The 144,179-nt window shown below is 38.4% G+C and overlaps 6 protein-coding genes and 1 non-coding gene across 12 annotated transcripts in view; 4 read left to right on the top strand and 3 right to left on the bottom strand.

Annotated features, from left to right (window-relative positions):
• The window catches only part of LOC133988239 (vitamin D3 receptor A), a 78,629-nt gene extending 51,652 nt beyond the window's left edge, over positions 1-26,977 (bottom strand). The window contains exons 1-2 of the mRNA XM_062427814.1: positions 26,896-26,977; positions 25,768-25,933 (exon numbers count right to left, since the gene is read on the bottom strand). The gene's annotated coding sequence lies outside the window, so the exon portion shown is untranslated. The remainder of the gene's footprint in view (positions 1-25,767; positions 25,934-26,895) is intronic.
• A 24,326-nt stretch (positions 26,978-51,303) lies between these two features.
• trnaq-uug (transfer RNA glutamine (anticodon UUG)) lies at positions 51,304-51,375 on the top strand. Its single transcript has one exon. It is a non-coding gene; the product is annotated as a tRNA-Gln (tRNA).
• A 683-nt stretch (positions 51,376-52,058) lies between these two features.
• Positions 52,059-79,650, bottom strand: calcrl2 (calcitonin receptor-like 2). Of its 3 annotated transcripts, none has more exons than XM_062428038.1 (13): positions 79,554-79,650; positions 64,558-64,615; positions 64,215-64,389; positions 62,008-62,115; positions 61,755-61,867; positions 59,845-59,936; positions 59,544-59,664; positions 59,192-59,345; positions 57,934-57,994; positions 56,811-56,877; positions 56,033-56,251; positions 55,449-55,490; positions 52,059-55,277 (listed from the first exon to the last, which is right to left on the bottom strand). In XM_062428038.1, the coding sequence occupies exons 1-13, from the start codon at positions 79,601-79,603 to the stop codon at positions 54,981-54,983; spliced, it is 1,557 nt and encodes a 518-aa protein (XP_062284022.1). In that variant the 5' UTR covers positions 79,604-79,650; the 3' UTR covers positions 52,059-54,980. The 3 variants fall into 3 exon arrangements, with proteins under 3 accessions (XP_062284022.1, XP_062284021.1, XP_062284020.1); XM_062428037.1 differs by having other exon boundaries at positions 59,544-59,670; XM_062428036.1 differs by having other exon boundaries at positions 59,544-59,673.
• A 1,689-nt stretch (positions 79,651-81,339) lies between these two features.
• On the top strand, positions 81,340-103,858 carry itchb (itchy E3 ubiquitin protein ligase b). 2 transcript variants are annotated; one of them, XM_062428039.1, is made up of 24 exons: positions 81,340-81,475; positions 84,847-84,938; positions 85,975-86,116; positions 88,215-88,339; positions 89,327-89,458; positions 90,102-90,141; positions 90,252-90,433; positions 90,711-90,948; positions 91,851-91,946; positions 93,189-93,363; positions 93,465-93,534; positions 93,903-93,987; positions 94,105-94,233; positions 95,587-95,659; positions 96,666-96,737; positions 97,151-97,243; positions 97,621-97,776; positions 97,889-98,022; positions 99,123-99,263; positions 99,380-99,500; positions 99,617-99,721; positions 100,437-100,533; positions 100,702-100,774; positions 101,120-103,858. In XM_062428039.1, the coding sequence occupies exons 2-24, from the start codon at positions 84,869-84,871 to the stop codon at positions 101,217-101,219; spliced, it is 2,649 nt and encodes an 882-aa protein (XP_062284023.1). In that variant the 5' UTR covers positions 81,340-81,475; positions 84,847-84,868; the 3' UTR covers positions 101,220-103,858. The 2 variants fall into 2 exon arrangements, with proteins under 2 accessions (XP_062284023.1, XP_062284024.1); XM_062428040.1 differs by lacking the exon at positions 81,340-81,475 and adding an exon at positions 83,236-83,297.
• Positions 103,859-113,792: 9,934 nt separating this feature from the next.
• On the bottom strand, positions 113,793-121,437 carry znf341 (zinc finger protein 341). 3 transcript variants are annotated; one of them, XM_062427312.1, is made up of 16 exons: positions 121,407-121,437; positions 120,216-120,326; positions 119,129-119,319; positions 118,498-118,647; positions 118,005-118,379; positions 117,685-117,868; positions 117,477-117,567; positions 117,285-117,375; positions 116,520-116,724; positions 116,167-116,429; positions 115,873-116,081; positions 115,617-115,713; positions 115,288-115,420; positions 115,025-115,136; positions 114,762-114,832; positions 113,793-114,676 (listed from the first exon to the last, which is right to left on the bottom strand). In XM_062427312.1, exons 1-16 carry the CDS (start codon positions 121,435-121,437, stop codon positions 114,141-114,143), a joined length of 2,850 nt encoding a protein of 949 aa, XP_062283296.1. In that variant the 3' UTR covers positions 113,793-114,140. The 3 variants fall into 3 exon arrangements, with proteins under 3 accessions (XP_062283296.1, XP_062283297.1, XP_062283295.1); XM_062427313.1 differs by having other exon boundaries at positions 116,167-116,414; positions 117,477-117,570; XM_062427311.1 differs by having other exon boundaries at positions 117,477-117,570.
• A 1,736-nt stretch (positions 121,438-123,173) lies between these two features.
• On the top strand, positions 123,174-129,616 carry e2f1 (E2F transcription factor 1). The gene is made up of 7 exons (XM_062427720.1): positions 123,174-123,425; positions 123,773-123,872; positions 125,506-125,725; positions 126,001-126,153; positions 127,114-127,228; positions 127,313-127,595; positions 129,075-129,616. Exons 1-7 carry the CDS (start codon positions 123,174-123,176, stop codon positions 129,314-129,316), a joined length of 1,365 nt encoding a protein of 454 aa, XP_062283704.1. The 3' UTR covers positions 129,317-129,616.
• A 6,728-nt stretch (positions 129,617-136,344) lies between these two features.
• Positions 136,345-144,071, top strand: LOC133987291 (protein-glutamine gamma-glutamyltransferase 5-like). The gene is made up of 14 exons (XM_062426601.1): positions 136,345-136,378; positions 137,004-137,198; positions 137,419-137,655; positions 137,743-137,861; positions 138,480-138,608; positions 138,728-138,905; positions 139,196-139,331; positions 139,664-139,767; positions 139,888-140,145; positions 140,262-140,303; positions 140,856-141,062; positions 141,455-141,615; positions 142,478-142,617; positions 143,854-144,071. The coding sequence occupies exons 1-14, from the start codon at positions 136,345-136,347 to the stop codon at positions 144,008-144,010; spliced, it is 2,097 nt and encodes a 698-aa protein (XP_062282585.1). The 3' UTR covers positions 144,011-144,071.
• The last annotated feature ends 108 nt before the right edge of the window (positions 144,072-144,179 follow it).

Consider the following 144,179-nt stretch of genomic DNA (forward strand, 5'->3'; position numbering starts at 1 on the left):
CGCAGCTCCACCCAACCTCAACAGAAGCAGAGGTTGAATTAACTAGATTTTGTAGAGCCTTTGAAAAATCTCTGATGCCTCTTTATGGGACGTGGAACCTGCGCAGTGTTTGCATTTTTCCACATTGTACAAGAGTTCAAGAAGAAAAAAATAAGTCATAACGGGACAGACAGGGAATTTGTCTTGTAAAACTATGAGCATTTCCGCAAACCAAATATTTTAAGTCTGGTGCCAAGTCGTTTCACAATACATTTTTTGGGTCTATATAGAAGGAGGGAGAGAGGAGGGTTAAACAGGGACAAGTCCATGCAAATGTTTCAAGTTTTAACCACAGTCTGCCCCCATTATAAAATTACACCAAATGTGAAAACAAAAAAGAGACTCTTTTCCACCCACTACCTGGCATCCATTTATGAGAGAAAATAACAGGGCTTAGTGGAAAACAACAGTGTCTAACAGAGAAAATGACTCATCTCTCGCTCCATCTCTCTCTCTCTCCCCCTCTCTTTCTCTCTCCCTTCCTCTTTTCTAGTTAGCGGCTCCAGCACATCCTGTACATAAAAACATAACTTAACTTGAATGAGAACATAAACACCGATGCCGTGCACAACATGTTCGCCCGTGTTCCAAGAACTGATGGGGCGCGGGGCGACAAAAAAAGTTGAAGAAATAAACACGGCCTACCAATGTTAATGTAATGTAATATACACGTGGCGCAAAACTAAATGTCCTTAATGACATTTCTTCGAGTTTGTTGAAAATTCTGGAGAGAGGGGTAGAAAGGGAAAAAAAAAGAAAGCCTATGTCCATGTATTAGTCATAGGAGCAGGGATGTATAGTGTGCACTCGCCAAGGTTGCTGACATCAATAATGGAAAGTATAGAAGAACTATAGGCAGAGTTTGACTGATATAAGATCAGTTTCCTCTTCCCTCACAAGAGCCTTAAGAGTTCAGCCCTGATGCTACTGAAGTTCAACCTCAGTTTGAACTGCAAAAAAAAAAGATACGTGCACAGAAGATATTGTGGATATCATTACATCAATTTCACAACATGTCAGTTGTCATTGCTGAGGAGTGGCAGCAAAGGAAGAGAGGCAGTGGCTCAGGCTGCTCTGGGGAAAAGTCAGTTTTAGTGACAGTGGGAAGCTTGGAACTTAGTTAAATGGTCAAGTAAAAGAAACAAACAATGGTGACTGGTAAAAATAGATTACATAACTACTGAGTAGACTTTGGCTGTGTTCATTTATGGCCAGCAAAGTAATAACGCAGAAGCAGTAAAATGATTTATGTTGTGGCTTATGTCGAGTGTTAAAAGTGGCCGTCGGCTATCGAGTTAGAAGACGAGCATCTCCATTAACGAACAATGTTTTTGTGTGCATGTTGTTTTCGCATGTGACAGACGAGCACAAATGCCTGAAGAAAAGAGCTCAGGCTGACTGGACTGGGGAACCTCTTGCACAACGCGTACTGGTGACATGTAGTCCCAAGTGAGCAGGAAACTAACATATATCTGTTACTCTGGCACCGAAGTGGCTGTAGCTCTGAAGACCACCAGCAAAAGAATGGACTCTACAAAAGAGCGAACTGTCACTAAAAGTGGTTCACACAAGTTTTCATTGTAAGCTCATTCGACCAAGCTCAGAAGGCAGATTTTAGTTTAATTTAGTATAACATGAAAAAACATCTGCCTAAAAACAGTAAGAAATAAGAGGGGACAACTGTTTAAGCTGAGTAATATTATCAGTTATTTGGCTAATGTACCAGCTATTGCATGAAGAAAGGTATAAACTACTATTTTACAATTAGAAATATTTGCTTTTCCAATCATCAAATGACTCATCTCATAAATCCTACTCCGGAAAACAGACCTTGAAGGCAGCATATAAGCCACTGTAACTCTATGACTGGTATTTTCAAATCACAACGTTATACTAAAAGGAGGGTTGACAGGCTGTAAAATGTGTGTGTGTGTGTGTTTGCGTGCGCACGTACGTGTGAGAGAGAGAGAGAGAGAGAGAGAGAGAAAGAGAGAGAGAGAGTGCGCATCTGTGGGTTTGTGAAAAAAAAGAGGCTTGCGAGATGCTTGTTTATGCTGATACACTACTTAGATTAGAGAAGTTCCTGCAGATTGCAAACAGCAGGACATCGCTGCGTGTGCGTGCATGTGTGTTTACAAGTGCATGTATGTGTTAGAGGCCCCTGCAGAGAAAGCCGCTCAGCAACACGACTCCGGCCTCGGCTTGGTTTGATAACTGCGACTTTGTCCTTGTCGACATCTTTGCCTCTTGGCCAGCAAACAAGCGGTTTTTTGTTGTTTTGTTTTTTTTAAAGTTTGTGTTCTCAGTTTGAAAAAAAAGGGAGGGAAATGATACTTTTCTACTATATAGAAAAAGAGAGAATCTGCAAAACAGAGCAGGAAGAAACAGGATTTGGTTTCCTTTAGGGTTGCATGAATTTCGAGACGCACGTTTTTCAATCACTCGAGCGCCGCATCGTATTTTGTTGCGAGCGGGATGAATGGACGACGAAAAAGAAGAAAGGAAAGGAAAGGAAACATGAAAAGGGATTGTTTTGCCAGATTAGAAAAGCACATCCTTGAGTAATCCTGTCATCCCTCAACCAGAGAAATAAGAAACCTCACACTTAACGCACTGTAAATTTGGATTTGTACTGTGACAGCCATGCCTTTCAAGGATTTAACCGCTAACTTGATCCAAGGATAATCTGTTCAAATCATCATGTTCTTCTTAAATTTTCACACATCAACTTTGTTTTTTTAACTGTGAAAAACTGTGAAATCCTTTAATTTTATATCAGTTAACACCAGCGTGCTTTGCCAACAAGTCTTAAAACATCATGATCATGTCCTTTAATCGCTGCTATTCTTACTCTACTTCTCTATATCCCTCATTTCATTTGAAGAGTGCCAAAAGAAATTCAAATCATGCTGTCCTGTGTGGGAGCAGTCTCAGGCATTACTGGTAACTAGAACTTCTTCTGATGTTCAGCTGACGTTCTGTTGATTGAAAATGAAGTTCACTTTTTGCAAACACAACTTTCTTCTAGCGGTCGATTGATTCACCGGTTTGGTATTTGTGGATTATTCTGTGTGGATAGGATGTCTTACAAACTATTGGAAATGGTGGAACTTGGCTCCAATAGTGGCCGATTCCTACTATCATTTTGCATGGAGGCTCCATACATGAAGATAAGGTAATCAGGTTTTTTTATCAAGTTTTTTTTTTAAACTGCATAAGACGAATGAAAAGAGAAAAAAACTAGTTGGAGCCAGGAATGATGTCACACCGAGTTTGAATCGTTCCAGTTCAAGGCAGGTTAGCCAGTGATATCAATACCCAGCTGATAAAAACACATTTCGCTATATTTTGCGCTTACAATCACCGTAACAACATGTCTACAGATAGAAGTTGGACAGTCCTGTTACGGTGGTGTCATCTTGGATTTTGACGTCAGGGCTGGTGAGGTTCTTCCGACCTCGGAGAACTGACGTCAGGGGGGCATTCCAGTTAAAACATTTTGTCCGGGAACTTAGAAATTCCGACTTCCGAGAACAAATGAAACGCACCATTAGCCGTTGCTTCTTGTGCTTCCACCAATGGCGGGGCTGAGAGACACACACACACACACACACACACACACACACACACACACACACACACACACACACACACACACACACACACACACACACACACACACACACACACACACACACACACACACACACACACACACACACACACACACACACACACACACACACACACACACACACACACACACACACACACACACACACAAAAAGTAATTTATCCAACCACCTGATCAACAAGCATAAACAAGGAGAAAAGTGAGATTTTCAACTGCTTTCTCCACAGTAACGAAAGCTGTCTGTATGTAGTCTGTTTATCGGAGTTTCCCGTAAATCTTAAAAAGTGGCAAATTCTTGTAAACTGGCTGAGACGGCAGCCCCTCCTCCCCAAAGCAGCAGCAGAGGGAGGAGGATAGAGGACAGGAGGAATGACTGACATTGACTGATATGTCTTTTTCATTCTTTCTAAACTTCATTCAGTATTCTGATGTCAGGATTATTCATTTTATAGGTTTTTTTTTGTTTTTGTTTCCAGTGAGATATTATGAAGTTTATATAGCGATTTTACTGTTGTAAACATTACTGTTGCTCCTGTAGAAACAGTATTTAGTTATGTTTATAATATAAATCAATCCTGTCCTGAATGTTTAATTTAAAATGATAGTTTAAAAAAAACTTAAGTAATGAAAAAGAGTTGGTAAGAGTACTGAAAGAAGGGCTGAAATGAACATGGATAAAGTTTTTAATAAAATCAAAGATTGTTTATTTCCAACTGTCGGAAACTTATATTGGAAATTACAAACGGAAATTACTCGAGTTAAAGTGGCTTTTTCCTGCTCCAAACTGTCATTATTATACAATTCGCCCTCTACTTTCTTTTTAGGAGATGTCGTTCAAGAAATGTCTGCTGCTGCCTTTGTGGATTATTTTCCTTGACATTTCCTGCTACCTAAAAGCAGGCAGCGGAGAGAGGAAAATAACAAAAAAACAACTACAGAGAAAGAAGATGGCATTACAGATAATGACAAACCCTTTTTAAGTTACACAATAACCTCACCAGCCAAAACCTCCAAATTTTCCGCTATTAGAACAGAAATACATAAAGGCAAGTACAAGCAACTGTCAAAGTAGGATTTGTGAATCAAGTCTCTGGCAAAGCCATCGCGAGTCCACATCTGTCAAACATGTGAGCCGTTTCTCAAAACAGGCAGTTTGAATCACCACATATGAAAGCGGGATCTGATTCTGAGTGACAGTCTCAACTCCGCAGTGACCAGCGCAACTGTAAACAAGTGGGGATGAGAAGAGCGCAGCGCGACAGACAAAGAGAAAGTGCGTGCGTGCAGACGTTTAAGTCGTATTCCGATCTGTTTTCTTCATTCGTGGACTCCTGTCGGGTGTGATCGCATGCGTGTGTACGTGCGTCTTTATACAAAAAAAAATGTAAAAACAGGGGAGATGAATGCTCTTTATTTCCCAACCAGGCATAAGATCTTCACCAAATCTCTACATACACACAGAGCAGCAAAATACAAAAACCACAACCCACCGACACCATGTAGAGAGGAGGGAAAGAGAAATAAGGGAGGAAACTGAGGGAGTACAAATCATTACTGTACCTCTGTTTAGACTTGTTGTGGCTGTTGTTTGGTTTTTTCCTCTCTGGGTAAACTAGCATACATCCTCGGAAAACAAAACCACTGTGTGTATACATGTGCACGCACACACACACACTTTGGACGAAGCTGTACGTTTTCTTAGGCAGACAAACAAAACACTCCGGCTGGATCCAGCTCAGAATGTTGTCAGTTGAATCAGATTTGGCTGTCTGATACGAACATTCGTCTATTAGATTCTTTTTTGTTTTTGTGTTTTTGTGTGGGTTTTTTTGACACACAGACTATGTGGCAATCAGAAAATGCATTGGCCTTAGTTTGAGCAATGATTTCAACCACATTAACATAGACAAATGAAGTGCGGGTCATGGGAACATAGTTTTGAGCAAAAAAAAAAAAAAAAAAAAAAAATTAATAAAAGGAGACAGCTGCATATGATGCAAGATTTGAATGTCTGTCATAATATGACTGTCATAATATGGGGCTACTATATGGACTTGTCAGCATAATGAGACAGATAGTACGTGTATTTCTGCTCATTAAAACATTAAAAACATGTGAATAAACAAATAAAACAGTTTAAAGGAAATAACTAGGAAATCTCTTGTTAAGACTAGTCCTTTAAAGACAAACTAATAAACATTTTTTTTAAATACATTAACAAATGAAATGATTTAAGATTTTAATTATTTTTTAGAGGAAAATAAAAACTGTAGGCCTGAAAATATTTTGAATGAATTCAGGGAATCGTCTACTTTGACGTAATAACTTGTCGCCTTCAACATGATATGTTCTTTAGTCTACTGTTTTTCCCTTTAAATCATAAAATAAATAACTCTTAAGTGGTATATAAACAAACAAATTAAACACAAGATTTGACTGCTAGAAAAAACAAAAACAAAAAAACGCAAAAGATTCAGACATTTTTGATTGAGAATGTCACCTTTCATCACTAGCCAAAGTTACCAGGTTGGGACATGAAATGATAAATGATAAATGTAGCTCTGGGTGCTGAGCAACACCACTGTTTGACAAAGCAGTGTTTATCATATGACTCCCTCTAATTAGTATGAGAAGTTGAATGATTCATGGTGATGACAACACCCCAACGGAGTTGATCTCGAGGACACTCTCTTTGATTAATCTCCCAGTGAAAAGCAAGGCTAACAATCTAAAAAGATAACAGTCCGTCATTTTTATACATTCACATGAGGACCGAAAGAGAACTGCTCCTTCAAGCCGGTTCATTAGTGCATCAACACATTCAATACCAAGACTCTCCTCGAAATAAAAGAATAACTCAATTCAAAGAAAAATGCGTAGGGAAAAAAAGTTACATGGTATTCATGGAATGACAGGGTTATGTAACTGACGCTGGATCTAGTCAAAGCTGCCAGCAGGGAGGCTGGATAGAAAAGAAATGTGAGGCTGAGCGGGGTTTGGGGGTCTTGAAAGGGTTTATTTTTTAATTCTGTGGACTTTGCTTCTGACTGTGGGACCACTTTTTTTTTTTTTTTTTTTTTTTTAAGAAGTTCAAGTTAAGTCATCAACATCATACTTGTACACGTGATGATAAAAAGAATGCTCACAAGACAAACATTTCCATTGAAAAATAGTTTCCCCTCTTTCCTACAGTAGAGTACAGTAGAGTAAAGTGGTATTTTGTGTGCAGCTTTTGGCGATATTCACCGATGCATCAGTTATGACAGTCTCTAAACTTTTCCAATCTGATGACACATTTATGCCACATAATGGAACCATACAGTAGTCTCTCCTTGCATCATTAAGTCTCTGCTCTTTTCATTACCTACCTTACAGTACAGTCAATGCAAACCTTGAATGGCCTGATCGTCATATCATATTTCTCTTCTTGTAGTCGGAAAACCATTGTACAATATGCTGTTATGTCAGCACTTCATTATTGTTATATTATATATATGCATGCTTCTCCCTCCACCTTTAAGGCTATTGATTGTGTGTATCATAGAAGGTTGCACTTCATCACAGCTGGTGGATTTCTCCCTTGTCGTTGCATCTTATATATGAAATGAGGTGGGATGGTTGTATGCTTTTCATCTATGCTCCACTGCCGTCTGGTCACATATATAGATAGAGTACTTGCAATATCAGGTTACAAGACATTTTAACATTAGCTGTAGCTCTTCTTCACACTGAATTTGGAAAGAAGTGGGTTTAAATACTCGGTTATGTTTAGCCTAACGTCTGTCTGTGAAGCGTGCTTAACTTTAGGTTTATCCTTGTACACAGAGATACTGATCAGTTTAAATAAAGGTTGAAAGAAAAAGTTATACAAAACGTCTTAGGCTTTCTCATCAAATGTGGAAGTGCAACATAGAAGTGAAACAATCAGCTAATTAAATTGATTAGCTGACTAACTAACTATTTGGTTAATTGTTATTTTTTTGAAGCATAGCTGCTATTCTCAGACTCCAGGTCTTCATTTGGAAGGCTTTGATACTTTTCTCTGAGTTATGTGACGGGATCAGGATACCGGAAATTAACATTGTGATTGTGCTATCAATCGATTAAAATACTTAATTGCGATTAATTGCATGACTGGCCGTAGTTAATCATAATTAACAACAATTACAGCAAACTCAAGCTCAACAGCCGTGAGTGGGCGCGTTGGCCGGCTAAATTTTTACTTCAGTAGTGATTAAAGATCACTTCGTGGATCCCTCATTTCAAAAAGTAAATCACACAATTTAATTAGGTCCAACCTCACATGGCAAAATAAAGGCTCATAAAAAACTTCCCCTTGTGCTATGAGATTAGAAAAAATATGGTGGTGGCTCTCGATGGCAATTCAAGTGCAGTCATTGGATGCTACACGCAGACCCTCGTCCTCCACAATGTTAATTGGTCTCCATGCTGTAGCCATCCATGTAGTTATTGCCGGTGAACGCTTGCTGTTGGTAGGTTTGTCCATCAAGGTTTCCCCTTGTACACATCAAGTGTGGTTTGCTGTAGGATGGTTTGGCACTAACAAGGTTGACTGCATTAGCAAAAGCTGTGTGCTTCATTGGCAAATGGTATTAAAGGCTATATGTACTCCAGTGGAATCACGTCACACAGTGACTACAAGTAACACTGGTCTTATTAACAGACCCATCTGATAGCTTTGCCATTCAAAATACCCTTTTCTTTATCCATTGCTCCTTGTTAGTTACCCTCCGACTTAATGCTATAGGGCTAAACTACAGGTGAGGAAAGGGGTCATAAGACTGTTGAAAACCAACCCTGCAAATCTCTTCTTTCATGACTGTTGGCATCCAGATTATTGGAGCATTATCGAGTGTGGATCAGACAACAGACTTACAATCTAAATCCCCACAGCAGAATCTACGTTAATGGCAAAATGACTGACATTATAATGGATTTGTGTTATTGTATTAACTTAACCAACCTATAGGTTGGTTATATGACAATGTAGTCCACAGCATCCTAGTTAGCAGCTGGACTTTATACATGCAATACCTTGCACTAACCACACGTGTGCTTGGTGTGAAAACACTACTGTCATGTAGCTGCCTCATAGCATCTGTTATTTCAGACTAAATCAATTCAACACGTTTTTCCTGTGGACACACAACTGGTACTGCTTCTGCCCTAACTTCCACATTGTGCAGCTTTGTTTCTGTTCTGTTGAAACTTCATATCAGTAGGTGTTCTTGCGGCTTCTCATGCCACAGGTTTTATTACACATCCGGGACTGTTTTTGCTTATTCTTTGTTAGATTAGCTCTGTCCAATGGCATCCGTGTTGTCACTAAAGTTATTTTCATTGTTTGCTTCACTCTGGTGCAAACAATTTCCTTTCCTGGCTAAGGTGAATTAAAATACCTCACCTCCCTGCTGCCTCTGGCTTCCAGCCAGCTGAGGGGCCTCTCAGCCTGACTGATGGGGACTGAAAGCCTCTATCTTTTACTCTGGCTGAGTATCACTGGGCTGCCTTCAAAGGATCTTTGTGCAATTTTTGGTGCATTACAAAAATAAAAAAAAACAGTAGACACTTTTACAAACCATACATGACAGCATTTTTAGGCTTGCTTAACGTCTTGCCTTTTTGTTAAGACCATTTAGTCAAGTTGGAGTTTTTTGTAGTCTCTGTAATACATCCCCTCAGAAATGTATTAATCCTTCCAGGTGATTTCTCTGCCAGGCATCTTCGCTCCCGGCTCGCTTCAGGACTTTTTGTCTCCATTCTGTTTTTCAGCGAGTGAAAAACATGTTCAGTTGGACTGAGGACAGGCGACCTAACTTGACCAGTCAAAAACATTCCACTGTTTGGCCACAATAGGAAAAAAAAAGACTCATTGGTTGTTTTTGCCGTGTGTCGAGTATCACTGCACTGCTGCTTTGTCATAAAATTCAGAACTATGCATAATTAAAGGGCTTCAAGCAGGGCTGTGACAACAACTGCATTACCGCAATACCGCGGGCATGTGAGCTCGTTACCGTCGTCACCGCAACACGAATGGATGAAGATGCATTAAGCTGCGTTCAGACCAAAAGCGTCTGATGCGAAAAAATCGCTTGAATCGCTTCTATCGCGCCGCTTGATCATAAATATACATTTTTGGATCATCGCTTCAATCGCGCTTGTGACGTCGGGAGAAACTCGCCGCTGATTGGATGTCGCGGCGCGATGCCGCCTGAAAAGTTCAAATTTTCCAACTTTATTCGCGCCGCCTGATATCAAATCGCGTGTGATCGCGCCATTTACATTCATTTTCTATGTAGACTTGCTGCTCAATTCGCGTCAGACGCTTTTGGTCTGAACGCAGCTTTAGGGTGTCGGTGTTGTGTCGGCTTGCTCCGGGCACCAGGCGGCAAGACCTCAGCATCGCCCCGCGAGAACGACCACGCAGTGGCATGCTAAAACGCAGCAGGCGCGCCGGATTCGACCAGCTCCGCGACTCCACTATCCAGTCAGCCAGGCTAACCGCTCTCCATTGGACAGGACTGCTTCGATGACAAACGCAGCCGTCGTCTCTGCACAATGCTTACCATTAGTGGAGGCTCTAGCAGTCAAATGTTGACCTTTTTAAACCATTTTTAGACTTCTATTGACATTCTTTTTGGACTGTAAAGCCCAAAAATAACCGTGAGAACAATGTTCACCCAACATGAAACACTATTAAAAAAAAGAGGGGCTGACCCTTTTCTGTCCAGGCAGTATCTCAAGCAAGCAGAATCAGTTTCATCTTTTAAAATCACTGCTTTAGACTCACTTTTATACAAAGGCTAAAACACTACATTTATTCTTTTTATTAGTTGTTTTTAATTTTATATTTTAACTATTTTCATGGTTTGACTGTTTTATGATGTGATGTTTTATAATTTTGATTGCTCTTTTCATGTTTTCATTTTACAGAAAGCACTTTGTAACATTGTTTTCAAAATGATTATATTATAAAACTGAAAGCTCATAGCTGTTGTATCATTTCAATGCAAAAGTGCTGGAGCACAAAGCCGAAACTATGAAAACATGTCGGCGTCCTGCTAATTTTTTCCTTATTGCCAGCTGACTGAAACAAATGGATTTCATTCTTGCTTTTGTAACATTTCTAATGTTTGCTAAAGAAATTCACAGCTGGATGAGAGAGGGGGGTTTTTTAGCCAACATTATTATTCCATGGATTTGTTGACTTCTTCAGACTCAAGTGTGATGTTTCACAGGGTAACAGTTCATCAGCGCACTGGGAGCTGATGACTTCCATATCATTGTCACTCTCACAATGTACGCTCTTTGTGGTACCCGCCAGTTCAACCCACTTGGTTCCAACGCTGCTTCGAATTATGAATGGTTGGAGAAGGACATTAGAAATTCATGGAATTGCTTATTACATTTTTTGTGTTGTCACCACACACACACACACACAAACCTGCAGCTCTTAAAAACATTGATAAACAGAAAATGGCTGCTGTCTTCCTGGGCAATGACGTTAAAGAAATTGTACATCACTACAGCCCTTTAAAAGAACTTAAGAACTATCCATAGGGAAAAGCACTGAAACAAACTGTCATTATATCCTACTCGCTAGGTTTTAAAATTAATTTTGCTCACTGGGTCTCATGTGTTTCTGTGGCTTGTGTTACCCATTTAAGCAAGCCTCCTAACAGCAAGACATCTGACATAGGTGATATTTAATCCTGAAGCTGTAATACCACAACTCATTTGCGTGCTTTACATGCAGGAGGAATCGTGTATTAAGACACAATAAAAACAACTAGCGGATCGATAGCTACGTAACACCTCTGAAGTGGTTCAAGTTCGACAGTTTCCATCGAGTTAAAAAACAAAAAAGGAACCCCTCTTGACCAAGAAGGATAACACATATCTGGCCAGTAAGAGAGAGAGTGTGGGGAGGACGGACAGAAAGAGAGAAAAAAATCTGAGAAAGGGAGAAAAGCGGTGATAGAGGTAAGTGGCAGGAGTATGATTGGATGAAAGCCAGGGAGTGAAACTGTAGATAGTGTGGAGAAACAGTGCGGTTACTGTGAAACAGCTGTGTCAGCTTTCAGCGTACACACTGGACCGGACACCTCGCATGCACGCACGCACACACAGCATGGACAAAAATCAAACACGTATGCATTCCCTGTGATAAAAGTTATGGACACAGAACACACACACACACACACACAGTCACGCTCGCAATGTTGCGCGGCTGCCAGATACATGCGTGCGACATCTTGCGCACCCCCCCAACGACCAACACTGACATAAGTGTCATCCACACACACTTTCATCTGACAGCTCCGAAAAAATAGGACACACACACATGCGCACGCCACATCACACACACACAGATTTGTGCAATATTCACAATACACATGCAACAAATCTGACAGAATACTTTGAATGTGCAATGTAAACAAAAAGGGAGGGATGAAGGGTGGATGAGTGAAAATGAGAGGCCCGGCCCAGTAAATAGGCCAACTGCGCTGCTCCGGGTCTAATTTTGGAAAGGCAGGGAATGAGCTGAAACGACCGGGGTCAAAACTCCCGTGAGTAGCCGGAGGAGACGAGCATGAGTCTGTACAGTAGATATGTGACCTGACATGAATACTGGGTGCGCTACGAGTCACATTCGATTCGAAAAATAGACTTTTCTGCTTCAAAAAAACCAACACAAACAATTAAAGTTGAGCAAATATCAGTGTTTACGCACCCATTCAGAATGTTCTAGATTTTTTACTGCCTCGTGAGCGAGGTAAACCAGTAATGCCGCTGTGCTTGCCAAATCATGAAACAGTAGCATTGCTTTAGAGACATGCGGGTTGGGTGATTGTAGAGCCTCTGGGCTCGGGTCAAACCTGAAATGTAATCTTATTTGTTGGTGGGATGGTAGCCAGGTTAACAAAGAGAAAAAAACTAAAAAAAGATATTTATAGATGATATAAATGATTTAATCGTCTGTGTTAGTGGATTTTTTTTTTCCTTAGTTTTTTTGTTGTCTCTGTTTGTGTGGGCTGGGAGAGGATCCCTGCTCATGACCGTGCTCAGTCGCAGCTGCAAGTAATAAGTAATTAGGAATGATGACAGTTTATTTCCTTTTGGTGTGGCTGGAGTCACAAGACTGCCAACTAAACACACAGACCCACGCGCACGCGTGCACACATACACACACACACACACACACACACACACACACACAGACACACACAGACGAGCCTGTCAGGAAAGACAGCATTTCGCAGGGAGCGCTCAGCAGAGGTGGGTCAGACGGTCTTAAAATAGAATCACAACATTGCATCAATACTTAAGTTTAAACTAGCAGACTGTGTTGAGTAAAAAAAAAAACAGCAGCTGGTGATTATCAAACTAACTTCGGCACTGTCTGCTCTCCTGTGAGCTCTCTAACTGACAGTGACTGACTGCACGGTTAAGTCTCTACTCTTCCAAACTTGTTAAGACTAAGAATGTTGTATTTTTTTCTTTATAGAGGCGTGTGGCTTTTATTACCGTGATATGAGCGTACGGTGTCACAATCAATCAATCGTTGTCACCTGAGCTGAATCACCACTTGTGGTCGGTTTGTTTCACGGTGTAGTCAGTAAATGACGCAGTGCTTCTTTGGAGGATCATCCATCAAAGCGTCTCCATGCTGCTGAAGTTGTTCCGTATTACTGACTCCGCCGCAGCTGCCATGCATAGCAATAGCGTAAAAAAAACAATAATACGGCACACCCCTAGCGCTCAGTTTTTACAATGCCGATCACTCCTGAGATCTGTCAAGATTGCCCGAACTTTCTTTTTATTCTTCATGTTAATAACACGGGCTAGCTGCTCACAGGCAATGCTGTGTGTGTGTGTGTGTGTGTGTGTGTGTGTGTGTGTGTGTGTGTGTGTGTGTGTGTGTGTGTGTGTGTGTGTGTGTGTGTGTGTGTGTGTGTGTGTGTGTGTGTGTGCGTGCGTGTGTGTGTGTGTGTGTGTTTCTGTGGCTGTGCTCTTTATCCAACAAACAAACAAAATATCCAATCAGATAACCTAAAATGAGGGGAAAGCCTACCAACTGAATAAAGGGTTTAACTGTTTTCATAAGTGTGTTGATCCACATTAAATATGTGAAAAACAAAGTACTTGCTCTGCAACATTAAAATAACCTCACTTTCACTCCACAGAAGGAGCACAATATCTAAACTAATTACTAGCAAAAAAAGGAGAAAAAAACATCCACCACCACTCTAATTTCAGGGTTCTCATCAGTTTTAACACTCAGCCAATTTCAATTTTGATATGACATCTAAAACGTTCAATATATTATTAAAAAGCTTCCTTTTCTGTCCTATTCCTTTGCTGTGTGCACGCTCTGAAGAAAGGGAAGCACGTTACCCACACAAACACACACACAACAATACACATGTGATACAATGTAGATTTTATGGTATTCAGGTTGCGTCATTTTCCTGAATGATTCAGACTAAAAGGCCGGGCAACACGCATATATTACAGAGTGAGAAAGGGACCATCTACCAGAGTGTTTTTCCTCTCCTTGCTGCAAACACACACATACACACTACAGCCACGATCAATGTAGCACTAAGAGCAAATCTGACCGAAGCAGACACCAGCTCCTGCCAAAGGCCAACAGAGTCTTAAACGCTACATAATAAAGCACACACTGGGAAGAGAAGGGAAAAAAAGAATTTAAAAAAAAGGGACTAAAAAACCATAACAAGAACACACAAAAAAGCTGTACTTACAAAAAAAGAAGGAGGAGGACAGAGAGAAGGAGAGAGTGTGGCCAAAGTGAGAATAACAAGCGTAAAAATGCTGGCAGCGGAGGAGAGAAAGAAGGGCAAAGAGACAACATGTGGAAATGAGGCAGAGACAGACTGCGAGGGGAAGGAACGAGACGCAGCATGTTTAAAAAGGAAACCGAGACGTTTACGGAGTTTTAATGCTACCAGGAATCTGATTTAAGACCAATTTAGGGGGTTGGACCGAAAATACTAACATGGAGAGCTGCGTTGCATTAACCCCATCCTGTATTTCAAGCGTGCAAGAAAAACTTAGCAAGACCGCTTGAGATGAAGTAATAAAAGACTAAATCAGCACGAGAAAGTAAAAAAAAACAGTGCTGCACATGTCCATTAATGTTTTAGTATTACAAAAAATGTAAAATTTAAATCTGTGTTAAACCTTACATACTGTTCATATTCTGGCATTTCAAAATGTCCCCACATAATTAGTCTTTATACGTAATGTCTGAACTACAAATAATTCATTCATTAAATTGGTGATTAATGCTTAATGAAGCTTTTAGAGCGCAGAGTTTATTCTTTAGTTTTTAGGCTTTTTTATTGATGGAGAAAAAACCTTTAAAATAACACATATATATATATATATATATATACATACATACATACATACATACATACATACATACATACATATATATATATACATACATACATACATACATACATATATATGTGTATATGTTTACTGTTCTATATATATATGTGTGTGTATATATATATATACACATATATATACACACACACACACACATATATATATACATATATACACACATATATATACATATATATACATATATATACATATATATACACATATATATATATTATATATATATATACATATACATACATATATACATACATATATATATATACATATACATACATATATATATACACATATATATACATATATATACATACATATATATACATACACATATATATATATACATATACATACATATATACATACATATATATATACATATACATACATATATATATACACATATATATACATATATATACATACATATATATATACATACACATATATATATATATATACAGAACAGTAAGTTAAGGGTTAATTTATTTGCCTTTAATTCCAAATAAATATTAATGCATCGAGAGTTTTCCACTGACTTCTATGATTCATTACAATATAATTGACATGTTTTTCCTCTTAATATTACTGACTTTAACATTACCATGACCTTTATGTCACAGTACTGTAAACACCACAGTATGTACAGCATGTTCAGACTGTATTCATCACAGAAACAAATCATGGATCCAAAAGATTCAATGAGTAAAGCTTCATATTCTCTTTTTTTTTTTTTTTAAATACTGTTTCTGTGCTGTATGATAATGCAAAATGAAGGTGGGCATGACAACGACGACACTGAACAAAAAAAAAAAAAAAAAAAGGAGGAGCAGGTGGTTGGATTCTGTTTTAATGATCATACAGCCCACAAGCACACAGAGCTTGGGTTTTAGAAGGAAAAACGTTAATGGCAAAGTAAAGAGCAGGTAAAGAGAAGAAAAGGGAAACGGACAATTATTGGAAAAAAAGATGGGCGTCTCCCACAGAGTGGAGGAGGTAAAATAAATAAATAAAATACATAAATGTATAAATGGAGATATGAAGAATGAGCTTGAGCTTCCTCCTCATTTCACAGATTTAAGGGGAGGATAAAGAAAACTGCTTTCAGGACAAGAACCATTTTAAGACTTTCCGAGACATTTGTAATTCTGCCCGGGGACCTGACTTTAAGACCAATTACAAATCTAAAACCGGACATAAAGCTGTCAGATCTGGCTCGTCTCTGGTAAATACAGAACATGATGAAACTATAAAACGGACAGTAAGAAAAAGGAAAAAAAGACCATAGGTTGTAAACAGGCCTCTGGACTGCCACCGTTTAGTCCAATTTATATGCATCCTAGAGACAGTTCTGAGTGTTTATAAGTGGTGAGCAGACATTTGTACATTGAGTAAATGTCAAATGTAATTTTAAGTTTGTAAAGTTAGATTTCTCTTAATTGGTAGTCATGATGACAGACAGTTTGGAGCTCCATGTTAAGAGACATGATGTCCTGAAGTGTTTAGTTACACAGACTGCATGCAGACTCTCTGTTCTGGACTTATTTAGTAAGTACAAGCAGTCCAATGACACTTGTGATTAAATGGGACACCTCAAGTTTGTATCCAATGCTTACTGACTTAAATATATATATACTTAAATATAAATATATATATACACACTTAAATATAAATAAATATATATATAAAAATATATTTATATATATATAAATATAAAATAAATAAAAAACACAGGAATATTGCTTGACAACTAAAATTTGTTCCCAGTTAAAACATGCTTAATCCTGTCCTGCTGGCTTAGGCCTGCTGCTCTGCATTAACACTGAATCTACACTGTGTGTGTACACATGTCAAAAGGATGCAGGCGGACACAAGTGAGAGAAAGACAATTGGAATAAATGATATTGATTTGAGCTGTATCAGAGTGTGTGTGTGTGTGTGTGTGTGTGTGTGTGTGTGTGTGTGTGTGTGTGTGTGTGTGTGTGTGTGTGTGTGTGTATACGCAGCACAATGCCCGGTCATCCACAATACTTTTGGGTGGCCGATAGTTCCAAGAAAGAGATGGGTGGAGCCTTCTGTGGGGGGCCTGTTTAGTTACAACCAATCCCCCCTTAGTGGGCTTGTCTCTTCTCTCTGCCTTCTCTCTGTGCTACAGTAGCATCAGGAAAGAGAAAATGAGGAATGGAAAGGAGGGGGAGGGAGGAGGGGGGGTTAGAAGCTGGGAAGAGGAGGGTTAGCTTCTCACTGAAACCCCCCCTTTCCCTGGGCCTCCACAGACAGACACAGAAAGAGTGAGTAAGAAGGAGACAGAAGCTGAATCTCATTTAAGAGTGTTTTATGTTTCCTGCTCACTCCGGGGCAATTCGCTTGCAATATCCAGACATGTTAACACCCCCTTTTTTGGAGAATATTAGCACACAATAAGGTTAATTTCTTCCTATGTTATTATATATTGTTAAAAAACACTCAAATTGCCTGTGAATTTAAAACTTCCAACTAATGCAGGTGTATGTTGTAGCCTTCCATTAGTTCTTTTATTTTTTGGCCGCTCTGGGGGCAGAGAAACAACGAGCATTAACTTAACTTTGACATATTATCGCCTTATAAAGTTGTTGTGGTGAACGTGTTAGCACACAACCGCCCTATTCGCCACAACCAGCAGACCAATTTCACAGCGCCGACTCCTGGGGGAAATATCTGGATCTTTAGCCACTAAACGCTCTGCAATCTTCATTAAATAGTCACTACCTGTTTGTGTGTCTGCCTCACGGTGGGTTTATCAGAGTGGGAAGTAAAAGAGAGGGCTGTAAAACTGCAACAATGAGCTGAAAGGCCTCCCCAAAAAAGTGCAAAAAAAAGCAACAGCTTTAACATTACACAGATAAGACAGTTGATCCGATGTTAATAGGAAAATATTGATCACTGCAGCTTTAAGTCATATTATGGAGTAAAAATGCTGACTTTCTTGCAATTTAACATTACACAGCCCCTATTCCACTCACACTGGACTTAATGCTTGGAGGCAATGTCAGCCTGTCACTCACTGTTCTCTCAGATCATCCACAGAACAAAGACACATACTGCACGGGCAGACTTTCATTTACTTCTTATTAAAGATCTGTGTTTGTGTGATACGGGAAATCCTGTAGTTTGACAACAACATAAAGGCTTTTTTATCATGGCATACAGCAGAACCTGCCTGAATAATGTGTGACTGGATTATTGCTTAAATTTATTTATTTATTAATTATTTACTACTGAATGTCTCATTTGAAATTGTTAAAGTCTTATTTAATGGAAGAAGAAAAAAGTCTGCCAATTTGTAGCCAAACTTCTCATTTCACTTCTCTGTCAGATTTTTACAAGAGCTTTTATTTATTTTCTAATACTTTTTAAAACAGCTCCAGGAATAATGTCGGTTTAAATAACTAAAATACATACAAACACGCCTTTATACGACAGCCTCATTATTCAAGCCTCGTTCAAAGCATCAAAAGGTGATGCGAATAATTAAGCTCTAAAAAGGGTAATTTGTGTGGCATGAGCGGTGGCAAGGGAACCACCAATGTGGGGCTTAATACTCTTAACAGTCCGTGCCAGCGTAATGTCCCGCTACATGAAAAGAAAAAAGAAAAAACTCACTTTCAGCGCTCTGCTCTGGCTTTTCAAAAGACATCACGTTGGTTAGTCTTAAAAACGGTGTTCTTATTGCACAATAACTCTAGTTTTTTTTTTGCTTGTTGTCTTGCAGTAAGAAACAAGTAAAGCAGAGGTTTAAAATAAAAAAATAAGTATCTAGGGGCAATGTAATGTGTTTCTTGTATTAGGTATTTACTGTGCTTGCTTGCTTCCATTTATAATTTAGGACTTGGCATATGTTGCTGTCAGCTGAACGCTGGTCAAGATCTGCTGCTGGCTGAGGTACTTCTATAAAAGACAGACTGACGCTGATTTTGGTTCTCTTGTTAAGCATTTAAGCTGTTCTCTCCGGCCACGTTAAGCCTCGCATGGACTTGCTGAAAAGCGGGACTGTGCCTTTATCTTGAGTCAGCCTGGCAGGTTAAATGGGTAAAGATACAGATACTAAAGATATCGCAATACCCTACTGTTAAAAATGGTACTATACCCTATTTTATTAGTAGCAGTACTACTTTATTAGTATGAAGTTTGGCAATATACCCGCGCAAACCAAGGCAGCCAACATGCAAACTTAGCAAAACATCTCGCAAACAGACCTGTTCAAAGTATTAAAAGAGCGACAGGTTAGCAAATGTGATCCATAACATTATTAGATGCCTCAAACATAACTGTCATTTATTTGGTATGAGCAAACTTTCTTCACCAGCTGAGTTTCATGAAGCAATTAAAAGGCAATGATAACTTTTATTATATTTTGCAAGCCACTAAAAAGTCAATTTTATTCCTATACTTTACCTCATTTTTTAGGATTCATACTGAAGTCATAATTTTGATATCGGGACAACAATAATATAAAGGGCAGGCTGGTTTCAGATCTGTGCCTGAGGGGACAGTTTGGTAACCATGGCAAATATTCACTAGACCTCCAACTGATTCAATTTGTATAGATTTAGCTGGAATGATTATAGAGTATGGAAATGATTCAATCCATGCATTTTAATATTTCACTATCTCTGAGCACAATGTGTGGCCTAGAATGAATATGTGCCTTAAAACATATTGTTCAAAAAGTACAGAACTACTGGCCTGTCCCATTTTCCATCCATCTTATCCTATAAACCTACATAACATTAAAATGGCTCGAGAAGAAACATTTTATAATCAGACAGGCAATGAAGCTTAATAAAAAATAAACTGCTGCCTTTGTATACAACAAAACAGCGTCAGTGCACTATATCACCAAAGAGCCTCATGTTTACAATGATGAATGTATTCTTGGCCTCATGAGAATTGACTGTGTTATGATAAGCTACCCGAAACCACAACACATCAGATGAACCCTGAGATCTCTGTGGTCTCTGCCATTGTTTACCACCACCAGGTCATCCATGTGATGAAGGCCAAGAACTTGCGTTCTCTGTAAGCGCTACTTATGGTAGCCTGTGACCTTAAACTGCGAGTTGAGCCGCTATTGACGTTTATCTCGCCAAGCCCCTTAGGGGCTTCAAACAAGACCTAATCACAGCAGCCACAACACCAGAGCCTCCACTACATTTATGTTGTAGCTACACAATTACCTCTCATAAGGAATCCATTAGCCCCTGTTTAGCACGTTCACATTAAAAGAAGCGGGGAGTAGGAGGAGACCGTGGCTGTAGGAATAAAGTTTTTTTTTTTTTTTTTTTTTTTTTTTTTTAAAGGAGTAATCTGGAACATGTGAATGCCACAGAGTGGACGAAAATATCTGGTTTGCACCTCTCTGTTGCTGATTTATTCTTTACAACCTCTGGCCAGTTCTCCAAAGCTTTTACATTTTTGCCATTGTAAACTTCTGGTGTCTGGTGGGTCTTTCCTCGGGGAGAAACCTCTACCACACAGGGAGTTATTTGTTGTGTTTGTAATAAGCAGAAGAGGAACTGGTTTAACAGACAAAAGGGAAAATTCAAGAGCAAAGACAACAGAGAGGACTGAGCTGTTTGAATGACAGGAGGACTCAGAAATACTACAGCAATCACCACTTACAACAGTCACAAGAGAGAGACTGGAAAGAATGATTATTTATTATCAGTCAATCAGCTGATTACTTTCTCAATAAACTAATAAATTGCATAGTCAATAAAACATCTGAAAACAGTGAAAATGTTGAAAACTATTAATCATCTAATCAGCTCTAGTGAGGTTGGTGCGTGTCATTCCTCTTCAAATTCACCTCTGCATATCTGTGATTGTGTGACATAGGTCACGTACTCTCCATTCAGAGGACACACAGTTTTTTTTTTATCCTTGATAGCAGATGTTATCGTTCCCTGTTGAGATGATGCAGGAGAGGAGGGAGGACGTAAGGGGCAGGGGACAACTTTTTTTTGGTGTCTTTTTTTTGTCTCAAACATCCTTCAGCTAAGCCCGGAGCCTCTGTCTGTCTGCGACAATAGATTGTGACAAGGAGGGACCGTGTACATCTGAGGGCTAGCGCAGATTAAACCGGAATGAGTATCCAAATATTTGTCTGAACTTTGAAAAACCCCTAACTACAGTGTTGATTCAGGGCAGGACCTTGCCAAACCACCATCCCAGCCCGCTATGCCAAATATAAATAAATCACTGACTGACATCAATATGCCCTGAAACAATGACCTGCTCTTTGTCGCATATAGTTGACGGACAACCGTGTCATCCATCTGTACAGGCCTGGCATATACCAATCCCTCCACTTGTCAATACCGCTCTGTATCGGGTGGAAAAAGGAGTGTATACACTGACTTGTCCATCCACCAAACCCCCCACACACCTGATGCTTGAAGGACAGGCTGAGCAGTAGCTAAATAGACTCAATACAGCCTTAAGATTCTGTTTACTAGATGAAATGATGGGATATACAACATCCTCTGTAGTTAAATAATTAGTCTACTAATCAGTTAGTCAGCAGAAAATGAATCTGTATTTAATACTTAATTATTCAGTATAAGCATGTGTGAGAGTTTGCAGCTTCTCTTTGTCTAAAGTAACAGTAAACTATTTGTTTTTAGACTTGTTGTTGGCGTCACTTCAGCTCAGAGAAAATTCTGCTTCATAATTTCACTATTATTTGACATATTATAAACCAGATGAATCAAGAAAGTCATCGTTATCGACCGATAATAAAAATAACCCTTACTCTTAGTCACCACTAGTCTCCAGCTGAAAATCATCCTCCTACTCTCATTGCTTAGTGAGGTTTGGATAAAAACCGCAGTTTACAAAACCCGAAATGTCTATAAACATCTGGGTGAAGACTTGTTTTAAACGTTTCCTCCTAAGATTACTTTCACCAACTAACAAAAAAAAAACCCAGAAAGGGTTTAAAAATGAGCGTGTCTTGTATTGTAATAAAATATCACTGCGCAAATCACTCAAAGCAGAGAAGCAGCGCTGACTTTATACTCCGTGAACTAAACAAAAGACACTGGAAACATTTTACACATAGCAACAAAGTGCGTGGGCGTGTGTGTGTGTGTGTGTGTGTGTAGACCTGTAGGTATTTGTGCGAATGTGTTATGTGCATCGGCGCACACGTGCACTCCATATTGCCGGGAATTAGCTTACATTTCAAAATAGTGAGCAGCACCTTGAGGCCCCCATGCATCTGCTATCATTTTACAACCTGCCTGTAACTCAGCAGAGAGCAAACCTCCTGAGCACAATGTGCTACACTAAGCACTACGGGTGGGTGAAGAAAAAAAAAAAAAAAAAAAAAAACGGATTCCCATAAGGGTAACAATTCTTCTCTTCTTCAATTCACAAATGTTAAACAGCTTTTTTGTATTTCGCCTTTAAAAAAAAAGGCAATGGTTGCAGACTTATTTTTTTAATTTAATGACTAAATAATTCCCTTTGTGAGATGAACCTGACATGTATTGTCAACACTTTCTACGCCATCGCTCAGGCTAACTTTAGAGGAGCGGAGCATTAACAGTCGAGACTGGCCGACCGAAGCACACTGCAGCATTAAAAACAATGTAAACTAACTCTGAGGTAAGGAAAATAACTCTGTGCTCCGTCTGTTTCACCTCAGAAAACCCCTGAACCCGCTCAAGCGTGTTGGACAGTGACGTCTTTCCCCAGAGCTAACAAACGGTGGAGCAGAGACACTGCTCTCCACTGCTGGAGACATGACGTTAATAACAGCAAAGCACCCCCCCCCCCCCCCACACACACACACACACACGCCCCTCTCTCAGTCTGTTATTCTCATACAGGAAGGAGACTGTAAGATGCGTTCAAACTAATTCAGTCATTAATTAATGCAGTTAACTTTTCAAAATAAAAGGCTATTACTATAGCTAGGATTTATCATATCTGCCGGTTATGTTTCATATTGTATTCCAGTGGACTTAGGACACCAGTGAATGGTTTGGCACACAGTATACTGGTGCATGAGAAAGAGAAAATAGTCCCCCCTTTTTCTATTCGTTCAGTCGTGAATTGGTTTTGATTCAAGAATCAATTGTGAGTCTAATCGGACACCCAAGAGTCACAATTAAAAATCGTGAGCTTCCAGAAGATTCTCACCCCTACTAAGCACCTCATTAGGGAAATAGGCCCTTTGTATCACACTGAGATAAAACGTGGGTGGGAGGAACCTGTAGATGAAAGAATCAACACAGCAAAGCAGAGTGATTTTTTTTTTCTTTTCATGATAACATTTTTTTTTTTTTTAAACAGACGAATAAAAAAAACTGTGATATGCTCTATGTTGACTCCACGGATTCAGCGCATGATGTTGACCTCCTGCAGGTGACACTGAGAAACATAAGTCTGTATTCCAGTGGGCATCATACCATACAGTCTTGTAGATACAAGGTTTTGGCCCAAGAGAAGTGGGAGGTAAATGGAAAGGGAATCATGTTATTGCAGGGTGTACCGTGGTGTGTTTACTCACAACAGCCCAGTAAAAATTACAATGTGCCAAGACAAGTGGAAAACAAACATACGAATAGTCCAACCAAACCACTAAGTGGCAAACAACATGGCCTTTTCAGGCTGGAGTGCAGGACTTTTAGATATAAATGAACATCTGTTATATTCAAGCCTGTGCACAGCGAGTTCACACAATGATGATGAAGCCTATCACCAATAGGTAAATCCCTCTGTATTTCACAGTATACAGAGTTTTTAATCTGGTTTCTATGGCAACGTTCTCACACTGGCACACCCTGATGCATTTTATGTCAAAAGCAATGACTGGTTTGCCAGAGTTGAAGGGCTCTAGAGATTTCCATTGTTTCCAGTTTAGCCCTCCGCTAACTTTGAGGGATAAAATAATTTAAATCACGCTTCTCTTCTAGACTTTCCAAATATTGTTAGACCGAAAAGATCAAATTCTGATAGCGAAACAAGTTATTTTGCAGAGGTTGTGACACTCAAAACAATTTATCTCACTGTCTTTACAGCCACAACAGTAGCAACAGGTACTGGCTAACGCATTGTACCTATAGAACATGGAGTTACATGTAGGTAAATACTGATTTCTGTCACTGCCAGGGGGGGAGACAAAAGTTCCACAATGCAGGTTTAAAAGGATGAAACATTAACTTTCTAATCTTATGGTTCACACACATGGTACGCAGTGTATCATCATATTCAGTAGAGTCAACAGTACAAAAAAGAAAAGAAAAAAAAGACTGGAATAATACCTGTAATTCCAGTCAGCACCACAACTAGATCATCATCTTTACAGACCAGTACAGATATACTGTTTTTACAGTGCAAAAAAAAGTCCAGGTTTAACAGCTGCAGAGCTGTGTAGTATTAAAATTCAATATAAAATAATATTAAAGCAAATGAAAAATGTTGCTTTGGGTTATGTCAAGTAATGTATTTACATTTGTTCAAGTTTAAAAGGTCTTATAGAGAAGGTCAGATCACTCCACTAGTATCAAAAATCCAATCAATAAGATTAAACTACAAAAGGGGGAGAAAAAAAATCTCACCATACATAAAACTAGTATTAAATTTAAGAAATAAAAAAAAGTGAAGGGAAACATGTTCAGCTTGGCTGGAAATACTTAAAAAGAAATCCATTATGTTCCTACTGCAAAACAATGCTACTCTTTCAATCAGACTAAAATAATACAAATTCCTACTTTAAAAATCAGGACCAATGTTTTTTTTTGTTTGATATTCAGCCTCACAGTGTAACACATAAACTGGAAACTCATTAAATAAAAAGCACTTAATTGTGAGCAATTGCCAGGAGAAGCAAGAATTTAAATGGCCACAGATTCCAGTTAAGTCTCATGTATAAACAACAGATTAACTTTCCAACCCAATACTGTCTGTGTTTCCCAACAGTCCCAAAACAACATTTTCCAGTAAACTATTAGTAGCTGACTGAAGTCTATCTGGGTCTATTCTACTCCACACATCTCCATGTTCATCTTGTCCCTTTGTCTTCCCCGCCTGCACAGAGGAGCAGCCTCCCTCCTCAACACACCAGAGACTGACAACCTCCAGGAAGGAAGACATGCAACACCTCCGCACACTTCTACCACCACATCACAACACAACCATAACAACACCCATCTGCGACAGTCACGTGAAATTGCGTTTTCAAGAGTGCGTGTTCATTTAATGCAATGCAATCATCTCCATTTCGGTTTGTTTTCACCCTTCGGCGTGTGTGAATGTGCAGGGATTTGCGCACTGGCCCTGCTGCAGGCAGGCAGGCATACACATGTGGAATGTGGAGGGAAGCACCCGCCTATAACAATAACACCACACACAAAACATAACCGGGAGGGACACGGCTAGTGTAGAAGTTGTGCTGAAATGCGAAATGCCATGTGGCCTCTCCGCGCGTAAATAAGGTATAGCATGGAAACAAAGAAGGCAAAAAAAAAAAAAAAAAAAAAAGCTGCATGATTTTTCTTTTGGCCCATGTGCAGCGGTGTTAGCTCCTAACGCTAACCGAGTACATTTCTGTCACATAATCCAGCCAGTGAATTGTCTCTTACCTGATGTGGCATATCAACCTTCACTTTTGTGCAGTAGCAGAGGCAGAGGGGGGCCCCCAAAATGTTGGAGCCAGGTCGCCAAATTTTCCGAGCCAGTGGAGTTGAAGGGGCGGCTTTTTAACAATTTCCCCACGTTGAAAAACTTTTCCTCGGCATTAAAACCAAACTGTCAACAGAGAAGAAAAAGGAGGAGTGATTCAGACAGGCCTATCTAACGGTCAGTGTCGGGGGCCAGGAGCTGGGTAACGTTAGCCCCCCGGTGACGTCCCGTTATTTCTTGCATGGACTCACTGTTACGCCAAACGTCATTCAATAAATCTGGCAATTCAATAGTTGCTTTGCTTGGGCTGAGGTAAACGCCTTCGACACTTTCGTGGAAATTCGGCACACGAGTTACACGTAATGCAACACTTTACATAAACAAAACTTTTTTTCTTTTTCCTTTTTAAATAATTGTATCAAATTGTTCACACTTCTCACCTACGCTACGTTTTGTTAGCTAAACGTGAGATTAAAGTGCGCATGTTGGAAAGGACGTCCACACGAATTGAAGAAAAGGAGTCCCGAGCATTTGTGAAACGTCTTAAGTCGTGTTACTAGATTTGTACATTTGCCAAAAGGCACGGCCATATTCATCTGCCACATTTCTTAAAAGGAGTTTCGCCGTCCCCCTTTCCCCCCCTACACACACACGCGCACACGTAAGAGAGGACATCACCGGGGCTCGGACACTGGCTAACAACAACGCCATCAGTCCCAGCAGTTGCAACACGAACATGTCATTTAATAATTACACGCCGTGGACATTTACTGTGTTACGGTAGCGGCGCGGCTGTGAAATGGCCTCTCCACAATGACATTACGCTGAGGCTGAATGGATACATTGTTTGTGTCAGCGGCGTGTCAAAATACTGCAGCCCGCTAGAGAGCAATAACAGCAGCTAACGCTACGTTAACAGCAGCACACTTTACTGGCCCTGAAAAGCGCGTGTGCCACTCGGCCCTGAAAGCACTTCTCAGGAAAAAACGAAACGAAAAAGAGCCAAACTACAGTGCTAATACACCGCTGCAACACCTTCCGCCACACGGGGAACTCCAAAAGAAACAGAAAAGTGCAAAATAACTTACATTAGTCCATGCGAAGAGCAACGTAAGCAGACACTGTGTTAGTCCAGTTTTTTAGATCTGTATCAACATAGATGGACAGCACTTCTCCATAGTCCCGCCCCCACATTTTAGCAGTCAGGCATATCTATACATATATATAATCCTCGCAGTGTCCAATCACAGCTCTCCACTCGGGAATGGTGTCTCTTCCTATTGGACGAGACGCAAATCAATCTCGGGCTGAGTCTCCAGCTGTCTCCCTACCATATAGGGGTGTGTCGTGACGTAGCAGACAGCCTGATATATAGTAAACAACTTCGCCCAAAATCATAGTTAATTAAAGCAAAAGAAAATACATAAATATGCAGGAAATGATTCATCATTATCTTCCGACGCTTGTGATGTTAAGGGCGTTTTCTGTATTCAGAAATACACACAGAAATAAATGGTGAGAAATTACTCTTGAGATTATGTACATTTTTTGTTATATTTGTTTGTGTACATATGTGTTTAAGCAATGTTTAATTTTGACTGTTAAAATAACTTTGCCACTCCACGTTTTTCTCATTGTAAATTATTTATGATTTACCTATACATAATATATGAAAGTTCCAGCATCCTCTCTACTCTCTCTAACCTGTCTGTCCTGGAAACTGGTGGTAACTGATAGTATACACATGCAGAGAACGTGAAAGGTCAGTGAAAACATTCCCTCTAACCCACTAACTGCATAGTGTCCATAGTGTATAAATGGAGAGACACCAGAGCTAATTTGTCTACTTGGTGGAACTATTCAGATGGATGATGGGGCCCTGTGGTGCTATAATATGTCTCTCCTGGGGGGGTTTATTATAGCTTTTCAATCACCACATTACTCTGTAATTAGGAACCATTCTCTTCTTATATCCATTTGTTGTCATTTCATCATCAGCCTGGGGGACCTATGTATCTTTTTTCATCCGGGGTATGCCAGCAAGACTGCAGGCCATTAGGATCTTACAAGGACCTTTCAGTAATAACAAGGTCCATGTTGGCACAGCAGTCAATCCATAACTTGCCATACATTTCAGGCTATATGATACATAAAAGACAGGCAACATTAGCCCTCTCTGACAGGCAGAGGAAAAAAAAGGCAACCTGAAGCCTGCTTATTGGTGGCTTTGAGTTCTCCGAGAAAGGATTAGGGTGTTTCAACTGCTTTCTGTGCTGTGTGAAGGGAAGTTTTAAAAGCCATTCATGTGATATACACTATGGCTTGTTATTATTACATGTTGAATTACAGTATGTTGTGACAGTAGCTGATTAGAAATTACTTTATGTAATCATGCCTCTCTAAAGGAAGTGTGAATGAGCTTAGAACTAATGCTGTTGCATATATAAGAATTCCCTTTTTGCTTCTTTCTCTGACTGGAAATGACTATTGTCAGGCAGTGGAGATGTCTTCATCATGGGTGGAGTATGTTACTTTAATATGATTATCACATTAGGCTGCATGGAACATCTACTCTGACTAAAAGCTGTAATGTTGTTGTAACTTCTTAAAATGTATGTGTATTGTTATACTTCAGTATACTATACTATATATGTTTCTATTGTACTACACTATGCCCTACACTCTTCTAAACTGTACTATATTACACTCTTATATTGTATACTATACTGTAACATAACACTGTATAAGGTATTGTACTGTATTGTACAATACGTTATACAATACAAAACTTTACTATAGCTATTATAGTATATATGCAGCATGACATACTTTTTATACTTTATTATACTATACTATACTATACACTACTATACTTTTGTTCATTATGCTGTTATCCTATACAGTTATATTATACTGTTCTATTCTGTACTTCATTATATCATTAATCTGTTTACTGTTATACAATACTACATGTACTATGCTTCATTATATTCATATCTCTTATATTGCACTATACCCTACACTATAGAAAGTCACATTATGGTGTTAAACTATAGTGTCTCTGAGTATCCTGAATAGTGCTCTTTAAATACAATGTATTATTATTATTTTTATTTTATTATTATACTATACTATACATTAGACTGTTATAATGCACTATACTATGTTCTTTACAATACCTTATTATAGTACTACTGAAAAGTTGTAGATTAATACAGGTCAGTTCACCCAAATCAAACAACAAAACATATTTTATCCTCTTCTCACTCACAAATAAAAGGCAATGACTTAAAACCCAAAACCCTGGGCAAATGAATATAAATTGATCTACATAGCTAGATAGTACTACTGGTAAATGCTAAATGCATTTGTGAGAAAGAGAAAGACGAAAGAGAAAGAAAGAGAGAGAGAGAGAGAGAGAGATTTGGGTAAAGTGACCCTTTCTTTTCTTTTTTTTCCTTCCAGTTCTTCCATTACAGGAAAGTTGTCCTGGCTCTCTGGTTCTAATGTTAACTTCCTTGAGGCTAACTCGGGCTGAACAACTGCTGCAGTCATTATGATGTTAATCTTGTAAGATTGTCTGCTAAGTGCTTTAATATAAATGTCAAACATAAATGGTTACAGGCAAATGCATTATAGTCATACAATGGTAAATATGTAGTTTGAATAAAAGCTGTTCTGTCTTAAAAACCTTTTGTAACTCCATTAAATGCATAGTGTGGTTATGTACAAATGTCACACCTGCCCATCTGCTCATCCTATAAAATCACAATTTCTGTATGTTCAAAGCCTCCAGTGGTTTAAAAAAAACTAAACACAACACTTTTATCATTATCCACAACAACATAACAGCTATTGTGCAATGAATATACAAAAAGAAAAAGTAACCATGAGTGTATACACTACCTATGTACTTTATATTCACATGTGTATGCGTGCATGATGTTTTTCCTTGCAGCCTGCCTGCCTGTGTGTGCATGTGCTGGAATCTAGGCCATCCCTTGTGGCTTTGTGTCTGAGAGGCGGATCAGTCTATATGAGGGGCAGCCAGGCATATGGGCGTGTTTGTGTGGGAGCATGCGCACACAAGACTACATCCTCCTCTGTGAGTGTGTGTGTGTGTGTGTGTGAGAGAGAGAGAGAGAGAGAGAGAGAGACGAGAGAGAGAGAGAGAGAGAGAGAGAGAGAGAGAGAGAGAGAGAGAGAGAGAGAGAGTCTATACTGTATGTTGTGTCTTGGTTGTCGCGGGGTGTTTCCACTGTGCAAACACACATCAACATAACAGGAACAGAGGCACTCTCACTTAAATTGTACATACACACAAAGACGCACACTTTCTCTGTAGCTCTCTCTTCCTCACTATCTTCCTTCCCGTTCCCATAGTCTCCATCTCACTTCAAGGCCCCCCCACACCCACCCCACCCTCACTCTCCTACCCCCCAACCCACCCCCCTCAAACCAACACACACACACACACACACACACACACACTCACTACTCTCTCTCCCCTCACAGGGGTGAGTCTAGGAAACAGCTGGAAAAGCAAATAGTCGCAGGCAGGCCGAGCCCTGGCCCACTGGCTCTCACACATGGCTGGACCTTTACTTGGATGAATGCAGTCCTCACACTGATTTTTCAGCTGCAGTCAAAAAGCACAAGGAGCGGCGCAATTGCACAAACCTAAAGGAATGCTGCAGCAGTTGGCAAACACACTCTTTGATCAACTCGCAGTGTGTGGCGAGAAGATTGGTAGCAGTGTCATCCTCGTGTGCCACAAGTCTCTCTCTCTCTCTCTCTCTCTCTCTGGGATATTTTGGCAGCTTACGGCCACACAGAGGATCACACAGTCCAGGGAGGGAGTTGTCGCAGGAGCAACCGGGCCTTCCTTGTGCCCCCCCCCCCCCCCCCCCCCCCCACACACACACACACACACACACACACACACACACACTTTTTTTTTTTGGTAATATATATTTTTATGCTCCTCGGCTCGATCCCTTCTCCTAACTCTTCAACAATGTCATCATAATTTTTCCAACATCAATAAACTTGACCCATATTCACAACAAATGTGCTGCATTCTTTCCGATCACACATGAGTGAATTTGATAGCTGAGCAAAACTGGAACATGGGGTCAGTAAGTCAGCAAATACTGGAGACCGCATCCACTAAGCCTTGTTTTCAGCTGACAGTCTCCTTTGATTAGAATCCCTAATATCTGACGCAGTATAACATGTTTTAAGTGTTGTGTAATAGATTGAAATTAATATGAAAATGAATTCAATTAGCAGTGGATTGCACATCTTTCTCACTTGTTGTTTTCACTTGATCCATTCAGGGGACACAGTTAAAAACACTTCATACTAACAGTGGATGTGTAGCATGTGTATGGGTGTGACCTCCCAAAATTAAAAGGTTAAACAGAGCAAAGCCAGACCACGACCTGTCTCGACTCGACTACCTAAAGATCATTCGAATCTGTCTGCCATTGCTCTTTTGAAATGTTACAAACCCAACGAGTACTCAGCTCACATACAGCAGGCATCACCTGTTCCCACACAAACCACCGTCGACTATCTGCTCTTCTTGTGGACATTGCTCTGTTCTAAATCCCGAGATAAACGGTACAATAAAACAGAAACTTTTGACCACAGAGATCCCACTGACTCTGCAGTCCACTTCACGGAACATAAACACCAAACCACAGATTTTTATTTGTTTGAAACCTTTTTGAGGCCGGGCCCTGTTTTTACTTCATCATCACCCCACTTTTATTTAATCTTTTTGCGTTAGTTCCCGTACTTGTGCTTGTGGTGTGCTTGTTTTGTACGTATTTTTATTTTTATTATTCAGTTGGTTACATCTTATTACCCCGATACGGTCGGTTGGCTGCTCTGTAAAATTCATTGTTATTCTTGTCTTGCCCTGGCACTCCGTTCGAGATGTTTTTCTTCGATTTCCCATTTAATCTGTTAATGTTTATCAAATGCCAAAGTCATTTCGCTGATGTCATCCTTCTGTTGTCTAGTGGCGTATAAGAGATTGTGGCACTTGACATTTCCTGAGGAAGTGACACAGAGTCGAACGTGTCACCTGTGCAGACCACACATTGAGAGCTCAAAGATCTCATATTTCTTTGCACAGTCGGAGTGATTAAACATATTTCCTTTTGCATTCAAGGGGATTCCACTTTGTTTTCCTTTGCAGCCTATCCAAAACAAAATCTGACTAAATACCAATACATTTTGCGTTATATCTACTTGGCCGAGTGGGGGAAATATATTTGATGGATTATTTCCACTCATTTGAGCTCTTCAGGAAGCGTTTAATGTGAAGTGGCTGGGCTGAGGAAAGGATACACACCCTGCTCCGAAGCTGCGAGCCTGACTGAATGCAGCTCGCTGCACAAAGCTACACAGTCATAAATCAGCTCTATCATAACACACCACCTGTGTATAGCAAATGTCAGCAAAAAATAGTTTCCGTCAGTGTCCCTACCGCTGAACAGAGACGAAAAAGTTTCTCATGAAAAGAAGAAATGGAAAATTGTGTACTTGGTTTCTTTATCTGCAGAAAAAAAAGGAGCACTTGTAGAAATACGCTCCACCTTGTTGTTAATCCCAACTCAAGAACTGATTCTTATGCTGTATGACACTTTATTTTGAGTTGGCATGCATGATATTTTTTTCTTTTTTAAGTTAATTCATACAAACATGTTAAATATCACCATATTTTAACCTATTTAATCAAACAAATATTAGCCTTCCATATGTAACATTGTGGAACTCCTACTACATACAACCAAATGTATGCAGACAGTTTGAGTATTAATATATATATATCATTATATATTCTGGACAGAAACAGGAGAATATATACTCGTCAATATCAACAATACATTTAAAGAGTATTATGTTTAAATGAAGAAAAGTTGAATTGAGGACTAATAACAAAACCATGAGCCAGGTTCAGTCTGTGCTGTTACAACAATGAGACTTTTACTAAAGCTGTATCCTAATCATGCAGAAAAATGATAAAGTTCCCAAAGAGGAAGAGAGAAAAGACAGAAAACAGAGGGAGAGGCTGCAGACTGCAAACGGATGAGACAATAGACTGCCGCGTCATCGTTCGACAACCCTGATCAATGTCAGGCTGTTGCACAACACCGAACCCCTTCGCCTTTTGTCTCCTTTTTTTTTCTTGCTTCATTTCTTACTGCCCTGCGCACTTTCTTCTCTGTCTCGCTCTGCTCAGTCCGCACGGCAGCGAAAAACAAGAATCGTGGAAAACTTTTACAATGTGGCATTAATGAGGAACGAAAATGCTAAATGATTCATGTTATCAGTATTCAAATTGTTTGCAGTTGCTTCAAGTTTTTCTCCTCCCTTCCAGCATTTTAATTCATTTGGTCTTTTTCTCATTTGTGAGGCGATTTAAAGAGAAATGACAGGCGCAGGGTGACAAGGGCAAGGGTTTCCCCTCCTTTCTCTGCTTGCTTGTTTTCATTCCTGCCACTCCTCCCTCTCCCTCTGGTCCCTCATGAGTGACCTCTGCCCTAGTGGGATTTGTCACAAGTGGGGAAGAAGAAGCCTGTATCACAGCTTCAAAATGAATCCATTGGTGATTGGAAACATTGAAGATCTCCTACCACAACAAACAGATAGGAGCTGCACGGCTTCTGAAAACACAGTTGAAATTCCATTCTGATTAGTAGGCTCTTGTATATAAAGATGTCTCCATTTTCCTCTTTATTTACTAAACATTATCCTCTCAAAGCATCCCTCATCACTGAGTTGATCCCGTGTTTAATATGACGCTGTAATGTAATGCTCCTCGGGCATCGCGTCAGAACCCAAAATGGATCCTCACATGACAGGAGTGCCAGTGTTAGAAGTCCAGGTCCCGAGACGACACGCTCAGCAACTGCTGCTATAATATAAACTTCATGTATAAAAGATGAGGATTGCCTTTTTATAACACAGAGCAAGCAGAGCAGCCTGGCAGGATAAGACTTAGTTTTTTTCCTTTTTTCTGAATGCGTTTCTGAGTGCCCACTATTTCGGATTTTTCGTGGAATTTTTATCCACTTTTGATTCAATTTCAGTGAACTATGAAATCATACACTTTGACTCCATCCCGGCAATTTCCTACCACTGAGATTTCTGTTTTCGTGTCATGTACCACACATCCCACACTTGTTCCCCACAGCTGGAAACTGGGAGCAGGTCTCAAAGAAGAGATCGGTGCCATTCTCCTTTCAACCAGTCTGTTTTCAACCTACCATTGTGGAGGGTTTTTATTTTTTTTACCATATTTGCTTTTTTATTTTCTGTTGACACAGTGGTTTATGTTGGTCGGCATTTCCTACCACAGCTGGCTCTTCTCTCTGTACCCTGTGTGCTTCGAGTTTTTGCTGCCATTTTTCTTGCGCTGAGAAGCATCGGCGGACACATTCACATATCGCTCACAGTTGTCACATTTATGTTCTAATATTTGACGCACGAACAAGGTTTCATACAAGAAGACACATTTTGCAACCTTAGTGTTAAATTTCCATTGACGTGTTTTGGGCATTGTAGATTTCAAGGATATTTTTCCCAATCAGATCCCAAACAAACAATCAGAAACATACATAATGAACCATAGATCCCTATTTTCTAAAATTTAGTCCCAAACGCCCATTTTGCTATATCCTATTTTACCACAACAGCCTATAAGTCAGAGTGCACAAACAACCTCCTCTTCCCACTCGCAACAACAAGAGAGAGTTTCAGTGCAACCACTATAGGTTTCAGTGCAACCGCTATAGGTTTTAGTGCAACCACTATAGGTTACAATTGCTTTTGTCTAAAGCAAAGAGTACAATGCACAACTTTCCCTGGTCGTGATGCATAACTCAGTTTTTTCTAGTGTGACCATTCGTCCATTCATGAGCAGACGCATGTGACACAGATCACAAACATCCCAAAGCACATGCTTAGCTGTAGGGGTTAAAGAGAGCACCGAGCATGTGACATGTGACTGCAGGAGCATACATGTGGATAAGAAAGCAAGGGGGCGATGATATGGATTGTTATTGAATGTGTGCTTATGATATATTACTGATATTTATTGCTCATTAGCAAGCGTTGATGTTAATGATATTAATCCAGCTGGTAGTGTTCAGCGCTGGCAACGTCTCTTGCGGTTCTATACCATTAAGTTTGAATTGATCTGACCAAGTTGGAGCTGAACTGAGTTGAACTGAATTGAACTTCTCATTTGAGTTGAGATTCCACACCAATTCAACACATTGTATCTGTCACACTGTTTACACATGTGACTCTGAAATACTTTAAGCCTCTTTCGCAATGAAAAAAAAATCACACTATCTCGTGGAGTCATTATTTCATGAAACTTTAATAATCAACTAATTATTTAGGAAGTATTAGAGCATAGATGTCATTGTCTCTGATTCCAACTTTTCTAATATGATTTGTGTCTTTTCTCTGTTTTATACAACTGTAAATTGCATATCTTTTGGTGTCTAGTTATTGGCATTTCTATTATTCTCTTCCGTTTTGGAAATTAAAGGATTGATCATTTAATTCAATATCACAATAATCTATAGTGAAAATAATCACAAGTTGCAGCCCACACCTTATAATAAAACTTTGTTTAGCACTTCCCCAACACTCAAGCATGAGGAATGAAAATGTCTCGTCTTCAGCCTGTGCATGTGTGAGAGCAGATGGCCGCTGCGTGTCTGTAAGTGCACTGTTTGGATGGATGGATGCATGTTTGCATGACTTTGGTTATGCATCACAGGACATCTGGGTGTGTTTGTTTGCAGCTAAGTTGATGGCGTTTTTCTATAGGTTAGCCCTGAAACGCTGAGGTTATTTCCCTGCTCTCGCCTTTGGTAATACCCCAGTAAAATCCAAGCTGTTTTAGTTGGTTTTGTTCTCCGTCCAAAACAACAGGTGCAAATCCGTACAAGCTCAACTGCTTTCTGCATTATCCTCCATAATTTGCCCTGAGAGAGGGAAGACTTGTGCAGCTCTTCTCCAACTGCGCAGCCAAACTGAAGACCGTGTGTAAATGTGCAGCGTGTGTGTTCCCCGCAAAGTCACATGTGCATATATGTTTGCGTCCATATGCTTACACTTTGTGAGAATCTGTGTGTTTCTGCTTTGTGTGCGTGTGATGTGTGTGAATTTGCATGTGCGTGTGTGTTTAGATCTCATTCTTCAAAAAAAAAAGAGGAGAAAAAAAGGAAAAAATATAAACTGGCAACCCTGACCATACTGCCTTGGAGCCAGAGTTATACATAGAAAATTACACACTGGTGTGCCAACCCCTCCTGACTCAAGCCTGCAACAACAGGATACAAAGAGACACACAGATACTTATAGAAACAATTCTCCACACAGATGCATATATTAGACGTAATATTGAAAAGTAAATGACACAAACACAATGCCTACTGGTGCAATGTTCTCTCCTTATTTTGTCAATAAAGCAGCAGTACTTTGCCCTTTACGCCCCAGCGTCATATTTACACCACGGATGAGGGTCTGCTGCTGCTGCTCCTGCTGCTGCTGTGTAACCACCCAAATGTTACGCAAGGCAATTTTAATTTTTTAAACTCTCACTTTTAAAAAGCTATGAGGTAAAAGAGGAGAAGCAGGATCTTTTGGAGCTCTCCGAGCAAAGCAATAATATCCCTCTGTGTGTGTGTGTGTGTGTGTGTGTGTGTGTGTGTGTGTGTGTGTGTGTGTGTGTGTGTGTGTGTGTGTGTGTGTGTGTGTGTGTGTGTGTGTGTGTGTGTGTGTGTGTGTGTGAGTGACATATGAGTGCAGACCAGACAAGCCCGGTCAATCTGTGAATAAACATTAAAGGCGATCTTCAAATCGTCAAGTTTTAGGAAAAGCAATTGAGAGCTGAGAAGTCAATTTTTTTATGTAGAAGTGTGACTAACTTAAGGTGAAATGTGCAAATCTAACAATTTGACCAAGGAGAAAGAGTGGAAACAGGGTTGGTGAGGGCCCCCCTAGACAGCTCTGTAAGCTCCCTGACCTGCCTTGGGTAAATGTTTGACTAAGAGAGTCCCTGCTTGCTGTATTTGTTGCATGCTAGTGTGCTGAAGAGGCCTGGGGGGGGGGGGGACACTGATGTCACTAAGAAATCAAGACACAGGGGCAGAAAAAGGACGTGCAGAATTTCACCAATCAGACCTGTTCAGAGATTCATATGTAATTATTTTATCTATAACTGCACGTACTGCACATTTTCATTCGGTGGTGTGTACTTTTGTGGTTTCTTATTTACTGAATCATTCCCTTATGCACTTACTCACCAATTCACTGCACACTTGCTCTTTTATGTGTTTATTTACTTACTCACGCACCTAATTTTTTGCTCACTTACTGTATGTACTCAACTACAGTAACTGTGTACTTGTGTTTGCATGCACTTAATACTTACATACTTGCATTATGTCATTACTCCACTACATACCAGACTCACCCTCTTTAATCAATTATGTGCTTCCTTTGCCGGTTGTGTATTTTCTATAATGCTCACAGAATGCACTCCCTTATTTACTCATTACTAGTAAGTCTTAATCCTCTTGGCTACGTACCAGCTGATTCGTGCCCTGAGTTGTAGAACCACAAGTACTCTTATTTATATCACGTTTCATTAAAGTGAACTCAGTGTGCTTGACACTGAAATGGATACACGCATGCAGAACGTAATCAGGAAAGAAAATAGAAACGTTTGCAGTTGTTTTGTGCTAATTTCTAATTTATCCTGGTCTGTGCAATTACTACGAGTTCCTCCCAGTTAACAAGAACATTTTAAAACTACAGTTGACAGTATCTTTGCTTTCCATTTGACTTTATAGGCTATAACAGGCAGAAGTAACTTGCTGCGGTTAGTCTGGTTTGCTTTCAATGGGATGAGATTGACAGGAGGTGGTTCCTGAGTTAACCACCGAGAATGTTTGTTATTGGTTGAAAGATTTATTTTGGAGATGAAACTGGACACACGGTGAATCGGAAACTTCAAGCTTGTTTTATTTACCCCTCCAGTCTTTTCTCAGCTTACACCGTTCCCAAAAGTGTGAGTGGTGAATGGAGCTTTTGGGGGAAAATGTGTGTTTAGTGCCAGATATTAGCGGCACGGTAAAAAGGAAACACCTCGGCTGCACGCAGAGTTGGGGTTAATTACGCTTTCGTTTTTGTTGTAATGTCCCAACAGAGTGGTGCTTCAGCTGACCTCAGAAGCACTTGTCCTGATGTGACTCTCAAGTGTCACATCAGGACAAGCATGAGGCATGAGTGGAAGCAGGGTACAGACGTAATCTGGGTTAAAAAAACCCAGAGGCCTACATTAGCTGAACAATACGACATCCAAAGTATACAGCAAAAGAATCACCAAATTAGTAACAGAAGTCAGTCAGTGAAGCAGAGTGCGTTCAAAAATGTGGCCCTCATTCGAACTTAAAATAGCTCCGAAGGCACCTTAAATAGCCCTCATTTCTTATTCAGGTGTGCTTTGAAGTGTCTCTTGAGGTTTATACTGTTCCCTCCATTGCTATTTTATAACCATGCAGCTTCTCTCCTGAAATGACAACACGCTCGCTCCTTCTTAGGAATTATAAGTGAAGTGTGTCCAAATATCAGCCTTCAAAGTCACCATGCATTTTATCCGCCACCCTCTCATGTTAGGCAAGCACTCGAAAAATGTACAGTGTGTCGTTCCAGCACTGCTGGTACTGCAGGTGATACAACGGAAGAGGAAATTGTGGCCAGTTTCCAATGATAAAGAAACACAAAAGAACATGATTGCTTGCATAAACACATCAACTGCCACCTACTTTTATCTTTTATACAGAATGATTTTATACAGAATATAAAGGTAGTGGTTTGATTTTAGGTATGATAGCAATGTGGCTTTAGAGATGGCACTGTCTACTGACTACTGTCATAGTCCCCAAAGTATGAATCCTACTGACTTTAGAGCCAGCAGTAGGGCAGATTTTTCACCTCTCCACAAACATATGTCAGCATCTACTTAATGAATAATCATGACATTTTGTGAAGCATTTCATTGTTACTAATGGTTGGCGCCACCAGGTGGTTTTGAGCGAAATGTCTCAACAAGTTTTGGATTAATTGTTAGATCTTTGGTGATGATTTAATTTTCCATGTAGCACAATCATCAGGTCGAACTTTTCATTTGTCCAATATGGTTTATAATCATATTCCCAGCTGCCTCAATTTAGTAGGATGCGGATTAGCATGCTAACACGTTAATCTAAAATGTGACCATGGTAATTATTGTATATCTTTTCTTTTATTTACTCTAAGTATTGTTTTACTTTAAGAGGTCCTATGTCATGGAGTGTTTTTTTTTGCTCTGGAAAAAATTAAAAGATTTAAATAAAAAGTTCATTGTGAGTGGGTTATGCTAGTGCTAGCATTGTCATTGTGAGTGGGTTACGCTAGTGCTAGCATTGTCATTGTGAGTGGGTTACGCTAGTGCTAGCATTGTCATTGTGAGTGGGTTACACTAGCATGCTGATATTAGCCTTTAGCATGCAGCACCATTGTGTCCAAGAAAAGTCTCACAGAACTGTTAGCATGACTGTAGAATCTAAGGTTTTTTTTTTTTTTCAAATACCGCTTTTGTCTCCTTGTTATTATTATAACAATATTATGAAGGCCTTAGTCAGCAACATTTTCATCATGTCAGTGTGTCCTCTTTGTCTTGGCAAATGGGAAAATGAAACAATTTGTCACAGTTTAGATAAATAAATCACCAAAATATGGACAGTTTATTAGCAATGGCCCAACACAAGTCATGAAACTCAATCTGCTACCCAGTGTGTGTTCTCCTGTTGATCTGGATCAGTTCCTACATTCCTATGTTGTTTTACCACACTTTGTAGTCTACATGAACCCATGTGATCACTCCACCACAAAAAGGGTTCTGCAATGAGGCAGTAAGCCCAAAATGTCATTTTCATTTTTCAGCGCCATGGTGAATCCTTGTGATTATGAGCACCGCAGTGTACCATGTATATTATTGGTGTGTCCTCCTGCTGTGTCTTTCCTTGGCTGTACACAGTGGCTTGGTTGTGACTGTGACCTCACATGCTCCGATTGAATCCTGCAACCTGACTTCAGCCTGGCCGAAAGGCAGGGACAGTGTTTATGTAACACACACACACAGCCTCAGATTAGCACCTTTGGACCCCTGCCCCCTTCTCAGCCTTGCTCTTATAATCTTTCTTGATCTCAGTTTGACACCTCTCTCACTCTCTCTTATACTGTGGGCAGGATGTGGTCACATGGTGATCCACATCTAATGATTATTTTTCACACTGACTCTCCACCTGCTGGCCACTCTCCTGTTTTTTTAATCCCAGATGATTCTCATGCTTTCTTACTGAAAACCAAGCACAGCCCATGGCATAGGCCACACAGGCGGTTGCCTAGAGCACCAAATACGGGAGTGGGCACCAAATGAGCGGGATATGTTTTTCTTTTGGTTTTTTTCTTACCGACAGGTGTGCTTGCTTCTGTACAGCGTTTGGAAATGCACACTTGTTCTTCCTGTTTTGATGTTCTTCCTCTCTTTTCCCCCCTATTGACTTACATGAGTTTTCATGTGGCTTGATTTTCAAAGCCTCACTGGTTGGTCAGTTTTCACCAGGCAGCCATCAAATTTAATGTGCTACCTCAGGCCATGCCACACCAACAAACACTCTAATTAATGGCACCTTGAGCCGCCCCCCCCCCCCCCCCCCCCCCCTCCTTCTTGCCTTTTTGTCAGAAGGACTGGGAAGACTTTGTCTGGACTGAAGGTACCATTGTCGCATTTCATTTTAGTATGAATTCATTTTTGAATTTCTTGGACTGGAGGAACTGTTGTCGCACTTTTTGAGTGCTCCAATCTAAAATCTCGCCTAGGGCACCAACATGAACAGGGCCGGCCATGCTGAAGACCAAACTATATGTATTATCGTATATACAGTTCTTTATATGTACAGTCACACACGCACACATACAACTACCTCCCCCTTTTTCCTTCAGTCCCCCTGGGCAGTGACTGGCCTTTTCCCTCCGTGTCTCCAGATATTCTCCACTCCTCCTTGTTCTTTGTTGTTCCCTCCATCATCGCCACTCTCCCTCCGCAGTGTTTCACATGCAAAGTCTCTTCACAGCAATTCTGTCACATGTGATCTTGTCACTCAGCGTCCTCGCTTCACGCCTGCATGGCTGTGGTGAGAGCCGCCCTGTCCAGCTTCCACACAGGAGACAGCGGCAGTGTACAGCAATAGAAAACAATCAATTGAGTTGTGGTGGAATCCTATAAACTCTTATAGATGATAATTAGCATGCTACTCAGAGATCAAGCTGTCTTGTTTTTGTGGTGGTTGTAGCTATTTTCAAGCCAATTTTACTGAGACAGTTTCATAACTGTTATCTTGTGCTTTTTGATTGCCGCATTGTTGCTTAAGAGTTTACCTTGGCTAAGTCTGACTGTCTGAACTTCAGTCACAGTCGGACACGGGCACTGTGTGTTCTGTTATAAGCAATAACGGCAACTGCATTTCTGTTCAGACATTGGTGTAATACCACTGAGGGGACCACAAGGACGTTTCAGCTTCTAATCTAATAAAAACACGATGATGAAAATACAACATTTCACAAGAATTCACAATAAATAAACCATTCATCTGTGTTTCATTTGTCCCAGGACTTTACTCGGTTCCTGCATGGCTGCTTGTATTTCTGCTCTCTTTTGTTCCAACTGTCTCATCTTGTTCCTTTTTCTACCGTAGACAATATATAGAATAGAAGGTTGCAGCAATGCTTTAGAGTAGCATTGTTAATCTGCCCTGACACTTTGATTTGTGTAAAATTGAGGCCTGCCAACACACAAAATAACATCAGCAACATCTCATATTATATATATATATATATATATATAAACTTAATGTTACTGTCAACTTAAACCATACCATTATCATATCTGGTTACTGATCATGTTGCATATAAGAATAATATAAGTTAAAAAATAGAAATAAATGCATTGGTTTGTTTTGCAGGGTGCTCTTTGATTTAAAATGTAAAGGAAGCATTTTTAACTTTCGCTGAAGTGATAATGATTAAATAATGGCTCGCTCAATATCTTCGCATTTATTCCTGAGTCAGTCGATTCATGACATCATCTTTAGGAACTATGAGGGGAGCAGGACCATAAGCATGGATGTGTTTACAGGCAGATACAGTGCTCCAAGATGGCACCCCATTAATCTCAGGGAAAGTTGGCACGTACTGGGAACATAAGCTGAAAAGATTTTCACATTTTTCACACAGCTTCCATATTTTTGTGGCCCGTAGAGGCCGGGCCAGCTGACAGCCGTACACATGCATAGCATTAAAAGAACATAATATTCTGGCCTTTGAGTCTATTTCATTTTAATTGTACCTAATTGCTCAAATTGTGATAATAACTAATAACTTTGGAAAGATTGTGACACTAAGAAAGTAATATTATGAATTGTAAAGGAAAAACCCACAACATTCACACAAATATCACATTTTATCACAATAATCCCAGTCATGATTTTGCTCTGGATTTGGCTGCAGTATGTGCAACAATAATGATATAATAAACTTAACACATTATAGTAGTATTGTAGTCTTTTAATAAATACGTTGCAGTGGACACAATGACTCATACTGTGGGTTATTAAAAAGAAAGCCATCTTAGCTTGTGGAGAATCAGGCTTCGGGTTTACAATTTCACCAGCCAGTCATCCAGAGTTAATATTAAATGTTGATCATGGTTATTAAACAATGACCTCTTTTTTTCTTTATGTTGAGTTAATGAAGTGAACGGATCACACATTATCACACAGCCTGGTAAGAGAGACATGACGCTATGCAACAAAGGTAGAAATCAGCATAATTGATGACGTTATGTAAGCTCTGTTGTTATGCCATCTACCGAGGCATGTTAAAAAAATACTGTGGGAAATTTTGAAACCTTTGTTATTTGATAGAAGACAGGAGAGAGGTGACAGAAAAAAATGAGGGCAGATAAAGAGGGGTGGGGTGGGGGGGTTGACTGTGCCTCCAACCAGGGAGTAGATTTCAGTATCCATGTTCAGTGTGTATATAACTGTATGCAATAATCCATTAGGTTAGTTTTATGAACTGTTATTTTATAACATCTGTATGAGTGTAGTCACTGTAGTATGCCATTATATAATTCATTAAATTACATGAAATTGTAACCACATGTACTACTGCAAAATAAATAAGATTTATAAGTGTAATACTCACATAATTTATAAACATTAAATTCTAACCATATGTAAAGAATAATAAATGTCCCTAACAAGGTGAGGTTTTTACGAGCTACCTGCTTTAAATTTATTTTCAATCTCAGTCAGCCTGACTAAATTTAATCAGTCACATACTGTACCAGGCACAGAAACAGGCCTGTGACCTATTCTGGTACCCGAACAATATTTTAAGAAGACACGCAGTTCTGTAACAGACAGCTGCAAAACACATGGTTGTTTAATCTGCCCAGTGTTTTGTATACCAAGTACATACATAAGTATATATGTACAGTATATACAAATATATATGCCTGGAGCCGTGTTGCAATTTCATTAAACTGACACATTTATGTGGCCTTCATTTCTTAAGTGCCCTATTTTCACAGCATTAAATTAAATGCTAAAAACCCAAGAAACAAAAGTAAGTGGGAAAAAAGAGCTCACATGTGAAAAGTAATGATCCACAGACAGAGGACAATTTTCAATCCAATAGTGTTTTTGAAAAATATGCTTTTATGGTGTTTGTCATTTCTCTTACTCCATTAAAAGCCTCTATTCTGCAGAGAAAACTTTACAATTGACAGAGTACATTGTTGGGAAGGTGAACATTTTGCAGCAGGGGTAGCAGACAATTTAACCCCAGCTTTTGATTGAATATAATTAACTGAATACACTCAAATCAGTGTCCATCCTGCTTTTTGTTAGTTTTGTGTGTTGACATTTTACAGATGCAAGACTTTTATCCAGCGGCATCATTATGCATCCTCACACTCCAGGAGCCACTTACCAATGGGAGGCTCACTCCAAAAAGAGCACTATTCAAACACTGTGCAACACAAACACTGCTCATTCATTCCTGCGGAGCAGAAAGAGCTCTAAATCTGTCTGAAGCTGTGTTTTTGCTCCCAGACTCCCTCCAGGTGGGACGCCTCTGATAAAACCCACAGACTGCACACTGTACCGAGGAGAACTCCCACAGACAGGCTTATACTGTAAGCAAAAACTGTGCGCGCGTGTGTGTGTGTGTGTGTGTGTGTGGTGGTGGGGGTGGGGGGGCTGGGGAGGGGTATGAAGAGAGAACAGCAAGACTGTCTGACAAATAAATCAGAGACATAAGAGAAAGCGTGTAAGGAAAAAAAAACATAATTACATTAAAGATAACTCTGAAAAATTCTCAGATGTGAAAGAAGTGGATCTATAGGTAAGTAGACAATATAGATTGTTGTAAGGACTACTAGACTACATGACGAGTGCAAGGTTCGGTCACATGGGAGATGGTTGCCAAAGGAAAGCAGGATTAGAGATGGATAACACAGAGGTTAGTTGTGAACAGATGACTATTGTTTTAGAAAGCCTCTATGACCTTCTGGGAAAGGAAGGCCAATCAATGTTGCCCTTCCCTCCCTTGTAGCCACACCATCACTGGATTGTACTGCTATATATACAACTGCCTGCTCATTTCAACAGCGAGGGTTATGGTGCGGCGAGGTACATTTCAATTTTCCAGATTTCATCTGTGAAAATAAGCAACTGGGCTTTAAAGATGCAGTAAACCTCCAGACCAGTGGGCGTTAAGGGTATAAACAGAGAGTCCAGGTATTAAGAGTTATCCCCAAATTTATTGGACTGTATCACATTTCAAGTTAAACTCAACTCAACAGGTGAAGCCAAAGATCCATAGTGTTTCAAGGGAGTTCAAATCTGGCTACAGGCCTGATGGCAATGCTGCTGCATCGGATGAAGCTTGACACGCGATGGGCACAAACATAGACAGGGGTGCTGCCAAGGATTTTGGGCTCCATGGGGGGTGATTGGACTATTTGGAATACAGAGTTTAATTATATGGTTAAGAAAAAGTTAACCATATAATATAATATAAGAAAATTATATGGTTATATGGAAAAGAAAAATAAACCATTAGTTTAATGAGTACAATGTAAATAAAATGTTCACTTTAATGTATATCAATAATGAATGTTGATTAGTTGTTTTTTCTAATAATTTTTTAAGGCCCCTGTAAGTCACGGGCCCTTAGAATTGTCCTAACTTTTCTCCCTGAACATAGAACACTACAAGATCCCCTCCAGAAATGTATTAAGACATATAGAATGCTTTGCTTGGGACAATAATGTATGCAAGTTGAATATTGGACCAGAATTGGCTTCTATACTAGTCGTGATGTCACAAATCTTACTTAAAACAGATTTTTTAATGAGCTCAGAGACACTTTGAATGTAAAACCAGCCTTCTAGTGTCAAACTGTGCACATACATCATTGAACATAGTGCAGCTCAAACATTCAACTATAGGAAGAAGAAGAAAAACATATTTTGGAGTGGATAATGGAATTTAAAGGTTCAATATTATGGGGAATTATTCGCTTTTCCTGCCAAGAATTAATGAGTAGATTGGTACCACTATCATGCCTGTATGCTAAACATGAGGCAGATGATTAGCTTCAGTTAGCATAAAGACAAAGCTAAAGAAAGCTCCCGCACGTACCTCCTTGTATAACCACAAATTGTTGTTTTATGTTGTGTTTTCTGTGTATATTAAATGAACCGGATCAAATGTGGTAATAAGTGAACTTATACAGGTGCTGGTAGTCAGATTTTGTTCTTTGGGCAGAGCTAGACAGGCTATTTCCAGTCTTTATGTTATTTTCAGGTTTTGTATCTTGAATTTAACATTTTTTTACTTGACTGTTGAGAGTTTAACAATAAATAAAAACAATAAATTATTTCTTGCCAACCTAAACCCAAAATGATGCAGGTTCCTTCCTTCTAAATTACACAGAATCACTGAATCACTTTACCTGAAGAAACTCCTGTATCAAAGCCTGAAAGTTCATTCTTAAACGTGGGAATAGCACTTTGACAAATTAATATTAATCTTGACTTGGGCCTGACTGATACTGGATTTTAGGGGCTAATGCCGTTATCAATATTAAGGAGCAAAAAAAATTCTGATATCGATATATTGGACGATAATCTTATATGTACAGAATATAAACATAAAAACACATTTTTTTGCAATGATCCCTCAAACACATATCACACAAGATATGTCAATGATACTGATATACTACAGTTTAACATTATACTTTATGGTATAAAATGACATCAGTGCACTGAAACAGTAAACTACACTGTGAATTTGATCATTAGAAATTAGCTATGAAAAAACCCCACACAGAACAAAAAAACATACATGTATTAAACTTGAATTAAGAAAAAGGATCATATATACATAAAATTCTGCCTATATAACTTTTAAGTAAAAATGTACATCACATATCGGACAACATATTCGATGTCTGATATATCGGTCGAGCTCTAATCTTGGCTAATAATATAATATGTTGTCTACATCTTTCCCAAAAAAAAAAAAAGATTAAATGATTTCTATTTTAGTAGTTCCAGTGATAATTTGGCTCACAACATGGGTTCAACCTATACAAAACACTGATGTATCACCTCCACCTTAATTCCTCTTGTCTGATTGGCTTAGAAAGTCTTGGCTGTAATCCATTCCAGGTAAGGAAGGGTCAGAAGAACATGTTAATCGCCTTATAGCACTTTAAGACTTCCTTGTGGCCACACACTTAATGCCCCCCCCCCCCCCCCCCCCCAAACACACACAAATTACTAGAAGTCAGTGTGTCCTGTTGGGGTGGAAAAGTCTCTGGAGCAGTATTCAGACCATCATGAGACATTAACTTTCCACTGAAACACACAGTAATGAGATTTCTTTGAGGTTGGCAGCTCCTTAAGGCGGGGTGTGTGACCCCCTGCAACCATTCAAAGGGAGGAAAACTCTCAGATGCTCTACTGCCTTTAAATAAAGAATTAATATTAAAAAAAAAAGAATCCTTCATTTATAAATGAACAGAGCAGAAACTCTGTTGTATCATTAGTGGATGAAATGACTCTGAGCCAACAACATCCAATATTCATTACAACGCCAGAATCACCCCAACACATCATGAATTCAACGCACAATCTTACAATTACATTTCAAGCTTTGAGGTATGGCAGTTATATTCTGTCAGACTTTGGTTCAAACTAAAATATCTCAACTATTAGATGGATTGTTATATTTTCTACAGATGTTCATGGTCCACAGAGGAAGAATCCCACAGACTTTGGTGATCCATTGACTTTTCCTTGACTTTTTCTGACAGTTTTGGTTTTTCGGGGCATGTTTCTACTCAACTACTGGATGGATTGCCTTGGAATTTGATACATATATTCATTGTACCAAGAGGAAGATTTGTAATGACTTTGGTGATCCCCCAACTTTTCCTGTAGCGCCACCTGATGGTCAAAGCTTCCACTCATTCAGTGAAATATCCCAAAATCTACTGATGTTTCTTTATGACAAATACCAGCAAAACTACTAAGCTACGTACTTACTGTTTAGAATGGTACTTGCCAAGGTTATAAAATGTTGTCTCCTAGTATTAGAAACCAGTACGTAGTGTTTTTGGGAAATCGGATTTCAATCTGAACGCTTGCTTCATCTTGTTAAATTGAACCTTTACTTCCAATAACATAACAAATCTTAAAGTGTGTGTAACATCGTGATAAGTGTAATGGCTGTAGTCCAAACAACACAATCGAAGCCCTTATCAACTGATAGAATAAAGAAAACAACAGAGAAAACCGAGATAGTCAAAGTGATTGCTTATGTTGCTTGATGCTAATTATTATTAGCTGGGAGTCTGTTTATACCCACTGCCTCTTTAGCAAATCTGTTAGAATAAAGTTTACTATAACACTGATAAACAGTGCTAAATCAACTACCGTTTATCCAAGTTGAAAACCTCATGGGGTTTTACATATGAACCAGTTTCAGCCAACATCATTTCAGGAATCCAAATGTTTTAAGAAGAAAACGGGCTGAAAAGATCCCCATAATACATTTAACAAGCCTTTAAAACAATTTATGTCTGTCACATCTTACCATATATTCACAATGGAAAATCACATTTCTTTTATTTCCCTCCTTTCATCTTTTTCTGTAATTGTCTCGAGCAATAGTGGTGAGGCTGACGCTATTATCTTAATGTTCCAGTCGAGGGTTAAAAGGATACTGAAAATGACTGACATGTCTTTTTTTAGGCATGATTTCTAGCTCTCGCTGTCGTACATATGACTGCGCTGCTGTTGCTTCAGTCTCTATTAAATTAAAGGGGAAAAATGGTTCTTAAACATTATGTACGTCTTTATTATGTATTTTTACTAATGTTATATGCTTCATTCAATGTTACACTTAATCTCCATATCTGTTAATTGTATAATTATTCAGTTTTCTGCTGCTGTTTTCCATAATCTGAGTACTTGTATATTATTTACACTCAAATATTTCTAGTAATTATGTTCTAATGTGGTAATTGGCAGTTGCATTTACCCATTTTGATTCATTGTATTCTTTGTTGTAGATATTATTTGCTGCTGTACAGGAATGTGTCATCTCATTTTAACCAAAGTAAATAGGTGGTCAAATCTATAGATGTCAATAAAGTTGTTTTTGGTTTTTTTTCAAAGGTAACATGGCACATTTGTAAATGATTTCTTTGGTTCTCCTCAGGGTGAGAGGAGTTGTCATTATCTCTCTCTTGTCCCACTGACAGTCCAAATGTTTCCAGTCAGCATAATCTGGAACTGGAGCAAAGGGGAATCCACTGACTCTGTGTGACCCACTGACCAGCAGTATGCTCGGTCTGTCTGTCGGGTTTGAGGCAGCGTAGCGGTGACCCATGAGCCAACATAGAAATGCCTCACCATTTGATTGACCAAAAGATAAGAGAAACAGTTTTTCCATACAGGGAATTTTGAAGCGTCACAGCAGCACAAGTACAACAACAGATGAATAGAAAAGCTTTTAAATCTAGAACACTATAAACATCTAAGATATACTACTGTGTATACTACTGCCTGCTGATTTCAACAGTGAGGGCTGTGGTGCATGGTGGTTTCATCTGTGAAAATGAAAAATAAATCTGGACTTTAAAGATGTAGAAAACCTGCAGACCAGTGGGTGGTAAGGGCATGAACAGAGAGAGTCCATATATTAAAAGTGTTATCCGCAACTTTATTGTACTATATCGCATTTCAAGCCAAAGGCCTGTGCAAAGGCCCATAAAAGGCCTATGCAATATACACACTTACATGCATTGAGAGTATCGAGAGCATTGCAAATGAAGAGGTACGTGAACAGAAAACCAGATGGAGTTACTGAACAGAAAAATGGAATAAAGGATTAAGTGTTAACAAGACGTTATTAACTTTCTTTTGTATCTTAATGATTTATCTATGTGGCATACAACACAATCTTATCTTATCTGGGCTCTGCTTGTTTATCAACTTCAATTAGGCAAAAGTTGAGATTATCAGTAAAAATAGGATTTAGAACAAATTAGACAGACTGGGATTACATGGGCGGGGGCAGGGAGGAGGGAGGAAGAAGACACCCATCTACTCCTGTGTATGCTTATGTGTGATTAAGTCTGTACAGCATGCATGATGTGTTTCTGTGGGGTAAATTCACTCTCGTACACACCAATGTTGCTCTCTTTGAAGCTTCACGCCATCTGTCAAGGACACAGAGCGATGGGAATTATGTTATTAAAGTAAGAAGACATTTCATTTACCCAAGTCTTTTCAGCTGCAAGGCCATATTCCACATTTCACCAATGTGCTTAGTGACTAATTTTTCTCCTTGAAGCCTTTCATAACAGTATCTGAGCCATATGAGACTGTACTTTCACAGCATATTGAATCATTTCACGTCTTTTATCGTAGGTGAAATGATTCGCTGTTGGCATGTTCTTAAAGGGGATTGATTGTTTTGGATCATTGTGTAAAATAATAAATCACATAGTGTAGGTGTTCTCTGTCATGCGGCGAGACTGAAAACAAATAGTCATGCAATATTCATGTCTTTGTGTGGTTGACCTATTCTTCCAGCATCTAGGATATAGATTTAACCAGCGGTGACGTTCTGTACAATCAGACAGCCTTACATCTCCCTGGATTGATTTCAGTCACATTCCTGCTTCCAAAGTCTAGCAACACATTGATTTACCGCCAGCCCTTCTTAGCTGGTGAAATGTGTGTGTGTGTGTGTGTGTGTGTATACTGGTCTTTAATGGGGCTAAAGGAGAGCTGGGCCAAGTGGGAGTGGTCTGCTCACGTGTTAGGGATTGTGATGACAGAGCTGAGTGTGTGTCCATAAAGCTGTTAGTATAGACTAAGCTGTGGCACATCAGGTTAATGTATCCTCCCAGAACCTCTCTTAAGCTATGGCTGGATGGAGTTGTATGGGAGAGACAGAGAGAGGAAGAGAGAGAGAGAGAGAGAGAGAGAGAGAGAGAGAGAGAGAGAGAGAGAGAGAGAGAGAGGCTGAGAGGCTGAGCCACCGCACTCTGTAATTATCCACATCTGCACAGCAGGGGCAAAAACAATTACACTTCTTTGCCTGTAACGCAGAAATTCAGCAACTGTGGTAATCTGAACGTAGTGTAGAATAAACTGGATGAAACTTTAATCATCCACATGAAGAAAAAAAATGTAGTATGAATAGCAGTGGAGTCTTTTGGAGGTAACCAACATTTGTGAGAGACACAGTCTGAGTACATATAAGAGGGAATGTGACACTGTCAATGACTTCACTACACAACCCAAACATAAAAATGTATGGTTTTGTTGACTGTAAAAAGATACAACACAGATGGATGCATACATAAATCCTCTGATGCCCCCTGGTGGCCATGTACTCCTCCACAATCGGTAAAATAATAGTAAGAAAAAGAAGCGATACACGTCCTCTATATATCTTATTCTTCTCTTATTCCTGTACAGGTCTTTAGCTCTATTTTTAAATGACTTTTTACTTTGTTTTAGTTTTATCTTACTTAAATATTTGTATTATTATTTTCATTGGTCACGGTTAACCTACAGTGTTTGTCGTTTAGTTACAATCGTGGCTGTGTCGTTGTACCACAGCTCAGTAAATCAAACATTACCCAGTTTACAATTTTTTCGATGAATGTGACTGGCGTATATTACCATACACCACTAACGAAGCCTAGTACACGTACTTATTAGGTTTATAGATAGCCTGGCCAAAATGGCGGTACTATCCGGTCCCATGGTGTAATGGTTAGCACTCTGGACTTTGAATCCAGCGATCCGAGTTCAAATCTCGGTGGGACCTCATCCTTTTCCTCCATGTGAAATACTATAGCCTACACATTTTTGCATGTGCATATAAACAGCAATAGCTTATACATAGCAGCTGTGTACGTCCCAAATGACAATCGAACATCTGTTAAAACCACGGACTTCATAACAGCACTATAAACAACGGGACAGTGGTAAAATTGATTTATTTGGGCGTATTATTTATGTGCTTGTGCTTATTATTTATTATTATTTATTTTCCTTACATGTTGCTCAAATGTATTCTGGTTTAAAACTTCCAATATACCTTTAACAGATTTTACAGCAGACATTTTGACAAGTCAAAGTAAGACAGCAGGTGAAATGAATAACATTTATGATGGCTGAATTCCATTTAATTTTTCCTTGTATTGTGTTCACTAGTATGGCTTCCTTGGACAATTGATTGGAACTGAGCCATTGTTAATATGATCATCTATTTAACAAAAAAGACTTTAAGAAGACAAAGCTTTAGGAAGTCCAGTCCGGTCCCATGAGTATGTAGAAGTAGCAATAACACAACGTAGAAACTCTGTTGGTTAGTTTAATAAACTGATCTAAACTGTATTGATGAAAATCTAACTGCAAAGTAACTAATATTTAAAAGGTTAATAAATAATCATACTGTGGCACAGATAAAATACATTACTTTCAATAACTCACACTGTAAATCACAGGTTTATGTTCAAACAGCTTTATTTCCACTCGTAGATGACAGTCATTATTAAAAATATATATACAGTAATATGCTTGAATTGAACATTTGATGTTTTATTGGAATGTTTCTCAGATTTCTTTACAAATATGTCCGTGACAACTGTTTTCTCTACTGGGCAGCATTGCCACAGACGTACAGGGTTGGGTCCCTGTGTACAATCAGTTGAGATTCACAGCTCTTTAACAGAGCCTTCTCATACTCTGTGTTTTCTCACCTCTTTTGTGTTTTATTCCCCATGCATCATGTACCCTGTATCCACACAGGCACACTTGTATTCCCAGTGCAGTATGTTGTGTGTGGATGCGCCCTTGAAGGATACAAATTTGCTACAAGCTCACTTTCACTCAGGAGACTTGCTCAGTATTCCAATGGAAACTTGAAAAGGTGCAGGCTCTGTAGCATGCCAGTGTGCATACAGTGTGTTACATAAGCAATGGAAAATACAAATAATTTCTCCATTAAGCGTCAGTAAATTATATTTATGCATTTGAAAAAAAAAAAAACATATTGCAACAATAACACAATCCATTAGACATAATATTTTAGAATTTTAACATCCACAATAATAATAACACAGAATATTAAGAAGCATTAGGAACACTATCATAATAAAGACATGCCAGTTCTGAGACCTGTCTCCTTCCCATGCTGAGTTAGAAAGAGATAGAAAAAAAGATCCAAACTATTTATACACTAATTTGGCACAGTCTTGTTTAAATACCTATACTGCATTTATCACAGAAACATTTTCACAATGGAATTCTGAATGGCCCTTGCCTGTTTTTTGATTGTCAGTTTTTTATGTATCAGTGCTTTATATTAGGTTAAGATTTCATGACTTATTGCAATAAAATTAATGTCATAATAGCAAGAATGGTGGGACTTGTTGGCACCGGAAGAAGAAAAAAATGAGCAATGATTTATTCTAAGAAGTAAATCAGCTGGAATTAGACGAAGCTCATACGTAGACACAGTCTACTTTACATGCAGGTTTAGCTGTCATGTAACCAGGATGTTATACATTATGGAGAAATGTCATTATTACATACAAATTGCCACTTTTTATCTTTTATCTACTACTCATCTGACTGATCTATTCTCATGGACCATAAAAGTCAGAAGCCCTTTCTTAAGTGCTCCATGAGGTCTGTTTATTTGGCATAATAGCAAACCTACTTTACTAAAACTAAATAACTACATGTGTGTCAGCAAATATGGTGACCATAAAACTAAACCATAAACCATGTATTTATAGTCATAATGTGGGGATAAAGTCTTTCTTTTGTTCCAATGTCCTAACATTTGAAAATGAGTTTTAACCAAACAAAATTGAAATATGAATTCTGTTTTTAACATTACTGCCCTATAAAGGCAAACACACAACATTGGGTCAGTTTAGGCTTAGAAATCATACAACCAATATGAAACCTATTCTTTTGAATAATCCTCACGATTTCAACAGGGAAAGGAAGTAACCTTTGTATATATATCAAATGTATTCTTTCCCTGTTGTTATCCACTTTGAGAAAATAAACTTTATTTGAATTATGTAGGGCCATTCTAAGACAATACATGTATGTTAACAGGCATATGTCTGTCCATCTATATATTTATACTGAAACCAATTCACAGTTTACTACATTTAAACATGTATTTTAAAGGCAACCTAACCTCACTTAATTGAATGGATTTACCATAGACTGTATATATAAGGGATATACACAGCCACTGCTACTCTGCTAAGCTAGTTAGCCATAGTAGGACTTTAGCTAGGTTTCAGTTTTTTGGATTGGATTCAGCTGCTGCCTCATTTAGTTATATGGAATACTATATTACCAGATAATGTCAACATATTGATAGTTTTTAATTACCAATAACAGCTTGGAAAAATATTAAGTGAATCTACTTTCAGCTTTAGTTAGCCATGGCTAGCTCACAAGCTAGCATTGCCTTGATATAGTTAGCTCACTTGCTTAACTGTTCATGTTTGAGAGAGTTAGCTATGTGTTCTTATATACAGTCAATGTGTGTGACACACACACAGAGTGCAGTGTTTTGTTTTGAAGCTTAGATTGTTTGCTCAGTTTGTGAGTTTAAAAAAGTCCTGTTCTAGTCTTCCCTTGTTTTGACCCCGTTACTTTGCCTTTATAGGGCAGATAAGTACAAAATCATTCCTTTCCTTTAACTGAGACTAAATCCTATTTCTATTACATGTCATCAGCAAATGTGAAATGAATTGGGAACCACTATAATATCACGTTTTCTGTGTTTCACTCCATGATTCTCTCATTGTGGTTTTCATTGTCAGAAAAACAGCTTAAATGGGGATGCTGGCTTTCTGCAGGCCATTGATGACTGTATCATCATTCTCAGATAAAAGCATGTAGAAGTAGACTTGTGATCACATCAGTAGGCTATGACATTCATTGGTCACAGTGGTGCACAGGTAAAGCATTCAGAAGTTTAGGCAGATTACGCAAACACAAATCTCTGCCTCTGTAATATCAAAATGGCAGGTTTGAGATATACACCTCTCTCCATACTTAAAAAAATAGATGCTAAAAGCTAGGAAAACAAACAAACAACCAAAATATGTAAGTGGACTTAATTACAGCAATAGAGCACAAAATCCATTAATATACTAGGATTACAGAATGACACTATGGTATAAATGATATTGCGCTCATCGGTTCATATGAGTCCATAAAGTAAAGCTGTTGCTGTAAAATGTGTGTGAACATCATAAGCGTTTTAAGTGCTCTTCAGATATTTTATACACTTTTCTATCAGTGAAACTTTATTTTGAATTCACCTGTAATCTCTTTGTGTCTACGTGTAAGTGAGTGTGCACGTTCGGCACCGCAAGCATCGCCTCACTGCTTTCAGATGTAAGTGGTCTCCAGGTTGTTCAGCACATCCACCTCTCCGTTGCTGCAGGTCTTGCTGTTCTTTTGCTGCCCGTTGGCTTCCTGCTGCTCCCTGGACATGAAGTGGCTCTTATCCTCTTGTTCAAAAGGCGCGCAAGGTTGCTCCAAACTGATGGTGGCGCGGCTGGTTTCCGTGATGGAGGAGTTGGTGTGGTAGTTAAAGTGATTGTTGGTGATGGGCGTTTCTCCCCAGCCGGTCTTACCCCAGGCAGACTTCCACTGAGCCCATTTCCTCTTCAATCCTGTTTGAGCCTGGACATCAACAAAGATGGCCAATTAGACTATGTCTATTAGATGTAAAATCCGGCATTTTGCATTAAACCCAAGAACAGAAATCTCCAAAATACAATACAATACAACAAAAATCTCTATTAGTTTTCTAGCAGCTGATAACATCTTTGAAATATTGGATCTTTAACGTACCTCAGCATTGCAGAAACAGAATATAATTGCCACCAGGAGTCCCTGCAAAGTAATAGGTCATAGATTTAATATTAATACAGAAACAGATATCAGTGAGTGAAATCATCATGTAAACAATAAATTCAAATTAAACTGCAAAATCTCTTAGTGTATTTTTAAAACTATGACCAGTGAGATATGTCTTCTTTCTCTCTAGTTAGGCCTACTGTGAGTTTGAAACTGGCAATCACAAGAAACCTGTTTTACCAGCACTAATACAAGGAGCAGCCAAATGCCTGCTTGCCAATAGTAAGAGGCCAAATAGCACTTCATTATTCAAATTCAAGAGCAGAGAGTGGCTTTATCACCGCTAAAGTGCTCTTTAGTTTGATGTTGTTGAGTTTAATTGTAGGAAAAGCCTTCACACAAAACACCAGCTCTGACCAGAAGATTAAATATATCCCTGAGATATATTCATGAGAAATACTTGCAGATTATAAATGTATAATTTCTTATAGTTAACCTCACCACAGGATTTACATGAATACATCCATTATTTGAATGAGCAGCCTCAGGTTGTTTTTTTTTTAATGCGTTGACTGTACCTGAAAGTGGCTGAAGATATTTACAAAGAACTCATAGACGGCCCGGCTGATGCGTCCCTCCGGCGCCGTGGGGAGAAGGATGAACTGAACTCCCAGCAGAGGGATGAGGATGAGGGTGGCTCTCACTGCTTTCATGTAGGCGGTGGACTCAGCGCAGTGGGTTTCCTTCAGCTTGGTGATCAGAACCCGGACAATGTTCAGGAGAAAGAAGAAGTTCACCTGGGTGGGTGTGGGTGAGTGAAAGAGACAGGAACAGAAATCTGTTAATTTTACTGCATAGATTTGACTTGAGTTGATGGGAAGGCACATCTTTGCACAATATACCTTAATTCTTAAGAATTACAGGGACAGGCTTGATGGTGGCACTATAAGTTTACGTTGGAATAAGGTTGCCTTTACTAAGTCACTATATTACTGTAGTTTGTCTCCTATTACTTATTTTCCTGTTCAGTATGTCATATCAAGAAGAAAAATCACTATATTTTTCATTACTTTTCATTGTTCCTCAGCAAAAGATATATATTGCCCCTGTGTTTAACCATTAACAATGAAAACACCACAATTAAAGGTCAAAATATTTAACTTATTTCAAATCTTAGTGGCATATTAATATCAGAATGGTAATTTTATATCTGATGGACAGTCTTGCTAGTAACTTCCTAGTGGACTGCTAGAACTGTATGGCACAGGTACATCAAGGCTCCAAGGTTACATTTCGTGTTACATTGATGAGAGATTGATACAGTATGTACACAGTATACTTTTATTAAATACTCACAAGCAGTGCAGCTTGAATGGGCGCGTGAATGATGTAGAGCAGGTGAGTGTTGGAACTGATCCAACACCTGAAGGAGAAAAACTGAAATTGCTGACACCATTCCCGTGAGTCTCTTACATACACAGTGACATAAAAAAAAATCCAAGGGCTTAATGAAAGCCTGAATAATTCATCGTTTGCACTACACTCTGCGGACAAAGAGCTTACACAAATTCCCCTTGATGTGGCAAATCAATATCTTTCAATTCCTCTCTGAAGTCTGAAAAATGATCAAACAGAGCAGAAGAAGGTCACAGGAAAGAGAGAGCAGCAGAAACTCCACCCTGAGGTTATGTTACAGGAGGCATTCTTGGTCTTTATCTGGACTTTGGCCTCACAGAAGAAGTGCAGCAAATATGCAGCTCTAAACTGTATTGGTGACATCTTGGACTAACTGTCCACCACCAGTTTGGTGCATATATTATCTATGTGAAGATACTTCCGATACTGCAAAGCAAAAGTTTCCGTGAAGTCATTAAGACAGCTAGTTTGTTCCTTGTGTAATTCAGTCAGACATTTACATTATTAACCTTTTGCAGCAAGTGGTTAAACATATAGAGTTTACAGAAAAAGGCTCTGCGGTTTGAGGGAGCACTCAAAGACTCTGAGCGCCAACTAGGATTCTGCCGGGAGGGCTCCTAAATCAACATACATAAACATAAAACTTCGGCAATCAGCATACCAAAAATACCACATATGGAGGAGGTGGAAGTGGTGAAAGGAGGGAGCATTGTTGGCATGAGTGTAATATTGAGATATGAAATCTTGAAATACTTTCCACATCGACCTTTTTAAAGGTTTTAACAGTAACTTTACACAGTTCTGTTTGTCTGTATTGTTAATTTAACCCAATACATGTATTTCTTACAATGGCAATATGCATACTTGCTTGCTCCCCTGTTTTTCTTGAAGCCTAACCCTAACCCAACCCTAACCCTAATAGTACGAACACTGTGATGGTATATGCTAAATGACATATCAATGAACAGTTCCACTACTGCTAAGTTGATAAGAAAATGTGTATATGTATGTCAATAAAAAATGAAGATATAGAAGAAATGAGAAAAAAACAACAAGATTTTACCTGTCATTAAAGAAGAGCCCACGAGCCACAGCGTACGTTGCGGCAGGAATGATGGGAAAGCCTTAGGATAGAGAGAAACAGACATACATTTCAGACTGACAGCCTAAAGCTCTGCATTTATGGACACGGTTTGTCGTTAACAGGGATTTTGAAGAACAATGTCAAAACCAGCAAGTGACATTGGTAGGTTTAGGCTACGTGTTGTTTTATGTGCTGCAGCTCAGCAGCTACTTAGCTATCTAGCTTGCTTAATGACATTAGCAGTGCACTTTTCCCCAATGACTGTTTGTTTGGAGGCCTCATTCAACAAGCAATGTTGCAGGATAAGACGTGTGCTCATGATTGTCAGTTAGATAACTATGAGGCTAATGTGGGTTGTTATTCGGCATCTCCGGCTCTTGTGTTGTGTAACAGGATGCTATCAGGCTCAGTGTGACCATTTGCTCTTCCTTAGATCAAACACCATGTTATCCCTTTATTCAAGATTAGATTGTCAGTATCAAAACAAGGTACATAGCTTCCATAAGTGGATGGATAGGGGTTAATTCAACTACCAGCTACTTCTAAAAGCTATGTTTTTAATCTCACACAGAATGAATCATTGTTTGAGAAAGAGGAAGATGTTCCTCTGTATGTGCAGCAGGCCACTTTTGTCTTCTTTTTCTTTTTAACTTTGCATAACTTACACAACAAGTGGATATATGCATTGTCAGTTCAAAAAAAAAGCTGAAGTCACCTAAATTTTCAGCTACTGTATCAGCAGGAACAGCAGTTTTGAGTTCAAGCTAAGGGTAACATGTAGGACATGTACCATGCTCATTACAGCAAGGCTATATGAACAGATATAAAAAGATCTGAGCCGTAGAGAGACATAAAAGAGTGTATTACTAATACATGAGAGCTTGGTTGACTCTCTAGGGAGACCAACTGAAAGCCTGGATGACAGCTTCTCATGAAAAGCCCACTTATCTCTGCACAGGTACATAAAGACTCCAAGGTTACATTTCATGTTGAATAATGGTTGAATGTTCTCAGTGAAACAAAAACATTAGAAAGACTAAAATAAAAGCAGTTGAGGATCCTTTCATATATCCAGGTGTAAACTATTTATTAGCAAATTAATGAATCTGCCAGGGCATCTTCCCAGTGCAATTATAGGTCTATATGATGTTTAATATGGACATGACCACCAGATGGAAGCAGCTTGCAATTAAAAAAACACAAGAAAACATGGTTGGAAATGTTCCTCTTGACTCACCCCATCCCAGGATGTAGTACCAGAAGAGCGTCTGCTGGCCTACGAAGACGGCCACTATGATGAGTGTGTGGAGGTAGATGCCTTCACACAACATCCAGAAGTAGTTGGAAGTAGTAGTATACTGGGTCAGTACAGCCAAGATCTTACAGCTCACCTGCCAAAAAGGAAATGGCAATAATAATCATAAAAACATCATTCACCTACAATTTGAGCATAATGTTCTAAGCCACGGGTCATAATGTCTAAATTGCATGCTGTTAAATTAGATGTAACACAATTCAATGTGGGGGAGATTGCACAAGAGAAGTATAATTCATTATTAGGAGATTAATACAGTAATCCAGTGACTCACAGGGTTGCTGGCATTTATGGCCTGGTCATTGGCCACATTGTTCGAGAGCCACATTATGGTGACAATGGAGTGCAAGATGAAAGAGAGAAACATGTTCTTGTGGAGGGAGATTCTCTGGCAGCTAAGACTCCTCAGAGAGAGACAAAGACGGACAGAGAGAAGGGATGGTTGAGGTTACTTTACTACAGTACATGTTTCTAAGCCTTCATACACACTTCATTTCTAAAGGAAAAACAGGAATTAACAAATTAGTGATTATGTACGTACAAAGACTGAAGACGGAAGAAAAGTCATGACTTACTTCAAGTAGGAGAAGATGATCAGAGAGATGATAAGGGAGACAATAGACAGCGCATGACCCACCATGGCTAGGCAGTAGAGACTGATGGTAAACTGCAGGGAAACAACGGTTGATTCACCATGAAAATATAATATGAACTTACTATATAAATAAACACTGCATACATGTTTGACTCAAGACCACAAAAACAATAAATAGTAAAGGAGCAGCAGTATGTTGAACACTCACATAGTGAGCATGGTATTTATTACACCTCATCTCATAACAAAATGTTGACAACGCCTCATTACAGGTGAATCTTGGCTTATAAATTAAAGTCACATGGATTTCAAATGCTTCTTTTGATAACCTTTAATCCTTCCTGGTCAGATGGTTTGGAGGTTTTAAAGAAATCTGATCCAAGTTGCTGTGCTGTAACTTTAGCAAAGCATGATAGACTCATGTTGTTAGCTGAAGTTTACAGTCAACAGTACCTGGATCTTTTACTTAAGGCAAAGCAAGGCAACTTTATTTATAGAGCACATTTCATTACAAAGGAACTCAGTTCTCTACATTCTAAAAAAAGACAAAAGACATGTTACACAATATGTATATGCAACACAGTGCTATAACAAAATTCACAATCTTGGGAAAACAGGCAGGTTTACACACAGACCCACCCTTACTTACGAATATACACACAGATAGGCACACTAACACTGGTTTTTATGTTTCGCTTTAAATGTCAATACAGTTTTTATAGTTCTCAGCTCGTCCACAGTGACTAAAAACACCTTTACCAGTTGCTGATTGTATTCTGGGCACAACCAAAAAGCCGACGTCTGAAGACCTGAGAGATCTGATGGGGTTATAGTGGAGCTGAACCATGTACTGCCTTGAAAATCAAAAGGAGGACTTTAAAGTGAATTCTTGAAGCCAATGAAGTAATTTCAGTGTTGGTGTAATGTGATGATGTTTTCTTGTGCCAAAAAGAACTCTAGTGGCTGAATTCTGTTTGAGTTGAAGTCTTCCTTTTGAATGTTTTGATAATTCAGTAAAAAGAGCATTGCAATACGGTTTGTAATAAATACATGAACTAGCTTCTCTGAATCATTTCTTGATATATTTTATTATAGTATAAGTATCAACAGCACAATGAAAAAAAATACTCAATTACAAGTAAAAGTCCTGCATTCAAAATTGTTTGCTAAATGAACTCAAAATATCAAAAGTAAAAGTAGTCTCTAGATAAAATGGTCCAATTTAGAGTATTATATTTATCATACATGTCTATATATGTTATTGGAATATTAATACTGATTCATTGATGTGTACATGTGAGCAGCATTTTAATGTTGACAGGGTAGAGTTAATTTTAACAATCTATAATTATCTCTAACAATGTATATGTAATAAACATATCATATATTTTACATATAAAATAATGATTTGAAAAGAAACTATAGCTGTGAAATAAATGCCGTGGAGTGAGAAGTTACATTCCACCACTGTTCATGCCAGTCAGTCCACACTACAGTTTGCCCTCACTTCATTTTGTTATGCTCAGCTGTCAAAGCACTTGTAACTTCTGACTATCAGATATCAACATCTGTCACTAAGCCTCCTGGTGTTGTTTCCTGTGGTCGGTTCACATTACATTCCTGGATCACGTCAAAAGAAATGTGCACTGTTGCACTTTAGGGTTTCATCCTTTCACAGTTAACACTGTAGACTTCAGTAACAAATCAAACAAAAGAGCCAAACTAAAGGTGGAAACAGGGTGAAGGAATCTCCATGCATCAGCAACTCGGAACTCAAACCGGTGCCTCAAACAGATAGGACGACTGATTCATCAGATTCAAAGGTGGAAAGGAGCCAGAATCTGAATAAACAGTTCTAAATGCATCTGATGTGAAGTACATTGTGTTTACCTTGCGTTTGTCTTTGGTGTAGATCTGACACTGGGTGTAATTGCTCCAGACTCTGTTGCTCTCTGGGTGGTGGAACCACTGGCCATCAGAATTACAGACTTTAGTAACTTTCTCTGTTGAAGACAAAATATTTATTCGGCATGTGGTTTTATTTAGTACTGAACATGCAATGCTAGTTCGAAACCATTCACTGGAGCTACCATGTGGTTAAATGTTGTGCTTATATGTGTGAGTGTGCGTGTTAAGGCCTCACCAGCAGGGTCAAAGTCGTGAAAATATTCAGGACACATCTGTATGACAGTCCCTGGAGCTGTATCCCCCCAGCACAGCCAGCCGTCCCACGTACGGTTACAGAAAGTACCTGCAGAGGGCAGTAGACATTTAACATTATGTTTAACTTTGCAGACAGGACACATTAGAGATGTGAGTGTGTGTCTGTTTATGTCTGTGTCCATAATACTGAGAGCACAGTTTTAATTGTGAAAAAATGCCCGCCTTGGCTTTCTAAATGAGACTTTAATGTAATTCTGCATGCTGCAAATGGAGCGTCTTGATAAGAAGCCGATCAGGCAATCCCAAACAAATGTTGGATCAGAAATAAAGATATGGGTGCTGTACGCATGAGTGAAGTAATGCTTCATGCTTCAAGCCTTCTTAGCAGTAAAAACTGTTTAATGTTTCTGTTTTTGGTTGCTTTTTCGTCTTCATCTCTAGTGCAGTGAGCTAAGTCCTGAATTTTCCACTAGCGTTTTAAGTTTCTGTGGATGGCAATGTGTGTCTGTTCAACCAATGAGGCTTTTTTCTATTTAAATCAAAGAAGATTCCTCCCATGTTTCAGTCACTGCATGTTTAGATTAGCAAATGTAAAAGCTGGCGTCTTATATTATAATAAATATGATTATTCTCAATAATAATGATATATACAGTCAGTACATGACTATATCACTGTAAATCCATAGTACTTATAATGACAATCAACATTGATCAAGCAAAGAAATAATAGGTTTGGATTGCATTTTCTTCAGGACTACTTACATATCTATTTTAGTGTTGAACATTTGAGTCTATTGTAATTCATTATCACTCAACACATTAACAATGAGACATGTGTGTGACTCCCACATCAACAGAGAATCATAAAGGTATGTAACTTTATACATTTTTTAATAAATTTCCTGACAGAATGAATCAAATAAATGATCTATTCAACATAAACGGTGTGCTACACTCGGTAAACTGCGCACGCTAAATGTCTCACCACTGCTGGCCCGCACGAAGCTTGTCAACAATAGACGGAAACCTGGCTGTACCAGGTTACACAGTGGCATGTTGGGAAGCAGAGCACAAAATAACATTTCAAAGGCAATGCAGTACTGAGCGGGAGTAACAGGCACTGAGATAAAGACAAAGGGCAAGTTTCCTTTCTTTCAGACTCACATCCTCTCCCTCCTTCTCTCTCTTTTTTAGTATGTGCACACACTTGTAGCTGTAATAGATAGAACAACCAGTCTAAATCTGCATGTTGTGGTGATAGTAATTGGTATAATATTTACCATGTTTACCACCTCATTGTGGTGTGTTAACATTACCATACTTCTCAAATAAACCTAAAGAATAGCTGAGGTTGATGGGGATGTCAAGCACCAAAGTATTGGCCACAAAAGTCAAGGTTTACCAAAGTTATTGTATAAAGTAAAGAGGAGAGCATGAATTACTGTACCAAATTTCATGCCAGTGCATTGTACAACTTAGCAATATATAGCTACTAGACTTGCACTAGTGCACATTCTATATTTTGGTATATTACTACCATGGTACAGTGTTTATTCAGTACATTTTAGAGTTAACCTTACAGTCCTTTCTTTGGTTTATATTCTCAATTTATGTATATTTTTATATTAAATCAAATAGTTATTAAAGGATTTCAGTCAAGACCAATTCATGCTACTAGAATGATGAAAAATGTACACATAGTTGCTTTAAGTTGACATGAACCTTTAATGTGATCAAGTGATTTTTGTAATAACTGTCCTGCTATCCTTAAGTGGTGAAAAAATACATAAATTCTTCTGAAAAAATGCTTTCATAAAGAGCGTTTTTTCATTTTTTTGCCTGATGAGGATCATTGACAGATACTCGACCCTAGTCATACTTCACTCGTCTTTGTGTTTACACCAACACCGTAGATCTCATCCCAACAGTGGTGCTAAAATAGGACCCAATAGAATGAATTGAGAGGCTGAAATGAAAATAGATCATCTATCATTTATTTGTTTACTTGTGGTGTTAGCGATTATATTTGCACATGATTTTATTAAAACTGTATCTATGATTAACATATTGTCTGACACTTGCCAGAAACAACACGTGTTAATACCATTAAAGAGATGACAATCCCAGCTGGATGTGTTTTATCAGCTGACCTGTGAGTAAACGGAACAATAGTTACAATGCTCTCACCATCATCTGTACGTGGTGGATCATGGATGATCTTCAGGTAGCACTCATACTGAGCGGCCAGGATCTGGTGTCGGGACTTTCCTACTATGGCGGATATGTCGCTGAAATTGTCTTGCTGATCCTTCGCCGAATTCTCAACATCCACCGGGGACCCCACATCCTCCGCCTTGGACACCTGGGTAGTGTCCAAAAATTTAGACACTGTATATCAGAGCTATGAGAATGGAAAAACTAATCTATAAAAGCTCATGATTAAGTCAACCCCACTACATTACATGTAATTTATCTCTGTTGAATTAGACTCAAATCTTTCCATTACATTACATCACACGGTTGTACTCACCTGTGTGCCCAGTGCTAGTGCAACTATCAGCGAGAGGGTTAGGGTCCTCCACATACCTCTGATAGGGAAACAAGAACAAGTACACTACAGTTATTACACATTTTTACACCAGGTGTCTGAGTTATCATGTGATTACAAGTGAGAGGCTGTAATTTATTCCAAAACTAGGAACATTTTTGGCATACATTACATGTAAAAAAGTTACATCAGAGCCAGCCAATGTATAAAAGCTTTTATCTCTGTATTTTATACGTACTGCATACTAAAGCAGCTACATGAAAATCTTATAAATTCAACTTCAAAATAAGGTCAAGGTGTCTTTATTTATAGGTAGACTTGTTCTGCAGTAGCAGGAGAGGACGTCTACATTACACATAGACAGTAAAAAGACAGGACGCATACAGAGGACAATTTAAAACAGCACAAACAAAGACATGGGCAAGTACTCACAAGTTTCACTGATCAGAGTAAATAAAGGTCCACTAATAAGGAAATTTGTAAATGCCTGTTGTTATCTGAATTCCAATGTGTGTGTGTGAGTAAATAGTTCTACAAGGGTCCTTGTATTATGTTTATTTACAGTCTTTGTATTTTCTAATCTATTAGGACAGGAAGTTCATGCTCCAACAGTCATTCCTCTCCACTGTTCACTCAGGGTCAGAGAAACAGATGTGTGTTTATTATTGTTTTTGAGCAAAAGGGCAGCAAGTTCCCTTCAGTGTTTCCTCTATAATGATGAAAGGGATACTCAGCATAAAGTGTTTATCTGATGGGAAAACATGAGCTTTATTTATCTCAGAGGGATGAAACCAACCACAATCTGTTATGTGAATGTTACCACCAGCTTGAATTCATATATTTTTTGTTGTAAACGTAATAAAAATTGATCCTTGTGTCAATCACAATATCAGATGCGTATTTCTAGGTATAGTAAAATGCAGGAATGTGTTGTATGTATCACTGTGCATTGTGTTGATGGCCATGCCTTCTTCACACTTTGGAGATGAAGGCAAAGGACAATCTCAGCTTCAAATGTGGTAAGAAATGTTGCCTTTCTGATTAAACTGGTTCTATTGGATTTCAAGTGTATGTTCTTCAGAGATGGATGCTCAAAAAACAGTCTTTGGAATTGTTTAAGAGCAAAAACTTAAACTTTAAAGAGTGTTCTTAAAATATATTTTTTAATTTAGGCAAATGTAAAGGCTACAATAATGCACACTGAGATTTTTTCATTGAATGTAATGGTGTAGTCACTGTGCAGGAATTATGGCTTTGAATATGCAAGTGGTTTAAAATAGATGTGTGTTTGGATTCCATTGGTTAAAGACAAATTGGTAGCAAGTTTTAATATCAATATTAGTTACAGTTCAGAACAGCACATGCCAAGAAGTGCTTCTATAATCCCCAGAATTATAATAACATTCTGACAGTTGAGAGTATAATGTAGAGTGAAGGAAATATAAAGAAGACAGAAATGTGGGAAATGTTGTGCGTCAGAGGTGTGAGGGTTGTGAGGGTTTTGGGAACAAGCGCTTTGAATAGACTCTTAAAAAAGTATGAAAAAAAAACTTCTTCCTTTTCTATCTTTGGTTCTACTCGCTGTATCTGCTCACATAGCAAGACATGCAGGGAATCTACAGCCCTTAAAGTGGGAAAAAACAAGACAGTGCCCAGATTGAACCAAAACAGAGCATTTAAATAAAAGATGTTTCAGTGAGCATTTAAAACATAAATGAATGCATAATGTTCAGTGATTTTGTGTAATGACTCATACCATATTCAAAGGTTGTACCGAAATGAGTTCTTCTTAACTCACCCTAAACACAAAGGTAATTATTAAAACATTTGCTGTAAATACCTTCTCACCGTTGAAGAATTTAATATTTATAGTCTTTCAGTAACTGTCTGCAGTGACTCATGTTTTGATGCTGGAAAGGCACAGAGAGTTCCACTTAGGGAAAATAGTTTTTTGTCTTCCTTCCACATAACACAAGCTGACCCTGATTGTGCTAGCTGGTGCTGAGGTCTCTGATTGTATGTGGACAGTAACACGTACTGTTATCATCTACACCTGTGGTTTTCCACGTACTCGATAAAGTAAATTTCCTGAAATACTGGAATGTTCGTCCGAAGCTGAATAATAGTGTTATTACCTCCAGCAATGAAGTGAGACGGAGGGTACATTTTTGCTGATTCCTTTGTTCTCTTTCTAACAGAAATTAGCTTTTTTTTATCCCCTAATGTGCATAATTCAATATAACTGAAGAATATTTAGCTTGAATATTGATATCCTATATAAGGATAGTCTGGCTCCAGGAATACCAATCAGCTGAATGTATGTTAGGACCATAGACTGTATATAAGAAAGGTTAGGACACATGAGGGGTCCAAGTCTCATACAACAGAAGAAAAAATAACATGAATATAGTCCACATGTCAGCTTCCTTGTTCCCACAGGTGAGCTGGTTGCCTGTATAGATTCTGGGGCTCCACCCATCCAGGAAGCAGTTAGGCTGGTAGAGAAGGGTTACAGTTGAAGCCATGAAAGTGAAACTAATCATACACTAATCGTATCAGTGCATAGGACAGCCCATCCCATAAGCGTAAACTGCAATCTATTACACTGCTATTTCACGCATGTTAAAGATTTCAATATTTTGGGAAATACACAGAGTTGTGCATCATGGCTACCCCTCTCATGTTCAATATGAAGCTTGAAATATTATATTTAGTATAAAATTGCAGACTGAACTGCTTGTCGGATGGCTGAATAGCTTTTGAAACGTTCTAAAACGGATTCAACATTCACACCCACTTCACGCTGTGACTAGCCAGCAGTGCAGAAGTGAGAAATGATCTCTCCATCGCTCTCTTTTCATTCATGTCATTTTTTATCACTTTTCAGGTGAACACTATGAATGCTTGCCAGTAGAGCCTGTCTATTTCGAACTAGATCTAAGCAAGCATAAATCAACACTTCAGGGTGCTGTTTGGTGGATCTTGTTACTCTCACGTAGAGCCAAGCGAGTTGTTTAAAGCTATCCAAATGGTAGCTGTGTCATCACATTAACTGGTTACCGATTGTCCCATCTAGTTCTCCAGCAAAAGATAAATAAACACGTTTCTTAACATGTCAAACCATTTCTTTTAATACCGCTGCACCACTCCCGAAATAGGTTATGGTATTGTTGACTCTGCTAAGATCTTATCTCTTACTTGAGTGTGTCTGAATACAATAAATTCAATATTTCAGTATGTTGCATAATAATCATTTCTTCATGACGTCAAATTTCATGATTTGACTCTGTTTGAGTTGCTCATCAACTACACACACATACGCACAAATGCACACACGACCAGAAACAGAGCAGAAATACAAATATATACAGATGTGGAATAACCCATCAATACCCAACAACACTGGGAAAACGTGGACGAACTGTTGAATTCAGAAATGATCGGTTATTATAAACAATAACTTTCATTTCAGAAACATACGAATAAAAATGAACTAAAAGACACAGGATTTTTGTAAGTATTGAAACTTTGACCTAAAAAATAGAGTTTCAAATGAGAGAGGAGGAATTCTACATAAAAGGAGCAAAAACTGAAAATATTGTGCTGTGTATTATATATTCTTAACCAGGCTGAGGTCTCTGAAGAATTGCTCCAAAACAAATACAACAAACGGAATAAAAATCTTGGTATGGTAGATGGAAAAAAAACCTAACATCCTCTGTTCATGTATGTCAATAAGTATGTATAACGTAGTTCAATGGTTATGCTGATGATAAGGTGGTATTCTTTAAGATCTGCTGTAAAGAGCACAGCCTTCTTCACCAAATGTGACCTTATAACCATGCACAATGGACTGCCTAAATTAATCTCTTAAAGTAACTGATAGAAGTGATAAAGTGTCTTTGTCAGAGACCCAGAAAGTTGCTTCTCTCTTGCCGCTCCCTGACAGATGTGACAGATTACATTACATTGGCATTAGACAACCTCTACTACCAGCGTTAAATGTCAGCGTAGACATTTCACATCTTGCCTTTTTGCCTCTCCCTCTTTCTCTCTGTGCCACACACGCGCTTGACACATAAGCATACAAGGGTCTAAACCTATTCTGAATCCAACCTATTCTAAATCAGCAATCTGGGATTTCTAGCACAACACCAAAAGACATTAACAAATCCAGGTAAAAGCTGAGTTCATTCACAAGACATCAATGTTTCATATATTTGTTTCCATCTTTGGTGCTCATGTGAAGTCTCTTCCCTTGGACTGCAGGTTGAATCTCTGTGGGCGACGACACACGTACACAGACATTCACAAACACTCACAAACAGACATTCATTTATAATTACAATTTCCATTCAATAGGAGACAAACATAGAATGTCTTTCTATCTGTTATGTACACATTTGCCTTGAGAAATGTATTGTTCCTGATTAAGACTTTGTAAATTCAAGGACACACACACACTCACGCAGTAGAATACCTTGGCAGTACATACCGTAATACCATTGTCACCAATGAACAGTGTGTACAATCTATCTATGAGCCGTAGCCAAGCAGTTTGGTCTGTCTTTGTTGTCTGCTAACAAAAGGCTGTTGCATTTGCCGCTTTCTTCGTCTCGCTATTTTCTCCAGGGTCATCACCTCGAATTATTCATCCAGGTGATCAAGAGCATGAGACACTGGTGATATGAAAGGGGCGAAGAAGCAGACACACATGTTTAAAAGCACAGACAAGGTCCTCCACTAGTTGAGTGGTTACAGAATGTGTGTGTGTGCGTGTGGCTTCATCATTCTCTGGATAAATTACTTCTTTCAGTTCAGACATTTCCCTCAGGGGACATAAATAAAAGAGGAGTTTAAACTCAGGTCAAACAAGCATACCCCCCCCCCCCCCCCCCCCCCCCCCCCCACACACACACACACACACCTACTCCCACTATCTTGTTGTGTCCTGTTTCCCTTTCATTGCTGGTCTTTGACAGTCCCTTCCTCAGTCTCCCATGTTTTTATCTCCCCCCACTCCGTTGTCGGTCAACCTGTATCTCAATCGCTCAGTCTCATGTTGAATCTGTGTGTGTCCTTTACGCTACCCAGACCTTCAAGGAATACATCAAGATTTTGGGATATCGTTTTTTGTTGTTGAGCTCAGCTGTGGACAGTGATGAGGACAAAGAAAACCAAAATCACCTATGAGTCATTGACCTTAATGGGTGTTGTTTCTGTTTTTCTTGTGTAGTGGTATTATAAGAAATTAGCTGATGTTTGGATAGGATTATTTTAAAGAGCATGATAGTCAGTATTTTTCTTAATATCAAAAAATGTTTTGTCTGGTGTCGCTTATTCCTCTCTATCATTGATCTCCATTGTTGTCCAATAACTATTAAAAACACATCAATGAGCCACGCTGGTTGGCACGTTCTTCATTACAAGGAGCATGGGCACTTAGGTTATTTTGTGTCGACCACACATAGTCCTGCTGCTAGGAATACTCTCTAGAGCACCCAATGTGTATTAATCCACAACTGAAAATAGTCCCCCAAAGATGCAGTATTTACTTCTGTTTGAGTAATAAATGCTAGAAATGACAGTGCCAAGCTGTTATAGGAAATTACTTTTTTTACTTTTTTTTTTATAGAGAAAGTATATGATTATGACTTGCTTTTAAAGACTTCAGTGGGAATGAAGTTGAGGTTGACAGTCACAGACAGGCTGGGGAAAATGGAAAGTACAGAGAGACCAACTCTTAATATCGGTTTTGGTCTTTTCATGGGATTTCTTGACAATAATGAAAAACGTATTATGTGTTCTTCAATTAGTGAATGATGTGTATTTCCTCTTAGATTATCTGTTTATCATTTTACAAACCCCCAATACAGCCCTATTTAGATGTTTTGTAGGTACTATTAGTTCATATTCTGGTTAATTATTCTGGTTATATAGCTCAATAAGTTATTAGCACCAAACCCAATGATTTACAAGTATGAGTAATTTTAGTGTCGATGTAAGACAGCTGATCTCCCAATAGCTCACTGTATTCCTTTAAAAGGAGTCCTGATTTCTTTCTCCGTTGTGATGTTTAGATGGTCTGAGAGCAGTCATTGTCAAACTGGAATGTTTGGTTTGCTTGTCTGGTAACAGCTGTAGAAACACTGAGCCACGAGTACACCACGTGCAGGAGGCTCGAACTCGTAATACCACGACAGAATAGCAAAGAAAGCGTCAGACAAAAATGGATTAATGAACTGTCAGTCCATCAGAACACATCGGAAACACCAACACACTGGCCTGGTAACTTTAAATGTCAAGATATTAACACGAGTATCAGCTTTCAAAAACGCACACCGGCCTCTATAATTCCAGTCTTCTGTGTTATACAAACTGTCAAAGTTATTGCCAGGTGCTGAAACCAACAACTGAGATATGACAAGGGCTGAAAGAGCTGCAGCGGTGTCACTTGGCAACAAAAGCGCTCCAGGTAATTGATGTTTCTAATGGATGTGTCCTTTTTATGCATGAATCACAGACCTCAGTTTTGTAAGCATGCACAACACCCACAAAAAAACCCTTATCCTTTCCTATGATAGGGCTAAACTTATTCTTCACAAGGACTTCTGGCAAAGAAGAGGAAAGTCTGACACAATTAATAAGTGATTAAATGTCTTTCCCTGTAATGGAAAGAGGAGGGAGTGTTTGAGCCCGGGGATCTTTTACTTTATATTTAGAAAAATTCCAAAGGAGACAAACCACGACACAGGAAATTAAACACACATTTCCTGAGCCAGAAAATTCATACGATGAATTGAGATCATACACAGGACAGGCCAATGCCAACGGTATTATGGGGTGACTTGTTGTAAGAACATATTTTACCTGATATAAAGGAACTGTGCTTCTCAACAGTTCATCCTGAAGCAAACTGGGACGCAGTGTGACAGACTATAACTACTCCTGGCAGCAGACAATAAAGTGGGAGAACAATATCAATAATTTAGAAATAGCTTTCCTGATTTGGAAATATCTAACAACAATCATGAAGTATTGCTTTGGCCGGCGTTTCACCCATTCATCTCTTTCCAGTGTTTAAATATCATCAGTTATTTACCAATGAACTGCTATCATTTTCCCACGTTCTCTCAACCTCCTGTCCGTCTAAATAAATTAGTAATCGCCTACATTTCCCAGAATGTATTTGGACAACATCCAAAGAATGGTAATTTTTCATTTAGCAGTATGATGTACAGTGTGTGTGGATGGACAGAACACTAGTGATTGTAACGGCAGAACAAGACTTTTCCGGTGGGGGGAAATGTGAGAGACACGAGACGGCATGTGGCTTTGGCTTGTTTCATTCTGGTCTTTTGTGGTAACTGTTGGTTGGTATCAGAAATACTGTCCAGTAGGTGTCTCTGCGTATTGTCACCCATCACTGCAGATGTTTAATGTCTGTGCAGAATGATTGATTGCTCTTAAATCTGACAAATAAACCTGTTTTAGATCACTGAAACACCTTATATCAAATGTCACTGTGTGTGCTAAAAATTATCTCATGCCATCTATGTCTGGGTAGTATCCACCAGCAGGTACAAAAAATGGAATGTAAGGTTTTAGAGTGAATTTTCTATCTTTCTTTAGCGTACATTTATGTCATTTGTACTTTTTAAATAATCGGATTTGTTTGAGAGACAGCCCACATCCTTAGAGCTCACTGCAAGAGTAGCACTGCTCTCAAGGGATCGCAGGCCATCAAATGGGATAGTGGGAAATATTGTTGTTTTGCTATACCAGATTTATGTTTATTGGCCCTTGCACCCTGTTAAATGGACTGCAGATGTGTGACGTAAAACAGGGCTCTGTCCTGACCCCCGGAGGTCATTAATCTACTGCCTGAATTATGAGCAGCAGTAATTTAAAAGACAGCCTTAATTACAATAAATAACCTTTTAATGTATATGTTACCATTGGGAAATCTAAATTGGTCTTAGCCAAGTAATTGCTTTTGGGAAGTATAGCACTTAGTTTTAGAAAATCCAAACACTGTCAGCGGACCAAGGATATAAATGAAAAAATAAATAAACACTGAAGCATAAAATAACCTTTACAGCAAATAACTGACTGGAGTTCATCAATAACAAAAGAGAAAATCTATTTCTTTTCAAATGAGTTGTATTCTTTTAAGATAAGTAAAATAAATAGCACTCAAAAGCAACACTTACAGAGAGTGGTGTAACAGATGGGAATGTGGAGAGAGATAAGATAAAATACCAGAAACACAACACTGGGGAGAACCAGAGAGAGCAAATAAACACAGCTGCAACAATAACTTTCATTATCCAATTATCCGCTGATTATTCTATAAATCATTCTGTTTACAGTATGCCAGAAAATAGTGAAAATTGGACTTTTGCTTTTTTTGTGAAAACATTGACTAATTTAACATTTTTAACCCATACTGTTATGTAAATGAAACCATCAGAGAAGTTTAGAGAGGAAATCACTCTGTGGTGTAACTGCTAACAACTCAGACAACTGAAACATGACAAAGGGCCACAATTAAACGCTGCTTTTTTATAACGGGACACAAGTCAAACAGATTGGTCTTTAATTCATCTTTATTTTATAACCTCTTTCTATGTTTAATGCAAAATCTGTATCTAGCAACTGTTTTTGTCAAATAAAAGGAAATGTATTTCCCAGTGAAATGTAGTTGAGCAATTATCAAGTATTAAAAAAATGCAACTGATCAAGTACTTAAGTAATTGTACTTGTAATCCACTACTGTACACCATAAATTCACACTCATCTCCTTTTCAGTATCAGTTAAATACGATTATTTTCTGCTCATTCGGTTGCACTCACAGACACTCACAGTGCGACGTGTGTTCTCATTTAGTTCATCAGAGTCTGTGTATGATTCAGGACTGACTGAATTCCCAATGCAACAGTTTTCTCTGGTTCCTACTAATAAGCTGTTCCAGTTGACTGTCTTATAGGTCAAACTGCCAGAGCTCCCTCTTATAGCTACACCAGGGACCAGGGGAGGGGGAGGTGGGGAGTGTGTGTGTGTCTGTTGGTGCAAGTCTGAGTGCATCTGCTCACACATTACTCCTATTTATTTGTATTCCAGCGGGAGATCCAGAGAACCGTTGAGAAGCAACACAAACCCCAAGAGTGTGTGTGTGTATGTGTGCCTGTATGTGAGATGAGGCGGAGGAAGGATAAAGGTTGAAGAGGACGCTATTATCTTCCTCTCTCATCCTGCAACCACTTCCTCCCTTCACTCCCTTCTCCCCTTCTAAACAGCCCAACAGGTTAAAAATAAGCCATTGTTACGGTTACACAAAGGGACATAGGAGGGGCTTTCATAGTGAGGACTCACAGCTAACATCCTTAGCCTTTTAATGCAAAAACACAAGGTGTATTAGATGTCGAAAGGTATGGAATTCCATGAAGTCAATCAAATTATTTCTAATGAATCTAATCTAATGAATCTAATCGAATTCATTATTTCGGAAGATTGTGCTGCGGACTGTCTCCACCAAAATCACAGAAGTCAGAGTGCTCACTGGCACTGAAACAGAATAAGATTGTCCAAAAGTGTTTGACGCTCAAAAGACGTCAGCATCGAACTAAATAAGCAACTCCAAGTTCAAATCTTTACAGGCATCTGGATATGATTTGCTTAAAGTTGTCTCTCTATCATGTCAGGCAGCAAAGGAAAAAATGACCAAAGCTGTGTGGACTTTGGATTCTTGGTCACCCCTACGAAATGATTCCAACATTTTGTCTGACTCTAGATTTCCACAACTCCATTAATTATTTTAACATCTTTAGCTTGTTAAGCCACATTCATTTGGCCACTGGAGGGAAGGCAAACACCAAAGGAAGCAGGCAAGCAGCCTATAATCTTTTAAACTGAACTTGTGATATGTAAGGTGTTATGGTTTTAATATGCTTGATTCAAACTAGCTCATATGAAGTGTCATGTGACCCTGTCTAAAAGTTAAAAAAGCCTACACCGGTTTCAAATCTAGTCTTTATGCGTCTTTGTGGTTTTGACACGATGAATTGCAGAAATACGAGTAATGGTGCATAAGACGATCAGAATCATTCGGTTCAGCAAGCGCCCCAAAACAACATCTGTAGGTTCTGGTGACACAACTGTACGACTGTCTAGTGCCATATTTATAACGGGAGCAAATGAAGGAAATAGGACGGCTGTCCATTTCCTGCTTCACAACCATGAGTCATTGTTTTTTTTAATTTCACCATGATCACGACTGTCCCCTAACCGTAACTGTGTGGTTATTAATGTAACCATAAAGAAGAAGGTCGCCAAACCTTAACAAAGGTTTAACCCAAACCATTATCTTGACCTAAACTTAACCACGTCCTTTTTGTTGCGAAATCTAACCAAAACTTAACTGTAGCATTGTACAATTATAAAACTCAGAACACTGATTACAGTGTGTCATTCTGAAGTGCATGGACCAATGACATATATTGCTTGATTAGTTTGGACAGTCTAACCTCAAGGACATTCATGGTGTTGCATTTGATGGAACACACGGAACTGCTTAGATCAGCTGTTTGTTACGATTGGAACCGAAGTTAATGAGAGCCATGAGACTCAACCATACATCACATACTCTGTGAAACAAACGCCATGAGCTGAAAGAGGCTAAACATGTCCATAGAGAGTAGGGTGATAATTCTCTGCAGGTGCCTCATGCCGGTTGACCCCTTTCACATTATACATAGTTGTAACTGGTACCATGTAAAAAAAACTATTGAAAATATTTAATAATGTATTTTTAAGGCCAACTGTTTGAAATGCAATACAGATATAAAAAAAAAAAACCCAACCGAGTATGCTGACCAAGCATGTAGCACAGTGAGAGCCAACAACCAGTCTGTTATGCAATGACCACAAGCAGGTTCAGTTACAGATAAAGCAGAGTGCTTGAACCTGCAGCCAAGGAGTGACTAAATAAGAATGATGCACTGCGCTTTCAATGAACAAATGTTTTGAATGCAGTCTCAAAGTTAAACTTGGGCACATGAGTTGATAAGCATACAATTCATTGTCATGTTTCTGCACATCCCACATCAGGTTCCGGGGCTCCATACCCAATTTTCCCGCTATGAATGATCACACATTTTCTGTCCATCCCACAGTTTTTCTGGCTGTAATGTCTGTGGAAAGTAGTGTCTGATCCTGTGAATCACTTACAACAGCCTGCACAAACCAGCAGCACCAGGATTTACAGCAACCGAGCTGTCCATGTATGAGTGATGACAGACTTGGTTATTTTCCCATAGCGGACCCCCAAAATAGCTCCTCCATCTTGGAGCTGTGCCATAATGCGTCCTTTTTTTCCCTATCTGTATTTTTTGCCCCTTGGGGTGTAAATGTAGCACAGGCTGTAAAACAACAGAGAATAGACTGAGGCATTCCTCCCTAGATGTAGTGGTCAAACGAAACTTTCCCACCAGACAGCTGACTGCCAATGCCTGTGCTGAAAGAGAAGCAGATCATCCCCAACACAACAGTAACCATATCAGGTCTCCCCCCACTTATCAATCAGTGTGGGAGACAGCATGCCCTGACACAGTTCTCAGATATGGTCAGCCTGACACTACGTTCACCACCGAAGCATCTACTCTGTTTCTTTTTTCCATCCCATTTCTCATGTCATCTCACTGAAATCTTTCCTCAGTTTCCCCCTGAGGATAAACAAACTCTGTCTTCCTTCGTTCTCTAGCTCTCTTTCTCCACTCGCATAAACAAAAAACTAAATGACGAAAAAACTTTAATCCGTAGGAAGGTTTTCATTGTTTAAGTAGTCTTGAATACAAGAGCAACAGGTAAGACTATGTATAGCTTTATAACATAAAATAAACATGGGGAGGTTAATATTGTTCATTAATACCTGTAACACAAACATGTAATGTGAGTTCTGGCTCATTTAAATCTTCAGTAGCCAACTTGTAATTCCAGTGGAGTCTTCTCATTTGCCATCATGCAAAAATATTAGGAAATCTATGCCCCTACTACCCCTGCACCCCTGCAACTATTATTTACATACAGTATGTAACCCTGACATGCCAGTTATTCTCCACTGAATCTAAAATAAGAACATGTTTTTTTTAAGGTACTTGGAGGAGGGGGGGGGACTTGTTGGCTTGTTTGTGTTATGAAAGAGGGGAGGACTGGGGAGCGAGAGGGGGATTGGGGACCAAAGTGGAAGCTAAAACACCTATTAATACTCTGATAGCTGCCTGGCAAGAGCAGTCTGTTCCAGCCAAAGAGACACTGGGACACTGGAGGGGTGGGTGAGGGTAAAAGTTTCCCACGGGCACACGCACGCATAGAGAGTGAAGAGTCTAGGAATTATTCGGAGGAACTCAAAATTCAAGTAAGGCGCTGGTCTTAGATCAGTGTCTGGGGTGTGAAGATCACAACTTGGCAACAGAAGGTGGATAGGCTGAAGGATATTCCTGTAGACACTTCACTCAAACGGAGCCAATTATAGATCGAAACACACAAAGCACGCACGGAAATAGCCTCTCCTGGTGAAATAAAAGCTGCCTACCAAATTTTGCAGAGGCAAGAACATGGCTCAGGGTGGTACATAAAAATATTTGTCAGGATACACAGAAATGTATAATGCAATGAAGAACAGATATACAAACAAACTGTAGGCCTATATTGTTTCCTGTTGCTTGCTGAAAGTGGAAAGAAGTATGAAATAACGTGTGAGGGAGTGCATCTCTGCAGGGTTTACTAGTGACTGCAAAAGCGTATACATGTAAGATTGGACCAAAATGCAAATGATGATGAAAATGAGAAATGCAAACCAGTGCAACCAGCTTTCTGGGCACTGGTATGATGTAGCTTGGAATGGGAGGATGTAAGATATTATCTCAAATCAGAATAAAGATAGATAAGATCATTTAATCGTGGTGCGTTTCCATTATGAGGATAATCATGAATATCCTCATATGTCTGCCTCGAAAAAGCTGTCTGGCTCACTAACAAACAGTCCTATTGATTTCCTGATTCATTTTTAATTGCCCATTTGCCATAAAGGGGGAGGCCACATCCTTCCAGTCATTCGTCACCATGGCTGAAGGCTCGGAATATGAATGCTTGGATATCAGTTTGATAGCTAAATTCTTTTTTAGAACCCGACCGATATATCGGTCAGCCAATATTATCGACCGATATTGACCTATCACAGATATCGTTATCAGTGAATGTGTTATCAGATATGTGCCGATATTGTTTTTTATTTTCTAAAGTTATATAGACAACATTTTATGTATACTTGACCCTTTTTCTTAATTTGAGTTTTATACATTAATTTATTTATTTGTATTTATTATTTAACTTAATTGTATTTTTTAAGCTAATTCTAATTATTAAATTTACAGAGAAGTTTACTGTTTTGGTGCACTGATGTCATTTTATACAATAATGTTTATTGTTAAACTGAAATATATTTCCTTCATTACATTTGAGGGATCATGTGTGTATCTATATATTATGTACATATAAGATTATCTGCCAATATATTGATATCAGAATTCTTTCACTCCCTAATATCACTATCAGTATCAGCCCCAAAAATCCAGTATTGGTCAGACTCTATTCTTAAAAAAAAAAAAAAAATTCCCCTCTCATTATGATTACCTGTTGTGTGCTGGTGAGAATCTGAATCTGTCCTTGTTTGTTTTTCATTAAAAAGGATGCTCACAAAAAAGGGATGTATGTCGTATGATGCAATAAAGGTTAGGTGATTCCAGTATGTTTTAGTGCAATTTTAAGAGGTTTAAGCATATTTTTGATAATGACAATTGAGGATAATTGGGCTGGGTTGGGCTTGTGGAAACTGAATTGCTCCTCGGGGATAAATAAAGCTGAAGCTGAATCTGAATATTGTTAATCGCAATTATTTTGGCCAGGATAAATTGTGACTTGAAATGTTCATATTGTCTCATTCCTAAAGGTAGCGTCATTTATCTATACTGTCCTATATTGTTTTACTATAAGTGCTGGGAGACTGGACTGGATACTCAGCCAGTCGAATCAAGCCTACTTGTTTCATTTGCACTGTTTTGTTAGTTCATCAAACTGTATGAGTCTGTAAGTAAGTTAAGTTTTAGCATCTTTTCAAGTGAGCATCCGTTTAACTGGTTTTAATGGTTTCCACAAAAGCTCAAATTCCTCGAAAACATCTGCATAAATAGCAGCTGTATTACAAACTGATTAAAGCTGATTGAATTTCAAACGTCTGGGAACACCACCAGCTGCCCGTAAACGACTAAATCACTGCAATATCACTTAACGCTCTGTTGACTTAGACTACTGTAGGATTGTGTTTTTTTTGGCCAAGGACTCATCGGCCATCTGCTGTGTGTGTTCAAAAGTACGTACAGAGAACTTCCCTGCCGTTCTATTCTATTCTATTTCTATTTCTATTCATATGCTACTTAGAATTGCAACTGTAGAAGCAGGCAACAAGCCAGCTCAGGGTGTGACCTTCCCTCAACCTGCATTCATCCTCAATGATATACTTTACAACATCATAGAGTAAAAACACAGTTAGAACTTTGTCTGTGCCAGTCTGTGGTTTAATGGTGATAAACCAACCCAGTCTTCTTATCTGGAGGGGCTCAGTTATGAATTTGTAAATATCTCAGAGTACTTCAGTGTAGTGTTGCACTTTGTTCTATACATTTCCCATTATGCACCTACAGTCAATTAACTTTCCTTGTGTTACTTAATTAGTTAATATATAATGTATGATTATTATTATTTTATTGACTGTTGCATCACCATAGTTTTACTACATACGGTTAAAACTGCATCATCCCCTCAGTTAATATGAGCACATTGAAATGAAGCCACTATAATAAGTGACGCCTCCACTATTGAAAGTACCTAACAGAGAGAGAAACAGAGAGTGGTGGCTCACCTTTGCTTTGTGTGAGCTGTCAAAACGACTTTTCCTTCAAATATTTCCATGCTTGCATGATCCGAGAAGAGAAGTGTCTCATGCTGCCCTGCTGTCAACACTGAGCGACCCTCAGCCGCAGCCGGGCACGTTCACAAATACACACCTTCCTGTTATCACTTTCAAAATAAAGCGTTCACATGGTATAGCTAATGTTTGGTGTGGGAAAAAGTAAAGCTGTGGTAAACTGACGCAAATTAGACCCTTGACCATCTGATAAGATTTTGTCCCAGTGTGCCCCATCTGATGAGATCTTTGCTTCTAGATGTTTTATTACAGAAAGTGTATGAAACCCATGACACCAATAGTCATACATTCTGTCACTGTGTTACTTATACATGGAATTATACAGAAAATAAAGTATTCATCTTTTTGCTGGAAACCCCTCAAGGACCCCTTGGGGAACCAAATCGAAGTTTAGGGACTATTTTACAGTTCTATTGCATTGTGATTGAACAATTTCTATTTGATTTTATGACATTGTTTTTGCTACAACAGTGTATAAAATATATTAAACGCATGTACTCTCACCAGTACTTTGTTCAGTTTTAGAAACACAGTGAGAATGACTAATAAAATATTGTCTCTGCTTTATTCACCTTTCACACTGCAGATATATTTTCCAAAATCTATCTATTAGCAAAACACAGCTGTTCCCGTATCTGTTTTAATATTGGATAGGCTAGAAAACACAGAGAAAAAAAAGTCTATCGATATTATTGAATTATTTTATAGTTATTTAATTAGTACCCCGATTACAGAGAAAATGTTAATTGATTTAAAGCAGCCAATTTGGGTTATTTGGTTGTGAAGTACAACAATGCCATCTGCTGGGTAGTGGCAAAATCTAAAAGCAGCAGAAAACAGCAGGAATGAATAATGCCATTAAAAGTAGATTATAACAGTTGATTTGATGCACCAGGTTGATATATGGTGGTGATTTTACGTGCGGCCTGCTAATGGCATCAAATGGCTGCTGGAACAGTGAAATAGGCAAAACAGTTTTATAACCCGACTATACATTTTTTTTGTAGTTTTTAAGTGGGCAAGAATGTATCTCTGCGCTTTAAAAGATCACGGGGGTGTATGCTTCAACCATAAATGTACAAAATGCATAGGCGCATTGCTGTGGTGCATTTGACTTCCCTGATCCTTGTAGATTGCATTTTTTTTTAACACCGGTTCCATAAAATATTAGCCAATTCATGGTTTTACAATACAAGATTGTAGGGTCCCTAAATGCATCGATAGCTTGATAAATTGTTGTCTATTTGGCAAACATCATATTCACAAGCCAGACCTGCTCAGTTTCTTCCAAATAAAATCTTGTTTTGAACTTCAGAAAGTTTATGATTATGTCTGCAGGGGGTCTAAAAATACAAAAACCAACAAGCTTTTTGTTTTTAATGTTTATTTATTTTTCTCTCTTATTTTCTGTGTTATGTAGCCTATCTTTGAATTATAATTATTATTTATTCCTGCTTGTATATTTTTTAATCAATTTATTTCGTTTTCCCCAAAACTCCCTGTGATGTTATTTGTATTTTAATGTGTTGTTGTTTAACTGTGTTGTTAATAAAGTTTTTTTTAAATGGATTGTAAATCATGTATTATAATAAATAATGAATTATAATAAATGCAGCCCATGTTTACTGGAAGTCCATTGGTGTATCCCGATCCGGCTCTGGTCCAATCACCGCACAGGGGGAGTAACGTATGCCCCACCTTGTTTCGGTCACGTGACCTGCGCTTACGAAGATGGTGGAAGTTTCTTCTTCCTTGAAGTGAAACCCCGACCCGAAACCCAAACATCCTGTACGCCGAGGGCTGGGACTTCACTGCGGCGTTACCAACTTGGTTTCACAGCCTCCTTTCGGTGCCGGGTAAGTGATAGAAACTGTTTACTAGCTCTCTCGCGGGTGATATTTTCTCATTTTTTTCACAGCCGCTGGACTTTTGGGATTTCCAGCCTGCCATGATGATGTGACCCGAGCTAGCAGGCTAGCAGTTAGCCGGGGCTGGGATGGCAGCGGGGCTGTCAGAGCCGGTGGCCAGCTGACATTCAACACGTACTCAGCAAGTCCTGTGACCACGGCGACACTGTCAATATACATACTGTTGAGCGTCAGTGTATTTAAGCAGACATACAGGACCAAGTGTTCCTCACTGTCCTGCTAAATAAGTTAGCGTTAGCTCGTTATCCAATGCTAGTTGGATTAAATTATGTAATCTTTAGCAACGCTTGTTATCTCAGCACATCAGACAGAGATGACGTTAATGAATACAAACAGGAATATGAGTAGTTAGTGTTGTTTCTCCTTAACTGTGTTCTCATATGAAGACAACAACGCGTCTAAGTCACTTTAATATCTGCTAGTTTAGTGTTGTCGTGCTCTTCGTTACAATTCACAATGAAGCGAACTGCTGTCAAAGTGAGTTATTGAGAGTATGGCACACACGGTGTTCTCCCCCTCCGGTGTGTCTTAACAGCAGCTGTTCTCTCTGCATAGTTTTGCATCCATAGATAATGACAGCTACGTGGGAGAAAGAGACAAGCAAAGAGGGAAAGAGACAATGATATTTTTTGTTCAGTTATTAGTCATCAGCAACTTGACGCGGTTGTTGTTGTTGTTTTTCTTCCAGTTTGCGCCCTCATGTTTGTTGTTGTCCTCCTTACAGGCGGTATCGTATTTTTAGGCATCTGATGACTGAACAGAGAGGCTGGCTGTTTGTGTTTATGTTGGTACACTTGGGTTTTTTTTTTTACGGGAAATGTTGTGACTAAAAATAATCTATCACAATATCTCTAACATGATCTTCCGGCATCAGTGACACATGTCATGTTTGATGTTGATTCGAGGGCCTAGTTTCAATCAGAGCATACTTTCAGTGTAACTCATGACATGTATGCTATTGGTGTGAACTACCAAAAACAATGCATTAATTAATTACCTAGATGGTGGCAGCTTTTAGGGTTCATATTTTGGATGCTGAATGTGTAAAAAAAAAAGAAAGAAAAAAAAAGACAATATTTCACAATTCAAATCTGTGGACACAGATTAGGACTATTGGGTTTGTCCCTTACAATCTTATCCATTTTGGTCATCATGGAAATATGTTTTGGTGGCACGCTCTATTGTGTCTTACTCTCAGTCACGGTATTAACAGTTAATCTCTGGGAGTTAACCAGGCCAAGGTAATTCACAGCATAGAAAAATACAAGTTCATCTCATAGCTGATGAAACTATTAGCTGTCTTTAGAGGTTTTACTGATTTTCAGAGAGCTTTAGTTCATATCTCTCCAAGTGAGCCGTTCATGCGCACAACACCGGAGACCATCAGCCATCTGTAGGCAAGCAAATTGAGCAATTTGAACTCAAATTCAATTTTAAATGCCTCACAGACCAACCAAACGCAATTTTACAGTTCTGTGGAAGATGTTATTTTAGCCAGTTAAAAAAATCCAAAAAACCCCAAATTAAGGCAGGTCATCGTAGAGTTTAATATTCAGCGAAGGCCCTCATCTACGGAACTACGTCAGCCTCGGTGCAGGCCTGCGAAGTCAGCAGTTGCAATTAATTATTGACAGAGACCAGAGCAGTAGCCAAAGTGAAAGTTTACACAGGAGCTCCTCACTTTATTCTGCTCTACTATCTGCATACTGGACAAGACGGAGGAGCATGCATTATTTAATGATGCGTCGAGGTAACAAATCAGATTTTAGTAAAGATCACAGGACTTGATTTTGGATATTTTGCGAGCGTTTCCCTCTCTTCTTTCCTTATGATTGACAGTGGTGCCTTTTTTTTCTGTCAGCAAGATTATACATGATTTGACCTGCATGTAGTTCCATAAAACCAATGAATGCTTTTGCCAGTGTGTTTTGAAAACATCAAGTGTTGCTGCCAGTCTCTTAAGACTTCTTTAGAGCTGCCAGTCTATGCTGATGTTTCTAAAGATGGACAGGAAACAATCTAACAGAAAGGAGGAAAATACCAATTTCAACACGGGTTATACCCTCAGCAGTGAGCTATGAATAAGCAGAGCAGCCATCATAATAAGCTGTGTTGCCAAATGATTTGGTCAGCACACCTTACAAGGTTGTTTTTGGCCATCGCACAGGTTTGTATGCAGGGCTGGAGACAGTAGACTGATGGTGGATACAAGCAGCATTTCAGAGTGCAGGTCTGACCTTTGTCTCTATTTATTACATTTTGGTGATGGTGTAACTTGTGTGCCTTTCACACAGCATGCTGACAGGTGACCGTGTGCTAAGCTTGTTTGAGTAACTGTTGCATGTTGTGTGAGCTTACTCTCTTGTTTTCTTATTGCTGTTCCTAATGCAAATGCACTGCTGTTATGTTGTTTGGTGTTGTTGAGGAGCGATTTCCGGAAGGAGAGACAACTTCTAAATGCTATATGCTCCAGATAGGAGTTATTCCATTACATTATGCTCATTTGGCACTTTTTTTTTTCCAAAGCTATTTACAATAACTGCATTTAACCTCCTAATGGAAAAAGCACAAGGCTTGTATTGGTAATATTTCATGTAGCTGAGGGCTACACGGGGGTATTGTGGCAGCTCACTGAGCTGTGTTTGACCTGGTTTAGACTGGATAATTACTGTCTTTCTTGTTTTTCTTGTACTGTGAAAAAACGAGTGAAAGATAGCTTTATTTTATGGTTTAAAGTTGGTTTACGCTTCAAGGGGAAACCAATTTTATTTATTTTTTCCTGTGACTGCGAACAGAGTTTTATGAGCATAGTCAAATGACATGAAAACAGGCCAGAGATCACATGAGGTAAATTAGAGGCAGCAATCAGACCATAATTGTATGTTGGTCATTTTAGCAACATGAGGAGATACTTATTTTAATGATTTGCATTATCATACTCTGCATTGTCAGCATTTAATTATGACTGACAGTGCATTATAATGCACTAAGTATTGCTTCTGAATGTTGTTTTTAATACTTAATGGAAAACAGATGGTATTAGGAGTAAATCTCATTGTGCTTAAAGCAAGTATGATGTTTATCTATTTACTGTAAGCAGTAACAAGCTTTGAAGAGGGTTATTGGAGAAACATAGTCATTGAGATAGGTTTGTACTATGTTTTTTTTAAGCTGCTAAAAGTTTACAGTGGAATCTATGCAAGTCTCTTTCATATAGCCGACTAAATATATTTGATCCAGATGACGTCATCTGTGTGCCTATGTGACACTGCCCTAATGATGTGCTGTGTGTGCTGCAGGCCTTCATCCCAGCCCTATGTCATGGACAGTGAAGTCGCCAAGGCGGGCACTTCCAATGGTTACCCTATGAAGGCGCAGCTACAAATCATTGGTAAGTGTCCTAATCTTCATCAAATCTTCTTCAACAGAGGTTCAAGTACAAATATATTAAATTATTTGTATTTCACACGTTTTCAGGCATTTTTCTTCTTCTGTCACCTTGACTACGGTGACATGTGCACTATTATTCCACTCTTATTCCGATTATTGACAATATTCTACATTTCGATGCAATTCATGTAAACAGCATATTCCATTTAGATTATGCCTTATTCTGAATGTAGCTTTTCCCATTGACACACGTGGAAAATGACGATATTATTTGAGCTTTAGGAGCATTCTTTGGACATGGATAGAGATGCGTGATGGGCTGGCTGTGTAAGGCACCACTGCACAGTCAAAAAGACAGACACACGCTGGAGCAGGAGGTCAGACGGAGGAGAGGAATGAGAGGAGGGCTGTTAAAAGTGGGATGGAAAAACAAAGGTTGTCCACAACGGGGACGGAGAGGACTGGTTATTATCTTGACATGTAGCCACGGACTAACGGTGGCGACTCAATATGATGCAACAGTGTAGTAAACATCATGGGACAACCTAGGTACTGGATGTGCCTGGAACGATACATTTATCATATCAGTCATAGGAGTATTACTTGTAAATATCAGGCAGCAGCCCAGCTTAGTAGGAATATTGTCTTTTTCCGAATAAGGGCAAAAATGTTGTGCATTTAAACGTAGTTACTGGGACACTTGAATAGAAATGAGCTGTGGTTTCCCTACTTTGACCAGTCAAAATGTCTGCTGTGAGAAAAAAAGCTTTTTTTTCCTCTCGTGAACTCAAACTTTATTAACCACACTGCTTCTCCAGCCAAATAGAACTTTGCTCTGCTTTTAATTTGAAGTTGCAAAACCCTGATTCCACTGCAATCATGTTTCTCCTCTCTGGCTCAGATTTTCATTGAAATATGTATACTACAGTTTATACACAGTGTGTCCGTATTCTTGAATTATTTTTCTTTGACTTTTTCCTTTTGGCACCATGGTAACAATGCTGCTCTGCCTCTTCTCCCCCATCTTCCTGTTTCAGTGCTATCAGCAAAACTAAAAGAGAACAAGAAGAACTGGTTTGGTCCCAGTCCTTATGTGGAAGTGACAGTCGACGGCAAATCCAAGAAAACAGAGAAGTGCAACAACACCCACAGCCCCAAATGGAAGCAGCCGCTCACTGTGTGAGTCACCGCACCCATAATGAAGTTTGATGATATCTTTGATAATCAGAACTTAAACGGTTCTGTTGCTACTCATTAAAAAACGATTTTACTTCAAACAGACCCGTATCCAGAGGATTGTAAATGCAAATGTTAGGTCTTATTGTGCTGCCTGCATGGTGGGATTTGCCACATGGGACGACAAGGCGACTACCAGTGTTTTAATGTTCACAGAAAACATCTGCAACAGTTGGACATTACACAGACTTTGTGATAGGGAGCTGGCGGGGGAAGTCCGTTTAATGTCCGGTCCATTCTCACATGCAGCTCCTCAGGGTGATATCCAGATAACTTCAGGGTTGCAGTTCATGTGTGAAAGGGGCTTAACAGTCAATTTACTCAGCTTTGATAGACATCTTAAACAAATGATCTCTCACCCTGATGTGTGATATGTCAACAGTCTGGTATTCCAGTTTGCCAATTCGGAAAAAACAACAACAAAACTCTTATTTGCAAAAGATTCTTTTCTCAGGTTTGACTCAAGCTCAGATTTTATGTGTGTACAGATTGAAGTAAAAGTTCTACCTGTAAGAATTTAACCCTCCTGTTGTCCACAGATCAACAGGTGTTAAATCAAAACGAGGTATAATTTTATTGAAATGAGGCCTATTGGCCATCATTTCTAAAAATAGGTGTAAAACATGTGGTAATAAATCGGAATTAACATTGCTGTTGCTCAGATTTGCAGAGAAGCTTACAAAGAAAACCATACGGCATACAGTGGTCACTACCTGTGCTATGCTGCTGGGTGAAAAGCAGTTCAACACAAATTTGCTAAACATGCAAAACACTTGTTCAACTCTGTCGATGGTGTAATAAACCGATAGTCAACATTTCCAGCAGTTTAAGTGATTCACTCGTGAAAAACGACCGCTGACTGTAGTTATTTGACATTACACATTCCACACTGCTTCTTCAGAAATCTGCTCAGATCATTTGGAGTTTCTGTTACGTGCATGAAAATAGAATTCCCTATAATTGTGCAAAATTGCTGGTGGAGCATATGATCTTTATCAAGACGTCTTGCTGCAGATGTGTTTCTTTCTGAATGAGTCAGCAGGACTTGGTTTTCAGGAAATGAAGCTCTGAGCTCGGGATAATGAGTGCATTTGTGTTTTTAAGAAACAATAAGCTGTCGTCCTGTGGTTGGCACATACAAGTCTCAAAGTGGTGAGAGAGAGAGAGTGTCTGGTTAATTTACAGGAATCCTGTTTCTAAACATATACTGTACATTTTAAGGGCGCCTGACTCCCCCGCAGTCCAACACATTGACACATTAGATGTCTTCTTTTATTTTAGCCTCGCCAGGATCTTCTGGTGTGCACAGTGACCTTCTTAATATAGAATTCTTCTCTAGTTTCTCTTTGGCCCAGGAGGGCAGAGTTATTATGTAACAGGTGTTTACTATAGGATGTAACGAGAGCTGAGCCCATGCGTCCACAAATGTCTTTTCCTGCAGGCGCCGAGGGTGCTAGCTAAACGACTGTCATAGTGATGGTCATGGACACTCGTTGTCCCCGAATAGCTTCTGAACTTGATTGTCTGTTGGCTACTTTTTACTGCAACACACACACACACACACACACACACACACACACACACACACACACACACACACACACACACACACACACACACACACACACACACACACACAGTGGCTGATGGATTTCAAACTACCATCAGCTTTCAATTTTTACCTGCACTATATGATTTATGAACATAACCCCCAAACAGCAGCCCAGCACCAAGAGGATCAATACATTTGAAAATCATATTCACTTTGTCTGTATTATAAGCATTTGTTTGTTATTGTTGTTTTTTTCTCCACATTTTGTAAATTGCGGTTGAGTAAAGATTATCAGATATCCTGAAATAAGAGAGAGGCTGCTGAACTCGATACTGTGATTTAATAAAATGTCGGTGAAGACCTGACAAGTGAGTCCCTGGAGGGCTTTCTGAAAGCAGATCCTCTGTGGACTAAATGCAAGGCCAACGCTCTCTCTTTCATCCAAAAGCATCGATGCATTGAATTGAATTCTGTTTTTTTTCCCAACAGGATCGTGACTCCATTCAGCAAGCTGGTGTTTCGCGTGTGGAGCCACCAGACCCTGAAGTCAGACGTGCTGCTGGGCATGGCCACGCTGGACGTCAGCGACACGCTCAAGTCTAATGATATGAAAAGTGAGTGTATTCTCTCTGCCCCCCCCCCCCCCCCCCCCCAAAACAGATTTGTGTTAGATTGTTCATCAGGAAATGGTGTTTATCAGTATGTAGATCAGTACTTGAACGTGTGAACTCTCTGCTTTATGAAACTGTCTAGTATCAAATCAGTGTTGTTTTTCACAGTTTTAGTGGAAAACACATGTCATCCAACATCATTATTATTTTATATAAGCTGTCTGGAAAGTGGTGACACGTTATATATTTTCTCTTTGACATTTTGGATGCTAAACAGTACATGAGTTGGTGTGTTAAATCATGTTGGTGGTCTTGTTGTTGATGAAATGTAAGCATCTGAGTGGCCCCCTGGTGTTATACTAGTTGATACAGCTGTGTTGCTGCAGTCAAACTAAATGTAACAGCTTAAAATGTAACATTTATTTATTTGAATGAAACCGTTTGAGGTTGTTCAGGACTATATTAAAAATCAAGCAAACACAAAAGAGAAACATTTTTGAAGGAGGCGACTGCTTTTTCCACTTTTCCTTTTTTACTGTAGATTTTTAGGCTGTTGCACTTGAGTTTGTGTCTCTTAAAGACTCTATTCAGTCTCCTTTCCTGGTCATTTATTTTAGTTTTTAGTTTTAATGGTAATGAGTCTGCGTACAAATCACACGTGAAGAACAATCAAGAGATCGATGTTCCATGTCAGAGCAGGGAAATACACACGTTTAAAGTTAGATTAGTGGTATGTATTTTGTCTTTGTTACGAATGAGCCCGTAATTATCTGAGCAACATTCAACCTGAACGGCAGAGTTAACTGTTTTGTCTCTTTCCTCTAATTTACACAATTTCCTGTAATTTAAACTATAATGTCTAAAGACTTCCTCAAGTTGCCAAGAAGTGACTTTATAGGCAAAAATAGCAACTTTTGACTTTTTGACTTTGCCTAAGCATCATTAATAGCATTTGTTATATTTAACCATCTTTTTGTGGTCTTCATATAGTCTCTGAGGTGGTGCAGAACTTACAGCTGTGTGACAGAGACCAGTCAGATGTGGTAGGAGACCTGTCCGTCTGCTTGGACGGCATGACCGTCGACCCCGAGATGTTCGCCTTGGCCGAAGCCGACCATCACAGTGAGTCAGGGCTCACCTAAAGTGCCACGAGAAGAACAGTTTACTTTTTAAAAGCAAGCATGCTTCTTTGAACATTTTCAAGTTTGCATTTGTAATTTTCACTGTAAAAAAAATGTAGTTAATCCAGTTATGTTATTGCAGTGGTCAGGTTAAAAAAAACTCTATTTCATGCATTTTTGACTGGTTGTCTCTATTTAGACAGTTTAACCTGTGAGTAAACATAAAAGATCTGTTCTGCAAATATACTGAAGCTTCTTTTTAACTGAGAAGCTCATTTTCTGCCAGTTTATACCGTTTTCACTCAAGAACACTTAACACAGCCTCGCCATTCTGTTAAGCTTCCACACAAAGTTACAGTACAAAACACATTTAGCATCACAATGGTAAACGTGATCTTACCGAGAGACTTTGTACCTTTTACAATGAGCCATGCACAGACTATCAAAGCTGCTTCTCCATTTTTGATTGTACTGACAGATTATAAAAGTGAACCTTGAATGTTAGCCAAATGCTACAATGAGAGCCATGTGCAATTTTTTTAGGGATGTAATTGTAGTTCAGTCTCTGCTATACCCTGCAGGCATATGCAAACGTTTGTAATTCTTTAGTTGCTTGATGTTGTCTGTTTTTGCTTCATCTACAGCAAATGGGAAATCGCAACCTAATGGGGATTATTCTATCAGGTACAACACCTGTTCCTTCTTTGACTGAACTTCACCAGCGTCACACGTCTAGTTTCAGCTTTTTCTCCCCACACACTTCATTTATCTTCTTCCACCATCCCAATTCACAGGCGGAGTAGAGACAGCTCTCCAGCTGTGGACGGCGTGGAGCACCGGCCTTCTCCTAGCGGCCAGAGGTCAGCGAAAAGCACCGGCTCTCCCTCAGTGTCATCAGGCAGCTCGCGGCCCCTTCGGCCACCCAGGCCCTCCAGACCTCCTCCTCCAACCCCACGCAGACCCACCTCTTCACCAGGTCAGACATTTACTTTCAGTCTATTCTAGACACTATTCAACTAAATATCCGGTCTAAGGGAAACAAAGGTCAGGTGCTCTTCTTCCAAAACCACCTGTGTTCTCTGTTACAATCCAATCAATGTCAAACATTTACCCTAAAGCTAAATAAGGGCCTCACTGCGAACAACATTATTGTATAACCAGTTTACTTAAATGTGAGTCATATTGACATGACGAGCTTTGCCAGCATGACTAAATCTTTCAACTCTCACTGAATTCTGGTTCTTTCCCTCCAGCATCTTCCAGCAACGGCTCTGGACCAGCTGATGCCAGTGACGTTCAGTCGGGTTCCGACACACCCGTGCACTCAGGAGCCTCGTCGGCCCCAGACGCCAGTCCTTCTGCAGGCTCGGACAGGGACTCCGCATCAGCCGCCAGCTCTGCACCCGCGGCGACCAGACAGCCCACCAGCAGCGTCACGCCTGCTGCCACTCCCAGGGTCCCTGCAGTCGCCTCTGGACCGCTGCCTCCTGGGTTAGCTTTGTTTTATTGTCTTTGTAGCAGGAAGGTTTTAATTAAGGGGGGCAAAAATGTTTCCAATTGCTTATTGTGGCATCAACGTGGAAGAGTAGCAAGTATTATCTGATTTCCAATGTCATTCTGAACCATTATAGTATAATAGCTCCTCAGGCAAACAGCTGATTTTTATTTTTAGCTTCTTTCTATGATAGTTTGAGACAAAGACACCGAACAGAGATAGAGTACAGGCAACTTGTTTCAACCTCAGAAAGTCCCAGAAAGAAGAAATGGAGGATTAGCTCGTGAAAGGAATTGGGTCGTCTTTGAGCAAAAAGTAGAGTGTATTGAAATTCTGGCTGACAGGGAACGTGGCATGCACAGTTAAACAAACATTTATTCACTCCTGAATCCATCTGCTCATGTGTGTGCACATCGACAACACAATGAAGTGCGAGTGTGACGACAACAACACTGGAGTAGGATTGCAGGTTGGTTTGGTTTAGATCTCACCACAAACCTTCATTATAATCAGAAGATGTTGTTCAGGCGGTGACATGAGAAATGCTTTTTGAGACTTACAGCATATCATTGGAACATGAAACTGTGTCTTAACATTGATTCAATCTTTTAGTTTGTCATATATTACATTTTACATCTTTGTTGCAGTTGAGACTAACACTCTGTTATCATCACCATCCTTCACTTGCTGTTTCTCTCTTTGGTTTCATCTAGACTGTGTAATTCCTTAAATACCTATTGTTGTGTTATCATTGTGACATCCACCGGCTGTTTGTCGCTTTTGTAGTAGGATGACTCATGTTGTCGCGGCTGTTTTTAAACCTATATATAACTTACATGAGTCAGAGTCGAGCACCATTACTTAACATCTTCAATTTTATTATTGTTGCTTTATCTAGGTGGGAGCAGAGGGTAGACCAGAACGGCAGGTTGTATTTTGTGGATCACGTGGAAAAGAGAACAACGTGGGAACGCCCTGAACCGCTGCCCGCTGGGTAAAAAGTCCTTCCTGCTTGATCTTGCTTTTCTCAGACACAGATAATGTTTTTCTTTAAGGTTCATAGGAATCTAACCTATTTGTAGATGGAACGAGACAGTCTTTTCATCTTTATTCATATGGTGACTGGATTCAGCATAAGATATGATTAATGCTGTTGACATGTTTTGTTAATTACCTGTATCTGCCAACTTAGACATTTTCAAACAAACACATCATCATCATCATCATCATCATCATCATTATCATTAGAATCAATTGGTTAAGACACTGGCAGAAAGACAGCATTGTATTTGATCAGTCATTTGCGTGTGTACATGTACACGTGGGTGACAGTTCAATGCTACAGTTAATACCCGTCATGTGGCAGTAGAAAGGCAGGATAGAAGACATCAGTATAGAATATATGCTTTTCATTAAGTTTCAATATATTCAAAAGATCAGCTTTACAAAAGGTTATGAAGAAAGAAATGCACATTTGTCTGGCCTCAAAGATATGATCCATTAGTGAATTTAAACACAGTTATTTGTTTATAGTAAAACTCTACAGGTTACTTTGAACTACCTTAAAATAGATGCATTTAGTTGACAACTAAACTCTCCTATTGCCTATAATCATAATGTATAGTCATAAATTCCTGGTTGTAACACTAAACTGTGTTTGTCTAAATATGGAGATGAACCTAAACTGATTGTAGTTAATCAATGTTCCTTATTTCTGTTTGTATCTTCAAGTTGTGCATAGAAGTGAGTTATAAACCCTGCAGACTATGTTGACTATAAAAGTCACACCAATGAAGCCTGTGCATGTTTCTCTCTTTTCTGAAAGCAACACGCAAACAACACCCCCCTCCATCTTCCACATTGATGATTTACTTAATACCTGAGCTGTGACGCATATACTTACCCAATCTTTTCCCATTCCTACGTTTGAACATGGGCAGGGTAATGTGGACCCAATGGATCGTGTCCAACATAGCAGTGTATTATTAATCCTGCTTGTCCTACTTAACTGTCCTCTTTTTCTGCCTTTAAAAAAAACTTTATTGACATTATCAGATACAGTCTTGCCAAGTTGTGTACAAAATATTGTTCTTTTTCATTGTAGATTAATTTTTTTAATGAATTGGCTTAAGTGATAACTCATGATTTTAAGATGCTTTTAGTCTTTAGCTAGTCTATCTGTAATCACTCTCTTTCTTTCCCCCCACTCTCTGCCGTCGTCCCCTTTCGTTTTTAGCTGGGAACGCCGTGTGGACCAGATGGGACGGGTCTACTTTGTTGACCACGTGAAGCGGACCACAACGTGGCAGCGTCCCACGATGGAGACGGTCCGTAACTATGAGCAGTGGCAGCACCAGCGCAGCCAGCTGCAGGGAGCCATGCAGCAGTTCAACCAGAGGTTCATATTCGGGGTGAGACTTCCTCTTTGTAATGTTATGTGATGCTTCAGTGTGGACTCAAATCACAAATAAAAACACTGTCACATTAATGATTCTCCTTCTCCGCTGTGTAGGCACAAGAGCAGGTCTCAGCCACTCAGAATAAGGAGTTTGATCCTCTCGGGCCTCTTCCACATGGATGGGGTAAGACGTTTAAAGCTTTTCAATTAAAATACAAAGACTCTTGAGACATCACAGTTACAGTAAAACATTCACTGTCACTTCATATCTCAGATTTTGACCAGCATTTCAGATATACTGTCGTTCATGGATCTGTGAATTAATCTGTTAAACACAATTGGATTATCTTCTACTGGGACTTATTGGTGGATACTAGACCTTGATCTCTTTCAGTAGCCCGTTAGCTGTTAGCCTCTGTTGATATATGGTGGTATATTCTGATGTATCCGTGGGATTCATTTGCATTGTTGAGTATTATTCTGTTAAACTCATATATCACTACCACTGAGATGATACACTTAATTGAGTGATACCTTTTGTTGTTTTTTCAGAGAAGAGAACAGACTCTAATGGCAGAGTTTATTTTGTACATCACCCTACACGGGCAACGCAGTGGGAGGACCCACGAACACAGGGGTTAGTTTTTGTGTCTTTGCATATTCTACTGCCATCATTTCAGACAACATGCACATCAGATGAAATTATACTATGAGTATAAATGTTGATCTAATCTCTTTTCTAATCTCTTTTTAGGTTGTTGAATGAGAAGCCACTTCCAGAGGGCTGGGAAATGAGGTTCACTGTAGATGGTATTCCTTACTTCGTCGACCACAACAGGAGAACCACTACCTACATTGATCCTCGCACTGGAAAATCATCACTGTACGTCCTCCGCCATACTACTTATTTAATTCCTCACAATATTGACACTTTTGAGAGTCATATAACAGTATTATTGTGTTACTTAAAGGGGCATCAAGTAATCTGTGACCTGATTTTATTCACTCGTAGAATTTAGAAAAATCTATAAGTTTAGACATAAGCTAGCTACTAAATTAAACATACTCAACAGACACACCTAATGCAGAAGCAGTGTATGTCTGTGCCCAACACTGGAATAATAACACTGTGTTTTAAGAGGTAGAAAAACCTGATCGTTTCACCGTACTCCATACTGAACCGTTCCAGTTTCCAGAATGTTGTAGAGCTTGGAACGACTTCAGTGAACTCTGCGTTGGATTCTATTCTGAAAATTATTTTTAAATGGATAATTTACCAAATGTAGACGATGCATGATATGTTTCCTGATTTTAAACGGCATTCGGTGAAATGAGGAAATCACTAATGGGTCGTAGCAGATGAAGCAGGTTCAGGGGAATTGGATACATCAATAAAAACAATTTAAATTGCAACAATGTGTGACACAATAATTGGAATTATTCATTATTATGGTTATTACTATGCGTTATCATTGATTGGTAATTATAACCGTGAATGAGTGTGTAATGGGGAAATGTTCTTGTTCAGGTGAAGGGGTTGATAGGGAACAAAAGAAGAGTCAAACACGTGTACAAGTGGCTCCTTTTGATTACATGTTGCATGGAGACAAGTTTTTGGTTTAGTCTACCCAGTGTTTCTTCATGCCAAAAACAAATTAGTAATGGGTGTTTCCATCCAGATAATACCACATTGTTTGTGCCACAATGTTTTGAATCAACACATTACAATGAATCCACAAAGCTGGTATTAAGACAAAAACATTTTCTCCAAAGACTTATAATTTCTTAATTTATCTCGTATTTGAAAATGTCTTTTTAATGTTTTTTTTAATTCTTTTTTTTTTTTTTTATCTGGTAGTTCCATTTCCAGCAAATATCTAGCAATATGACTCACTGTGTCACTATTTTTAGAGGCTGTCACTTCTTTTTCCAGTCGGACTAAAGGGTCATCTAGTTTCTTTTGCTTTCCATCAGTCTTGTCTTTTCCTTCAGATGTAACACCTCATGATAATAATAACTTTGCAGCGTCACTCGAGAATACTTACACCCTTACTTTGGTCTTGTTCCAGTAGTGGAAAAACCGGTTTAGTGAACAGGGCTAGTGACAATATGAAGTGATGGGAGTGGTAACTTAATGACTGAGTAACCTTATAGAATAATATTCATTTGCATTTAATATACTTTGAGATAAGAATGTGTTTATAAAAGTCCCATCTCTCCTTCTGTTTCCTCACAGTGAAAACGGGCCTCAGATCACCTATGTTCGAGACTTCAAAGCCAAAGTACAGTACTTCAGATTCTGGTGCCAGGTATGAGTCACAACAGTGCACAGATTGACAGGATTGCTGCTTAGACACTCCTATGTAAAGGATTCCTTAAGTATTGATGACATTAAAACCTACACACTGTGCAGTGTTAGGTTTGTGACACTGTCATGAATTTTGATGGAGGCTGTCTGGTTGCCAGCACTCTGAATCGGTCTTTGTGTTCAGGATCAATGAACAGCGTTTTGATTGACAGCTAAATATTTCATCACAGTTTTCTCATGACAGTTAACTTTCATCAGACAGAATGCACACAGTAGAAAGAGGCCTAAAGTCTTTAGTTTAGTCTAAAGTATTCTCATATACTTTGTATACATTCTGATTATTCATATGATGCTGTGTGTCTTCCATACAGTATGTGTAACAACTGTCCCTTCAGTGGTAATTCCATTTTAAATAAGATTAAACTCTATTATCATTACATAGAGTAGAAGTGCAGTTTAATCTAATCAGAAGTGCAAAAAAAAAAAAAAAGCAGTAAAGTGCAGTGCAGTGTGACGTACATATGTATTTTATATAAATAGAATAAACGGCGCAGGTAGGTGTAAATATGCTAAGATATATACAGTGTGAACAGTATTAAGAGAATGAACAGAGTGATATGAATACGTTATAGTGTGAACACTAATAACAGCTCCAGGTATGATAGGAATACACACTAATGTATTAATGTACACACTATAGATTAGATATAAACAACATAGACAGTAGTATAAATGTAAATACACTATGGAAAATATAACCAGTATACACAGATGTATGAGTTTGGTTTAAATAATGAATGAATATAACACTATAGATCAGTTATAAGCATTGTAGACAGTATTATAAATATGAATAGTAATAGTTAATATTGATAAGTAGAAGTAAATGGTTCATTCTTGTTGGAAGGTGAGGAATGAGTCATAATCTGTCAGGTGTTGTCATGTCACAACTGAAAGCACATTTGATCGCTAACTGTTTCTGATGTTTCCTCTGTTTGTTTTTCCAGCAACTGGCGATGCCTCAACACATCAAGATCACCGTTTCCAGAAAAACACTGTTTGAAGACTCCTTCCAGCAGGTAAAGTGACCCGTCCTGGACAGACAGTGACACAGAGCTCACTCACCTCGTGGAACGTGTGCTTCTACACTCAGAAAATGTGCCTCACTTACTCCACCTCTAAGTGTTGAGCGTTGTCTAATTTAGTATACTTCTCCAATGGAATTTAACATTAGTATTATTACCTCTTAAATAAAACCAACAAATGGTGCCTCACCATACTTACCATTAATGCAATATTTTAAAGCTTGACTCTAAACTTGAACATAACTAAAAAAATGTTGTATCACGATAATGCAGAATAAGTGCAGATAAAATTTGATCACAGTATTTAATGATCATTGGGTGAACTGACTTTATTATCCACCAATGCGCTTAGTGTTGTGTAATACAGTAATTACACTAATCACAGCCAATCACCGTTTCTGATTTAGATCATGAGCTTCAACGCACAGGATCTACGAAGGAGACTGTGGATCATTTTCCCCGGAGAAGAAGGCCTCGACTATGGAGGCGTTGCGAGGCAAGTCCCAAAATGAAAAATCAATGGCTCTGAATGTGCGCTCTCCTAGGATTTAAATATCTAGTGTTGTGTTTATTGCTTTGTCCCTTTACTCACTATTCAAAAGGATTTGGACATGTTGTGAGCAGTCTTGCCAGTGATTTTGAGGTTTTGCTACTAAATTCATTGGAAATATTTCTGTTTACCACAACTCCTACAGCTCAAGTTCCCTTTAAATGAATTGTTTGAGATATTGAGGCAAGAGGCTGACCTAGACTGTTGGCTTATACCTTATATAAATATGTATGTATTTATATTGGCATTTATTTTAAGTGTAATGCAGTGCTAAGCCCCATTTCTTCCACCTTTTCTCATTTTTGTCATCTCCTCTCTTACAGGGAGTGGTTCTTCCTGTTGTCCCATGAGGTGTTGAACCCCATGTACTGTCTGTTTGAATACGCCGGCAAAGATAACTACTGTCTCCAGATCAACCCCGCCTCCTACATCAACCCCGACCACCTCAAGTATTTTAAGTTCATCGGACGCTTCATCGCCATGGTTTGTCATTTTGTCATACTTGGGAACTTATTTTCATTAGTATGGCAAAGAAAGATTGCTGTAGGAGTAATTTTCCACAACAGCAGCTTATAAAAGATTTTCCACCCCTCAGGCTCTTTTCCATGGAAAGTTCATCGACACGGGTTTCTCACTGCCCTTTTACAAGCGCATCCTAAACAAGCCACTGGCCCTCAAAGACTTGGAGTCGATTGACCCGGAATTCTACAACTCCCTCATGTGGATCAAGTGAGTTGTTCGAATAATCTTGTATACTATATAAGGATTGAAAGATTATCAAGTATCAGACAATCTTGACTACTTTATAAGGTGTTATATGTGTAGCAACTCAGCTTGATTTGCTGATGTCTCACTTTACCGCAGTGCGGAGATGAGTCACAAAATGCAAATTCGGGTGAAGGTTAAAGCCTCTGAGTTTGAGTCAAGTCTGCAAAATGGTTCACACTTTGCAACAACAAAGCTATTTGTTAAAAATGTCAGGGCTCATGAATTGCAGATGAAGAGATGAAGGGGTTTCCAGCAGCAAATCAAAGTGAGTGCAGGTCAGCTCAACTGAATAAAGACCACCTCGTCTAACATTTGAAGAAATTATCACACTTGATGTAATGCATGTAAATTTAACATCAGTGGAAAAAGACTATATCAAACAGAAAAAGTAGAGACCAGCATCTAGTAACTCAATGTTCTAAGACAAGATTCTTAAGGATCTGTCTGTTTCAGCTTGAGGTGCCCTTCGTTTTTTTTTTTTACACTTTTCTTTGAAAGTACAGGAAAACAACTCATATTTGATAGTCACGCACTCTGTTGACTGTGAATTAGTTTTTCATATAGTTGGTGATATCGTAACATCTTTGCTAACCGGTTTCCTTGGGAAAAACCCTGAGAAACAGTTCCTGAAAGTGGCATGTTGACTCACTGGGTTGCTTCCCTAAGCGCTGCTATTGGCATATATGGAAAGCTGGATGAGACGAGTCAGCAGTTTTAGTACACTAAATAGTCCACTGTGATGCATAAAAGGATTAGAGGTTAAAAAATCTATTCATAAATAAATAAAACAAGTTGAATATGAACTCAAGAAAACAAGATGCCAATACTGAGTCAAGTTCTCCTTATTAGTAGAATGTAGAGCTCAAGAAAATACCACAATATCATCGTCCTTATAGTTTGGTTGCTTGTAGCTTGTCAGTAGTATATTTTCAGATGAAACTAGGAGCTGATTCTACTCAGTGACAGCAAATGGGGGAAAAAAAGTGAAAAGTGTGGCAGGTAGATTGTGTCACACTGCCTGTTGTAACAGTTGTGCTGTAACTGTCTGCGCTGCTCTTTAGGGATAACAACATCGAGGAGTGTGAGCTGGAGATGTTCTTCTCTGTCGACAAAGAAATCTTGGGGGAAATCACCACCCACGAGCTGAAACCAGAAGGAGGAGACATCCAAGTCACTGAGGAGAACAAGGAGGAGTACATCAGGTGGGGTTTCACTAGATAAGATTCAGTTATTGCCATTCAGCTTTCTTAATTAATAATTCACATTGCAGATTCTGTGTCAGGTGGAATTCAATCAAAGCACTTTTTCTACCCCGCAGGCTGGTAGCAGAGTGGAGGCTGTCCAGAGGCGTGGAAGAGCAGACACAGGCTTTCTTCGAAGGCTTTAACGAGGTCCTCCCACAACAGTACCTTCAGTACTTTGATGCTAAAGAGCTGGAGGTATGGATGGACATGGCCACTGGATAGAATTTCCAGTTCAGGAAGATGAGCTGTAAAATAAAAAAGAATGACTCTTTTCAATATTAATGATGTGTGTGTGTGTGTGTGTTGTACAGGTGATGCTGTGCGGTATGCAGGAGATCGACCTTACAGATTGGCAAAGAAACACCATCTACAGACACTACGCTCGCAGCAGCAAACAGATCATCTGGTTCTGGCAGGTCAGTGTACACCAGCAGTAGTGATGTCTTTTAAGTGAGACTTTTCCACTGTGATTTATGGACACACTCAGTAAATGGGAAGAATACAGGTTTAATGATAAAGTTTAAATAAACATGCTATGTTCTGGGCCTTAATATATTATGCTCATATATTGTTAGAATCATTATTATCAGTATAATATATTAATCCATTCTTTTTGGGTAGGTATATGTTTTGAAATCACTGCGATTTAAAAAGTAAGTTGGTCAATTGGTGAGTGGTAGTACTAATTGGTGATTTTGTACCCTACCTTATGCCCTAGAACCCCATTTACACCTTAACATGCGATCTGTATCTGGATACAGTATATGGATATAAGAAAATGCATGTTAACACTTGTGTATATGCACTCCAAACCGCATTTGGAGATGGTCAGGTTCTCATCAGGTGTAAATGCAATCTGTACACCGTGACCACATTCATGAGAAGAAAATTGTCCCAGCATATTGAAAGGTCACATAGCTCTGCTTCTTCCTGCCAGTTAAAGCAAGCTCTATAAAAGCTACGAGTAGTAGCAGTAGCTAGAAGTCTTCCCTCATAAAAAAGTGAATGTCTTCTGTTTGTGGCACTCGTAGTCCAGTATTTAGGATGATGCTGTTGGTCTTACTCTTAATAAGTTGGATTTGATGAATAGTTTATGTTGTGTGTTAACCAGCTCACTACTCTGTCCCACAGTTCATAAAGGAGATGGACAACGAGAAGAGGATGAGGCTGCTGCAGTTTGTCACTGGTACCTGTCGCCTGCCTGTAGGAGGCTTCACTGACCTCATGGGTAATATTACAGCAATATACTGTGACCATTTTATGTTGATCTCAACACCCCCTGAAAATCTTGTCTTTGGTGACCTCCAGTGGTTTAACTTCTTACTGATGACGATGTATTAAATTAACCATGATGATTCCAGCTTCTACACACTTGTACTTGTCTGTCACTTTATAGGAAGCAACGGTCCACAGAAATTCTGTATTGAGAAGGTGGGAAAGGAAAACTGGCTTCCCAGAAGTCATACGTGGTGAGTTCATGCAAAGTAGAACCTGTAGTAGATTCAATCAGTGGGATTCAAACCCCTGAAGTCAAAGCAACTCTGTTAGTTGCAGTTTATTGTTGGAAGCTGAAGTATTTTAATCTTTAAGCTGAAGTTTTGTTTGCAAGATTAGTTGTTAAAGTGGTGACATACTGTTGTGAAAGTCCTTATAGCACAACAAGTATGTATATGTATAAGAGAAAGCAGTTCTTCATAGGTCAAATCTTAGTCTTGTTTGATGCTAATATTTAGCTGCTTGTAAAAGATTTACTACCTAGAAAAAAATACCAGAGAAGTCCAATGTCAAGCTGATTTATCTTTTGATTTTCACAGCTTCAACAGACTGGACTTGCCCCCCTACAAGAGTTACGAGCAGCTGAAGGAGAAGCTGATGTTTGCCATCGAGGAGACGGAAGGTTTCGGGCAGGAGTGAGAGAAACCAGGAGGAGATGAAACAGTGGGTGCAGGAGTCTGAAGGAATTAAACACCACCAGTGTTCAAATCAGGGAGCCTCTTCAGAATAGGCGGGTGTTTCATGTGTTTGTGCTCATGCATGCATGCACCTGTAACAGTACTTTTTATGGGTGCGGGTACGAGACTGTCGCCCGCATGTTGTCGCAAGGGAGCCGTCGTCTACCCTGCACACCATGCTCGCAGCAGGCCTCTCAGTTCCTGAATGGTACCTGAAATTTTAGTATTCTTTTGAAACCAAAATACAGAAGCTGCTCCTGTTTTTTTCTCAGAATGTGCGGCACATTATGCATGGGATCCTGTAACCTCACCCTTTATGACATCTGAATAACGGGACTGCGGTAGCTTTTCTTCCCCATACGTGTGATTTTCTAATGGCGAGTAACAGGGTGGCCTTAGAGTTGGTGTAACCAGAAGGGTCACGGGTTCCAACAGTCATGTCTTATCAAGGTGTCTTTGATTATCTGATTCCATCTTATTAAGTTGCTCTACATTAAAGCATCAGGCAGGATCGAGAGGGTTAAAACAGGGTTTAAGTTTCACCAAAAGTCAACTTTCTCGCGCTAAGATTGTTTGTTGCATTAGAATGAGTTGTGCTTCCTTTCAGCTTCATCCACAATTACTGTCATTTCCCATCATGTCCTTAAATTCCTCACACTTTTGTCTGCATCTCTCCTCATGACTAAAGGTTGTTTTTAAAGCAAACAGTAACACATGACAATATAAGATGATAGCTTGGAATTAGTGGATCGACAGTATGTTATGAAAAGGAGTGTTCCAAATTAACGCTTAACTGCAGGCAATCTTGGTGCTTCAAAGATATTTGGGAGACATGCTCAATATAAGTGAAGAGTGAGAAACTCTATAGTATTTGATCTGTGAACCGCTTAATGATTGTGAAAATGTGTTGTAGCCTCCAATATTTATAGTGGTGGTAAACTTGGAAGACTTCAACAGAAATTAAATTGACCCTAGTTTTATAGGGTTCAGAGTTTGTACGCTGTGATGCAGGATGGGACTTACGAGTATTCTGGGAGAATCTTCTAAGTTATTCATCTCAATCTTATATCATATTATTTTGCACCCCCCACCTTTTAATTCATCGGGCGGTCTAGTGGATTTTCCCCGATAGAAATCCATCATGGAATGAAGTGAGTATTTTAAAATGATGTTTGTGTTCAGTACTCAAGATGTATTTTTATCTAAGTGACACAAAAGTGGAAAAAATACCAAAATGCAAGTCAAACCAAATCAATTTCTTTTCAGTTTTGGAAAATCCGGAATGGCTTCTGAAATGTGTAGTTTGCAATAAATCTTAAAGAAGATCCGTGTAGCTCCACATGCACATGAAGCATTTTATGATGAGTGACAAAACAATGGACATGGTTGTATGCTTAATATTTTATACCTATTTTAACTCCGTTCTTGCCCTATTGCAAACCACAAAGTAAATGGGGAAAATGAATTAAACTAATATATATGAATGGAATTTCTGTTGTGATCAGTAAGTCACTATGAAAAATCCAGATGCTTTAATCAATGTGGAATCCAGTTTGAGTCGTACACAGAAACACTCTTACAGTAACACTATAACTGCAAACACTAGCTTGGTTTGGTTTGACTGACATTACACTACATCTGATCAACAGTAACAGAGTTTAAGAAGATGATTAATCTCAATTATTTGGAGTGAATGAAAGCACCAGGTGGTGTGGTGGCTCATTTTTTCGAGTGTCCTTGTATATTGGCCAATGACACACTGAAAAGACAGGTTTGGTTACTGAGAGATATTGGATTCAGGTGTTGGTCTGATGAAACACAGCACTTTCTTTTTTTTTTCTTTTAAATTTCCCTCCACACTGTGGCACATCCAATATTGGTTGTCCCAGTTTAGCCTCTTTGTTTCCACATGCATGGTGTGGTGTTCTTTGGTGTTTGCCTTATTTTCCACCCTCAGGTGTCAAGCAGGTGTTTAGCAGCTTGACACCAAGAGAGATGATTGATCATGTAAGCTTTATGGCCAAATAAATCATTCTGACCTTCTTGACCCTGCTGTGGAAAAGTAACCAGACCAAGAGGAGTTTGAGAAGTCTTACTGAAGAAATTGTGCCAGTGTGGAGAAGCTTGAAGTCTTGAGCTGATGACACCTGGCTAGTCAGAGCTTCAGCAGGAATAACAACCACTGAGATGAAGTTAGCATAGAAAAATTGAGATTTAACGAATGTATCATGATGAAAAGTCGATTGGTAATGTTGCCTATTTTACATCTTTGCCTCAGATTGTTACCCCTGATGCAGAGTGTTGTAATATTTGATCACATATTTAACTCCCAGGGACATAGTAGTTAAACAAATATGTAGGCCTAAAATATCATAACTCACCACTCTGTTCATTTTTTTTGTTTTTGGTCTCCAGAATCCTCCATGTGCGACTCCTGTATATGAAAACAAGTTGTAAATGGTGTCAATAACAAATTTTCTTTTGTAAAAGAAAGGTTTTAATAAGAGGTTTATGGTAACACTATATTTTCTTTTCCCTGTTTAATTTCTGATGTACATGAAAGATGTGTAATATAGAAATTGTCACCTTAATAAATTAAATCAAAAATGTGTGTTTTTGTTTCTGTACTTTGGTTGGATGAAAGAATCACTGAGTGTGTGAAAGACATTGTGTATATCTGTATCATTGCACACTTTTGCACTCACATATGTTATAGTCTTAACGTACAGAACAACACTTTGAAGAGTTCACATTGTTATATTTATAGAGCTTGTAAACTTGTTGCTGCAGGACAAAATTATTATTATTCGTCAATCATCAGTTACTTTTGACATGTCATTGTGGGTGTATGATGCTTCCCACCCTGTTTCCCAATCTAACCGTCAATACACAGACCAACTCTGTCTCCTAGATATTACATTCATATACAATTGGTCAAATATGTTAATTTACAGAGCCCCTAAAGTCTGGAAAGGTGACAGTCTTGTGCACACATTATATACTAACATTAGTCACTGAACATAAAACTTAATAGGCTATCCTAAATGCAAACTAGTTTGTCACTACTGCTGTGTTTTTATTATTGCACAGACAAAGAAGAGCATTCATATTTAAGATATAACACTGTGTCTTATGGTAGGTAATGTGTTGTCTGTCTTGTGGTAGGTAATATGCTGTATGTCTTATGGCAATGTTTTAACCAAATGTTTATTAGCATGCTAATCGCTAATGAGCATGCTAATCGCTAATTAGCTACAATAGCCCGGAAACGGGGTAATGCTAGATAAGTAAACTCACATGGTTTATACCGCTAAAGCCAAATGCCAAAGGAATATGTTGCTTTATACCTGAACCTATAAATTAATTATGACCTTAAATGAATGTTATTAAGGCAAGTATATGAAACTATGGATTTGTTACCAACCCAGGGTTTAATGTGTTTAGCATTAGCTATATTTATCTCCTTCATTCTAATTAAAGTTTTTTTAGTTTTTAGTTTAGTAGTTTTATTGTTATTATATTGAGCCCAGCAATTCATACAAATAAGTAGATATAGACGATAAACTGCTAGCAGGCATTAAATAAATTCTCCTGAGTTGTTATATAGTAATTAGCAATAATAGAGTTATATAGAAATTATTTTATTATAAGCTGAAGCAATGGTGAAAGATTTAGCCCCTTTTTTATTGACTTGTATTGCTCTAATAATACAATGTTATGTTATTAATGCACGAGGTGTTTGTGTGTGTATGTGTGTGTGCGTGCTTGTGCAAGTTTGTACCTAATGACGTAATAATAGATCTTCCAGAACCCGCGTCATAAAGTGATGTTTCTATATAAGCTTTGCCTCATTCGGAGAGAACAGACCAGGATAGACTGCAGGAGGGAGCAGCTGGAGGATCCACAGCTAACACCAGTTTTTCTGCTATGAATCTCCTAGAGAGGAGGAGACAGCAGGGATTCATGTTTGTTTCACTTTCAGTTGACTTTATTATGTTTTACTTACTAATATCATTTTTTTGACAGCAGGGAGAACACACACCAGGCTTAGAGTGTGGTAGGGACATCTTCAGTAAGGTTTTCACCCACCACATTATATATTACTTATACAACACTAAGTTAACAGTCAAGTACTTTCACTAACTCAGCACAGGTAAAACTGTTAAAATATGTGTAAGGGGAAATCAGATTTTACATGTTAGAAAATATAATTGCTGAAAACTGTGAAAATACTTTGAACTATGTAGTAGTGAATTGTGGAAATTAGACCTTAAACTGTTTTTCACGATTTCTCTGTTCAGGTTTTTTTTGGTGGGCTTAAATCATGTTTGGTCATATGTCTCGATTACCAAGTTTCAGTTGACTTTATTATGTTTTACTTACTAATATCATTTTTTCATGCTTTTTTTCCCTCTTTATATGTCCTCACACATTTTAATGTTGTTTTGCATGTTTTGTGTATATTTTTATAATTATTGCATGTTTAAATGTCATGTATGTTTAACTCTCAGTTGACTTTATTATGTTTTACTTACTAATATAATTTTTTCATGTGTTGTTTTCTCTTTGTATATCCTCACACATTTTAATGTTTGCATGTTTTGTGTATATTTTTTTTTAATAATTATTGCATGTTTAAGTGTCATGTATGTTTAACTCTCAGTTGACTTTATTATGTTTTACTTACTAATATCATTTTTTCATGTTTTTTTTTAAAATCTTTGTATGTCCTTACACATTTTAATGTTGTTTTGCATGTTTTGTGTATATTTTTATAATTATTGCATGTTTAAGTGTCATGTATATTTGTATAGTAACTTTCAGTTGACTTTATTATGTTTTACTTACTAATATCATTTTTTCATGTGTTTTTTTCTCTTTGTATGTCCTCACACATTTTAATGTTGTTTTGCATGTTTTGTGTATATTTTTATAATTATTGCATGTTTAAGTGTCATGTACATTTGTATAGTAACTTTCAGTTGACTTTATTATGTTTTACTTACTAATATCATTTTTTCATGTGTTTTTTTCTCTTTGTATGTCCTTACACATTTTAATGTTGTTTTGCATGTTTTGTGTTTGCATGTTTTGTGCTTGCATGTTTTTTTGTATATTTTTATAATTATTTCATGTTTAAGTGTCATGTATGTTTACCTATCAGTTGACTTAATTATGTTTTCCTTACTAATATCATTTTTTCATGTGTTTTTTTCTCTTTGTATGTCCTCACACATTTTAATGTTTTGCATGGTTTTTTGTATATTTTTATAATTATTGCATGTTTAAGTGTCATGTATGTTTACCTATCAGTTGACTTTATTATGTTTTAATTACTAATATTATTTTTTCATGTTTTTTTTCTCTTTGTATGTCCTCACACATTTTAATGTTTGCATGTTTTGTGTTTGCATGTTTTGTGTATATTTTTATAATTATTGAATGTTTAAGTGTCATGTATATTTGTATAGTAACTTTCAGTTGACTTTATTATGTTTTACTTACTAATATCATTTTTTCATGTGTTCTTTTCTCTTTGTGTGTCCTCACACATTTTAATGTTTTGCATGTTTTGTGTTTGCATGTTTTGTGTATATTTTTATAATTATTGCATGTTTAAGTGTCATGTATGTTTAACTCACAGTTGACTTTATTATGTTTTACTTACTACCCGTAATATCATTTTTTCATGTGTTTTTTCTCTTTGTATGTCCTCACACATTTTAATGTTGTTTTGAATGTTTTGTGTTTGCATGTTTTGTGTTTGCATGTTTTGTGTATATTTTTATAATTATTGCATGTTTAAATGTCATGTATGTTTAACTCTCAGTTGACTTTATTATGTTTTACTTACTAATATAATTTTTTCATGTTTTTTTTTCTCTTTGTATGTCCTCACACATTTTAATGTTTTGCATGTTTTGTGTTAGCATGTTTTGTGTTTGCATGTTTTGTGTATATTTTTATAATTATTGCATGTTTAAATGTCATGTATGTTTAACTCTCAGTTGACTTCATTATGTTTTCCTTACTAATATCATTTTTTCATGTGTTTTTTCTCTTTGTATGTCCTCACATATTTTAATGTGTTGCATGTTTTGTGTTAGCATGTTTTGTGTATATTTTTATAATTATTGAATGTTTAAGTGTCATGTATATTTGTATAGTAACTTTCAGTTGTCTTTATTATGTTTTACTTACTAATATCATTTTTTCATGTGTTCTTTTCTCTTTGTGTGTCCTCACACATTTTAATATTTGCATGTTTTGTGTATATTTTTATAATTATTGCATGTTTAAGTGTCATGTATGTTTAACTCTCAGTTGACTTTATTATGTTTTACTTACTACCTGTAATATCAATTTTTCATGTGTTTTTTTGTCTTTGTATGTCCTCCCACATTTTAATGTTGTTTTGAATGTTTTGTGTTTGCATGTTTTGTGTATATTTTTATAATTATTGCATGTTTAAGTGCCATGTATATTTCTATAGTAACTTTCAGTTGACTTTATTATGTTTTAATTACTAATATTATTTTTACATGTGTTTTTTCTCTTTATGTCCTCACACATTTTAATTTTTTGCATTTTTTGTGTTTTGTGTTTGCATGTTTTGTGTATATTTTTATAATTATTGCATGTTTAAGTGTTGTGTATGTTTAACTCTCAGTTGACTTTATTATGTTTTCCTTACTACCCGTAGTATCATTTTTTCCATGTTTTTCTCTTTGTATGTCCTCACACATTTTAATGTTGTTTTGAATGTTTTGTGTTAGCATGTTTTGTGTTTGCATGTTTTGTGTTTGCATGTTTTGTGTATATTTTTATAATTATTGCATGTTTAAATGTCATGTATATTTAACTCTCAGTTGACTTTATTATGTTTTACTTACTAATATCATTTTTTCATGTGTTCTTTTCTCTTTGTATGTCCTCACACATTTTAATGTTTTGCATGTTTTGTTTTGTGTTAGCATGTTTTGTGTTTGCATGTTTTGTGTTAGCATGTTTTGTGTTTGCATGTTTTGTGTTAGCATGTTTTGTGTATATTTTTATAATTATTGCATGTTTAAATGTCATGTATGTTTAACTCTCAGTTGACTTTATTATGTTTTACTTACTAATATCATTTTTTCATGTGTTTTTTCTCTTTGTATGTCCTCACACATTTTAATGTTTTGCATGTTTTGTGTTTTGTGTTTGCATGTTTTGTGTATATTTTTATAATTATTGCATGTTTAAGTGTCATGTATGTTTAACTCTCAGTTGACTTTATTATGTTTTACTTACTAATATCATTTTTTCATGTGTTCTTTTCTCTTTGTGTGTCCTCACACATTTTAATGTTTTGCATGTTTTGTGTTAGCATGTTTTGTGTTAGCATGTCTCGTGTTTTGTGTTAGCCTGTTTTGTGTTTTGTGTTAGCATGTTTTGTGTTTGCATGTTTTGTGTTTGCATGTTTTGTGTTTTGTGTTAGCATGTTTCGTGTTTGCATGTTTTGTGTTTGCATGTTTTGTGTTAGCATGTTTTGTGTTAGCATGTTTTGTGTTTTGTTTTAGCATGTTTTGTGTTTTGTTTTAGCCTGTTTTGTGTTAGCATGTTTTGTGTTTGCATGTTTTGTGTTTTGTGTTAGCATGTTTTGTGTTTGCATGTTTTGTGTTTGCATGTTTTGTGTTTGCATGTTTTGTGTATATTTTTATAATTATTGCATGTTTAAATGTCATGTATGTTTAACTCTCAGTTGACTTTATTATGTTTTACTTACTAATATCATTTTTTCATGTGTTTTTTCTCTTTGTATGTCCTCACATATTTTAATGTTGTTTTGTGTTTTGTGTTTGCATGTTTTGTGTATATTTTTATAATTATTTTATGTTTAAATGTCATGTATTATTAACTATCAGTTGACTTTATTATGTTTTACTTACTAATATCATTTTTTGTGTGTTTTTTTCTCTTTGTATGTCCTCACACATTTTAATGTTTTGCATGTTTTGTGTTTGCATGTTTTGTGTTTGCATTTTTTGTGTTTTGTGTTAGCATGTTTTGTGTTTTGTGTTAGCATGTTTTGTGTTAACATGTTTTGTGTTAGCCTGTTTTGTGTTTGCATGTTTTGTGTTAGCATGTTTTGTGTTTTCATGTTTTGTGTTAGCATGTTTTGTGTTTGCATGTTTTGTGTATTTTTTATAATTATTTTATGTTTAAATGTCATGTTTATTTAACTAACAGTTGACTTTATAATGTTTTACTTACTAATATCATTTTTTCATGTGTTTTTTTCTCTTTGTATGTCCTCACACACTTTAATGTTTTGCATGTTTTTTTGTATATTTTTATAATTATTGAATGTTTAAGTGTCATGTATATTTGTATAGTAACTTTCAGTTGTCTTTATTATGTTTTACTTACTAATATCATTTTTTTCATGTTTTTTTCTCTTTGTATGTCCTCACACATTTTAGTGTTGTTTTGAATGTTTTGTGTTTGCATGTTTTGTGTATATTTTTATAATTATTGCATGTTTAAATGTCATGTATGTTTACCTATCAGTTGACTTTATTATGTTTTACTTGCTAATATCATTTTTTCATGTGTTTTTTCTCTTTGTATGTCCTCACACATTTTAATGTTGTTTTGCATGTTTTGTGTTTGCATGTTTTGTGTTAGTATGTTTTGTGTTTGCATGTTTTGTGTTAGCATGTTTTGTGTTAACATGTTTTGTGTTAGCCTGTTTTGTGTTAGCATGTTTTGTGTTTTGTGTTAGCATGTTTTGTGTTTGCATGTTTTGTGTATATTTTTATAATTATTTTATGTTTAAATGTCATGTATATTTAACTATCAGTTGATTTTATTATGTTTTACTTACTAATATCATTTTTTCATGTGTTTTTTTCTCTTTGTATGTCCTCACACATTTTAATGTTTTGCATGTTTTGTGTTAGCATGTTTGGTGTTTGCATGTTTTTTGTTTAGTGTTTGCATGTTTTGTGTTTGCATGTTTTGTGTATATTTTTATAATCAATGCATGTTTAAATGTCATTTATGTTTAACTCTCAGTTGACTTTATTATGTTTTACTTACTAATATCATTTTTTCGTGTGTTTTTTTCTCTTTGTATGTCCTCACACATTTCAATGTTTTGCATGTTTTTTGTATATTTTTATAATTATTGAATGTTTAAGTGTCATGTATATTTGTATAGTAACTTTCAGTTGACTTTATTATGTTTTACTTACTTTCATGTGTCTTTTCTCTTTGTATGTCCTCACACATTTTAATGTTTTGCATGTTTTGTGTTTGCATGTTTTGTGTTAGCCTGTTTTGTGTTAGCCTGTTTTGTGTTTGCATGTTTTGTGTTTGCATGTTTTGTGTATATTTTTATAATTATTTTATGTTTAAATGTCATGTATGTTTAACTCTTAGTTGACTTTATAATGTTTTACTTACTAATATCATTTTTTCATGTGTTTTTGTCTCTTTGTATGTCCTCACAAACTTTAATGTTTTGCATGTTTTTTTGTATATTTTTATAATTATTGAATGTTTAAGTGTCATGTATATTTGTATAGTAACTTTCAGTCGACTTTATTATGTTTTACTTACTAATATCATTTTTTCATGTTTTTTTCTCTTTGTATGTCCTCACACATTTTAATGTTTTGATGTTTTGCATGTTTTGTGTTTGCATGTTTTGTGTTTAGTGTTTGCATGTTTTGTGTTTGCATGTTTTGTGTATATTTTTATAATTATTTTATGTTTAAATGTCATGTATGTTTAACTCTTAGTTGACTTTATTATGTTTTACTTAATAATATCATTTTTTCATGTGTTTTTGTCTCTTTGTATGTCCTCACACACTTAAATGTTTTGCATGTTTTTTGTATATTTTTATAATTATTGAATGTTTAAGTGTCATGTATATTTGTATAGTAACTTTCAGTTGATTTTATTATGTTTTACTTACTAATATCATTTTTTTCATGTTTTTTTCTCTTTGTATGTCCTCACACATTTTAGTCTTGTTTTGAATGTTTTGTGTTTGCATGTTTTGTGTATATTTTTATAATTATTGCATGTTTAAATGTCATGTATGTTTACCTATCAGTTGACTTTATTATGTTTTACTTACTAATATCATTTTTTCATGTGTTCTTTTCTCTTTGTGTGTCCTCACACATTTTAATGTTTTGCATGTTTTGTGTTTGCATGTTTTGTGTTAGCATGTTTTGTGTTTTGTGTTAGCATGTTTTGTGTTTGCATGTTTTGTGTTTGCATGTTTTGTGTATATTTTTATAATTATTTTATGTTTAAATGTCATGTATATTTGTATAGTAACTTTCAGTTGACTTTATTATGTTTTACTTACTAATATCATTTTTTCATGTGTTTTTTTCTCTTTGTATGTCCTCATACATTTGAATGTTTTTCCATGTTTTGTGTTAGCATGCTTTGTGTTTGCATGTTTTTTGTTTAGTGTTTGCATGTTTTGTGTTTGCATGTTTTGTGTATATTTTTATAATCAATGCATGTTTAAATGTCATGTATGTTTAACTCTCAGTTGACTTTATTATGTTTTACTTACTAATATCATTTTTTCGTGTGTTTTTTTCTCTTTGTATGTCCTCACACATTTCAATGTTTTGCATGGTTTTTTGTATATTTTTATAATTATTGAATGTTTAAGTGTCATGTATATTTGTATAGTAACTTTCAGTTGACTTTATTATGTTTTACTTACTTTCATGTGTCTTTTCTCTTTGTATGTCCTCACACATTTTAATGTTTTGCATGTTTTGTGTTAGCCTGTTTTGTGTTAGCCTGTTTTGTGTTAGCCTGTTTTGTGTTTGCATGTTTTGTGTATATTTTTATAATTATTGCATGTTTAAATGTCATGTATGTTTAACTCTTAGTTGACTTTATTATGTTTTACTTACTAATATCATTTTTTCATGTGTTTTTGTCTCTTTGTATGTCCTCACACACTTTAATGTTTTGCATGTTTTTTTGTATATTTTTATAATTATTGAATGTTTAAGTGTCATGTATATTTGTATAGTAACTTTCAGTTGACTTTATTATGTTTTACTCACTTACTTTCATGTGTCTTTTCTCTTTGTATGTCCTCACACATTTTAATGTTTTGCATGTTTTGTGTTTGCATGTTTTGTGTATATTTTTAAAATTATTGCATGTTTAAGTGTAATGTATGTTTAACTCTCAGTTTATTTTATTATGTTTTACTTACTAATATCATTTTTTCATGTGTTTTTTTCTCTTTGTAGGTCCTCACACATTTTAATGTTGTTTTGCATGTTTTGTTTATTTTTATAATTCTTGCATGTTTAAGTGTCATGTATGTTTCTTTATTTTGCATTTTTTAAAGTTTATTGTTGTAATTTTATTATGATGTTTCCTCACTGAGAATTACTTACTACTATGTTTCCTTACTTAACCATTTCATATTTTTTTGAGTTTTTTTCTAGCAGCTTCATTTTGTTTGCGTCTATATAAGGTATGTAGTTTTTTTTATCCTATTATCTTTCCTACTCTAAACATTTCAGCCTATAGCTTTGTGTATTGTCTGCAAATAATTGATATTCTCTCAACATCTCTTGTCTCTGACACTTGTGTGGAGTCTCTTCTCTTGTTGCAGATGCTCCAGCTTCCTGAGGTTTCTCCCTTTTCCCCCGTTAAAGGGGAGTTTTGGGGAGTTTTTTCCTCATCCTAATAGGTGGTCTAAATTAATGTTGATTGATTATCACTGTGCCTCTCTCCCTTCACCCTCTATCCTTCTCCTTTCTCCCTCTCATTCATTTTTGGTTATAATATAGTAAAATTGAATTGAATTGACTTTTTAAAGTTGTAATTACGTTTTGTGGAAATACAGTACTTACTGGTATTAAGTGTATTTTATTGTATGTATGACTAAACCAATAAATTTCATTTTAATTTAATTCATCTGCTTTTTTGTACCTCTTCTTTTACTTTCTTTGACTAAATACACCTTCATAACTCATGGTGCACACAAAAAATAGTGCTCAGTCTCGTCCCACTAGCGCACAGTCACTCAGTGTCATGAAACAAGGTGGCTACTATTTCCACATTTGTTCACACACCTATAATGGGATGGCAAGGATGCTGGGCTGTGTGGGCTTACAATATTTGAGACAAGACTTTGTACCTTAATATTAAACACTTAGGACATACAAATTATAACTAGCTTTGGCTTTTGTGTCACTATGCTTCTATTATTGCTAAATGTGGGTAATTCCAGCAGTTGGAATTAAGTCTGATCACTTCTACATGAGCCTATTTGTGGATTTGAAGGATTGTAGATTGGGCAGGCCTCAGCACTCCTGAGTCAGACGTACCTAATTATGTATAAATCTGTGATGAGTTTTACCTGAGTATTATCTACGAGTGGGTAATTGGATATGGCTCTTCTCTGGCTATTGCAGGACATCTAGGAAATCATCAACTGAACTAAAGTGAAAGTAAAGAAAGGCAAATGACAACAGTATCATAGGATGGAATTTTAAGCAAAATGCAAGAATATTTACACGGACACAAATCTACTTTGCGATATTGGTAACCTTTTGCTACAGAAAATGACAGAAAATGTCACCAATTGCTTTTGACATCATGGCACTGTTAAATTAATCTCTATGGCTTATAATGCACAAGATGTGTACTCAAGAGGGTGGCACATCTACCAGGTAACATATCCCCCAAATCATTTTCATATACAATTAAAGAGAAAAGTAGTGCATATCAATTAAATAATATAAATAACGTTTTAATTTAAAACAGATCATTTCCCAGACTTTGATTGATTTAGTTGGTCTGTGTCCAGGAAACATTCCTTCAAAGACGATGCTTAGAACTACAAACATGGCTGCTGCAAACAGTTTTGGTCGTTCCTCTGGATCTGCTCCAGCACCTCGCCTCCGTGTTCCACCCCATTGTCCTGCTGCTCCTCTTCTCTTTGCGTGTGCTCCTCTGAGGCGGTGATCGACATCGCAGCGTGGCAACCCTCGTCAGTCCTTCCTTCCTCCTCCTCCTCCTCCTCCTCCCCTAGTGTTTCCTCCTGCTCTAGTCTTCCCTTTGAGCAGTCGTCTTCCTCTCTGTCACCTCCGCCAGCACCTATCCTTTTCGCTTTTCTCGCGAACCTTCCTCTCCTCCCGTCATCCTCTCCGTCATTACTTTCTCCGACCTCGTCTTCCTCTGCGTCTTCGGTCCCTCCTTCGTTTCCTGCTGCTGGACATTTGTGGTCTCTGTAGTAGCTCTGTCTGGTGAATCCCTTGTTGCAGGTGAGGCATCTGAAGCGGTAGTTGTCCGTGTGGGACTGCTGATGCTCCAGCATGTGGGCCCTGCGGCTGAACGCCTTCTGACAAAACAGACACTTGTAGGGCTTGATACCTGGAGGAGAGAGAAAAATACGATGTCATAAAGTTGTACAGTTAGGGTTAGGGTTAACTATTTATTGGTATTATTATTGACTCACCAGAATGTGACAGAATGTGGGCCTTGAGTTTGTCAGGTCTGTTGAATTCTTTGGTGCAGCCTACATGCGTCCTGATGACAAACAAAACAGCATAAAATGTAATTGTATTTTCCAAATTATCTAGAAAAAAGCAAGAAAATCTGAAAGGAAATAATGAAAAGAAGAACTAAAAAAATCCAAAATAAGGCCAGAAAAAGCAGAAATTAGAGAAAAGGAGAAGGTTAAAGAATGAGTGACTTCAGCTTTCCATTGGAGAGCCTCACCTGAAAGGACACTTGTATTTTTTAAAGGGTTCGTGGATGAGCATGTGTCGCTTCACTTTGTCCTTCCTGTTGAACGTCGCCTCACAAAGGGAACATTTGTACGGCTTTTCACCTGGAACATAGAATCAGCATCACACTCACACCTATACTTTGATGAGGTGACCTTTTATAGTTATCGCGTAGGTTAAATGATTTGTAAATGTTGTGAATATAACTCAAATGTTTCAACACCTTTTTACTCAGCAGCCGTGTGTGATAGGTACCTGAGTGAATACGTGTGTGCAATTTGAGGTAGTGCTCTGTCTTAAAGGCCTTCTTGCAGATCTGACACTTGAACCTCCCTCCGATGCCGTGAGTGGGAAGGTGGCGTCTGAAGTATCTCTCGCAGGGGAACACCTGATTGACATAAAGAGAACAAATCAGACGCTGAACAAAGTCTTAAAATGTGACATTAAAAAAACCCTTATTAAACATTTTAAAGATATTAGTCATGGTAGATTTATGGCTTCTGTAACTTCTACTGTTCAATTATCTCCACGAGGATTGCAGATGACATTTAAGACTCCGTAAGTATACGGTGCGTGTTTTGTACCTTTTGACAGTGTGGGCAGGGAAAGCTGTGTGAGGCTGTCAGTAGATGCTGTTCCAAAGCCTCCTGGGTAGAATATCTGCTTTGACATTTCACACACCTAAAGTGAAGCGCAAGAAAAAAGAAGAAAAAAAATCAATATTGAGTCATACCAGAAAAGCAAGAACATAAAACAAGTAAAGAGATGTCGGTATTCTTCTCCTCCGTTCTGCTATAAATCATATAAAGTCAATACACCAGGAAGATTGGTTGAGCTGACCTGTAGACTGTGGTTTCTTTACGCGTGTTCTGCTGTGGGCAGAAGCAGTGGGAGTACTGGTGGACTCCCAGTTCGAACAGCGAGGGGAACACCTTGCTGCAGAGGTGGCAGCGGTATGTCAGCTGCTCCTGGTGCGTCCTGATGTGCTCCAGGAACTGATCCAACTTCTGGAAGGTCTGGGAGCAAGCCTTCAACACACACTTATAAACCTGCAGGAAAGCAAGCAGGGTTAATTATCTTGACATTGAAAAATCAAACCCAAGAGACAAAAAGTACAAAAACGTATGTACTCACCTGTTCCCCTTTGTGCTGGGTCATGTGGGACTTGAGCTGGAAGTAGGTTTTGAATTTGCTGGCGCAGAACTGGCACTGGTAGGAGCTGTCTATCACAACGATTTGTTTGGTCTGAGCCTGGCACTGTTGGTTGTGGTTGGACTCGTGCATCTGGACCTGAGAGTGCCCGTTCTGCACATCTTCCATTCCCCTGCCCTCTGGATCCACCTGGGCCTCGGTCGCACTCTGCTCCAGCTCCCCTGGAGGTTCTGCAATCAAGAGTACTACTAACTGTTAGTGCTGCAGTAGTAAAGCTGATGCTGGATCAGTAGATGTTACTCATTTGAATTTATAATTGACATCATATCTAATACCTGTTTGAGCTGCCTCTTCCTGTGCTTGTGTTTGACTGTTCTGCTGCTGTTGTCGCTCCTCTTCTTGCTCACCTTGCTGCTGCTGCTGCTGCTGCTGTTGCTGCTGCTGCTCTCTGCCCGCTTCGTCTTCATTGGCTAACACTGGCACCACCTTTACTGTGATTGGTAATCTTGAGACCGTGCTGGCTACTCCCATAGGCCACACCTTTAAGATAAAGACAGCTGATGTTACTCTGTTGTTGCCATTATTGCGTTCACAAACTATGTGCATCAGGGGTATGCTGACATATTTTTTAGAAATTTGGACTCAGCTACTTTTATTATGTACTATTTGTTATTTTTATTCTTATATTCCATTAATGTTTTTATTTCTTTCCTCTTTCTTTTCTGTGCTTTTTTTTTAACATTGCTCTATGCTCTTTTATGTGATGTAATTTATTTTTGTTGTAAAGCACTTTGAGCTGCATTTATTGTATGGAAGGGGCTTTACAAATAAAGTTATTATTATTAGTATTATTATTATTATTATTATTATTATTATTATTAGTAGTAGTAGTAGTAGTAGTAGTATTAGCAAATTATACATTTTTGGACAAGCATTGCCTGAAATCTGTGATGAATAATTTGAAAGAATTTCAATGCTTAATTTTAATCATATAACATGAACCATATCTTTTATTTTAAATATTTGACCCTCAATAGGGAAGTTTAGAAGTGAAAAACAAACATTTATCTCATAAAGTATGATGACAAACTCTTCAGAACCTTGTGTGTCTGCATGTGTTTCTTCACGTTGGACTTCTGGGCGAACGCTCGGCCGCAGACGATGCACTGAAACGGTTTCTCTCCTGTGTGGCTGCAAAAAGTAGTAGATAGTGAGAAGTCATGAGTGGAAGGCAGCAGAGATGCTTTCCTCTGAGTAGAAGTCTATTTTTGGATTTTTGGACAGCGACTCACCTTCTGATGTGCTGCTGAAGATCAAAGTTTTTTGAGAAGATTTTGTCACAGAAATTACATTTCAGCTTTGGACCTTTGCCTTTCAGCTGCTCTGCTGAGGAGATGAAAACTGTATCCAATCAACAGCTTTAACACTCTGGAAAACGATAATACAAAAATACTTGCAATATTTTTCTCCACACACACACACACACACACACACACATACCTGAGTTTCCATCTGGGCTCTTTTTGCTACACCTTGGTCGTTTGGGGATGATGACCTTTTCAAAGTCACCCAGCTCCGTCAGATTGGCGGTGATGCTGCAGGTCTTAGTTTTGGTGCCCTGTTTTCCGGGGCTATAGACAGGAGGGGTGGTGTATGACTGGCTCTCCACACACTGACTGGGCACCTGATGGAGAACATTATCCCATCATTCAATTTACTACTTTTCAACACATTCTTCAGTATTCTTTTTGCAGCCATTATAGACAGAAACAATGTTTTTTTTCTCCTGCAACAACACCTGGAATTAAATGTTGACTCACTTGTATAGGATGGAAAGGTTGCAAACCCAGGGTGTGGATCTCTGCACTACCACCCCCAGCCATATGTGGCAGTGTGCTGTACACCTGGACCACCGAATTGCTGTGGCTCGCTGGGACTTGAGACGAGAGCGGCTGTTGTGTGGGCTGTGCAGCTGGAAGGGGGAGGGCTGGTGTCTGGCTAGAAGGCGGCAGGGGGTGTGAGGACTGCTGTTGCTGTTGCTGTTGTTGCTGTTGTTGCTGCTGCTGCTGCTGCTGCTGCTGCTGCTGCTGCTGCTGCTGCTGCTGTTGCTGCTGTTGGTGGTGATGATGATGATGGTGGTGGTGGTGATGGTGCTGAAGGTACGATACCCCAGCTGTGTGCATGCTGAGGTTACTCTGAGAAAAAAAAAAGAAGTAGATAGAATATTAGTGCACCAACATACTATATATTTATTGTATGCTCAAAACAGAGAGCGTGATATACAGTGTAGTGCTTCTATCCACTCTGTATTACCTGTATAGGTGTCTGCATGGTGGCCATAGGCTGGTCAATAGAAGTGAAGGCTGAGATAGCTGACATGAGGATATCATCGCTGACCAGCACGTTGCCTTGGACCAGAGTGTGTGTCAGAGGGGAAGGAGGGACTGTGATGTAGGTGGATACCTGGTGCATAAGTGGGGAGAACACAAACATAAAATATACTGTAGGTTGGTATTTGCTTTCTTGGTATAGAAACAATTCATATAAGTGAGCAAGCATACTTTATTTCCTCAGTTACCTCAGCGTATTATTTCTTTAATCAGTGGCACCAACAAATTCTACTTTTTCCCCGCTTTTTCCCTCATTGCAGTCCTTTTTTAACAAAAATTTTAATAATAAAATATCTGTATATTATATTTAATTAATCAGTCTGTTGTTTTTTATTTTCCTTGTTTCTTCTATTTCTTGTTTATCCTCACTATTCTTATTCATATACCAATTATTGGTACAATTATGTGTTCTATGTGTTTATTATCCTAGATTTAAAAATATGACCCAATCTAAAACTAATTATTCATGAACCATCATCAAACTGACCACACAATTTTCCAGTCACCCACATAGAAAAAAACAACCCCAAAATAGCCCCTCTTTCTGTTCCCACCTGTCTGTTGGCAGGAGTCTGTGGTCCGGAGCTGATAGAGGGGACGGGCGTGTAGGCGTTGCTGGAAGCCAGGGACACTGTGGACAGGGAGGGGGCGCTAGACTGGCACTGTTCCCTCTTGTGTGTCATGAACGCTGGCAGAGAGTTGAACTGTTTTTTACACTTCCCACACAGGAACACGTCCTCGTCGTCTGAAGCGAAGGACAAACAGCAAAGGATGTTTGAGGCACATGCAGCAGAAAACCATGGAGAGAAGAACTAACAGACCTGTACCACAAGTCACATAAATCACTGCTTTAATAATACAAATAAATACATATTTTACTGTAATCCTGTTGTTTTACGTAAGAGGTTTATTTTTACTATTCCAAAAGTCCTTTCTACATCTGTCTCCATGGCAACTGTCCCATGTTACTCCTTTAGACTGGTTCTGATTGAGTGTCATGGGTACAGGCCATGCCACCACTTACCCTCTAAGCTTAGCTCACAATCCTAGAGGGGGGCGTGGTCTCCATAGAGGTTTTTGACTCATTTTTCTAGTCTTTCTACTCAGCTGGAACCAGTTTTTCTTGTAAGATGCTGACACACGTTTACAGTTTATTATGATGCTTTCATTGAGAGTGGCTAAAACTGAGCCGAAGTTTTTATTAGTGTAAGCACAAACCAATAAAAATCATAACTTGCTTGTAACAAGCTGTATAAAACTAAAAACAATAAATAAAACATTAACTCTTAAGGGGAAAAGTGGAGATTCAGTTTAACAAAATGAACTTCATGTGTTCAATGAGTGAGTGTAAGTATTGAGAGATTATGAGACAGCATTTGCTTACTAGTACACCTGAGCTACACAATGCATCTGAGGAAAACCCTGATGTGGTGGAGCTTGTAAAGTTTAATAATACTAATATCCTGTTGCCTATGTTCCCTGTGAATAAAATAAGAGAATAACATTTCCTGTCTTGCAACCTCAAGCTATTCAAAAGAAGCATGTTCCGTCTTCTTAACATCATCTTTGTGCATCAGCTGGTATTGTGTTTGTGCATTTTAAATGACAGACTGACTTCAGGCTGGTTACCTATGTACTTACCCATAGACTGGATCGTGGGCGTTCCAGAGACATTCTGGTTGTTTGGGTCAGGAACTCCGCCTTGGCCATCCAGCAGTGACTGGACCGCCAACACTGTCTGGTTGTCCATGCCTCAAGAGGATGATGAAGAAACATGTTATATGTCATATTCGGCCAAGCTCTGCTGTATGTGATATTTATTGAGCAGCTGTTCATTTTGCATGGACACCCCTGGATTAGTGAAGTAAAATTTTTATTTTGTATGCTTACAGTGTAAACTGTTCCTGATGTGCAAAGACCGATGGTCTGTTAATGTTTGATACAAACTTAAATGATTGAAGATGAAGTCTAGTTTATTGTTCATCTTTGTACAGTTTAACGGCAATACTATTTAGTAGAAAAACACCTTATGTTTGATGTGTATTTCTGGATAAATGATTCTTTCAGGAAGGATTTGTAAAGCAGGTACAGAAGACAGGACAACTTCTTTCTTTGTAATACAATATAAAAAAAGTTTGTTCTTGTTTATGTTTGACAACAATTACACTGCTACTGTATTAAGTCCATGGAGCTTGGCACTTTTATGTGCATGACACAATAATTATCTCATTTAAGGTTTTTAAGTCTATTAAGGGTTATTAAATGACATATTAGTGTGTGCTTCAAGTCATGAACAGCAGCTTTACTCATTTCTTTATATACATGTTATTACACATTGACAGAGTGCACACAAATGTAATGACTACTACTACTGATACATACCTCAAGAAATTAAAATACACAAAGCATAAGGTAATTATAGAATTCTCTATAGACAGACAGAGAAACAGTGATAGTCCTTGTAGATACACTTGTATTATAGGAGTATCACAGTGTGCTTTCATCAGAGGGGCCTGCTGTTAAAGTATGAAAAACAGTCTGAATTGCAGGAAAAGGCTCATATCGTTTCATTGCCTGACTGCAACCGGGTAAGAATATCTCAAACTGCTCATAAGGTCTGAGCAGTAATAAATCTGTTCGTTTGTTTACAACCATGGACTCTCTCCCTGGCAAAAGGATGTTTTGATTGTTACAACACAAATAGACGTCTTAACGTAGGGTTTTAAAGGTTTTTTGCATATGCAAATGTTCCTGCTATACTAACGCTGTTTAAAAAGCAAGTGCACATTTTTTCTAGACGTAGTTACGTGGTTATTAACAAATTATTCCTACCTTCAAGCACTTCAAATATTGCCTGCGCCATCTTGCAGTTCTCCTACTGCACGCTATAGGCGCTCGATTAGCAGTGGCTGCCTGCTCAGTGACGTTCCCTTCATGCACAAAAAGACGTCGGAAATATTAAAATAAACAAGTTGGAAGCAAATATTTGCTGTATTCATTGTCACAATAGACCGACAATACAGTTGAAATTATGTCCCAGTTGGAAGTATGGCGTGTTTGTTAGTCTGAAACAACCAAACTACATCGTTTGCGGGGTTTTGGCTTTTGAGCTCTAAATAACAATTTCACGCCGTGACACACAATAAACACAGAACGTGACACTTGAGTATGTGTTGAGAGCCAATACATGTTATATTGAACAATATTAAATGAAATAAATCATATGTTCATTTAAATGAAGGTAAAAAAATAACATGGTGATGATTCATTTGTTTCCCCTCGCTGAACTTAAACGCACCTTCACATCGACAAATCTGCGCTCGCTAAAGATAACCGACAACCGCCTGAACCAATCAGAGCCCGTCAGTCTCGCCCAACGGAAGATTCGGCGTTTCAACCAATGGTAGCCGTCGGAGTGGCGCACGTGCCGGTTTCGCGGCAAAAAAGATTTCGCGCGAAAACCGTCCGAGCCTTGTTTAGATGTAGATCAGCTGGGACAATAACAACAATAACAGCCGATAACGGGGTCGGGACGGCGCTTTTAGAAACGGACTGTACCCGGCGCGAGCAACCGAAGGACTACCGGCGGCTGTTTTAAAGGACGAGCGCGTGTTTCACCGCTTTTTTTCATCATATTTTCCAATTTTGTCGGACTGCTTCCTGCGTGCCCCAACATAACGAGGGGGTTGAAGAACTACGGCTAATAGCTAGCATGCTAATCTGCCCTATATATTTTCTATTTAAAGCTATCTCCCAGTATTCCGCTGAACTGTTTCTTTCACATGTCTCCTCTCAAATATGCCTTTGACTTGTGGTGACGCCGTTTGCTTTACAAATCATTTATTGTGTTAGCTTACTCCTGGAAAGCTGCTATAAAGTTTTTAATAGCCATTTAAATGAAGTCCCGTCCTGAGTGTAAGTAGAAATAACAGTGTTTTATGCGTGTACGTGTGTCATTTTAGCTGCTGTGTTAATTTGTTGAACTTATTTCTTTGCCTTTGTGTGTCGGGGCATGCTAGCTGGTTAGCAGGGTTGGTAGTTGTGTTCAGGGCAGTGCGGCCAGGCCTCGCAGGACATATGAAAACAAAAGATTAGCTCTGTTGCTAGCTCGTTTCAACCCCTCAGTGTTTATTACTGCTTCGGCCTATTTTGTAGCTATTACCTTGCCACGTTATAAGCGCCTCAAGGTGTGTAGGGGTTGGCATGCATTTAGCAATATTATTTTATTTGCCACATTTCCTGTCTGGCAGAACATCCTGTCTTACTTATTCATCATTAGTTTAAATTAGTTTTAGCCCATCGCTTTTAATATTGTCATTAATGTTAATAATGTTGTTTGTAATATGTTTGTAGTAGCTTGTTTATTAACAGTGAAATCTAACATCAAGAAAGAGGAACCTTTGTAAAGAAATGTCCAAGCTGCCTAACAACACCTGTAAGCAAACTTTCAGGAGCTTTCACCCTTCTTCCTTAAATTCGCTGAGTACAGCAAATCCAAGCAGGTGTTGATACTCAGTGGAGCTCCAGCACCTTGGCTTGCGAGCCACCCCTCCAACCACCTCCAGAGTCCAGTCTAAAGGTGCTGTTTGAGACACTGCCATGTCAGAGACTCTTATAACAGGACAGACGTCGGAGGATCTGTTGGCTGACTTTGAGACTTTGCTGAACTCTGGGAGTATCAACCTGGGCGAGGACCACCAGATAGTCATCATCACCAGCCCAAGCAATGAAGGGCTCCACCCAACCGCCGCCCCCACCAGCACGGGGGAAATCCTGCTGTTCGCCACGCCGCAGGGACCAGCTGACGTTGGGCTCCAGGACAAGAGACGACCGGCCCTTGGAAGACCTCCGGTGAGAGGAAGGAGAGGAGGGGAGGAGGAGGGAGGTGTGGGAAGAAGTGGGAAAGGCAGAAGTGAAAGAAAGTGAGGGAGCGAGTAAGGAAGTGGTTAGCTGAGTAGTGGTCTTTATCCAGTTATGTTTACATGTGTACATTGATGTGCTTCACCGTGCGTAACCGAGCTGTAGAACATCCACCTGTTGCTTGTTTTGTCTTATTTTGTCAGCAGGTGGTTTCTTTTTCTATCCCCTAATACATAATGAGTACTTCATAATCATAACATGTAGTAGGATCTTTTTTTGACAATGTCTCAGTTTCTTTTTCATCAACCGTCCATTTGTTTTTCTTTCTGTTTCTTCAGGTTAAGAGGAAGTTGGACCTCGATAGTGACCACCAGTATGTCAGCACCACGCGACCATCCATAGGCCAAGCACCGCCTTCCACACCTGCCCCTCCCAGAGGTACAAACGCAGGCCGCAGCTTATTGTGCTTTTTTTTTCTCCATTGTTACCTGGAATTCACAGCAGAAGCAACAATAGAAACCTCAGCATCGGTGGTGTGTGAGCGTTGCATCTGTCCAATTCACACACACACACACACACGTCCTTTCATCAACGCAGACAACAGCCTGACAAACTGTCTTTGTCTTCAGCAGGATGAATAGCATCAGATACAACAATTACAACTTTTGTTCTGTCTGTTAAATGAAAAAAAGTAATTATTGATTGATTGATTCAGTTTTCCGCTTCCATTGAACTTCTATATTCTTACATATATTCTAAGAGCAGAAGAGAATTGGACATTTTACAGTTTTATTATGAATACAGAACTGAAAATGGCTTAAAAAGTGACACTGAAACATTTCACCTCATGTCTCAAACTGTAAAGTTTCCATGAATAATGTGCATTTGATTAGAAGCAGGCAAATTTATAAAGATTCTGAGAAAGATTATACATTTCTGAATCTCCAAGTTCTTCTACATACAATACTTTACAATACAATAAAGCATAGTCCCCATGACATTTCATAACATGCAATTATTGAATAACCTCAGAACATCTGGATTTTAGACCCTTTGTATTCTGCTGACATCACCTATATTTTTAGATTTGTGTAAAATCATGATTTTTTTTTTTGCTTGTTGCCTCCTAATTAACCAAACTAAGAATTGCTGTTTGTACAGAGACTGTATTTTTTATTAGGTTTTTGTATTTGCCACTTTTTTTTCCTAAAGAGTAAAACTGAAACGGGAGAAGAAGACTCGCCTGCCAAAAACAAAACCACGAGTGACATTACAGAGTCCAACTGACACATAAATTAAGGGACTCCTGTGTCCAGCTCACATAAAATAGTTTAGAATTCCTACATTAATGTTTTAAAATTCCCCAATTTATAAGATTTATGCGGATATAAAGTCAAATATGCTCTATAATACTATCATGTGAAAAGGTTTAAACTTCCAGGGCACTCTCCCAGTATGTTAGTGTCAAAGTGAACCAGTAAAGCTTCTTTTTCAGCAGTCACACAGGTGTATCTGATCAAAGTCCAGTCTGTAGTGATAGCTGAGCAGTATTAGTTCTGCTGTAATTTGCCCCACAAGAAAAATCTTCAGCTTTGTCATAGTTTGACAGTACAGCACAGGACTATCCGAGTCTAAACAAAGTGACATTTAATTATTAATTAAAGCTTTACTATTTTGAGATGTGAATATGAAGTTAAATATGATAACATAGTATTCAGAAAATATAAAAACTGGCATTAAAACAAATAAACAATAAAACAGATGTTTAACTTGGACTGTTAACTAACTCATTCTTATCTGGATATTGAGAAATGAAAAATGGTGCATTCCTCAGTGGTGACAGGAGATTAGATTTCATTCCTGAGCTTTGATGTGTCACTTCTTCTTGGCTAACACCAGAATACCTCTGGGTAAAACCAGGTGAACCTGTATTGCCTGCATAAGAGGAGATGGGATACTGTTTTTCACTGCTGCCTCTGATTGTGATTGAAGTCAATAAGGGTGTCTTTTAAAACAAACAACAACAAAAAAGACCACATTTTAAAGCTGTATTTGTTCCTTTTCCTTTCAGTTCCTCGAAACACGGCGGAGAAGTCACGGTATGACACGTCCTTGAACCTGACCACAAAGCGCTTTCTCAACCTGTTGTCCCAGTCAGCTGACGGCGTGGTGGACCTGAACTGGGCCTCGCAAGTCCTGGACGTCCAGAAGAGACGCATCTACGACATCACCAACGTTCTGGAGGGAATCCAGCTCATCTCTAAGAAATCCAAGAACAACATCCAGTGGCTGTGAGTATAAAACAGCCTTATAAGTGTATTATTACTCTGGATAATAATGCAGCAGTATAAATAAAGTGTAAATATATCTAACTGACATACAAAACATGAACGGCTTCAACACTAAAACATCATAAGCGCAAGTACAGTGACTGAAGAATGCGGAAAAAATGAATTCCAGCCTCTAACGGGGCCAGGACATGCCTCATTACAGAAGTCAAATTCTAAAAGTGGCTGGTTTATGTGTTTTGGAGTCATTCATTTTTCTCCGCTCCGTTCCTGTGCAGCGGTAACCGTATCGACGGGGCGTTGGTCGCCCGCCACAAGGAGCTGCAAAGGGAAGTGTGTGACCTCACGGAGGCCGAGGATCAGCTAGACGAGCTCATTTCCAAATGCAACCTCCAGCTCAAACTGCTCACAGAGGACCCACAGAACAAGAAATATCCTTCTCACAGACCTAGAAGTAGCATAGCTGATGTGTGTCAACATGTGCAAAGACAAAGTACAAGGCTCACTAAAGGTTTTCTCTGATAAACACAGCAGTGTAGGCATGTAGCTGAAATGATCAATACACAAGGCTGTGCTCTTCAGTTGGCTTGTGATTCTAATAAGACCACTGAGCATGCACAGTACATGTAGATTCAAGGGCTACATAATGTTAATTTACACAATGTAACACTCATTACCTAAAATTACCTAAAAGACTAGAATACACATTCAGTAAGATCTTTTGAAAGGTGCATAAAGATTGTGCAGCTTATTTTAAAATGACGCTTTAGCAGATACAAGATTCATGAATATCATTCAGAGAGCCAATCACTGATCTGCAGCTGATCAGGAATATAAAACTGATTTGTGTATGTTTGAAAGTCTTTAAGCTGAGATCGAGAACGATTGCTCTCACTTGGGGCGGCTCTGGCTGAGGAGGTTGAGCCGGTCGTCCACTAACAGGATGATCGGCGGTTCGACTCTCAGCTCCTCCAGTCCACATGTCGATGTGTCTTTGGGCAAGATACTTAACCCTAAATTGCTCCCGATAGCTGCGCTAACGGTGTGTGAATGTGTGTGAGAATGTTCATTTCCCCCCGATGAGCAGGTTGGCACCCATCGTGGCAGCACTTGCCATCAGTGTATGAATGGGTGAATGTTACATGTAGTGTAAAAGTGCTTTGAGTGGTCAAAAAGTCTAGAAAAGTGCTATATAATACGTACAGTCCATTTACCATTTTGACCTCAAAGTCTCCAGTCCAAGTCATAGATGGTCACTACAAAACTTCACTGTTTCTTATTATCATCACCAAGGTGCATTTGAGCACTTAACTCCCAACTGCTTCCCAACATTCAAGCTTAGTGAATGTGCTGTGAGTAAATGTGTATTCCTTAATGGTTGCTTCTTTCACGCTGGGCTATGTGCGCTGCCAGGACTTGAGGAAGTCATTTGATTCGCCGGACCAGCTGGTCATGGTGATCAGAGCTCCACCAGAGACTCAGATGCAAGTTTCAGAACCCACTGAGGTACAGGCCTTTTTAAAATAATGAATGAAGTTTGTTTTAATTCATTAGTTTGGTCGAGGTGTTGACGTTTTTTTGGTCTCTCAGGGTTACCAGGTGTCACTGAAGAGCTCGCGGGGTCCCATCGACGTCTTCCTCTGCCCAGAAGACAGCTCGGGCGTCTGCAGCCCCGTAACGGGAAGCAGTCCCTCGAAACCCAACGCCGACCCAACCCTGGCCCCGCCTCCCACGCATCCCGCAGACCAATCGCAAGCCAGAACCTCCACGGCCGCCCTGGAATTGTCCGTATCATCACCAGCGTCCACGTCGTCCACGGCGACGGCAGCCTCCCAGCACGACCCCTCGTCCCTGGTGTTAGGTGGCGACACAGGTGAGCAAAATAAATTCACATTTGATTAAATTCCTTAACTTTATTTATTTATTTTTTATGTAATAATGGAAGGTACCAATTAGGGTTGGGAGATACATCAAAAAAATCTTATCATGATAATTGTTTCCATAATGATCTATATCCATGTTTATCACAATATATGTCATTTGATAATTTGAAGAGTAACCTGATGAAGAAAGAGTTGATTAAAATACCATATAGAATAACTGAGCCCTGACACATTCATACACTCAACTGTAAGATAAAATAAAAGTAGAAGATATTAATTATGTTGTGGTTTTATACCTCTCAAATGTTTAAGAGGTAGAAATCTAAGTAAAAAGGTTATTTTATCACTTTATCTACATTATTTTCTGTGCTTATGTCACATATCATTAGATTTGCTAGTTTTCTTTATGAATTTGGCTGACTGACTGACTGTTGTTGCACTCATTGTGTGATCGATTTGTGATGTGTTGTATTAATTTATTGAGTAAGAAAATGTCCAAAGTTCATCATCGTTATCCACATAAACTTGATTGCGATTTTATATCGAGATCGTTTTATTGCCAAGCACCTAGTCCCAAGCGCTTTATAGAGCTATAGTCCTGTTTTTTGTAAAGACTTAATATTATTCATAAAGGAATAACACACGGACACACAGTACAAGAAGCATTTGTGTAACAAAACTGTGCAAACTGTCCAGTCCACGATTCTGCCACGAGCCTCGTTATCAGCAGCGACGCACCAACCAGATACGGGCCTCCTCTCCACTGCAGAGTCGCTCTTCTGCCTCCCTCACACTTCCTGAAAACGAGCTCGGTTCTTAGACGTTTCTGCTGACTCACACCTGCTCTCCTCAGATAGTTGAGCCCTTCAGCTTAGTTGGCAGCAACATTTCCTGCATCACGGCGCATCAATTAAATCACCCCGACAAGGTTTTTTTTCGCTTCATAGCAACTTGTCCTAAGCGCAGAGGTGTGCACATACATCAAAGAAATGCTGCAGCTAGTCCTTCAAGACATTTACAGGTTATAATTAGTGGCTCAGATTCTTTATCTGAAGCACATAGTGGTGAGGTAATAGGTCGTTTTTCACAATAGATATTTAGACTTGTCATAGCAGGAATAACAAAGGTATTACTAATATCATTATAGACTCAATACTGACACACCTACAGTAAATGGAATGCATGTGCTTTTCTTGCTACGACATGTTAAAAACGCCTATGATGAGAAAATAATCCATGACATGTGTGACACATATTGTCTGGTGTTTGGGTTGATTTTTTTCTTTGGTGTAATTTAATTTAATTGCCTTTTTTTTTTTTTTTTTTTAAACAACTGTTAATTAGGATTAAGTAGTAAATAATATATTAGATTGGACAAGATTAATGATCAGCTGTTTTGTCATAAATATTTCATTAGATCATCAATCGAACGTATTGCAAATGTCATGTCCTATTTTCCTCTGTGACAGAATCTCTACTGGGAGGCGACCCGTTCTCCACTCTTGGAGACATGCCCGACTTTGACTTCTCCCCCCTCTCCTCCACGGACTTCCTGAACGGAGAGGGCCTCCCTCTGCCATTGGACGGTTTCATTAACCTGTCCCCTCCTCACAGTCACGACTACCACTTCGGTCTGGAGGACCACGAGGGCATCAGTGAACTGTTCGATTGTGACTTTGGTGACCTATCGCAAGTTTTGGATGAGAGTTAAATGAAAAAGAGAGGAGGAAGAGAAGGAGGAAGGAAGACTGGACATCAACATTTTATGGACAAAGCTTTGTCATAAACCCATATTTTTTTAATTGTAAGTAATTGGGAAAATGTTTGGTGTAGTAATCGCCTGTCATCCTGGAAATACCACCCCAACTGAAGATCCTGGAAAGACCCCCAAATTGTACAGCACTTCTCTTTGGCCATTTAAAAAAGATTTTAAACCAAGACCTTAGCTTTAGAATAGCTATTTAAATTATTTATATGAATGTTATTTTGATATTTTGTACCAAGTGAGTGAGTGGACTTTTTGTTGATAGTGTTTTATCCAAGTGGATTGTGCAGGTGGTGTTTGTGTGTGGAGTGTGGACTGATAGGACTGGTTTCCTTAACACTGATTACTGCTTGTAACGCGCTGGTGTCAGTCTGAAGCCATTTCTTCACAGGCTGAAGCTGCTTCAGTGAAACCAGCTTTAATCGTAGTGCAGATTCAGAGCCGGGCTTTCCAAAAGCATCTTGGAACTTTGGCACAGTTTCAGTTTCACGCTATTTCAAGTATATTTGTCACAATGATGGAGGTGAAGAGAAAACAACACAAGAAAAGTAAAAAGGCTTCCATGTCATAAAAAGATTTGTGTGTAAAACACTGGAATCCTGAAAGACTGGATCCTCTGACATCTCTATAACTGACAGTGAAAACCTAGACCATGACTAGGTTTGTATGTGTTGCACTGACTGTGTAATAAATGGTCAATTTTAAATCACTCTCTACACCTACTGTCCAGGAAATGGTCAGTTTTAATAGCTTTTTTTAATGCTGTGGACACAAACTAAGATGCTTTTGGGGGGTGATTCCCTCATCTTTCTTGTAATTGGTAACCTAAAGTATTACCGTAATATTTCTAATATCTGGGGTTTTTTTCCTTCTAAAAACACATCTTTTAAGCATCTGGAGTAAACTGTGCTCTAACTAAACGGTGCTCAAAAGCCATTGTAGAGAGGTTTAGACTTCATAGTGTGACAACAGATGTGTTTTTTGAAGGAAAAATAAGCAATTCAAATCTTAAAGGTCAATATGTTGTTTTGTTTTTTGTTTAAAAAAAATAATATTATTCTTATTATTGGTGTGCAGGAAACCAGGTGATAATAGAGTGCTGCAGTTATGCTAGCGGGTATAACTAATACTGAATAAGTTGTTCTTTATTAGTCAGCTAGGCGTTTAGCCATAGTCTCAGGTGTTCGGAGCAGAGCAAAGTCTTAAAAGTTTTTGATGCAAATATGCGCGAGAGTAGATTCATTTCATGGGTGTTCTGTAGGTCGACGGTATTTTTTACAGGTTTTCAAAAAAGGAGAAAAAAAAAGCTTAAAGACAGCAGTGTTTTTATTTTCTTTGAACTTTTTCAGCCAGCAGTACAAGCGAGACAAGCCCACCAGATTGCCTGTACGCCAGTGCTAACGGAACTAGCCACCATGACATATGGTTAAAGACGTTAGCAATCCTTACAGGCACGGTTCCTTAAAGCATTGGGTGGCGTTTGCGTGTTCTCGCGTGGTGAATTAAAGCACAGCTGCATCTTTGCTTTTACCAGTCTAATCAGTGTAGAGCAGTGGTGATTTCATAAAGGGTTAAGTGGAAGCAACAGACTCGGGAAAGTTTATCATCATAACAGGGGACGTCCTGTTGTTCAGTATATGCACTTCAAATCAGCTCAGAAAGTTAATGTTCATGCCTTAAATCAATGACCTCTACCAGGCAAAGGGAGATATCTGGGATATCTTATCTCAGCCCCAAAAAGGATCAATTCCTTCTTGTTTTTTCTACAATCTTCACATCAGGCTTCATCTTCATATATACTACATTGCCTCTTTAGTTGTTATTTCTTTCCGATTTTCAGTTGAAATAAGCAGCAATAACAAAGACGTTTTTTCATCATGTGCTCAACAATGTGAGGTGATGAAAAACCGTCCCGCTTCGTGTCGTTTTGTTGTCCAATAGTTTAAATGTCTGCATCGAATCTCTTTTTTTTTCTCTTTAAGTTATGTAAGCTAACATGTTGTGCATTCCTGAAGTATTGGGTTTAAATGTGTGCATGTGTGTGGGGGGGAGGGGATCAAATTTTGTTGAATTTCGTATTTATTTAAGAAGGTTTTGATTGAAAAATGGTACAAAAGTGTTTCATCCATTTACTGGCAGGAAGGGATTTTATACCTAGATACTTTTTTTTTTTTTAACCAGGTAAATCCAAGCGAATTGTGTGTTTGAGAAGTGTGTTGTGTAATGGTGAAAAGAAGTATTTTGTCTGTAAATTAGCTTTTCTCATTATTAGCCCATTTAATTTTACCATGTTGTTTTTCCCCCTAGAGAATATATTTTAACGTCATATGTGTTATCGTACATGTGCAACCTCAGCATTGGCGAATGATGCCAAAAAATGTTCAAGAAAATAATATGCATAAATACAATGTATTTGTAATTTTTTTTTTTTGACTGAATTGACTAAAGTGTAATTTAATTCTTCATATTCTGTTTGGCCACGTTGTTTTCTGTTAGCATCAGTTTACATTTATCTCCATATTGCAGGCAACATTGCAAATGTAAGGTTGCACATGTATTTTAGTGTAACCTTCGGATGCCTCTCACTGTCATGTGAACAAAAACCTTGTAACAACAGTCATCTTTTCTTTTTTTTCTTACACTAAATGTGTAATTCATTTTTGGGGGTTAAGGTCTGTGAAAACCTTACAATCAAGACTCCTTAAGAGTATCAACTGACAGCGGTGTTACGAGGCTTTTAAATAATTCTTTTATAACCCGTGTAAAGCTCAGAATGTATCACTTGTCTGTTTTTCCTCTCTTTCTCAGCCTTTGTGTTACAGTCACAGTTTAATCGATGGATCTGTTGTCAACCTTTGAAAATTAGTGTTTGGATTATCTGCAGGACAAATGCAGTGCCTTGTTGAGGTAAAATATTAATTATTTTGGATTAATATTCACATCAGGATTTCTTTTGTGTGTGTGTGTGTGTGTGTGTGTGTGTGTGTGTGTGTGGTCATGGTGGAAGGATGCAATGTTTTTTTTATTTTCAAGTGTTTTGTGGGTTTTTTGTTTGAAAAAGTTTCAAAAGATAATATTTGCACCAGGGTTGGAATCAAATCACGTTAATTTAAAGATACTGCTGTATAAAAATGTGTATTTATCTAGTTTTGGGAATTGTATGAATTAAAAACGTGTGGCATGCTGGATTTTCTTAAATAGTGGGTCAGGACTGTAATAAATTAAATTTGTTCCAAACTTCAAAACACTATAAGTATCTATATATATATATATATATATATATATATATATATATATATATATATATATATATATTTAAAAAAAATATTTTTCTTTTTTAAAATTGTTTATACAAAAAGTATCTTTCTGTGTGTTAAAGTCCACCATTGCACACAAAAATGGCCCACAAGCCCAATCTGCTGACAGATGCTATAAAACTGCTGTGGTTGAACAGAGTGAAAGTGAATTGACTCCAACCCTGATTCCTGTGCTGTTCAAAGTGCTTTTAAGGGGGAACTGTGGTGTATCCAGCAACTTAACAATCAATATCACATAATCTATAAATGCTTGTCCACCTTTTTTTTTTTTTCTTTTTTTTTTTTTTTTTTTACAGATTTTTTTTTTTTTTTGCTATATACTGGGTAAAAAAAGAAAAAAGAGGTTTGTACTTGTTAAGAATGGGTCCCTATTTTCCCCATTTGTATCAAAATTTCTTGGACAAAAATAAAAAAAAGTTAACTATTTTGATTTGACCCCTATCTTGTCTTTGTTTTGTAATACAAAGGTAAATATAACATCCCAAAATAGAGTATTCTATTTAGCCACGTGTATTTGTAATAACTTAATAATGGTGATTGTAATTAAATACTTGGTCAGCTACAGACATAGGAACCATCAGAAATAATGAATATTAAATGCTACAAATCCAACCTTAGAAGTGCATGATAAGTAAAAGAATAAGCAGTAAAAGATATATATATATAGATGATATAGATATATATATATATAGATATATAGATCTATCTATCTATCTATCTATCTATCTATCTATATATATATATATCTATATCTATATCTATATCTATATCTATATATATATATATATATATATATAGATTGCCAGTACTGAGGACATTAAAAATTTGAACTGATCACCATGGATTATTGCAATTAATCCCGAGGGGAACATGAATGTCAAAACTATCAGTATAGATTTGAGTTCCATTTCACTGGGTATGTGATATATTTCACTGGATAAATCATTTAAATGACTCTTAACAGCAGCTCAAAGTTTTAAGTCATCAACAAAAATGTTTGATCAACTGTTGGTGCTAGATGAAAAGTCATGGATTGGAATTCATCTTCAGGCTATATGGTTCAAAATTGAGATATTCCTCATCATCAACAAAAACAACAATAACAAAAAAGCAAATATTATCCGAGCAAATACAGAAAATGTAGTGTTGAGACTTGAAATATCACTTGCAGATTTAAAACCAAAACAAACATTTGTAGGTCAGTAACTGTTTCCAGCTGTATTCATTACATACAGTACAAGTAAATACAATCTCACTAATGCAGCTAGAGGGAGCCCTTCACCCAAAGACAGAAACAAAAACCCCGTTATTAGAGCATCTGTATGTGGAAGTAACCACATTCAGTCTTAAATAGTCTTCCTATAGTTTACTCTGAATTAACACATTACAGTCACAATGAATTATATGTCCCAATCATTTATAAGTGTGGTGATGTTAATATATACAAATGAATAACTTCCACACTTCACTTGCTGGTGCTCCTCAGGTTTAATGATTGTTTCAATGATTGTTATCGGGTTAGTCTTGCAGCTATGGACCACTGTGTGCATAAGATAGCACAGAAAATGTTATTATGTCAGATATCTACAAGAAAAGACATGTTTGTCAAGGTGGAGCCTGAAGGTGCAGACACACTGAACCCAGCGATCCCATTGATTTTCTGTAGAGAGCAGTGCATGATGGATACGGCACAGCGAGTTGACGGACAAACTGCTGTACCCCAATTTGTATTATCACAACTCCACCTCAACTTTATGCAAATGGTGTCCGTCCAGTTTAACGTGGACTGTTCAGATCTCACTCAGATCAAACTATCAAATTAGGCCTGTGCTGCATTGCCTATTTTTACTCCTCAAATGCTTTCAGAAGTGTATTGTTGCTGTAAGAATGCTGTGAACGTTTGTTCCCGGCTGCCATGGTGAAAATGGCAGAGCGAAAAACTAAGAACCACCCAAATCAGAGTATGTCAACCAGCGCATTAGTGGTCCGGTGCTTCCAGATAAATCCTTTACTTGTCATTCTGTCAGTAACTTGGGATGCTTTTCTAGAGAAAGGCGTACTTTAATTGTGCTCATGGGTATGATCAAACTACCACACCCTATAATAAACATCAAATAATAGGTTTCACAGCGGTAGTATGACAGGGCTGTCACATTAAATTAAAAGATACAATCATTCATGTGTGTCATGAAGATGAACTACCTTTAATTACTTTACACAGTATATAACTAAAGAAGAATTTCTTGAAGAAAATATATGTTTGCTTTAAGCCTATATGCTGATGGATGTCTATTGATACAATCATGGGTGTATGTTCAATATTACCCTCATTGGCTTAATGTTCTTTACATTTTACTATTTCAATCAGTCAATCAATCAAACTGTATTTATATAGCTCCTCTCATAGAGACTCATAGAGTTAGCTGATTGACAAGCTGATAATGAGACAGAACAAGTCACAACATTTTTAAAAAAAAGAATAATAATGAGATCAATGCACGCAAAATAAAATAAAAATGCTAAAAAAAAAGTAAATAAAATAAGTAAAAATAAGACAATAAGAGAAAAGGTTTATTAAAAGTGAGAGTAAAAAATGTGGTTATTATAGATTAAGAAGACAAAAGAAAAGTAAAATAGAAAGATTAAGTTTAATAAAAAAAAAGCTGGACTAAAGCTAGGTTAAGAGAGAGATTGAAAAGACAAAGGAAATAGACAAAATAGATAAAAATACAACTATAGAATGATCATAATAAGATAGTGTAAAATTAAGTACACAAATAAATAAATAATTCAAAACATCAAACCAGAGGACCCGAGGAGCAGTTCTGGTTCATACACTGTCAGCAATTGTGATAAATATGCTGATTTATAAGAGTTTTGGGTAGACCAGAAAGGAGAGCATTACAGTAGTCCAGCCTGCTTGTGATCAAAGCGTGCATCAGTCCCGATTTTGTGACTTTTGCCCAACATGAGCCTTGAGGTTAAGGTCAGAGTCGAACACTACACCAAGGTTTCTTATTTCTTGGCTTGGGGTATGTCCCAGGGATTGTAAATTGACTGACTCATTCCTTCACTCCCTTTTAATCAGCATCAGTGACTTCAAAAAAAGCCAAAGATATTACACAAGATGAGCTTTCTCTCTTCTAGAGAAAGGTGAGTGCCCAAAGTGACTAATTATTTCCTGATAATCCTCACAGTTAACTGGTCACACTTATCAGCTCCCAACATGTAAGTCTTGTAAATGATAGTATACTTAAGTTCCTCTCATCACTTGGTGATATTCTTTATGTTGTTGGTGGCTCCACTGTTTTAATAATTTATCAAAAATAATTGTTACTGGGGTTTGGTTTGCCACTATAGACCAATAGTTTAAAAGAAGAAAGAAAAGAAAAGAAAAGAGGTGTTCTTGGCATGTCCAACTGGTAAGAGTTTGGAAAACAATTTGGGATCCTGCAGGAGGAGGAGCTGGTGGGTGTTGCCATGGAGAAGGACTTCCTTACTCAGGCTTATACCGCCATTATCACACTACCAAGTCCCATATAAGCAGCAAAAAGGATGGATGGATAGAAGGAAACAGAGAGCGTGAGATGCTTATCAGTGGGTAGGTGGAGCCATCTCGTCATTCCTTCAGTCACTTGTAACTCCAGCTGTCAGACCATGGACTGCATGCAACAGACAACACATGTCACAGGTGAGTTCGAGCTGCAGATCACACTTAAGTTTACCTGTTCAACACATTTGTTATAACTGCTTTAATGTTAAAGGAGGTTTTATTTCATTCATCTCATATTTGGCTTGGCAAGACACTTAATAACACACTTTTTTTTCCAAATGCATGTGTTTTTAAATTATGTATTATTTTATCCAAAACAAAGTCAAGTAAATAGAGTTCAAATGAGTGATTTAACATTCCCATCAGGATATTCTTTTCACTGAATAATCTGTATATTTCTTTTACTACTTTGTTGAAGTAAGTGGTTGACCTCACAGGTGTTTTACTCAGCTGCCAATAAATCATGTTTTGAAGTTATGAGTGTAAATGCCATGGTCACAAAGCACAGGTATGTGACAGAGAGGCAGTATACTTGTTCAACATGTGAGGTAAAGAGGTGAAATAACAGCAGGGGTAATAACAATGTTGTATTTTTCATGGACAGAATATGGTGTAAAATGACCGGCCTCTTTGACCTCTATCTCCATAAACTCCCTTCTTCCCTTCTCTCCTTTTTCTTTTATTTCAGCTCCTCACTTCTCATCTAGTTTGTAGATCATTGTCAATGTTTCCTGTGGGTGAAAACTTATATCTGTTCTTCCAGGCACCGGCACTGACCACTGCCGACTGAAATTTGTCAACTTTGAGAGTCATGAAAACCACGTTTCCCATGAGACACGGGGGCTCAGCGAAAACATCCTGGTGGTGCGGCGAGGGAAACCGTTCAAGCTCACTTTAATGTTTCGCAGCCGCCTGTGGAATCCTCACACTGAGAGCCTGGTCCTGGAGGTTCTGTTGGGTATGGGAACTCAGATTAAGTTTGCTCACATTTAAAGAGAGATTGTGTAAGTTTTGAAAAGAAAGTCTTGCTTTTACTCTTGTTTCACAGTCTTACTCTTACAAGCAATAAAAAGCAGGAAAAACAACCTAAGCAGCTCTATGGTATAAAAGATGATCGCATTTTACCTTGCATGCTTAAAGGTTTAATTTAACTCCCAGTTTTTTCTCCCACCATGCAGGTGGTCTGTCAGAGAGGATACCAGTCCAGTTCCCTGAAAAGTGGTCCGACCCCCAACGCTGGTCAGCCCATGTATATCCATGTAACATGCGTCCTCAGTCGGTCTCCATCTACGCCTGCTCCCCTGTTCTGTCCTCAGTAGCCGTGTATGACCTCCTAGTCCACATAGAGACCGGCCTGGACAGAAGGAGCTATGCAGTAGGATCATTTGTGCTGCTCTGCAACCCATGGATGAAGGGTGGGACCATGCTGTAATACTATGTGTTATATAATATTCTTTATCTTGTTGTCGATATCATTACACAACTCTGCCATTGCTTTTCAGAGGATCCAGTGTACATGCCACTGGATGTCCAAATACAAGAGTATATCAAAAGTGATTATGGACTGGTCTACATGGGCACCCATCTAAACATTTGTAAGCGACCCTGGTCTTTCGGTCAGGTATGTGACCCTCAAGAGTTGCAACTATTATGAATGGATCATGTATAAACACTTTATTAGTGTGGATTTGAACTATTTCTGCATACTTTCAGTGATAAAATATCAAAATGTCCAGCTCTTTGAGGACTTTTATGTATTAAAATGTATAATGGAAAGTCTATGGGAGGAATGTTTGAAAGCTGATATCTCAAAAACTAAAAGTTCAAACTTAATGGACAGATTCCCCATGTGGAAATGCTTAACATATGAAAACATGCCAATAGTGCCACCATGGGGTCAGATTTGATGTGTTTTACGTTTTGGGGAATAACTCACGAACTGTGAGACTTGGACGATGTTGACTGATAAGGACCGTCCACGCCCCTTTGTGCCTGGAAACATTTTCTTTGGACATTTTTTGCTTGTGATGGCAAATACTTTTCAAGCTCAGTACATACCATGTGTAGATTACCCTGACTGTTACTTATGAGTTCATTTCTTAGTATCACTTACCAAAATTCCATTGCATTATCAGCAATGCTTTGTAATTTATTTCAGCTGTCAGCATGTACATGCATTCTCTGCAGGAAAGGCATTTTCTAGTTTGCAGTTAATAATACAGTCTGTATCTGTGTGCAGTATGAGCCTGGGGTCCTAGAGGCATGCCTGAAGCTCCTGCAGGTCAGCCCACAGCATCTCAACGACAACCAAAAAGACTACATTTTAAGAGCAGACCCCATCTACCTCAGCAGGGTGGTATGTGCTATGGTAAGACACAAGACACAAATATCTACATGCTGGAATTACTGGAATGTATTGAATAATACTTTTCTCTGCATTTACATAGAAATGAAAGACAGGTCAGTAATGTGTCTGCTCCTGTCAAGGTGAACAGTAATGACGACTTGGGAATTTTGGAGGGGAAGTGGCAGGGCAACTACAAAGATGGTGTCAAACCTACAGAGTGGAGCGGCAGCGCGGACATCCTTCACCGCTGGGATTCGTCCGACTGCAGCCCTGTGCGCTATGGACAGTGCTGGGTCTTTGCATCTGTCCTCTGCACAGGTACTTCAAAGAGTCGGGACACAGGGACGTATCCATGCCAGAATTCACAAGTGACACCTGAGTGCAGTTCATAGAAAGTAGAAAAGTCCTCAGAGGTTTCAGTAGTGACTTTGTGCTTCAGGCTGTGCTGATAAATGAGTGTGAACTGACTCTTTAATATATAACCATGAGACTAGAAATTGGTTATACTATGTTTTTAATACATTATTAAGTTGTCTTTTTATATTCTTACTAAGCAGGCTTAACGGTTCAGGCCTACAAGACTGACCTTTTCTTCTTTTTTTCCCCAGTGATGAGAGTGCTGGGGATTCCTTCCAGGGTGGTGACAGTTTTTAACGCAGCTCATGATGGTGATGGCAGCCTGAGAATTGAAGAGGTTTACTCGAGCAGAGGGGAGAAGCTCGGCCTGTCAAAGGACAGCATTTGGTTGGTGTCTCTTGCTCTCGAACCACAAAGATCACAGTTGATCTTTTACTTGCTTGGCAATGAGGATAATATGACAATGTACCTTTAAACTAAACTATCCATTATGGAGCACTATTTATTTTCAATTCAGTATATTGTCATTTTAACATTACCTGTATAATTCTGAACATATGAATTTGGAGAATAATACAGACCTCACTGTCAACACCGTCATCACATTTTTACTTGGGTGTGTTTGTCTTGTAGGTTTTGACTTTTTTCGTGTTGATATACATTATTCCTTACTCATTTCTTGAGTGTATGTATATGTGTGAACGTCTGTCCTCTTACAGGAACTTCCATGTGTGGGTGGAGTGCTGGATGAGAAGACCAGACCTTGGTCAAGAGTTTGACGGCTGGCAGATTGTGGACCCAACCCCGCAGGAGAAGAGTGGAGGTGGTAATATTTCTTTTGTTTTTAGACTTTCTTAAAGTAATGAATAAAAATGTGGAGTAGGTGACTTACTAGTGATTGATAACTAACTAGTATGGAACAAACTCATCTTCTTCTCTTCAGGGGTATACTGCTGTGGTCCTTGCCCAGTGGTTGCTGTCCAGAAACGTTGCCTCGGCGCCCCATTTGACACCTCGTTTATCTATGCCTCTGTTGACGCCGACATCGTAAGGCTGATCGTACGTGATGGGTTGGTGGTGGGGAGGACGGTGGACAATGAGTCAGTGGGGCAACTGATCTACACCAAGAGCATCGGCTCAGACAGACCAGAGAATCTGACGCAGATGTACAAGGGAATCAAAAGTACAGAAGCTTTTGTCGGTGAGGCTTCTCAGAGAGAGATTTACTGAGATTTTTTTTAAAAAAGCATGCTGTAAATGGAATAAGGACAGAAGTAGAAGTAGGCTGATGGCTGAAGTTTTTCTTTCTATTTTCAGGAGAGCAAACAGCACAGACACGCAGAATGTCCACACGCCCAGGTCAGTGGCATCTTCATCCTCCTTTCCCCATGCAAAGATAAACAAGTGCACCAAAAATACATCATTATTAGACAAACGGTTGGGTTACATATGCCACAGGACATACTTAGGTGTGTACCCCTGTGAGGTACTAACACCACCATAGTCAGGGGTATAATTCTATGAACATTAGGATTTATTGAATGATTAATGTAAAAAGGGTAGGTGTTATAAACAAATGCTTCAGCCTACACCTTTCCGGTCAGAAACTGTATTTATTCATTCATTTATTTTTTGTTATTATTTGTCCTTTTTGGTGTGTCACTATTTCTAAGGGAGATGAAGAAAACAAGGACATATGATTATTAACTTTACTTATACATGTGTATTTGAGTTGAATTACTAAACTGAACTAAACGTAACGTAACAACTTAACTTAACTTATCTTAACTTAACTTAACTTAACTTAACTTAACTTAACTTAACTTAACTTAACTTAACTTCCTCTCACTGGCACCAGCTCTGCTAAAATGTATGTATTATGTGGCGGTAACATGCTTGCCTTCTCCACAGGAGGCCCCAGTTTGAAAGTGTCCCTAGCCATAGATAGGGTGCTATTAGTGGGTGAGCGTATCAGCGTGTGTGTGACGATCACAAACCATTCAAGCAGCCCCAGGATACTGATGAAACACCTGAACGCTCAGCTGAAAGAGTACAACAGCAACCCAGAGAAGAGCTTCTGGAAAACACACAAAAAAGTGCACATACAGCCATATGAAGGTGAGGAGCCCTCCAGGTCTGTAATGTAAATACCAAGATGTTAATGATTTACATTTACAGACAGTATGAACACAGTATATACAGTCTCTGGCACTGTTGTTGGATTTCCTCATTCAATAGTATTTGATTTTTAGTAATACTTTCATGACCTGCTATAGGCTTGGTCACAATTATATGTCTTATCTTTGTCAGAACTTACTATAAAGTTGTGACCCATGCTCATGCTGTTTAAAGTTATTACAGTATATCTGAGTTCATTTAATATCAGTATAACTTACTCACATTACCACATTAACTGGTTAAAGATAGCACCGTGCAATATTTAGCGCCTTTTATTTGAGTTTCGTTTTTTTCTTGTGTTCATTTTTACACATCCTTTACATTTTCTATAGTTTTGACACTCCACCACGTCATCCCCCCCTCTGAATACGAGTCAGTGCTGGCAGGTGATGACATTGTGAACATGGCGGTGGTGATAAAGGACATAAGGACCAAGGAGAGAGTCCTGGATACACAGGAGTTCAACATCAGCTCGCCACAGATAACTATAGAGGTACAGCAGCATCCACATGTGTTCACTTTGATCTCTTTCATGAGCGTCAGTCGCATATGACAAGGTGAAGTTTAATGAAGCGCAAAGACAGAAGAAATTGAAATGACATTGCACTTTCCCATCAAGAGAACAATACTCCTAATCTGATCAGAACAGGACATTAAATGATCTAGTTTAACACCCAGTCTTTGGTATCCCATCTGTAGACAAACTGTGAAGTAGCTTTAGTACCAAAAGCAATATGTTTAGTTTTGGGAACCGTCTATACTATTTGGTTTATTCTCACCCATTTAGTAATGGTATGTAACAACATTTAGTCTCTCAGCTCTACTTGTGTTGACGAAACATAGGACAGAGCATTTTTAACAACCCATGGTAAATCCTTTTTTAGAAATTGAAAATAAAAGTGGACCCAAGCAACTCCCTTGTGGAACTCCATACGTTTTTTTTGCCTTTTTTGTTTGCCTTTTTTTTTTGCCTTTGAGAAGCTGCCATTGAAAAATAATTAACTGTGTTATGCTAAATTTTACTCTTTAGTTTGACGTGAAAAATCATTTACAGTTTAGATTCTAAGTTTTCTAAGAATGCTGCTATGGTAAAAGTCCAAGAGCATGGCTCCAACTAGCTTCTATCTGCTGGGAGAATGAATGCACACAAACATGAGCACCCACTTTCAATTCCTGTGGAAAAAAAACGGAAACAAAAAAAGGTGTGAAATGAGAACAGAAACCTCAGTTGCCTTAAAACTGTATTTTCTTCTTTTGAAAAGAATGCTATTTGAAGATGTTAGTGTTAAGCACCAGAGCTCATGATCAGATGAATCAGTGGTTTGATTGTCAATGTGTAACTGGATTTTCCACAGATCGAAGGAGGGGACAGTATCCAAATGAAGAAAGAGCACACAGCCCAAGTTTCCTTCACCAACAGGTTTACCAAAGCTCTGAATAGAGCAGTGCTGACTGTGGAAGGATCTGGCTTGTTGCCAGACAAGCCCGACGTCAGGTAAGTCTGTTTACAGTTTCGTCATTCGCAAGTGACATGCTTTTGTCTGCTCGGCTCTTAAGAGCAGCAGAGGAAGTGAAAAAAAGGCTGCCGTCTGTGCCTCGGTCACATTCCAGCATCTCACCCGCATAAATCTTTCTTTAATGTTCGAGCTGGTAAAGAAATATGTTTTGTACTTTAAGTATTTGAGGAATGTGGTCTGGGTATGCTGTCAGGTATGTTTTTGTAGCACTAAGAAAATTTGTGTTACATCCATACATGGTTTCTCTGTCTTTAGACAGGCTGCAGGAAGTGTTACTCTGTCTTCACCTCTTGTGGGCAGAGCTTACACAGTCTGTTTCTTCTTACCAGGTTTGTCTGGGCTGACCAGTTTTAATGACCAGGTTGAGGTCATTCAGTCTGTATTTAGTCCGTTTTTCACCTCCCAGATAATCCACCACTTGCATTTGTTTGTTCAAGACTAAGTAGCAGTGGAATGTGCTTGGGGTTTTTTGTAGTAGTCCAAGGGTTAATGCGCTTGTAATTTTTCTTTGACTAGAATTTGTTAAATTCAGATTATGTAATGGCTGTGATGAGGTTGTGTATTGTTAAAAAAAACTCTTACATTATTAACATGTAATTTGCACCTTGGCATCATGACATTTTTCTTGTATTCCAGTCCAGTAAATTTTAATATTGCACACTTTCTTTTTCTGTTGTTTCCTCATTCATGGTGTTAATGATCCTCTCTCATTTCCACTTGTTTTTCTCCTCTGCTACTTCTCTTTTGACTTAAACTGCAGAAACTCTTAATGCAAGCCTGAAAACTTTCGTGATTAGGTCCTTTTTTCCTCTTTGCCCTGGAGCCATGGTAGCTTTCTTATGAGAATACATGACAATGAAGCAAAAGTTTTGCCCTAGAGAGGAATGAACTTGCTAGTTAGATAAGATACTTTGCTGAAATATCTGCTTAAGAGGTAATACTGGAACAATACAACTGCTTTGGAATTTGCTTTTTTGGCTTGAGAAAAGGCTGAAACTTTGCAGAGTCCTGGGAGTAAAAAAAAAACTCTCACATGTATTTGTTGAATAATAAATAATAAACATTTCCCCCTTTATTCATTTCCCACTATTATTACCTGCTCTTGTGCAAAACTGTGCATTTCCAGTGTTTCAGGGCTGCTCTGGAGACATCTTGTGCGTGTCTGTGAGAACTACAGTTTGGAAAGATAAAGATTCTTCTTCTTACCCTTCCAGGATGGTGCTCCTGCAGCCGGGTGATAAGATAGAGAAGAAGGTATCCATCGTGGCCACTTCACCTGGCACTAAACTGCTGATGGCCACTTTCTCATACAGCGGCAGCCCTCGCATCGTCTCCAGGAGCTTCCACAAAGTCTTTGTCACGACTGCATGACACGAAACCCAAAAGCTTCAACACCCTTTTTAATCTTCTGAGTAAGGTTAGATCAAAAGCATACACCTAATGTAAAATATACAGTACCAGTCAAAAGTTTGGACACACTTTCTCATTGATGTGAATGGGAATGTGTCGTCCAAACTTTTGACTGGTACTGTATATAATA

This window comes from Scomber scombrus, chromosome 10 (assembly GCF_963691925.1).
Source record: "Scomber scombrus chromosome 10, fScoSco1.1, whole genome shotgun sequence".
In the NCBI taxonomy this organism is placed as follows: domain Eukaryota; kingdom Metazoa; phylum Chordata; class Actinopteri; order Scombriformes; family Scombridae; genus Scomber; species Scomber scombrus.

Bases quoted from the DNA above. Each gene is read 5' to 3' on its own strand.
- itchb (XM_062428039.1), top strand. From the start codon at position 84,869: ATGGACAGTGAAGTCGCCAAGGCGGGCACTTCCAATGGTTACCCTATG. The intron at 90,142-90,251 runs GTACAACACCTG...CCCAATTCACAG, and splicing joins AATGGGGATTATTCTATCAG to GCGGAGTAGAGACAGCTCTC. The intron at 100,775-101,119 runs GTGAGTTCATGC...TGATTTTCACAG, and splicing joins CTTCCCAGAAGTCATACGTG to CTTCAACAGACTGGACTTGC.
- LOC133987291 (XM_062426601.1), top strand. From the start codon at position 136,345: ATGGACTGCATGCAACAGACAACACATGTCACAG. The intron at 139,332-139,663 runs GTTGGTGTCTCT...GTCCTCTTACAG, and splicing joins CTGTCAAAGGACAGCATTTG to GAACTTCCATGTGTGGGTGG. The intron at 141,616-142,477 runs GTACAGCAGCAT...GATTTTCCACAG, and splicing joins CGCCACAGATAACTATAGAG to ATCGAAGGAGGGGACAGTAT.
- e2f1 (XM_062427720.1), top strand. From the start codon at position 123,174: ATGTCAGAGACTCTTATAACAGGACAGACGTCGGAGGATCTGTTGGCT. The intron at 125,726-126,000 runs GTGAGTATAAAA...GTTCCTGTGCAG, and splicing joins AAGAACAACATCCAGTGGCT to CGGTAACCGTATCGACGGGG. The intron at 127,229-127,312 runs GTACAGGCCTTT...TTGGTCTCTCAG, and splicing joins AAGTTTCAGAACCCACTGAG to GGTTACCAGGTGTCACTGAA.
- calcrl2 (XM_062428036.1), bottom strand. From the start codon at position 79,603: ATGGAAATATTTGAAGGAAAAGTCGTTTTGACAGCTCACACAAAGCAA. The intron at 64,616-79,553 runs GTGAGCCACCAC...TTTCCCTATCAG, and splicing joins ACAGCTCACACAAAGCAAAG to AGGTATGTGGAGGACCCTAA. The intron at 55,491-56,032 runs GTACAGTCAACG...ATTACTTTGCAG, and splicing joins ATATCTTCAGCCACTTTCAG to GGACTCCTGGTGGCAATTAT.
- znf341 (XM_062427311.1), bottom strand. From the start codon at position 121,437: ATGGCGCAGGCAATATTTGAAGTGCTTGAAG. The intron at 117,869-118,004 runs GTGAGTCAACAT...GTTCTCCATCAG, and splicing joins AACCTTTCCATCCTATACAA to GTGCCCAGTCAGTGTGTGGA. The intron at 115,137-115,287 runs GTACCTATCACA...TCTATGTTCCAG, and splicing joins GCACACACGTATTCACTCAG to GTGAAAAGCCGTACAAATGT.